The 121,734-nt window shown below is 40.4% G+C and overlaps 2 protein-coding genes across 16 annotated transcripts; one reads left to right on the top strand and one right to left on the bottom strand.

Moving 5' to 3' along the window:
• Positions 1-48,616: 48,616 nt before the first annotated feature.
• On the top strand, positions 48,617-86,839 carry ECHDC1 (ethylmalonyl-CoA decarboxylase 1). Of its 6 annotated transcripts, none has more exons than XM_079298100.1 (6): positions 48,617-48,686; positions 55,066-55,287; positions 60,200-60,342; positions 65,008-65,060; positions 66,994-67,074; positions 86,166-86,839. In XM_079298100.1, the coding sequence occupies exons 2-6, from the start codon at positions 55,068-55,070 to the stop codon at positions 86,569-86,571; spliced, it is 903 nt and encodes a 300-aa protein (XP_079154226.1). In that variant the 5' UTR covers positions 48,617-48,686; positions 55,066-55,067; the 3' UTR covers positions 86,572-86,839. The 6 variants fall into 6 exon arrangements, with proteins under 6 accessions (XP_079154226.1, XP_079154227.1, XP_079154225.1 ...); XM_079298101.1 differs by lacking the exon at positions 48,617-48,686 and adding an exon at positions 48,987-49,253; XM_079298099.1 differs by lacking the exon at positions 48,617-48,686 and adding an exon at positions 49,278-49,300.
• Positions 86,840-91,369: 4,530 nt separating this feature from the next.
• Positions 91,370-102,008, bottom strand: RNF146 (ring finger protein 146). Of its 10 annotated transcripts, none has more exons than XM_079298087.1 (4): positions 101,635-102,007; positions 96,643-96,799; positions 95,866-96,070; positions 91,370-93,145 (listed from the first exon to the last, which is right to left on the bottom strand). In XM_079298087.1, the coding sequence occupies exon 4, from the start codon at positions 93,142-93,144 to the stop codon at positions 92,086-92,088; it is 1,059 nt and encodes a 352-aa protein (XP_079154213.1). In that variant the 5' UTR covers position 93,145; positions 95,866-96,070; positions 96,643-96,799; positions 101,635-102,007; the 3' UTR covers positions 91,370-92,085. The 10 variants fall into 10 exon arrangements, 9 of the variants coding, with proteins under 9 accessions (XP_079154213.1, XP_079154212.1, XP_079154214.1 ...); XR_013773291.1 differs by lacking the exon at positions 91,370-93,145 and adding an exon at positions 93,153-93,938 and having other exon boundaries at positions 101,635-102,008; XM_079298086.1 differs by lacking the exon at positions 95,866-96,070.
• Positions 102,009-121,734: the final 19,726 nt, after the last annotated feature.

Below are 121,734 nucleotides of genomic sequence, written 5' to 3'. Positions count from 1 at the left end.
AACAAAGGTTCCTGAATTAGGATCTGTCAAAAATACCTGAGAAGTATCCTATTCCAGTAATATCAGTTCTACATCAGTAATATGAGTTCTACACTTGGAATATTTTACAGCATTCATTGACAAAAAAACTTCCAGAAAATAAAAGATAAGAGGAAATGTCAAATCTTGCACTATCATTTCATTTGTGTCCTTGTGTCTGACACTTGTCTTCATATACTTTAAACCACAACTGATGTGAGAATCCCTGTACATAGAAATAGCTGTTCTTTTGCATTCTGTGCATTGCTGCACTCCTTTTAATAGCTTCCAACCACCTGTTCTGAGGTCACTGCAAATGTCTTCCTGCATTCCCGCTGCATTCCACAAAAGCTGTAACTTGTTAAAGCAGGGACTTGCCTTTGTGTTCTAGATCTGTGTGCCAGCTAAATGTTCCAGTGAGAAGGGCTTCTCCCGTCCCGCTCGGCCAGCAAATCGGCGCCCACCTTCCAGATGGGCTTCCAGATCCCCGTCAGCACCGCCCGCGGGCAGAAGAGCAGCCTGCAGCTCCATCTCCTTTCGGTCAGAGACCTCAGTGCTCTGAGCCCAGAGCTGGGTTGGGTGCTCTTGTGAGAGCTCTGTGCCTCACTGTAACTGTGTTTGGTATGTGTCATAGCAATCAGCTCCACACTGTTGTGTTTTGTCCAAGAGTGACCCCCACCACATGCTGGACAAAGCGTTCTGAACCTTAGATCATAATCACCATGGTCTTCAGTGTTTTTATTGAGATGAAATAGAGATATCCCTGGTTTTCTCTGGGTCTTATTTATTTTTTTTTTAATATTTCACAAGGAATTTCTTTTGAACAGCATCTTTCTTAATTTGCCAAACAATTTTGAGTTGAAAAAATGTATAGTGCTGTATATTCTGACTCTTCTGCAAGCAGCAGAACGTAAAGCTGTATGCATGATCATGTGTTTGTAGGTGCATGTGTTGGACTAGGAAGTATACAGGCCTGTATTTAGAAGAGACAAACTGTGCTAGTGTTGACATGGAAATTACAACCTATATGCCTACATATATATATATATATTTCGTGTTTATTTTAAGAAGTTTGAAATATACAATCCTGATGACATTTATATTTTGTATATCTTTTACATAGGTTCACAGGTGTAGTATTTAATGTAAAAAAACTAAATATGCATTTTTTGTGACTGATCGCAGTGATAATGCCTTGCACAATATGTATCTGAAGCAGACTAGCTTGACTGATTTGTCAGTCATGCTTCATGGCATCCTTGTTCAGTTTCCTAACCCTAATGCTAGGTCAAAATTCCAAAACATATTTTTTCTGAATTAAAATATTATATGATTTGTAATACATTAGCCTTTTTCAGCACCAGAGACATTTCTGAAATGTTCCAAACCCTTTACAAAGCTTAAATGTGCCATTATATAAATAGCATACTGTAAACACTTTGGTAGATTCAGCTACTGTAACATACAATTTATGAAGGGAAGAAAAGAGTTGTATATGCTCAATTCTGTAAAACTTATTTTTCCTTCTAGCATTATACTTTGAGGTTTGGCAAAGTCAGATAACAATGGACTTGTTTACTTTCACTCAAGGCAGGAGAACAAGCACTGTTGTTCCCAGTGCTGCAGTCACACTCCTTTTTTACTCTTCTCCTAGACTAGAGTGCCTGAGCCACTTGCTAATTCCCTGCTCCTGGACTGACTCTTGGCAGTCAGTCATGATGTTTACTTGCACTCTGGCAACAAGCTGCATCTGGCAGGGAAATATTGCATTGAGATATGCTCACAATGGTGCCCGAAATCCTGACACGTGGCATTGCAGCTCTGGTGTTGCCATCACTTGACTTGGTGTTACTTGCCATCTGAATGACCTGCACGGAGCCTGGCTTGTTCCTTCTCACAGCGTGAAACAAGTGTGGATGCTGTACAGGCTCTGAACTATCAGAAAGACTGTGTCCTTCATTCTGGAATTTTTGCACCTTTTGTTAGGCTGTTGCTGGATACACAGTGCAGTAATGATGATAAATGTTACCTTTAAACAGTATGTCTAGGTGAAAAGGAGTAAAGAGGCACTTCTTCAACATCAGCCTGATCTTGTCTGACAACTTTTCTTCTTCTCTGGAGAAACATAGTGTGTTCAAAGAAACTTCAAAAATCATCCTGGGATCCATTAATGTGTACATCTTCTTATGTGAATGTAAAAAGGATTTCAGAGAGAGTATAGGCTTTTGTCCTAGTGAATTTGTATATGTGGCATTATAGGGAAAATTTAATGTGCTTAATTTGGTAGTGATCTGTTGTTCTACTCCAGTCATGTTGAGAATTCATACCTTTTTCCTTCCTTTAAGGACCTTATTCTTCTTTCCTCTGCACAACTTTGATTTTGAAGAGAGAAAAAACAGGAGGCCATGTGTTCTGAGCAATAGCCTCTGTGGTAGTATTGGAACAGTTCAGGCTTACCAATATTGGAGTGACCAGGCATTAAGAGCCATAAATCCTAATTTGTCATGCCATTGTGGCTGTCTGCCTGGCACATAAGACACTTAGAATAATTTGGTCTATCTAGACTTCTGGTCCTTTCTAGGTCTATCCTACAATACATGAAGACTTCAAGCAAATCAACAATTCATCAAAATTTACTCAGACATGATTGCTGGTAAAGATACAAGGACAGAAAAATCTTACAGTTTGGATAGAGACAAAAATCTATGTGCTTGAGTGAAAAATCAAGAGTTTTATAAATTTGAATGTTTGCCCTAATTTAGACATTGCACTCTATTAGCTCCCTCAGAACTAAAAAAATTAGACATGATTCATGGTAAATTTGGAACATGGCTTAATGTTCTATCTAACTATGGAAATTAGCAAACCAAAATACCTTGTAAATTGACCTTTTAAATGCCTAAGTAGCTGACCAGCTTTGAATGCCTAATGCTGAGGAAAGGGTAACATGAGAGAATTGTAAAAAAATGTGGTTCTTAACTTCTGTGACTGTTGACTGCAAAAACACTTCTTTAAATTACCTTTATTGCGAAGTTTTGTTCTGAAAAATTGTGATGCACTTTTGTTTGAAGTATGTAACTACAAAAGCATTTCCCTTGATGAGTCAGTGTAGGTGTTTTTTTAATTCCCTTCAGTTTCTTTGGTTTCCTTTAACATAGACCACATTGTTGAATCACAGAGAAAGGATCAAATGCCAACAACATTCCCTGATGTATGTAAGTTAAATGAACAGAAGGTTTTTGAAATAAACGAATAGGTCAAGGATGAGTCCATTTTGTCAAGATTTTCTGTGTCCATCTAATTTTAGACATTGGTTCTGATTGTCTAAAAGTATCACAACTGGTGATTTTGGTCTGCAGACAGCTAGTTAGAAAGCCTTACTTTAGAAAATTGCCACTGTCACTGTTTAAATATTCTCTTCAACTGCACTTGTAACAGGGCCAGTGGACTGTGGTGATTTTTCTAGTCCCATAACTGAGGTTATTGAACCATAGTAAAGCCTATATTCACTTATTTGCTGTAGGGGGAAAAGCTCCATTGGGCTTTCAGGTTCCCCTGTGTTGTTTCTGACAAGGAAATTTAAACATATACACACACTTGTGCAAAAAAACACAAATTATTTAAGCATAAATTGACCTTCCTATTAATATTAGTGTCACCTATGGAAGCAGTGAGTCTTGTAAGCCTGTTTCTAAAATAGGTTTTAATAATTTTACTCCTTCATGCTTTGTCTGAAGTCTTAATGCAGATATATGTTTGTCTTACTTGCACTCTGAATTAGTCTCTCTCTATTGCATGGGTTTAGGGGTCTTAGTAATTCCCTGGAGACACAGAGTCAGCTGCCCATTGAAATGAGGACATCACTAGGAATCAGATGTCTGGTACTTAGTTGACAGAAATCATCATTCTCCCTCATGCTGGGACAGGGAGCCATAATCTTACCAGGCCCTTTTGTGGAGGAGTAGAAGCATACAGAGAAGAATCACTTAAATCTTACTCACATATGTAACAAAGCAGGCTGCCTGGAGGATATAAGATTGGCCTGACTCAGACCCTCTGCTGGAGGCAGGAGTAAGGAAAAAAATTCCCTTCAAAACTCTGCATATCATTCCTTAAATTCAGAGTACACTTCCATTAGGTATTTTGCCTTTACAATGTAAGTGGCAGACTTAGTATCTTTTAAATGTTGCTGAAGGAACGAACTTTATTTTCCAGTAACAGCACAATTGACCTTCACTATTACACACTCTGTAAGGGAGTTGGCTGTTATATGTAGGAAAGGATTGGCAATCAGTGTAATAGAATTTTCCAGAGCATTCAGAACACCGATTTATTTCTCAAATTGTCTATTTTAAAATTTGGGGTTTTAAATAGGGATTTTGTATCCAAATGCAACAGCATTTTAGCAAAGATCTACAGCAATTCAGAAGGCAGGCACAAGAACTTACACAATTTTCACAGTGCTGCTATGCAAAGAATTTATTTGGCTTTGAAATCTAATACACAACTCTAGTCATTATACTGCTGATGCTCTCAGTAGTAGTATTCTCATTTGTAATGGTGTCTTTAGTTGTGTATGTGCTTTTTAAATGGAGAGCTGCTCTAAATGCCCTAAATCAAAGTCCCTTGCTGCCTCTGGCCTTCCCACTCCTCTTTGATTCACAGTGTGTACTTTTATGTGGGTTATTGCTGCTGCTCTGTATGTATATGCCATGCAATAGAAGTTTCTGTCTATACTGCAGCCAAAATATTGTTTGGACAAGTGTTTTAAAAAGTGCTGATATTACTATTGCCATTCACAAGTATATTAGATCTTGATCTATTGTTTTGCATCACTGAAAATGCACTTTCTTCATCCAGTGTTAATGGCATACATTTTACAAAACTTGTGCTTTTGCTTTTTGAAATGACAATTCATCTGCTTTTTCACTTTGGTTCTACCCCACTCCCTCGGACCTCTCTGTTGGCAAAGTTCCTGTATCAGCAGAGACTTGTTTCTGATGTGTCCAGTTGATCCAGTTGCTGTGTGGCTGTGGCAGCTCATACCTAAGGGTGCCTTGCTAACTATGTTGCTCTAAAAAGAATTGTACCAGAATTTCCATGGGATAAGAGAGATTGAACCATGAACATGATCAAAGTGAATGTGTTCTTAGTGCCTTTTCTTTACTACCTGCTGTCAGCAAGGTTTCTGTTAAAGGGTCTGGAATTTGTTTCCTGGTAGTGGTGCATGTTTGTGTGTGTGTATGGCCAAGATTCACTGAAAAATGATACTGTAGGGGAGTCCATACATATTATATTTAAAAATCAGATTATCTAATGTGTCACAGGGATTGCAATGCTGAGGAGTCTGATTTTGATTGCCCCTCCTCATGAAGGGAGGTCACTGCATATGGCAGATGTGCCTGCATAGTCTTTTGCCAGTGCCTCTCAAATTTCTCTAAATGAGTTTACTGCAGCTAGAATAATTTCTAAATAATTTTCACAGTAGGAAAGACTGTCATTAAAGAAAATTGCACTCATATGTGAACTCTGCAAACATGGCACTGCCAGCTGGCATGGTGACACAGAAAATCATACTGAATTTTACTTCTGTATTATATCTGCAGCAGGTCAGCTGCTCTGGTACCATATGTGATGTAGAGCTGCTTAAGATATTATTGGAAGAACACCACAGCCAGATATGTGTGTATATAAGCTGTGCTTATTTGCAGGATCCTTCTAGTTTCCATGAAGATATTCTGATTGTTTTGGGAGTTTGGGATTTTTTTTTTTCTAAATTCAGCAAAAGACACTTGACCTACCCATGCTGTTGCTGGTAAGAAGTCTCATAGGAGCTCTTCTGAAGCCAAAATATTAACTCAGAGAAGTAGCTGGCTACCAAAGGAGGTAAGATGGTGAGATGTAAGTTGAACAAGCCAGTTCACAAACTGGCTCACACACTCTTAGATCTTTGTGTACACACACACACACACACACACACACACACATGCACATCTTAGGAACTTTTCTTCCAGGAAGTCGCACAGTGCCCAGTGCAGCTGCTTTTTGTTGTAAGACACTATTTACTGCAAATATGAGCACCACAGTCAGACACAGAGTATATACAGAAAAATGATGTCTCGTTGTATGCAAACACTCCTCCCAAAGAATATTACTGAAGTCTTTATGTAAAACTAGCATGTGACTTATGGGATCCAGCAGTTTCTGAAAATACAATTTCATGTAAGTAAGTGCAATCAAATCCTTTAATGAAAGAAATGTGTTTATGCATGTCATATTTTCCTTCAAAATGTTATAAGCCTACCTTACAGGTCTGATCATGATTTTGCCTCTTGTACTGCAGCAGAAAAAAAGAAAGAAAGGAAGTGAAAATAGAGATAATAAGAAAAAATCTCAAGCTTAGGCACTGAAAAATGGCTGTACTGATCTCCCTGTACATGGATGAGATTTGACAGTTTAACAGTATTTTCCATGCAAAGATCTTCTATCTCTCCTCTTGGTAGTTTTACCCCCTCCTTCCCTTTCCTTCCATCAGAAGGGGACCATTCAACCATCTAAGGAGAAGAGAAAGAGGCCTGGTAAAAATAGCTCTATGGAGGCTTCTTTTCACTTTCTAGATTTTGTTCCACAGCCCTCCAGACCTGCCAAACACATGATGTTTCTACAGACCCGATGAGAGAAAACAGAGAAAGATGGCTTTTGTTATCTTCCTGCAACAGGCACTGCATAAGACTGAATAGTTTTATGGGTCATTTTTTCTAGTGTAGTATGGGAAAAGCTTTTTCCTTTTTCTTTGAAGGAGTCTGTATTCCTTTCAACCACCTTTTGGATGGATTTCTGCAATTTTAATTCATTTTACAGAAAAATTTCACAGCAGCTGGGGCAGAAAGTGAAGAATTCCTCATTTACTATTGGAAGTTGGCCAAAAGCTGAACTAGATGTACAAAGGGCCAAGACAAATTTAAAACTGTTTAAAAATCTCCTGCCAAAGTGATCTGCAATCAGCCCACCAAGGTTTTTAGAAGTGAACTGTCTCTTTAAGATTGATTCCAACTTCTTACTCCTGTAGGGAGTGGAAAGTGGATGATGAAAGTAATTTGCAGCATTCAGAAATTATGATAACAGTGTTCTGTTGACTTAAGTAGCATTATGCTGCTTACAAAGCCTCCTATGAATTATGTGTTAGATATTCTGTTCTTCCTAGGATGCCATTTAGTGCCAGCCTGCATGTATTTAGGCCTAGGCTGCTGTCTCATAGGTTGTATACATTTAGATATGTCTGGGAGAACCAGGCTCATGTAGTGTTGGAGCCATCACCTCTGTCATAATTTGAGAAACATTTGAGAAAATCAAAGGTCACTAATTCTGAGTGCCTGCTTTCATTCTATGTCTCTATACACACAGATATGTACATATCACATGGATATGTACACTGATCAATTTTTTTTTTTTTTTTTGCTTCCTTCTTGTTTTTGCACTGTATGGAATCAAGAATGAGGCCTGTACATAGTTACAGTCAGCTTAGCTAAAGTGGAACAAGAGTGCTATGCTGGACTTGGGATCCCTACCAAAATCCCAATGAAAGGAAGTGTTAAGACATTTTAGGGTAGGAAGTTGAAGCAAGTAATTTATCATTTCTTTCAGCTAAAGCAGTCCTAATCCCTTCTCATTATAGGTTTGCATCTGTCTTTACACGACCAGTGTGAATATATTTATATTTTCCCCTACCTACGTTGTCTTGTGATTTGAAGAACGGCAGGCTGTAGATAAAGTGATGCCTTAAGTTGTAGCTTTCATATTTTCTAGATTCTTTACTGCATTAGTATGTAACTCTGAACTTCATATAAAGTGTTAGCAAGTTCTCTTCACAGTTTAGTTAGACAAAACAATCATTTTCCAGCCTGAGAACTAAGGACACTGTTACAGCTCGAGGCCCAAAAGGTATAAACAACAGTGAATTGAGGAGAGCAAACTGGGAGGATTTGACTTCATAACCTGAAGATGTAATTGGACAACTAACCCTAATATGCAAATGGACCAAAACTTATAAAAGTTTGAAAACTTGTGACACACCGTACATCTTGGATAGTCTCAGCCAGGCTCTTGTACTGCCCCAGGTGTATCCTTTGAAGGCCTTTCAATAAATACCTAGTTTATTCCTTTAACACTGTCTAGCCTCTGTTCCAGGTATCTTCTCAAGGCATTGAAAAGACTTTGATTTAAGAGTGAGGATTTCCCCAGTTCAGGAAGATTTGGTTCAGTTCATTGACTTGACACACAGGGGTCAAACGTAAACGGTGTCTCACAGGAATGTGTCAAAATCAGAGAAGAACTGAGTCTCAGACTTTTGGTTTAGTTAAACTGCTACTTGAACCTCCCTAAAATCCAAAATTAAATCTCATATTAATCTACCAGCCCTGATGCGCTCCACAGAGTTTGACATTGAAATGACTGAAGAGAGAAACTTCAAATTGTTCATGCATATACATTTGAATGTATATGTTTAAGTATATACTATATGTATATATTAATGTATAAGTATTAGCAGTGTACAGAGACTGTAATGAATCTCACAGCACTTCATGTGAGGAAGTTTAGGGTTGCTTGAGGTTGAAACTCACAATGTTACTTGTCCTAAACACTGCAAAAAGCCCAACAGCTAACTTGTCTTTCTGGAACAGTGTACACACCCACTCACTGCTGACTAAAACTGTTTTTCATGACAGTGGTATTACCCACCACTGACTTTCCATATTACAAGAGAGGCCAGCTGCTGCAGGTCCAGAGTAAGGAAATGCCACTCTTGGTTTTCTTATTTCTTTGGCAGAGACACAGACAATTTGGTTTTCATTACACACACATCTTTTATTTTTAAGTTGGATCTAGATGAGGGGGTATTCACCATCTCCACCACTTTAGACAGGCTTTGATCTGCAAAATTCTTTAATGCTGTTGCACAAGGAGTACTTCTAACTTTGTACTTCAAGGAGAACTTCACTTTGTTTGGATGTAGAATAAAAGATTATGATCCAGCTAAGTAATAAATTTGGAAGTTGTGAAGACCACTCTTCTCTGTGCAAGTAGTATAGAGTGTAAGAGCATGCTAGATATGAGATGTTAGAGCATTGCACTCTTTTAGTGTTTTCTGCAGTCCTGTGGAACAAGCATTAACAACACTGGTTTTGAAGTGCAGGAAAATGAAGCAGAAAAAGAAATAGAATAAATAGCAGGGAACTCTTGACTTTCTGGGGGTAAGTGGGAGGAAATAATTGAGGCAGAAGATTGGAGCAGGCACAGCTCTAGCAATGCAAGATGGATTGTGCTCTTTTCTACTGCCCTTTGAAGAGGGAAAGGGTGAAACCTGCACCCATCTTACAAACACTCCAACTGATGTCAACCCACTTAATGCTGAGGAAGGGAAAAGCCAGGTGATCGTGATCTTCATTGAATTAGGTGAGGAATTTCTGTGGTTCATTCCAAAAGCTCACCCTGGTAAGGTGGATGCCTTCTGCAGTGGCAAAGGAGGCAGCTGGTGAGAGGTGGCCTCTGCTACTGAGCCAGAACAATTGTGCTTGTTGTGATGGCTCACTGGAGCTCACAGCATTGTTCCAATCCAAAGATACTACTCTGCCATTAACATGCCTTTGTTGTGGTGCAGAAGACTTTCTGTCACCACTCCCAACAAAATTGGTCAAATCTGATAATGCACAGCCTGGCCTGAAGCAGCATAAGAGGTGTTCCTGAGAGAGCACTTCAACAGGTTGGTTTGTCCAAGTCAAAGGCAGAACAGACATGGAAGGTCAGAAACCAGCTACCCAAGGGCCAGTGGCAGGACTTTGGCTCAGGTGCTGAGAAGACAAGACCTGCTGCTCTGCATCCTGCTCCTCCATGTGGGATCTCAGACTCTTAGGCCTCTCTCTCTTCCCTCCCCAGCACAAAATATCAGGACTATATTGTACATCTCATTGAAGACTGAGGTGCCTTTTGTTCTGCCTAGACTCGGTTCACAGGGAGTAATTTACCAGTTGGGTATAGTCTATTTGCTTTAATAGTTTAGCAAGAAAATATTTTTTTAGAGATCTGGTCATTATTCCAAGTAATATGATAATTGTCAAGCTTATTCTGCATTTCAACTGTGTAGCAATTGGGTAAATAGTTCTATGAACCTGTATTTACAATTTTAAGAGTCTTTTTTCAAGATGGATGTATGCTCCCCTGAGGCACCTCCTTATCTATGTATGTCTGGTCTAATGTTACATGTTACATGTTTCAGTAAACTTTCTGGCTTAATCCAAAGAATAGAAACTATCCAGTTGGATTATGGGACTTGACTCTGGGGACCTGATGTAATTTTTTTTATCGACTAGGACCTGCCTCACCTTGCTCAAACCACTGGGTGATATTCTCAAATAGGGACCTAGGGCTCACTTATTTCTGCTGGAGTGAGAGAGGCACTTTCACAGTTCTGTGGGCCTCAGCTTGTGTTCTTGCTGTGCAGAGCAATGGTTATAATAATGCTTTCTTTGGCTGACTGTTCTTTTTAGGTTATGTTAGTCACTCTGCAGACATAGCAGAGAGACAACAGGAACTTTTCAGCCCAGGAGGAATAGTAACAAATCCAAAATCCACTGAGATCGTTAGAAGTCCTTTCTATCTTGGGTCATGCCCTGTGTGTTTAAGATCAATCTTGTAGCTAGAACTTCCTATCACTAAATTTGTGAGAGATGAGCCATGGAAGAAAGACCTGAACATTCAAAAAGAAAATTCTTTTCTTTGATTAACAAATGTCACCCAATTACACTTTGGCAAAATTTCCTGGGTGTTAGTCCTAGTTCTGGGAAAAAGGAGAATGTCCCAAAGGTCAGTTGTGACAGGGCATGAAAAGAACTGCACTTGCACTGTCATGAAAAAACCTTACTGCCAAGGTAGTGAATAGTTATTAAAATGTTGCTGAACTTACCATATTAGGCACATTGGGTTCCAAGCTGGACTGGTCTGTGACTGTCAGTATGATTTAACAGACTCCATGCATCAGGTTCCAAATCCACTTTGAACACTTTATTCTCCTGCCTCTGATTAAGGTCTTGGATCCATACAACTCTCACATTTAATTGCACTGTTCTTGGTTAAGAACACATCTTTAATCAAGCACTGGGCAGCCCCTGCTAGCACAATCAGATGTTCTAATGAAAGAAAGGAATTGTAGGTGCTGCCAGCAGAGCTCACATAGAGAACACTAAAAAGGCAGGCAAGCAGAGTGCTGGAAGAGTTTGTGTCTCTTCTCTTTAATCACCCCTCCCCTCTCCTGCTGACATTTTCTGACTCAGTAGAAGCTGCCAAATCACAGATGGTTGTGGGGCCTGCGTGAAGCAGAATAAAACAAGGAAACTAGTATTTGGGAGAGATTGGAACAGTAACAAATAACACTGACCTGATTATTCGAGCATGGTCAGACACAATGCCAAACTGAATCTTCTGATATTTGCTGTGTGTTTTATATTTCAGTATATACTGCAGCATACAGTCAAAAAGTGTTGCATTCCTTGTGTGTCTCCTCTGCTGTGAAACTAGTAGTTATTTTGTGCTCTGAACCTCCTGACTTTGGAATTTTGCTCTACTGGTTATATTCAAACACAGTTTAAAGTTTGGCACCAATACCAAATCAGATCATGTTTGCTTCTATAGCCATAAGTATAGATATTTTGTTACAAATATTTTTAACTGCTGAGCAACTAATATTCCATTAATATAAAGCTGTTGTGCTGTTGCACACTGGGACTTGTAGTTGCAGCACTGTAGCAGTGTATTGAAGTAAATGAATGTCACATTATGGACAATAGTTCATTCTTAGCTACACTCTGCCCTGTCTCATGCTTGTCAGTAAAGGCCCATGTTTGAGAAAAAGAATGGTTTCAATCACTGAAGTTTAAAGCATAGAGGCAGACAAGAAGAATGCTGAGCTGCAGGCAAGAGTCATCAAGCACAGCTTCTGCCCTCCTGACACTCTGGCATCTGACTAAATTCCTCTAGGAGTAGGGCTGCAGCTGCAGTACAAGCCCAGCTAGACCTTGGCAGCACTCAGCAGCTTCATGTGCTTTGTGGGAGGGAGACGAAAAAAACCAAGGAAAACAACACAACCAAATAACAATAACCCCCAGAAGCAGGAACATGAGTTAATTCACCCTGGAGATAAGGTTTCTCTGATTCTCAGTCACAGGAGCATGTACCTGTGCACATGGATGGGTTGTCTTTTTCATATGCTTTCTTTGGGGTACAGTGACATTGTTCCCACTTTGTAGCTGGAGAGCAGGGGCACAGAGAGGCTGACGTTTTAAAGGCATTGAACTATGTAATTCCAGAGAATTTGTGTGGGATTCTGGTCTCCAAGTTTCAGCATCTGCCCAGCTATTGTTTTTCCTCCCTCCCTGGCCAAACTGAGATTATATGGTAGAGAAGGAAATTGAACCTACACCTCTCACATCCCCACCAAGACTGGGATTTAAGCCCTGCATGCTTGTCCTGTTAGAACTCTGGGCACTGCTTGAAGCTGTAAATACACTTAACTTGCCTTTCTGCATGAAGGGGAGTCTGCTTTAACAGAAAAATAGGTTAACTGTGCATATGGTAAAAATATACTTTTTTTTAACCTGCTTTTCCTTCATTTGGAAAAAAAGAAAAAAACAGCTTAAAAACTTTCTTACAAGAAGCTGATTAATTTCTCTCTACATCATTTCATATACTTTTAGTCTTGTTTCTTTTTATTCAAAATGTTATTCCCAAACATTTTATATCCCAAATTATAAGCATCCATTAAGGGGAATTTTGCTTTGCCTCTAGCTACGCTTTGGAATTGTCTCCAATACTATTCTGTTCTCTCAAAATTGGATTAAAAATGTGTTTTGCATAAGAAACTTTCCCTGAATTAGGAAATGACACAGACCATATTTCATACTGTTCTCCATCACCTTCTTTTTGTATTCTGACATAAATCATCTCTTTTCATCACTGCTACAGACTGGGCAGAGGGTTTTTTTGTGATGCCAACAGCAAGTTAATTCCTAACATGGATTACAGATGCCCTGGGGCACATCCACCAAACAAAGAGGAATGGGGGCACTCGCTGTCCTGAGAGATGGCAAACTACTGAATGTCACTTTGCAGTTGTCTCTGAGCACTTCAACACAGCTTAGTCATGGAGTTAGCACCTGGGTCTCAGTGAGCCCTGCAGGTTCACATGGTCCCTCTGAAATATCATTTTCAAGAAGCTCCAGACATTCATTACAGGCAGTGAAATCACCATGTTTATTTGTTACTTATGTGGTTAGAAAACACACATGCAAAAGAATAAACTTTCCTTTTAGAAACTTATTATTTTGTTTTACATAGCAGTGGGCAGCGCATGTTAATGTGAGACCAAACCACAGACTAAATGGCATGTCTCTTTCTGCAGACAAATTTAACTGGCATTGAAGTCTATGGGAGTTTTGCCAGTGACTAGTGCAAATACTAGCAATTCCTTAGGGTCAAACAAAGAGCACAACAATATCAAGAAAAAAAATAGCTGAAAGCTGCTCTTGAAGCATATATATAAAAGTCCACCTCATAAGAAGTTCGCTGGCTGGACTTGCACATCTGCTCAGGAGCAGTCCCCAAACTGTTAGGAAATTAGCAAATACAGTTTCATTAAGGTTGCCAGCTATCTTGTTCAGCAAGAAATTACCTTCTCGCCCTTTAAAGAAGATGATAATTAAAGAATGCCAATGCAGTACACAGAATCCTATTGATTAGGCCTTTATCCTGTTTAGTGCTCCTGATCCCTGGATTTATTTGAGAAGTGTTTAAGTGGATAAATTTATTTCAGGAAGTGAACTGTTGTCTTAGATTGCCAGAGTGTATTTCGTATTCTGCCAAAGTAAAGTTCCAGAAAAGATGCCCTGTAAGATAAGGTAGATGAAATAAAGTAGGAGGGTAATCATTTGCTAGGTAATTGTTTAAAAACATCAAATACTTTTAATGTAAGAAACACAAGTGTAGTTGAGTACTTGGAGTCATCAGGGATATATGGACTGCATTGTCCATATACAAACAAACACAGTGATTTAATTTGTGGGCATAGAATTGTTATAATCAAAACAAGTGTACTGAGTTTTTAAATGCTCCAGTGCACTTTATCATAGAAGCATCCTACACCTTGCATTTCATGTGACTGTGCAAATATTAAGAAATTTTTTACTGCAAAGTGAGATAGATCTTCTTTCCAGTGGGCTCATAGGCTTACCAAGTTCAAAGTCAGCAATGACTCATTTCTGCATGCCTAGATCATAGCATAGGTACTAACTATGGCTTGGTATTGGAAGTATCAGGTCTGACCACTTCCTAGCATTGCATGTTTACAGATTTACCCTGGTGATGCTATTTACACAGCAGTGGTCATTCTGTCTCTATGGGCCTCAGTTCAGCCTGTGAAACCAGAGAGCTTGGTCAGAAGTGGAGGAGAAGGATGTGACCAACTGACCATGAGAGTCAAATACACCTCATGCTATGTAAAATATTACGTCTCCAAAGCATTGGGAAAGCAGTGATTTGGTAAGGTGAATTCACATTTTGTGTCAGAATAACCACTGGACAATCCAAGTACAAGTGTAACTTGGTACTTGGTGCTTGCTTGGGCTACTTGAGCAATGCAAAGACATTGCAAAAGGGAAACACACACAACTTTTGGCAAAACTTGCATCCCTACAATGCAATGTTTCTCTGGAAATCATGCTCCAGACATTAGCAACTTCCCAGGACACTGTCAGAATCTGAAATCTCAACAGTCAAGAGGCACAGATAACAGCAAGCCAACCTCACCTTTCTCAAAGGCAAAACTATATTGGGATCCAGCCTGACTATAATGTACTAATGGGTATTTCCAGGTCCTGGCTTCTGATGCCTGTAACTCACTGAGAGCAGTGTGTTTCCTCTCACCAAAGGACAGCTGTGTCCAAGAGATAAATTATTCTGATTTGTCTCTGGGGCTACCTTATATTTCAGTCTTGACTGCTACTTATTACTCTCACTGAATCATATTTCTTAAAATTTTTACTTTTGTGAGACAAACTATTGGTTGCTGTAGACAATCTCCACATAGATCTGAAGGCGCTCCTGGAGCACCAAAGGTGTTCTGTCTCCCAGCTCTCCACCCTTCAAGAAGTCACCCTCACTGGCTGTCAGAAAGCATTAAGTGCTCTGGAGAAACCAGGGATGTAAATGCCACTTGAAAAATAGATGCATCAAATGATAATATTAGTATCTCTACACTTTCCCCATACAAAGAATTCATAAGCTAGTTGGGATTTACATCCTGCTAGGATATGAACTTTTTTGTTCCTTTGGCCTTAGAGAGTACTCTTGTGAAGCACACCTACAGGTAAGTAGTGCAAGTTCAGTGAGGGGATTAAATATTAACTGTAGCAAGAGCAGTAAGTTGTCCAGTGCCTGAGTGCAGAAGACAACAGCCATCAGCCTCAAATATTTCTAAGTGAATCTGACTCCTAACTAAACCACTGCTGTGACTCACAGCTGTTATGCCATGTAAATACTTTTCTCAGAGACAATAAAATATAATGGGAGTCAGCTTGTTGTTATTGATTAGAACACAATGCATTAGAGAGCACCCTTTTCCATGCACTCTATTTATAGACCCTGCATCATGGAACAGTCACCACAGCTTTTCCATCCTCATTGCACAATCATGAACAAAGCATGAAACATGCATTCCAGTTAGCCCCCTAACTTGAACCTGTCAAAAGTGACAGGGGATAAAGTCAGCCAGACAATGTAATATTAAGCATTTCTGTAAGAATTTAAGCATGCAGAGAGAAATCCAAGGCAAAAGGGGTGTGATTTAGCAAGGGATGTTAGCTTTCTTTCTATGGGGTGTGCTACACATTGAAGACATGGTATGTATGTTTACACTGCCAAAAACTTTTACAGGGCAGATGGCACTATGTCAGTATTCTCTCCCTGCAGAAGTGGCTCTGTGCCCAGCTCTGCAGCTTTTCTTCCACTCCCTCCAGGAATCTGCAGTCCCAGGGGAACCTTTCTTAAAGAGGTTTGCAGAGGAGAGCAAGGCTTGTGCTCTGCCAGACCCAATTCACTTTAGACTGCAGTCAACTGAGTGAGGTGCAGGCGAGCAGGCACGTAAGCAGGAAAGCACCTTTAGGCTAATGCAGTGCAGCTGCACGCACAGCTAGAGAAAAACTACTGTGCTAGCAAAACACTCTTCCTACTCCTTGCTTTGAGTGCCATAGAGAGGTCAGCTTTGAGACTGCTGCCTTCAGAGCTGCTGCTGCAGGGTGGTAATAGTGCAGGACCTCAGGAAGCCTCTGATTTAAATTCTGCTTTCTGCTGGGGCACAGAAAGTGGCTATCTCAAGAATGAGCTTATATAGGCAAAGACTAATGCTGTGACAGCATGATGTGCTCCCAGGAAAAATAGCAACTGCAGTGCTCTTGAGCAAGTCCTTTTGGTCTAAGGTTTAGAGTAACTTCTCACAGCCCCAAGAGTGAGGTGGTTGTCATGCAAAGCCCTTCTTCCTGATAGGAAGCAGGTAGTTAACAACCAGAGTCCCAACAGGGCAAAGCACATAAGCACATGATTAACTGCTTGAAGTTAAATATGTGCCCAACCAATTCACTGAACTGGAGCCAGAGGATGGAAAAGGTGATAGCAAAAGGAACAGTCAACTGAAAAAGCAGGAAAAAAAAAAAAAAAAAAAGCACAGCATGTTACTGAAAACATGAGAATCCTTACAAATTCTTATACTCCAATATAGTCTTTCTTTTTTCTCCTGCTTGCAGCCAAGCACATCCACAGTATGTTGGAGCAATTCACCCTGGAGAGGTTTCTATTTCAGTGGAAATTGTTTTAGAAATGTAACTTGTTTGGATGGCACGTAGTGATTGCTGGTACTAATTGTGTAGTTTCCCATCAGAGAAAGTGAGTAGTATTTAAAAGTGAGTAGCAAACAGCAGTGGAAGAAGGCCTACAATAAATGCTGCTGTTTATTAGCTATGAAGAAGTATGCTTGCTCCAGATTGTGCATCCTTCAGCTAGAGAAGACTCAGGACCTCAGAGCACCACAAAGCAAGGTGCACCTGTTATAAATAGTCACTGAAGGCTGTTTGAGAGTCTTCTGAAGGTACTAAATGTTTTTTGCAAGACTAGATCTTTCACTTGACCTTCATGGTATGGCACAACAGGAAGTTCTATTACTATGATATATTAACTTGGATTTTAGGCCTGGCTGTCATTTTGAGCAAAACGGGCAATAAAAACACCAATCAAGCTGAAAGAAGAATTTATGTCTACCTCAAGATGTGTCACATTTTCTGCTTTGGGTAAAATGTGCCAAAGGCAGATGCATTTCTCAGTGGTGTTAGTCTGCCTCAGTCCCCGGCAGCCTCAGTGGTGCCTGTGAACAGACCATGGAGCAGTGTAGCAGGGCTCCTTCCCCCTCTCTGCAAAACCTTCATCCCACGCTTTTAGTGGCAGTGATCCTCCATGACCTTCTAGTGGTTAAGTTGTCCCAGGTGTCTCCAGACTGGAGGTAAGCAAATTCTATATGTAGAGCAAAGAATGCATATTGTTCCCAATGTACAGGGTAAAGTGCAGGAGGGGGTGGAGGAATGGGTAGAGCATGATGGATTACCTCATGTCAGATTCCTCAGGAGAACATGTGGTTCTGTACCAGTGCTGGCCCACTGCTTGACATGGAGGACATTGTCCAACAAGTGCTGAATTGTTCATAGAGTGCTCCTCAAGAACTTCCTTGTGACTGAATTCATGAGGAAAGGAAAAATAAAAATCCTTGGGGGATTTCTGTCATGCTGCTGTTTCCCTGGCACACAGCACGCTGATGGACATCAGAGCACACAGACATTGAACAAAAGAGGGGATCACTACAAAAGGAAGCCAAAAGATCAGGCACTGCTCCAGGCATGGCTGCTGATATATCAAATATAATCCAGCTGGCATGCAAAACATTGCAGCTGCCAAACATATTCCATGAAGAGATCAGGGTGGTCTCCAGGGCTGGACCACTGAAAAGAAAAAAAATGCACTAATGGCAGCAAGATGGGGAAACTTTGCCAAGTCAGACAAAAGTCACGTGTGTGGCAGTTTCCATGCAAGAACAGCTCTGCTATGTCTGTGAGAAAGGAGCTCCCCATGGGCATGGTCACACAGGCACAGGCACATGCTCAGCCCAGGCACTCACATCCCAAGGAGCCTCAGATACACTTTGCCCTGTGATGCCACCAGTATCAGATGGTGCTGCTGAGTCAGACTGCAGCATGAGCTGCTGCCAGAGGGGACTTTGCTGCCAACCATGCATTCCTAGAGCCAATGCTCCTGTCCCTGCTTAGCAGGCAGTATCTGGGGAAAGGTGCAGCTGAAAACCAACCCAAAGAAAAAAATAATGACTCATGTTCAGCCTGAGACACTCCCTGACTCAGTTTGCCACAGATCTCTACTTCTGCTGGTGACAGTGCAAGGGAGGCTTTGGACACATGCAGCAGAGTCAGTCTTGTCCCGTTTGGTGACAGTGTGAAATTAGATCTGTGCACATGAAATCCCAGACTGGTTCATACAGGTCAGACTTAGACCAGCATTCAAGGGTTTGTTTCAAGGAGACTTTTTCTGGACTGATCTTTTAGACTGAAATAGAAATAACCATTTGTCTTGTGGCCTGCCACGCTAGCGAGCTCTTTGCCCAGTTTTTGTGACTCCTAAGAAGGCCCATCATCCTTTCTCTTTGGTTTTTGCTGTCAAAATAAATTTGTCTACAGCTCATATGCTCATCCAACACTTGTGACTCGCAGACTTCAGCACCACAGCATGCTGTGAAGTCTTCACTGGTTGCTCCTCTTGCTTTCATGAGGTTTTGCTAATGGCAGCTGGTATCTGCTCCAGGACACTGAGACAGGAGCAGCCAAAGCATCTTTGTTTTGCAGTCATGTCACTCATGCAATCTTGTAGTAGATGGTCAAAACTATCATGACTCATGCACTCTCAAACATAGATCTTCCAGAAGCTGATTTCCAGATGTCTAATCCCTGCATAAGCACCTTGTGGTGGGAGAAGGAGCAGCCCTCTCTCCCTTTCTTATAAAAGGCAGCAATTAGTTCTAACACAACAAGCATGTCAGCTCTGGGCATCCCCGTGGTGAGTACTTGTGCACATATTTGTATTTGTGTATTTTTTCTGCTTTTTTAATCTTGGTTTTCTTTTTCATTTGTACATGCCTGGTTAAATAATTTTCTCATTACACTACACAGTTTCTTTCCAATGATACAGGGATGTATCATTTCCTATAGCTCCCTTCAGTGTTTCCATGTGCAGCCCTTCATAGCCCTTTCCTGCATGCCCATTCATTTGCTACTGCCTTAGCACTGACTGGTTGTCCAGTTTCTTGGTGATGTTTTGAAAAGCAGCAAAACTGTGTTCACACATGGAATGTCAGTTCATGCACAGACTGAGATTGCCAGTAGTGGTCAGTAAGAGGCCAGAGAACTTCCCAGAAATTCAAACCAGGTTGAGCCAAGAGTTTATGATAATAAATGATGTCAAAAAAGAAAATAATATTGGAAATTTAGAAGTATGAACATTTACTCTTCCAATATTTTCCATTTACTTTCAAGTTTTCCTACTTTCTTCTAGAAAGACAAATGTATAAATTAATGATCAGTTCTGGTCTTGCAAAGACAAGGAATTAACTTCATGGGGTGCACAGACTGCATTATCTGAGCAGAGCACTCTGACAATGTGTGCACATGTGTCTATGCATGTGACAGTCAGGTGAAAATGTGGTTTCACCAGAGGTTGCAGATGCAAGCCTTGCATTGCATCAGATCAGATTTCCCCTAAAAAATGATTGAGTTCTTGAACATAAAAATATCCTAAATACAGACATTTGCATTTTCAGGTTTTGTCAGTCCTTATGCTTCCAATTATAATTTATAAATATATAAATATATATATATCTCCCTTTCAGGAAAATAAGAGGACAAAGTCTAATAACCCTCAGTAAAGGTGATATGATCAAATAAAATGCAATAGAAAAAAAACATGAGATTTGGAAATGGAGTGACTACAACCAAATGGATCAAGATTAAATAAGGGGCAGTGAAAAGCATGAAAATTTGCCAAAGTGACTCCAAATAAAATACTGAAATAATGGAAGAAAGGTTAAAAAAATGTAGAGAAGATGATAAGGAAGTGAAATACTTAAAAAAAATAGAGGGAAAATTCTGAAACCAAATGAAAGCACTAAAACGGACTGGGATGACAAGAAGTGCAGGGAAATGGATCAAAGCTTGCCCAAATAATCCTCACTGAAATAATGAGATTTCATTCTCTTTCCTGAAGGGAAATTTTTCATTTTGGGAAAGGGAATGAATCTTGAAATCAGAATACAAGGTCTAACAAATGATCTGGAAGGGAGATATTATCAAATAAAATGAAATGAAAAAAAACCCAGAAAATATTAGTGACTACAACCAAATGGACTGGGATGAAATACGGGGCAGTGTAAAGCATGAAAACTTGCCAAAGTGACTCCAAATAAAATATTTAAATCATGGAAGAAAGGAAAAAAAAATGTAGAGAAGATGCTAAGGAAATTAAATACTTTAAAAAAAATAAAGGGAAAATTCTGAAACCAAATGAAACCACTGAAACTGAATGGGATGACAAGAAGTGCAGGGAAATGGACCGAAGCTTGCCCAAATAATCCTCACTGAAATCACAAGATTTCATTCTCTTTTCTGAAAGGAAGAACCATATATATATATATATGTATGTATGTGTATATATAATTATTATAATAAAAATATTATATATCTATAATAATTTTACAATAATAGTAATGAAGTAATCCTCTAAATTTTTACCAAAAATATTGCTACAAATAGTGCATTTTAACTTTCTGTGTTCTCCTGTGCCTACTCAGCATTTCCCTCTCCTAGATTATCAAGTCTCCTGCCAACCTGCTAGACTGACTATCTTGTAAAAAAGTGATGTGGGAATGAAGGAAGTGAGTGGCCTGAAATATACAAACTATGCCTGATTTGAATCCTTGTGTGTGACAAAATAATGAAAACATGTATCTTTTCTCAGTGTTCTGATAATTCGTTAATTATTTGCATTGCACTCTGAAATTCTCTGGTAGGAGGCAGGGCTCTGTGGCTGCCCCTAGCAGCAGTAGCAGGAGTGATTTCAGCCATGCAAGAGGGACTGGTTTGGTGGCTGAATGCAACATTGTGCCCACTGCCATTGTGCCAAAACCTTGAAAGTTCAAAGGTGTTTTGTGGGTCATGCTACTTTGGCCACTTTTCCCCATCTTCTATTGAAAAATCGTGGTTTTTTGGAAGAGGCAACTTCCCTTAATCTACCAGTATTATTTCCATTACAAACAAACCTCTCCCAGCTGATCTGTAGCCTGTGCTGCCTTGTGCCTGTTGGATCTGGCAGCAATTCCCTGTGTTGGGGTGTGAGTGGAAAATGAGACCCAACACTCCAGTACAGCAGCAGCCCCCCAGGAGGCCACTCAGATCTCCCAGATCTCACATGCTCTGCCACATTGGTGCCAACCCCATCAAAGCATGAGCTAATACAAGGGTTTGAGCAGAGTGATTGAGCACTGCTGGATGGGGACCCCAGCTCTGGAAGCAGCCAAAGAAGGCACAGGAGAGGGCTGAAAGTGGTGGATGGGGGCAGTGGGGAGTGAGAGGGGGACCTCCACAAGGAAAGGCCCCAGGAAGATGAAAGGGCACAAAGTGGGATGGAGGGCAGCTGAGCAGAGTGATGGAGAGCTGGGGGACATGGTAAAGAAAAGGATAGGAAGGGGGGAAGATGGTGACATGGAAAAACCATGGAAAGGATGATAGAAGAGGGGAAATAAAGAGAGAAGATGACTTCAAACACCCAGAAGGGGTGCTGAGAAAGGAAAGGAATTGTCTGGGGTAACAGAGGTACCCGGGGAACAGAGCAGCAGTGAAGATAGCATGACAGGAATTTTGTGGGCAAAAAGAGGAAAGGTAATGGGGAGGAGGTGAAGGGACGCTGGATTTTGCATAAGGAGAATAAAAAAAAGCGAAAGAAAACATGCAACATATTAGTGTAATAGAGATTGATAAAGAAGGAATGTGAAGAGGAAAGGAACTGCCCAGGAATTTTAGAGACTTCAGTTCATGCATATCTGTTCCAGCCCAGCTTTTGAAGGTGACTCTCAGGATGAAATCAGGAACCTGTGTTAAACAAACTCTGAATTTTGGAAACTTCTGTCCAGTAGTAGTGAAGCAGAATGCTTGAAAACTGGCACATTTCCTATTACACAGAGATGGAATGAAAGAAAAAGAATAGACTTGTCCATAAAGGCAGTAATTACAACCACATGCTCTTATAGCAGAACTATTTTTAAAGGATCATTCTAGTAATTTTTGTTTATTAACTGTCACTGGGGAGGATAAGTGTAGTAAGTGTGAGAAGGAATTAACCAAGCTGTGTTTGCAGTGTTGCCTGCTGTTGGATGGAGTAGTGCTTGGATGCTGTACAAACATGCCTGTGCTGTACATCACTGGGTAGCAGGTAGGGAGCCAAGGTGGATTTAACCAGGCTGGTATTGCAGTGCTGCTGGATGGGCTGCACTCCCTGAGTGGGAGCTGAGGGAAGGAGGAGACTCTCTCTTGAGAGAATTATGTCTCTCTACCCTGCCTGGGTGACCAGAGGTCCCTGCCAGGCACAGGCCAGCTGGAACTTCACACTGTCCTGGCCTCTCCTGTCTCACAGGCTGAACCAAGGCAAGGGAACTTGGCCCCTAAAGCAGCCAACTCTGCATCCACTGATACTGCCAAATTCGTGGAGCAGAGACTTTATTGAATGCAAGCAGTGCTATAAGAGCAAGGCTGACACTGGGGGGTGTTGGAAAATCCCACCTCTACAGAGATGGGGCAACTGAGAGGCATTTTGAAAGATTTTATTTCATTATCAGTCTCACTGAAGGGTGAAACATAAGAGATGTAAACCTCAACGCCATTCTATCAGAAGCCAACTTATTTCCTGGTTACAATACCTTATAAATGTTTTTCAGCTTGTTAAATTTTGTCACACAATGTTGCTAATACTGCTAGCACCAATCAGCTCTTATTTTACCATGTGTGGTTTTGCTACAATGTGTCTTTCACAGTTCTAATTCTCCTGGTCTTTTTTTGCAAGACCAGCATTTGAAACATTCTAGTTCAATCTCTCCCTCAATAATGTCTTCTCTATTCTGTGGCCTTTCTAAGTCTGCACACCTTATCTCAGACTTTGCATACACATGCCCATGACTGTGAGTTTTCAGTCAGGCTTTGAGAATCCTTTACAAATCCATTTCTCACAACGGGAAAGTTTTTTTCCATCAGATGTGCTGCTGGCATGAGCGTCATGCTGCTTTTAATCTCTTATATGCTCCTTAAGCAGAGTGCTTCAATTCCAGCTTTTCAGTTCACGTTATCTCGTTCCTGACACAGAGAAGGACAGGCTGAACACAAAGAATAGATGCCCATGAATTTTTGGTGGGGTTTTTGGCTCATTCCTGCAGCTGCTGTCCCTGGAGGCTCTCAGCTGAAGCCCAGAGGGAGAGGGTGGGTGGCAGGGGGCACAGCCATGGCTGCAGTGCAGAGGCAAGTCAGCCTGATCGACTGCAGGGCTCTGCCACTGCCGTCAGTCTGTGCCACGTGTGCTTCCACCCCATCTCTGCAACCCACACTCTCCATGCCCCCATCCCATCCCTGGGAGGACGACTGCCCTGGAATGTGTACCAAGGACAGGCGAGTATGGCTGATCACAGCCTGGGCAAACCCTTCCCTGTCTGGCACTGCCGCCTGTAGGGAAAAGCCACTGACAGCTGTGCCATGACTTTCTGCAACTGCCCATGGGGATGCACATCCCTAACAAAAGCTGCTGTGTCTTGGCAGCCCAGAGCAGAGGCTGCTACTGAATGAGTTCAGCAGATGGCACAGGCTGACACCAAGCACTGGAGCTCTCTGCCTAAGGAATTTCTCTGTTCTAAGATGTGTTGAAAGCTTTCAAAAGCATTAGCAAATACAGCAACTAACTACACTCGCTCTGCATTTTAAATATCTTGTTTACCCCATGTGACATTGAAAATCCATGTTTTGATGTCTTGTTCAAAGAGGTATATATTCCAGTATCCAGTGAGGATGTGGTAGCACTGCAGACAAACTAGTGGAATGGTAAAAACCTGCCTGTGGTGCTGCATGGGGAGGCATTTGCCCACAGCAGTGACTCCTTTAAAGACAGCAGGAAAGTAAAATTCTGTAAAAATCAGATGACCTGAGCAGCAAGCCTTTTTGGATATCCAGCAGGAAGAAATGGCATTTGTTCCATGAAGATGTTATGCAAACCACTTAACAATATTAAAACAGAGCATGGCTCTAATGAGCTTTATGGAACAAGAAAAAAATAGTATGAATACTAAGAGCAAAAATTTCAGCATATTTAGCTCTTGAAAATCTCCACTTACAGGTGTGAAGACAGTTTTGTTTACTTCCTAACTGTCAAGGTTATAATGCCATAGAACAAACTTCCTGAGGAATTAATCTGGTTTTATAGGTCTTTCCTTACGGATGTAAGTGTTGAGAAACAGTCTGAGCTCTGGCATCTTGTTAGAAATGGAGATGTAGTGACTGAAACAGACTGTAAACCCTGTGTATGACCAGGCTGTATCTTTGCATGGCCCATGTCCTGATACTTTGTTCATGCACATGCTTGTTAGGAACTTGTTTTTTAGAGATGCTGATAACAAGCAATTCCTGCCCATTCCCTTCTGGATGCAGAAACATTTTAAAAATTAAAAATCAGATCAAATGCAGTTTTCTGTTTTGCTGTTTCCATTTCAGTATCTCAAGAACACAACTTTGGTATGTTGTGGACAGCCTGAACCTTTTCCCTGCTACCCTGCTCTGTGCTAACAAGTTGCTACTTGTTACTGTAGCTAAATAGATTATTTTTAACAGACTAGGGAATTGCCATGGGAAATGCCAATCCATTTCTTCTCTTTCTGTGTCCTGGTATCTCCAATTAGCTCATAAGTGTAATCTGAACTAGGTGTCCCCCATGGCAGCATCTGGGGTCAGCTCTGTGCATTATTCTCAAGGGGCTCACAGAAGGAAAAGCAAGCTAAGGAAAGTGAGAAAAAAAAGGTCTCCTTCTACTGTGGGAAATGCCTGGTGCTCTGAACACAAAGTAACTTGGAAAGCACTGAGCTAGCTCAACTTCTCCTCCGAAGGAGTGCCTGTGAGTTTACATGCTTGTGGCTTTGCCAGAATGTGCTATAGAGCTATAATTGTTTCTCTTATTAGCTTAATAACTTGTATGAGCTATATGGTCATAAGTAAGTAACATGGACCTTTGCTATACTTTCTGTGGACTGTTGGTTAATACACTGACTACCTGCCAAGCCAGGAATCCCCTGAGAAGAACAGGCATAAGCAAATGACACAAAAACTATTTGCACATGCAATAGCCTGGGAAATTCCCAGATGCTCTGAGGTTGAATAAAAGAATAATTCTATTTGTATGACACAAGGCCTGAAACAGAAGATAGCTTCACTGTTCAGGTTAGTTTAATACCAGGAAAAGCTATCTGCATTCTTCAACAGGTCACAAAATGATAAGAAACAGAGATGGGAGTAGCTTCAGGAAGAATCTCAAATATTGAGGCAAGGTCAGCCAGACCTGAACTGCCTCAGAGAGATCCCTTCCCGTGCCTTGTTATCCCTGATATTGGGAGACTGTTCTCCAAAGGCTAAACAGGACATATGATATGGAACTTCTTTTAAAACATTTCCTTCTTGTCTTACATGTTATTGTCATGGAGAATTGTTTCTCCTTTTCTCTCCACAGCTTTTGCTTTCATGTCTATTCTGCCAAAGATCCTACTCCATGGCAGTCCTGCCCATGGTGGTTTGCTCTCTGCAGAAAATGATGGTCAGAGGGGTCCCTGCTGTAGAAAAGTCCTGCACGAACTTTAGACAAGACCTTTGTCCAGACTTATTTACTGAATTTACATAATCAGTGCTGTCAGAGCACAAGCAGAGCCAGAAGGACATAAAAAACTGCCTGCTCAGGATATTCTCTGTGCAAGCACACACCCCCACACACTGCAGAGCTTCTACCAAGGCAACCCATATTTTTGCTGGCTTTTGGACTCTTTGCAAAAAAATTGCAAAGCAGCTTTCAAGGTCAGGGAAATGAGGAGAGAGTACAGGACCAGGTAAAGTGGTGGCTTGTTCTCTTGCATTATCATAAAAGGGTGGTCTGCAGTATTTTTACTGTGGTAAGTGTATCAGAACATCTGAAAACATGGGAATAGCTAAAAAATTAACTTGGTCTTAGCCAGATCAGCTTGCAACACACATATTGCTTCCTATTGTCAAAATGTGATTGAATGATTTATATTATTTGTGAGAAAGGGTTGAATGGGCATCTTGAATGGATTAATTTCCCTCTTAAATAGGCTTACAAAATTGCTCACAATATTAACCTATATGAAATTTTTTTCTTGGTAACAGCTCTTTCCCCTGAATTCTATCTTTTTTTTTTTTTTTAATTCTAAAAATCCATCTTTCAATAAATCAGAACTGTAGGGTTGTGCAATTTTGGTTTTCCTTTTAGTCACAAAAGCAGTGCCCCAGGGTGGACAAAGACTTTTATGGAGTCACCACCATGAACCAGTACAGTGCTTTCTTTGATCGGTGATAATGGAATCAATGTCCTGATCCTTTTTATTTATTTCTTAATTATAGAGGGAGAAACAGCTAAATAAAATTTCAGATGTTGCACTGTCAGTGAAACCCTTTCCATTGCTCTCTGCCCTGCATTGTTGCTTTTCTTCATCATAGGGATGTGGGAAAGGGTGCAGTCCACCAGTGGAAGGAGGCATGGAGAAGAGGAGGAGGGAGCTGGTGAGTTTACAAGTCTGCATAAAACCTTTAAGACTAGGAAAGATTGGGACTCTAGCACTGCATCAAAAGTTCTCTCCAGCTCCCTGAAACCAATGTGACAGTAAAATCTCTCCATTTTGCATTCATTCAGTGGACAGGTTCAGCTTTTACCAGGTGTTTTAACTTCACACCACATCAGGTACTGCCTGTTCTCCCTCATATGAAGCTCATGTGAAAGCTTCAGGTTGGCAGAACCCAGTGCTATGGGCTTGGGCTAATTTGGCAGGAATGTGATTGTTTGATCTCATTTGTCCTTTTTGGATAGGTAGTGTTCAGGTCTGGTACTAATTATCATGAAACCACAGTTTCATGAGAGAAGGCACATGCTGTGACTGGAGAGTAAGAGCCCAAGATCATTGAAAGGGAGAATGAGGGAAGAAAAAAAAAGGAAAGGCACAGAGGAAATAAGGATGCTCCATGTTCCCAGGGAATAAATAAAACAGAGCACCACTAAATTCCAGATCAAATTCTTTGGGGATAAGTATCCAAAACAGGTATGGTAAGGGGAAAGGATAAAGCTTGATATTTGGAAGAACCCTTAAGCTGCAGTACATCCTACACAAGGATGACTTAAAAAGAAGCAGGATATGAGGTGGGTAAACACTCCTCATCACATTTTATGGGTGAGGAGCTGAAGATTGGTATAGGTGGGTGGTGGAGTTGTCCAGCAACTTGCAGGAAACTGTGGCAAATTCTAGGCAGCTCTCTCAAGCCCCTGCAGGTGTCTTCTTTCCAGATGGAAAATGAGAAGCCATGGTGATCAGTTTCTGCTTCCTGCAGAAAGATCTCCAGCTTGCTGGGATGGCCAGAGGTAGTACAGCTGAGAGCAAAAGGTTGAGGAACCAAACAATCTGCACTTCTGTCTTCCTGATGAGCACAGCTTCTGGCAAGTCTTCCCAGCTTTCAATATACTCTAGCAAAGACAAAATCTGTGTCAAAAGGTAAAGAGCTTAATGGGCAAACAAGTAATGAAATTTCCAAGATATGGTAACCTCATCCAAAATGTGTTCAGGCAGTGGTCTTTTGTCTTTCTTCACACACTTCTGCTCCTGAGAAACTCCTATGGCAGAATCAGAAACAGCAGTGAAAACAAACTCTTCAATCTCCAAGTACATCACATTGTTCCTTAAGACTTTGTCCCATAGCAACACTTGCCTTAAATTCACATGACAAGACTTTTTAATTAGCACATCTGTCTCAGTGTTTTCTGTCTGAGTTTTGTAGGCAGGACTCAGAAACTGAGATCCCAGCATGGTATGGACTAAAGGGAAAAAGAACAGCTGAGCACACCAATAAATTAAAAATAGACATGGTAGCTATGCTGAAAGGGACAAGGTTCTGCAATCATGCTGTCTGGCTCAGCATTCCCCTCAGATCAGAAAACTGGCAGCAGGAGGGAGAGACTCACTTTTCCTACATGGTTTCACTAATATCCTGCTGGGGACAGAGCCCTTTTCTTTAATAATGAGGATGTGGCTAAGGAGGAGCAAAACCAGTAAATATTGATGTGGACAGAGATCATAAAGCCCTGCTCATTTATGTTTTCTTGAAGTAGTATGTAGCAGCACTAGTAAGTGCATCTCTTGTCTCTTTTAGATGTCTTCAGGGAAATGTGATACTTTCCTGATTTGTAGTTTTAATTGGGTGAAGAAAAAAAAAGGAAGATGGAATTATTAGTCTGGAACTCAGCATACTTGAAACAGAGCATTTCTGGGCTGGGATGTTCTTGAGAGAGTACTTCTAGATACCTGGAAATTTTTCATGCAATTCATCTGGAATTTGCCTTTCCTCCTTTAATCTTATCCCCTTGGGGGAGATTTTCAAAGAACCACATAAGCAATTAATATAGGAGTAATTTTTTTCTGCTTCTTTTATGTAATTGACAGAACAATTAAACATCTGATTGCTATTGATATCCTCAGGAATTAGGGACAAAAGCATTTTTGGGATTTGGGCCAAATCTCTGTGAAGAGATCTCTTTTTTTGCATTATAAAATTTCTGGTCAGTCTCCCTATACCTAAATGCCATAATCTGCCTAGAATATTAGTGTTCTCAGTCATTCATGCCATATTCTTTTGCCAAGCTTGCTGGGACAAAATCTACCCCTCACTCTTAGAGCTGTAGGCTGCACATCCTGATCTTCCTCTGTTCTCATCCAGGTCACGGGGTGAGAGCTGCTCCATGTCCTGGCAGCTCAAGGAGGATGTGAAATGGGGATATGTGGGGATGTTCATCTTAGGAAGAAATTTGCTCAGATGTAAGTTAGGTCAAACAGAAGACTAAAATATTCAATCCCCAAAGCAAACAAAATGCAGTTGAATTTAATTACTGGAGTGGGCTCTGTCCATTCTCTGTCTGCCTTGGGCTCATGCACCACTAGTAATCACTAATGGCGATTTTTGACATCAGAAAAAGAAACCAGCAACTTCAACCCTACCTTGGCTGGCTTTAAAGCATGTGCTTTCTTGCAGTGTTTCTACAGAATGGATTTTGAAAGATGTTTTGGCTTTGACAGCCTTTTTTGAAAGGCTCAGCTGACCTTTCCTGAGAACTAAGACAGAAGTGAGCTGCCTGCTTCATTTCCCCCTCACTCCTTGACAGCTCCATATACATAATAATAATTACAGCTACCAGCTGACATTAACATTGACTGCATAAAATTTACCTCAAAGGAGAGAGGCTTTCTGACATAAAAAGTTTGTAAACTGATGGTGAACTTGTGTGTTCTGCAAAATAAAATTTAAAAATAAGTGGGATCCAGTGAACGGGGAATAGCTCAGTGGAGTTTGACAGTTTTACTATGTACCTGTGCTGCATCACAGTCCAAATTGCACTTTTCTGACTTGAATATCTGGATCAGTTTCCTCACTAGCATTTCTATTACAGCCAGCAATCAGGAAAACAGGAGCAGGCAGAAACCAGCTCTGAACTTGCTCCACCTCCTGGCTGCTGGGTTTTACTCTCTGCCTGTGAAATCCAGCTTCAGCCCCAGGCTTTCATTAACTTCCCACCCTGTGAAAGTCTTCTTTAAAATGGAGATACCATATTCCAGGTACTCCCATCAAACCAGACCCATCTAATGCTGCCAAACTGTGCTAGAGGCAAAGCAGTGCTGAGGCAAAATTTGAAGACACAAACAGATATCAGAGTGCACAATGGCCTGGACTTTTAGAGGATGCCAGCTGCTGCAGTTGCATCCATGTTACCTACATAAGAAAGGTTCTGTTCTCCTTCTGCATCTGTGATTTCCTACTGCTTACATTTCGGCCTTTTTTGCTCCATCATCTCTGTCAGCCCTCTAGTAGACAAAATAAAGACTTATATTCTTAAGGATTACTGTTGCCGTTGCAAGACATTAAGGTAATAGGCAGGAAGAACCCTGACAGCATTGTTTAGTACCACACTGAAGATGATGTAGTTTATAGCTTATCTCCTTTGTTTTTTATATTTTGCTTTCTTCCACATCTCTGCTCCTAGGCTATTTAAATGGAAAACCTGTTTAGATTGGATAAATTACATTTGTGATTTTCACATGTAATTTTTTTTTAAATTTATGTGCTAATAAAATCTATAAGAAACTAAGCCTTGCAAAAAGCTTGTGCAGCCTTCTGCCATGCAGCAGGCAGTCCCTGACTCAGTACACACTGCCTATCTAAGCTATTTCATCAGCCACAGGAAAAAAATACACGCACAAGAAAATAATGGGCACAGAGGAACTGGGAGTCTCTACAAGTGTGACCACAATTTCCCATATCATGGTGTTTCCAGAGAATAATTTTGGTGCATCTATTTATGCTGACTGAATATTTAGCTTGGAATCACTTTTTGAATCATGGTTGCTGATACTCCTGCTTACAGGGCTAATTTGTTGCCTCGGTGATTTAAAGGAATTATTAGATCTTCAAATCTAGCTTCCTGTAAAACAACAGGCCATTACACCTCATCCACTACTCCTGTACTGAGAGCAATAATTCATTTCTGATGCAAAGTAATGCATTTACATCAGGCTTCTGGAAAAAACTAAAGACCTCAGATATGGAGAATCTGCCTCACCATTCAGTGTGTTCTGGATTGTTGGGTTTATGTTAGTATATGCACATACACGAAGGCAAGTTATAGGTATATATCTGATTTCTCACATTAATCACGTTAGCTTTATTTTCCAGCTACTGTTACTGTAGCACCATACATGCAAAATTAGAGATAATTCAAGCTTTATGCATATTCTCATGAAGTGCCACCATGAAGCCATGACAACTTTTTTGTAATGATTGAATTCTTCAGATAATTTTGTTTGTTTGCTTGTTTGTTTGTTTGTTTGTTCCCTAGCATAGTGCCTAGCTTGTGTCTTTCTTCCTCAATGAGGAACTTTGCAAGTTTGTGTTGAAGCTATTTTCAGTGAATATTTTCAGTTTACCAAGAGGTCAAGATCATTATGGTCACCAATCTTAGCATGATCTTCTATATTTCTTTCACGTTGTTTCATCAAAAGCAGTGTGCCCAGAAGCTTGAAGGAGGTGATTCTCTCCCTCTACTCTTGTGAGACTCCACATGGAGTACTGCCTGCAGTTTTGGGACCCTCAGCATAAGAAGAAGGTGGACGTGTTGGAACAAGCCCAGAAAATTGTCACAAAGACAATCAGAGGACTGGAGCAGTTTGAGTTATTCAACCTGGAGAAGAGAAAGCTCCAGGGAGACCTTGTAGCAGCCTTTCAGTTCCTACAGGGGGCATGGAGAGGACTACAAGGACTATCCTCCAGTGATAGAACAAGGGGGAATGGCTTCAAACTGGGAGTAGAGTTAGATTAGATACTGGGAAGAAATTCTTCACTTTGAGGGTGGTGAGGCACTGCACAGGTTTCCCAGAGAAGTTGTGGATGCCCCATCTTTGGAGTGTTCAGTGTCAGGTTGGATGTGACTTGGACCAACTTCGTCTAGTGGGTGGCAGCCCTGCCCATGGCAGGGGGATTGGAATTAAATTATCTTTAACCCAGTCTTCCAGCCCAAAGCATTCCATCATTCTGTGTGACACTTAGGGACATGTTTTTGTGCTGGGTTAACAGCTGAACTTGATAAATTTAAAGGTCATTTCTGACAAAATGAATCCATAATTCTAAGATTCTGTATGTGCAAGCTCCTGTTATTAACTAAACTTCAGTGGGTGAAATCAGGGCTGTCTTACATTAAATATTTTTTATGACTTGACACCACATGGTCTTGACACCACCCACACATACCACATTGAATGTGACATCAGGTTAGATGTCCTATCATTATTTGAATCTTCTTATGTCTTCTGTTTAAATACTTCCAGATTTGGGATTTTCTCAAGTATACCATGACTTAGAGATACTGACAGAAGGCCATTGATTTTTCATTGCTTTTTTTTCATGACTCCTGGAGGAAAGCTGTCAAGATCCAGGCTGTAATGCATATTGGATGTTTTAAAGTCCTACTTGAATCTTTTTAAGAAAAAATAGTTTATCTAATTATTTTCTGGAACATTTTGTGCATATGTTGATTGCAAAATTGTTGTGCTTTGTTAAGAGAGCACTGGATGCAGTTTAAAAATAGTCATCCTAATTAGTTTTCTAAATTGAACTCAGTTATAGTAACATATTCCAAAGCAGGATCATTAAATACAAATCCATTACATCAGAAAAATGTATTAGTGGGCAAGTTCTGCTTATTACTGCAGCTTGTGACAAGGATTAGCTCTACAAGAAAGGTGCTGCCTAAGGAAACGGAGGGGGAAAAAACCCTCTTCCACTTTTAATAGCTTTACCATGCAAATCAATGCACTTAACTTACACTTACCCTTTAATACAGATAATGTAGTACCTAAATTCAGCACTGTAGCTAAAAACGTGTAATCCTTTGCTTGCACTACCATAAGATGATAAAACTTGTGAAACATTGCATTTAAATTTCTTATGAGACTTGCATTGCTGGGAAGCCATGGTTCAAATCTGCAGATGTGGATTCTTTGAATAAATACTAGATAGAATGAAATCTCAAAAATATTTCAGGAAATTTCAGGAGTAGTCCTTAAGAAATTATTCTGGGTTTACTTTTCTTAAAAGAAGAATGTGAAAATGACATTAAACTGTGACTTCCCTTGTCTTTTTTTCTGTTGACACCATTATTTATTCACAATGTGTGAATAACTGCTAGCAACCAAACTGCTCTATGAATTTGACTTTTATTTGCTGCAGTATAGGTGAGTTTCTACTACTGTGTTCCTTTGCTAAACTCACCCATGTGCTGGCATTATTAGAGCTGGGCACAGAAGCCATTCCCCTTCACACTGCTTCTTGCTGTGCTTTGTGCTTGCTCTCAGAAGTGACATGATTGTTTCTGATGGCTGGCTGGCTCCAATTCCATCTTAAAAATCCCACTAATCTTTCTGTTTATTTGTTGGTTTGGTTTGGTTTGGTTTGGTTTAGTTGGTTTTTTTTTTCTTGTTGTTCCTTGGGATACATTGACATTAATAGAAATGAGGAACTCCAGAAACTATGGAAACATTTCGTTTCCACCCAAACAGGCTCTATGCAGGACATTTTCCCAACAGTAAATAGAATTCTGTCAGATTGATTGCTTGGGTGCACAGTTTGTATTTAATTTCCAGTCTTCAGAATCACACAGGTTTATTGCAATGTTCACATGGAATAAACAGTAGAACTGGAGATCCAGAGCCCTAACATACCTTCTACCAATAAGGCAACTCTTCCTGTTCAAAGGGGGCTCAAAGCACCTTTAATGCCTACATGGAGGAAAGACAACTAGAAGACTTTCCTGAGAGATAAAGAGGAAGCAGATCCAGATGGGAAGATGGAGAAGCCAAATCCTGTAATGTTCCATCTGTTCTGGTTAGTGAGATACTTTCTTGGTGAGATAAGTAAATGTTTTATTTAAAGGTACCTTAAGGCTAGTATGGTTCGTGCCAGAGGTTGGTTTGTCTCCTTCATATTTCATCATGATGCAGTGATGAGAGAAAGTGCTCCTTGGCAAACCAGAAGACAGCTTCTGAAATAGAGGCTGAACTTTTGTTCAGAAGAAGAGGAAAGTCTCATTTGCTAATTTTCTAATTGCAAAAATTAGTCTAAATTCTGATTTAGCAATTTATTTTAAGGGATCATCAGCAAGCCTGTCTACTAACTTGGAAAGTTTTGCCTCATCCAATTTGACTTCCCTAACTGTCACTGAAGGTGAAGTCTCTTTTCTGGGATGTTCCTGTAAGAAAAAAATATTTCTTCATTGAAAATGAAGCTTCCAGGACGAGAGGAACAGCTGGACTTAATTGATTTTTAACTTATGACAAACACCCCTTGTTATGTTTTGCAGTATGAAGCCAGCTTTCGTTACTTCCTGAGGAGAGAAAAGGTTGTTTGTCTTCCTAAAAAGGCTGCAACAGTTTCCATTTCCTAGGAATGCTGGTGCAGTACTTCTCTCTTTTTCAAACCATTCAGGCAAAGAAATTGGAACATCCAATGTTATTTTAAAGCAATTTGCACTCTGTATTTCATTATACTGTCTCCTGAACTGCTCAGATATCCAAAACCATCCAAATGACACTGTCCCAGAAGCATGTCTTCATTCTGTCAACTCACAAGCACAACAGCAACATTACTGCACTCATGGCTTTGTGGTTGTAAAGTCAATGTGCTAATCTAAAGCAGGTTGTTTTGGCCTCTGCTTCTTTTCTGTGAAAACCCAGCAGCACATTGTGATATGGATGTGCTCTGGAGCACAGTGTTAGCACAAGGCACAGCTCTGCTGGCAAAGCAAATGCTGCTGCCTTGAAATGAACCTGAAATGCATGACTGGGATTTCCATTTTCCACCAAGATGCTTAGATACCATTATAGTTTTTTCTTATCCCATAGATGAGAAAAAACTTTTTAAACAAGAATTAAACCCAGTGAACCTGCAGGCACTTTAATTAGGTATGCTGCCATGGCACAACCTTGCTCTGGCTGGTTTGAGTGGTTTATTATTAAAGCCAGAAGAAGTACTGTCAGGTGTAGAGCTGGGCAGTCTGTTAGACCTATTGCTGAACAGATTAATGGAAAGCTTAATGAAAAATAGCTTGCTTAAGAGCCCTTTTGAAAGGGATTGATTTGGTATGAGCCAGATTTTTTCTTTAACCAGTATAATGCAAAACTTCAGTATGCCCCATCTAGACACAGACTAGTTTTTTGAGTCAGTTTTCCTTGGATTTTAGGAATTAGTTTCACGCTATCCCTTCTCCTCTTCCCCACCTCTCCCAACAAAGTGTCTGAAGAACAGTCTCAGTCTTAATTCAAACCATACGATTTAAGTAAATGCTGCCCTGTAAATAACCCAATTCTTCCCCCTTGTGGCATTTCTAGCAAGAATCACAGTTTGAGATGTTCATGATAAGTATTTTGCAAAGCTGACAGGCCCAAACCCTTGTGTTACATTTGCAGCTACAGGCAGGGAGAGAGAGAAGGACAGCAGAGGTCTGAGGCAGAGTGTGAAGATGACTTGTGTCACTTTGGACACGAGCTCAGTGCTGCACTCCAGGAGCAGTGGTGCCTGGCTATGCAGCTGTCCTGCAGTGCATGGCCTGGTGGGCAGTGTCTGGCTCTGCTGAGATGCTGCTCTGTTCCAGGGGACTTGTGCTCTGCCAGGGACACCATCTAACTCCATGCTACCCCAGAGATCTCTGGACTCAGCCAAATAGCATGTCCCTGCAGACACAAGCCACTCCTCAGCAGTGCCTGATGAGCAACCTGCTCCTCTTGTCCTTGTCCCTGACATTCATTTAAACAGAACCCACCAAGGACTTCTGGCATTTGATAAGCTGTCAAAGCAATGAAGATATGGTTCCTCACAGGAGATCATTCATTCCTGTGACTTGGAGCAGTAATGGCAGAGGATGATGCTTTCAATGTGCAGAGAACAAGTTTCAGACAAACTGCAAGTGAATTTCAGGATATAATACTATGTCATTCATTTTATGAAGTTATCAATATATAATTTAAGGGAAAGGTTTTGCTCACCACTCCTTTTCCTGTAGGGACTTGGAGCAATAAATCTGTATAGCAAACACCCCTGCTTCTCCACATTTATCCTCATTTAATGCCAGATTCCTTCCCCAATGTCTTGCTTCTGAGCAAGATTTGAGCTTTTTTCTCAGTTTGTAATGAAAAAAAAACCAAAAAAACCCCAACAGACTTCCTGTAAAGAAGGGAGGGGAATGCTCTTGGTTCTCGTCATAGAAATTCCTGTTTGAACTTCTGATTCTTCAACCCCAGCACATCTTTGAGCCTTGTGAGCCACTCTAGGGCTCTCCTGGATACTTCATTGTATCAGTGTGTACCTATCAGGGTAACTACGAGGTGCTACAAATGGGCATCAAGTAATTTAACAGCAGAAACGTACCCCTGCCATTAAAGTCTTTGCAGTACCTTTAACTAAGGCAGAGCTGAATAACACCTGCACATTTTTCTTTCACTTCTCGCTGCAGATTTTTCCTCCTTGGAAAATCAGAGCTTAAATCTACTTTCAACATGAAAAATAAAAAATAAAAAACAAACAAAACTCTAACAAACAAAACCCAAAACCAAAACAAACCAACCAAACTAACAAAAAAAAAAAAAAAAACACCCCAAAATCCACTTTTCAGTCTGTTTCAAAAGCCTGGTCTGGAGAGTCCCTACAAATGCATGCTGCAGTAAACCAACACTTTTATTTTCCATTCTTAAAATAGCAACAACCTCTATTTAATTTCCCTGGTAACTGTATGGAAGAGAGTAGAGGTTTCCCTGGCACAGATCTGCAGAGTAATAACTCAATTTCATCATGAGCAATTTCAAAACATCATCTGTTTTCACCACTGCTGGATATTTTTTCCTTAATTCTCTCCAAACCCCCTGTCCATAATCAAGTTTTCTTACACTATTTTATTTGCCCCTACACAGGCTCCCATGTATTTGACTACCACGTTGGTCAGATCCATTGGTCTGCTGTTTTGTAGCACCACAGATATACAGTGTTTTGTGGCTGCTGTGTTGGTGGAAGTCTCAGGTCATTAACTGAATACAGCTGAGGACACAGAGGAACTGGGCCCAACATTGTAGCCTGGAAAATCTCAGCTAAAAATGACAGATATATACACAAAAATTTTAGAAAATAGGCATTTTTTGTCACCTTCTCTGGTCAAATCACTTAGGCATAATGAACAGGTGTACTGCTAAGGGAAAAGCCAAGGCTGGGCTGAGGTAGTGCAGTTCATGGTCATGGAAGCAGCTGCTCAAACCATGGTCATTTTGCAAATCCCTCATAAAAGTCAACTTCGTCAGGGTTATACAGCACCAGTTTCCCTGTGCTATTGATCAAAGTTGGTCACCTTGTCTATATATTACTTTGGAGAAGCAGTTCATGGCCAGCAGGCAGCTGATTCCTTCCCACAACTGGACTGGGAAATAGTCTCCTGTGAAACAGCCAAAAACATATTTCATGGAATATGTCCTGGAATATCACACCTCCAGTAACATGGAGACATATCTGCTTCTCTCTAAGGACTGTGTCCATGCCTTTTCATAATTATGATGATGTTGCTTCTGCTGCCTGTCTGATGGTGTGAGAGGAGCCAGGTCAGCAGCAGGGTGATACTGAATTATTGGATTACAGAGATACAGCTGGTGGGTCTGTTCTGGCTGAGAACTTGATTGGAAGATGTTTGAACCAAATGTACATGAAGAGATAAAAACCCTTCTGGTTCTCTTGGCATTTATTCCCACAGTTAATTCCCCATGTGCCTAAAAAACTGGTGTCTATTTTCTCACCTAAAAACACCAAGGATTTTTCCTATTAATGAGGTAGATATCAGCTCACATTATGACTTTTTCTCTGCTGGCATGAAGGAAGCCTGGTGCAGGCATGAGGCTGACAGAACTGAGCCAAGGCATAGATGATGCACAAGCCTCAGCCTGGCTTCTGTGTGACTCCTCTAGTGCAGGCAGCTGCTGCTGGCATGGGCTGCCTGCCTTGCCTGCTCAGTACCACCTGTCCCTAGGGACCTGCCTGGCAGTGCCACTGCTCTGGCATCTCTGCTGCAGAAAGGAAAAGGTGGCCACCCCCCTCAGAGAGGTGAAGGCAGCAGTAAATGAGGAGCTGAGGTCTCTTCCTATCAAGAACCTGCAACTCCAGAAGTCTCCACCCTGAGGCAAACTTAAGGTCAAGATTTCATGATATTTACTTCTTGAAGTAAACTCTGCCCTGGGAATACCAGGCCAAACCAAAATGCATATTGATCAATGCATTGTCTTCCCTGAAGCTGTGTAACAAACATCATCACAGTGCCAGCTATGTTGTCCTCTGTCCCTCCATCCTACTGCAAAAATTGGGTTTGCTCATTTATCCAACCCTACAGGGAATTTGAACTGGTTTATTATTGTAGAAATACTATATTTCTGCTTTGTTTTGCTGAAGTATGACCCAGTTACTTTGGGAGTGCATATAACCACTAACAATGATTAATAATATTGTTTAATCTGAAAGAAATGCCCAGATGACTCACAGCTCCTCCATTATTTCTTTGAAAGCAAGCCCCATGATTGTCACAGATCCCAGTCATGATAGTCTCAGATAACAGCAGAAGTACCAGAGCTTGCAGCCTCTGTTTGGGGCTCTCATGAGCTGTGTGGAATCATCCTGGAAGCTCACACCCAGTGAGCTCCATGGCTCCATTGCTGGGAAAGAAAGGGCAATTTCGCCTCTGTTCTGGGCAAATGTAGATTAAATCACACGGTACCTGTTCCTGTGAATCACACTGTTTCTATGACTTTCAAGTTCCTGGGACTAAGAACAGCCCCTCATTGCATTTTCCTGTAGAAAATCCATGTGACACCGAATGTGAGGCTAAAGGATGTACCTGAACAGTAATTCTATGTCTGCTCCCACCCTTAACTCAAGAGAGTCTCAGGCTAAGGTGGTCCTGCTGCTAAAGCTGCTATTCCTGTTTTATTCTGAGGCAAGGCTACATAGAGGAGGTACCTCAAGCTTATCAAAAGACACCAATAATTCAAAGAGCATGGTGAGGTCAAACTGGGCCAATATAATTTGTTGGAACACACATATTTTATTTTTTTCTCTCTCTCTCTCTGAAGCATTACATGCTAGAGAAATGTATCTTGGTTTTCTCACCCAAGCCTCAGTAAATGGATTATGACCTCTGTCATACAGCTGTCACAGACAGGATGACACTTGAGCATTGATATATGACACAGACAGTGTCTACCTATCAGCACAAGTCCTGCAGCTGAGACCACAAAAAGCATGGCCAAAGCAAGGGATTCTTTTGTTTTGTGCCATAGGTGTTGACCAGACAATACCATCTTTGCAAATAGGTTTCTCTCCAGTCTTGGTGAGACCAAGGAAGCAATCTCTGCACAACACCTTATCTGTCCTCTTTCCCTCATCTTCTTTTTTGTTTCTCTCTGGACACTTCCCTTCTGCTTTCACTGTATAAACTTGCCATTGTTATTAATGCCTTGCTTCTTGTTCCTTCCTGCTTTGACTTAATAAGGAAAGGAGAGAGGAGCAGCCCCCATGAAAGAAATAAATATTATTACTACAAGGGGATGAAAACTACACTGTCCTTGGGTTGTAGGCTACAACATTGTCATTGTGTTTCTGGGGGAGCGAAAAAAGGCAGATAAAGTCCTTAAATTACCCATATCATATAAGCTATAATATCCTGGAAAGTGTGCCAAGGAGTCCTGAATATCTTGGGCAGAGGAACCTGTTCCAGCAATAACCTTTCTTCTCTGAGCTCATCCTGCTTCCAGGGTGACAGGGATGCTTGCAGTCCTTTGATGCAGTGCAGGCCTGAAGTGTGTAAGGGTAGTGTCAGAGGACAGCTATATTTACCACAAATTCTGCCTGTGTAGGAAAAAGTGGACGCTTTTCCTGATGTGAACTGCTGTGATGTATCAGACTGAGTGCACTTGGGAAGGGATCTCAGAGCACAGGATAGTGCAAATAAAATGTCAAAAAGACTTTGATATGCTGGAGAACAGGGAAAACAGGAAATGTTTTATACACAAGAAATTTTGTCAGTTTAAATTTCCAAACATAACTCAATTAATTGTGTGAGATTATCCATTTTTAATTTTTAAAATTAAATTTACTCCTTTAGCACTCTTAAAAATGTGATTCAAATTCTTCAGTCCTGAAGAATTCAGATAAAGAAGTACAATGTATGTGTGAACATCCCATTTTTACTATGATTTTTTTCCTGAAAATGATTCTGTCTGCGCATCAGTCACTTACCTTACAGTTTTTGAACCCTTTGTTTGATGTCAGCCAAGTCTGATAGGGTCTCCAGGTCTCAAAGGTGTTCAGATTCCTGAAAATTCCAGATAAGTCAGCTGAGTAGACTCAAATTAATTCCTCTTCCAGGGAAAATTAAGTAAAATAACTCTAAATCCCTCTTTCCAGCATTGGTCACCCACTGCAAAAGGAGCCAGCCAGCATAGCATGTATGTTGGAGTTTGCTGCCTCTGCCTTGGGGTGACCAATGGGGAATGTTGTGCTGTTGCAAAGGAGTTAGATGAGCCAGGCAGGCATAAATCTATAGGCAATTACATCTCCTTGTTTTTCTTGCTCACAGGAAATAAATGTCCAGTCAGTCCCAGTACAGAGTCTTCTGGGCTTGGAGGGGGTAATGAATGTTGGTCTTGCTGTAGTCCATTATCCTTTCCCTCTATACAGCCCTAAATATACATTATGATTAGTAAAATAATGGAATTTTTGTGCTGGGTGAACTAGTATTGATTCCACTCCAAAAGCACTATGAGGCACAGTAGTATATCAGGGACCTGAAAAGTCCCAGGTTGTTATGTGTTGGAAGGGCACAATAGGAAGAGGAATGAGGCCATATGGCAACTAATACAGAAAAAAAGAAAAAAAAAAAGGTGAATCACTTCTAGTGTTTTATACTTCTTATTTTTCATGTTTGACAAGAGTCCTGAAAAAAGGTCTCCTAAAATAAATGTTCTCAGGCTATTCTATTTTCTAGTGTGGAGGAGCTTATTCATGTTATCTTGTATTGACAAAGGCTTTATAAGTTACAATAGGACTGATTTCTAGTTACAGCCTGGAAAAAAGCCTTTATTTCTTCTGAAAAACCTTTGGGAGAAGCAGTGGCTCAGCCAGCAGTCAGTCCTGGTTCTGAGTCAGAGCAGTAGCTGGAGCTGGGTGCTTCTGCAGGGTCAGCTGCACTGGAGCCCACCAAGAGATGGGATCAGCCAGCCACCACTGCATTTTTGATGGAATCTTTTTCCCCCTTTCCCCTCAAAGACCTGTACCACATGCATTTCAGGTGGTATTTCAGTCTCTCTTCTACTCGGCAAAGGATTTGTTCTAACTGTTTGACAAACAGCTGAGATGTGCCAGAGAGCAATGCAGGAAGACATCAAAGTACTGTGGGGTGGCATAAACACATGAGAGAGCTAACGCTGCTTAAGGGGGGCTCTGACCTTGCTGTGACTTGGCAGGTGACAGACATGTCACATGCTCTATATCCAGACAAATTTCCTGGTTCACTTTTTCTCTAGCTGCCTAATCCTTCCTCAATGATGCTTGAAACACAAGCAGCTGTTCTGAGACTCCCAGACAGTTGCAGACAGGTTAGGTGCCAGGGCCCCAGACAGGATTTTAACCACCTAGGGCTTGAGGTGAGGCTACTACACCATACAGCACCTTTGTGCTGAGTCTATAGGAAGATTAATTTCTGCTATTTTTGTTTGCAGTGTCTTTTTTGTTTTGAGTTTTTTGTTTGTTTGTTTGTTTTTAATATGAGATTATGCTTCCTATACATCTCTTTCTGCTTGGATGAGAAACAGCAAATGGAATATGGCACAGCATAACACATGGCCACAAATGTCTGATCACATTCAATGAACAATAATACAAATACCTAGTGTTAGAAAATGCACTGCAGAGAATGTCTGTCCAGTCATCCATCCCTCATTCTGCAAAGGGGAGAGGGAGGTAAAGGGAAAGACAGGAGATTCCCCTTTAATACACATACACATACACACACACACACAACTTGCCAGCTGCCCTTCGAGCTGATTGATGTTAATAAGTGTAAAGAGAAGACCAACAGAAATCCTAAGCACTCCTGGAAATGATGACATAGTACCTCATCACCAGTTTTATAGGAATACAAAAATAATTTGTCTGCATTAAGTAAATTAGTAATTTTGATTAATTCATTGATTCAGCAGTAAAAAGCTCATATCCTTTGTTTCTTATGTATTGCTCTGAAGTACATGTTGTTGAAGCACCAGAAAGCAAAAAGGAATTTTGTGATGATTAAGGTTTTTTGCTAATATTTCAAATCCTGTATCTGAAAGGTGGTAAGAGAGATGATAAAATCGATGAAGCATGTCATGATAGGCTGGCCATATTTTCAGATGTGCTCTGCAGCAGTCCTGAAATAAAGCTGCCTGACTGTACAACCACATTATGCACAGCCAATGCAAGCACAAGCAGGCCTGCCTCAGGAACACAGTGTAAATTCACACTTATTCTGACTCCAGACTGCCGTCCCCTGGTTACCTTGAATAGTCCAGGGATTTTGCATCCCTGTTTTTTCAAGCTGGATGGCAAAATACACTGATCTTGATCAAGTTGAATAAAATAAGATTTCACTGCACTGCTGAAGAAAACATAGTGTGATTGATAGGGTGACTCAAAGATATAAATATTATAGTGTTATTTATGTTAGGTGCTACTTCAGGCTGTATTTATTTATGTTTAAAAATCCCATACACTTAACTGATGGGTTTGTATGCTGTTTGTCCCATTACCTTGAGTTGACAGGAGTAAATGGGCCAGGATGGGAAACATCAGTACACAACAAATATCTCTAGAGATTTATTTTGCTTCCAAATCTCTCTGCATTTGCTTTTAGCTTTGAAGTGAACCACAAAAGCAGTAAATTTTGAAACTAGAAAGAGCAAAAACAGTAAAAAAGAGCAAAAAGAATAAGAGCAACGGGTTAGAACTTTAGATCTGTACAGGATTATGTCTGAGATGAGGATAAGTGAACAGCCTGGTTAATGCTTAAAGAATAGTAGACATTCAATTTTTTTTCTGTGCAAAAAAAGCAATATATAAAAACCCAGCTTTTTACAATTGTTAAAAAAATATTGACATGTGGGTACAAATTAACTTAGACTAATTAACTACTTCAGAGTCATGATCACAGCTATCAACTGTTCTTTAACATTATTAAAATATCCAGATTTAATACCATGAAATCTCAGGTGACAGTCAGAAGTTTCTTTTTTTGATAACTTCTTTTACCATTACAGTATTTTCACATGCTTTGTGCTTCTATTTAATGCTGGCTACTACAAGATGAGCTCTAAGCTGGTCAACTTTCCCATATGAAGTCCAGTAGCCCTGGTGAACCCGGAGTCACAGGATTCAGCAGGCAGCTCTCCCCCAGCCCAGCTGACAACCTCATTATCCATCTTCTGAAATATTTCAGCTGTGGAAGTGATACACTTATGTAACATGTACTTGGGGAAAATAAAACCATCTCTGCTTTTAAAGAGGAATGCTGAACCTCCTGCCACCACTTAATTCTCACGATTTCTTCTTTCTCTATAAAGTGTGAACTAGAAAAAATATCAGGATTCAAAATAGTGATGACCAGGAGAGACGAAACAGAAACAAAATGGCAGATGAGAACGAGGGATAATGCTATCTTAAAGAGGTACCCAAAAATATTCTCATTCATATATTCTCATTCATTCTCATTCTCAGTTCTTCCCATTTAGCAAAAATTCTCACATGACATTATAGCATTTTCCTTTTTACCTAGCATCACTATCTCTTCCTGTGAAAAGGGGCATTAGAACAAGGTATTAAAAAAAAACCAACAAGCATCAAATTAGTGTTTCTGTGACCAGCAACCATAGGAACTGGAGCTGGGAATCTGGCAGTGTGTCACCCATCCACACCCCACTGCCCAAAATGGCTGCAGGACTTCTGCCACCACCACCTCACGGTCTGCATGCACAACAGCTGCTTCCCTGGCATGGCAGGTACAGGGGATTCTTTCCAAAGGCCAGAGACTTGAAGAGGTCTGTCTTGCATCTAGAGTTTGTCTCTGCTACGGCTGCAGAGATGCAGCTGCTGTGAGGATGAAGATGGATGGTGTCTGCAGCAGTGAGCTCAGCCATGTGATTGGTGGAATGCAGCAATGCTAAGGAATGACATCTTCAGCCAGATCTCTGCAGTTTCTCACAGTAGACCTCCTGAAGAGGTATCTAGCTATAGAAGTGCCAATGTAGACTATGATTTCATGTTACAGTTACTGATAATAACTGGAACTGCTCTTCCAAATGCTCTAATGCATTGGGAGGCAAGAAGGAATGTGGCTTGGCAGGCAGAGTGGGCCTGATTCAACCAACTGCTTATGTGACACTGAAATCAATGCTGCTATTTAGGGGCTTAATTGCTTTGCTGAACCCAGGCCAAAGAGACAAAAAGCAAGATAGTTATATCTTAAATCTTGAACACTTATATCTCTTATCAATATCATGATTCTCCCCAATAATTCACAGTTGTTCAGAAAAGTTTCAAAGTTGCCTTACTTTTTGGCCCTGACTCAGCAAGCATTTTGGTGTACATGCAGATGGTGCCATTTTCTTAAGAACAGAAAGACACAAATGAAGTGCCACAACAAGCTGTTTTTGCAGGTCAGAGCTGTATTTAATATCTACAGCATTTAAGCATTCCTACCAAGGTTATACAACTGCTAGAGACATCTGGACCTAATACTGAAATGTTCCTATTGCAATCTGTGTGTGCGTGAATATTCTTGTGCCAAAATACTTATTTAAAACTGACTTTAAAAGAAAGAACAATAAGTTCAAGGAGTTATATTTTTTTTCAGTTGTTTTTCTTTCAATAACAAACACACCTCAGACAAATAAAAATTAACAGTTTCAATACCAATGTTGAAATCATGTTCTTACTCTCTGGTGTAGTCAGTATCCATATAAAATGACTGCATTTGCCCTAATTAATGTCCCATTTTCAGGAAAGGCTTTAATTAACATCTGACATTTAAGCAGCACTACAATGTGGTATTCAATTATCACCTGGCCTACTTCAGTGTGATTCAAATGCTCTTGGAGAAAAAGATGACTTATTTCCCCCGAAAGTTTTACAAAACAGAGTAGCAAGAAAGATCTAAGGAAATGAAGGAAAGCAAGCCAGATCTTTGAAGAGATTTAGGGTGGAGTTTTCCAGTACAATTAGCTTGTCCCAGTGGGTGGCTGCCCCTTCAAAAGAGGGAAACCCACTCATGCACCTCTCATCTTTGCCCTGGGCCATGTATTTCTAACCCACTTCCTCTCCCCAGACTGGCAAAGCCCTGAGTGCCATTGGGAGAGTCAGAATTAAAAATACAACTGAGCTCATTTGATAACTCAATGATGCTAAAACAGGATGGTCTTCCTCCTCTAGTTTCCTCCATCTTGTTTCCTTCCCCTGCTTTGTGTCCCCTCAGGCTGCACCAACAGCAAGCCAAGCTGGTTCAGTTCCTCAGCCTTGGAATCAAAAGTTGCTAGTTGCTGTGCTAAAACAGTTTCCTGACAGTTCAGTGAGCTCAGCTGGCTCACTCTTGGTTCTCCCAGGAAGGAGAAGGAAGAAGCGTGGGACCACCACCTCCCAGTGGAAGTGGGCTGGTAGTTTTTCTTGTGAAATCAGATTTTATCCTGTGTAGGACGGTACACCACACAGAAACATGTTTTTGTACTGTATATGTTTTCTACCAGAAAATTTGTGTCTAATCAAATGGAAGTGTTGGTGAAGTGAAAGATGAGAGCATGTGGCAGGGACCTGATGGCCCTTTTGGCTGGACTGAGGCTACTCATCCTATGGTGAGCTGTAAGCAGAGAGAGGACTTTGCAGAGTAAGAACATATTGTACCCTACTTGTTCAAGTTATATGGCATGGAGACATGGAATGGTTTAGGTTGGAAAAGGCCTTTGAGTCCATAGAGTCATACACTAACTTAAGTAGCTAACAATGTTTAAATACCAGTATTTGCTGGGTCACTGAGAGTGTGTGGCAAGCACCAATCTGTGGTTGTGGCCGTGCTGAACTTCTCTCCTGCTCTCTGGTCTGATGAATATTTCATTATACTATATCAAGAGAAACAGCTTTTAGCTTTTTCTCTTTTTTTAGGGCTCCTTTCCCTCAGCTTCTCAAGAATACAAGAATACACCACAGCCTCCTGATCAGAGCACCTTCCCCAGAGAAATGAGCTTGTCTGCTTTGGCAGAAGATGGCATGGGTAACAATTCCCATGTTGTGCTACAGAGGCAGATATTTCTTTAGCACGTCTTCCAGCCATGCCTTGCTGGAGCTCAGAATCAGCTCTGCAGGAGGAGATCCTTAAACAATATGGAGAGAGAATACAAAATCAACACATTGTGATGCATACAGAGCTACCTGTGAAGAGCTGAGCCTTCTGCAGACACACCCAGACACATCCACACACCGAATATTGTGTGAGAAATAACACACTGGCAGCTTTGGTGCATAAAGTGGAGGACAGGCTGACATACAAGTACTGATAAGGCTGCAGTTCTGAGGTACTCATGGTCATTGCCCTGTCTCCAGCCAGCCCCTGCCTAACAAAATCAAACTAAATGTAACTTGGCATGTGGGGCTACATTTAGAAAGCTGCAGCAGCTCTGGGGTATTTCAGATATCTGCTGTGAGGACAAGAGAGACAGCTGGAGTGGTAGTCCTGTTAGCTAACCTGATATAAATTGTCTCTTCCCATGAACCACAGCCATCAGGCACCAATGGGATTTCGGAGCCTCTAGGGTGAGGCTGAAAGGAGAAACTGACTATCATGGTTTTGGATCCAGAAATCCAAATTTTAGAAATACTTCAGAAATTTAGGAATAGAATGCACGTGTCCACATTTTTCTGTTGTTCTAGTCTTTGGAGTATATGTTATACCATCCTTTAGCCTGCCACACTTCCACACTGAGCTGATGATATTTGCCTCCTAAAAATTACAGTCAAGGGACCCTTTATGAACTGACTGTGGGGTTATGTGTTGGTTAGTATCCAATAATTCCTGAGATCTAAGCCCAGATCTGTCATCTATTTGTTCCATTTCTGTGAAAGGAGTTCATAAAAATAGCACCCGGGAGCTCTGTATCAATTGGAATTCAATATTTCAGTCTGGCAGCCTTGAAACCAAGAGTGAAGCATTGCTCTTTTAGCCAGCACATTGTCGCCAGCTTCTGGGTTGGTGATGGAGAATGGGCACATTCTGTATAATTCAGGTGGTGACCTGACTCTCCCAGGTCAGTACTGTTTCAGCAATGCAAGGAGAAAAATGCTATTGAAATCAGTGGAATTAATTGCAAGAATAAGAGTAAGCAACTTTGCAGGATCGTACATTTTTTTTCTCTTTCTTTTTCTCTCTTATTGTACAGTCAAACATCCAGGGGACTGGTCACCATCCTGATGAAAGTTACAGCCTGTCTGGTCTTTAATGTCTGTTTTCGATGATCTCATTCACCTGTTCATTTTCCTACTGCCCTCATTCTTCACTCTGAGTGCATCCTAACCTTTTTCTCATGTCCTATACGACACAAGGCAATAAAACCAGAAATGAAGCAAACCGCTTTATGGATGTGCGGGTCGGTTTGTGCTGCTTCCACCCAGCGCTGCTAGGTGGCAATATGTCACCTGGAAAACCACCAGCTTCCAGCCGCCGTCCTCTCTCTCCTCTGCTTCCGAGCGCGCCGGGACGCGCCTGGGCATCGCCCCGCTCCGAAGGAGGACAAGCCCTCGGAGCAGGACCTGGAGAGAACTGCTTCGCTCACACACATCTTTACTGAGGTTTTCCAGACACAACTGCAGGGCTGAATATTACTGGAAAAAATTCTCTGTGAACCCAACTGGAAAAATAAGAGGTACTCTGCCTTGCAGAGTGCTGTAAGAAAGAAATAGATCCTTCTATTGTATAAAATAGCACTGCCTGGGACTAGACTATTTCATATTCCCGATTCTCTGAACAATGCAAAATTGAAAGTATCCATTCAGCGTGAAAAGCTTTTGTTTTTCCACATAAATGATTAGTTGAAATCCCCTACATAATAGAACATTTTTTTAATGAACGACGCCAACTTTGGAACATTTGTATTGACATTTGGGTTGAAAAACAGTTTTAATAAAGGTGAAGCTGATATATTTCCAGATAAATGTTTCAGCCATGCTACAAATACTTAAAACTGAGTCATTTTATGTATGTCTCAACAAGGACAGAGAAAGACTAGCTCACATTTGCATATTGTTTTGAATGTGCAAAGTACTTAGTGATCTCCATTGAAACCACTTATTTCCCTTGATCTGGCTGCTGGCAAAACCGGGGGTAGGGCTGTGTGTGCCAGTGCCATTTAATGCCAGCCTCAAGTTTACACAATTGCAGTTTGATGCCAGGGTAGTCTCAGCTGCCAGAGCTGGGTACAGGTGAGCGGCACCTGGAGCCGGGGAGGCACAGCTGGACAGAGCTCCCACTTAGGCTGGCAGGTAAAATAGATGGATATGAAAATGGGGGAGCCCAAGTGTCGCCTTGTGGCGATGGGGACAGGGAGCTAACATCTCTCCTGCCTGCTGCACAACACCAGCACAGCAAGGGGGGTCCCTGCGCTCCAGGCTGGGCCATCCCGGCCGCGGCTCGTGTCCAAACCGGGGCCACCTGAGAGACCTTGCACAGGGTCTGTAATTACCCTGACCTGGACAGAAACACTCGGCTCGGTTTTTAGACATGGATGCGATCGCTGCAGAAAACAATAATGACGACCTGCTTACGTAGTATTTAGCAACAAGACAAGTATCGTCTGCTTCAAAATTGCTCAAATTCAGGCAGAGCTCTCGGTGCTTGGGGCCATCTCTCTATGGATGCGGTATGAAGACCTCTCCTGCCGGCCCCAAGTCAGCCTTCAGCTCCCGGGGCTCGAAAGGCTTTAAAACCCCTTTGCCGGGCGCGGGCAGGCTGCTGCAGCCCGGCCCGGAGGCCGCGGCAGCGGTTCCCGGTCGGGCCCTTTTTTACCGCAGCACCGCCCGCCTCCGCTGCCCCGCCAGTGCAGGAGCCGGGTCAGTGCCCGGCCCGGGGGCTCCGCTGCCCCACCGGTGCCAGGTCAGTGCCCGGCCCGGGGGCTCCGCTACCCCGCCGGTACCGGGGCCCGGTCAGTGCCCGGCCCGGGGGCTCCGCTACCCCGCCGGTACCGGGGCCCGGTCAGTGCTCAGCCCGGGGGCTCCGCTGCTCCGCCGGTGCCGGGGCCGGTCAGTGCCCGGCCCGGGGGCTCCGCTGCCAGCTGGCCCGGGGGCTCCGCTGCTCCGCCGGTGCCGGGGCCGGTCAGTGCCCGGCCCGGGGGTTCCGCTGCCCCACCGGTGCCAGGTCAGTGCCCGGCCCGGGGGCTCCGCTGCTCCGCCGGTACCGGGGCCCGGTCAGTGCCCAGCCCGGGGGCTCCGCTGCCCCACCGGTGCCAGGTCAGTGCCCGGCCCGGGGGCTCCGCTGCCTCGCCGGTACCGGGGCCCGGTCAGTGCCCGGCCCGGGGGCTCCGCTGCCCCGCGGCCCTCGGGGAACAGGAGGCCTTTGCGGGAGAACGGGGCCCCGAGGCGGCGCGGTGCCGGGGCGGGGCGGGTGTCCCGGTGCCCGCGGCGCCTCGGGCTGCCCGGGACAGAGGCGAGGTGGCCTCGTCCGTGCTGGAGAGGTCGGCGGTGCTTCTGCATGACCCTTATGCCTCGGGTCTCGCTTTGGAAACAGCCGGTCACAGGCTTCGGCACTGAGCCCTGCCGTGATGGTTGATCTAACATAAGCCATTTTGGGGAAAAAAAGAAAAATAAAATTAAAGTGTTAGAATAGCTTCCCTAGGTCAGACCCCGTGTAACAGCGCATTTTGGCATCGCAGGTTAGCAGCAAGGAATGTCTGCTGGGGAAGTAGCTTCCACCCCTCGGTGCCTTGATTCTTCTCATTGTTCCCGGGGTGACACCGTGCAGGGAGGTTGCCATTGCTTCCCGAATTTCAGCGTGTGGATCCAAGGTAGCCGCTGACAGGCAGTCATGGTGTGGTGCCGCTCGTTCCCGGTGCTGCTGCGTGGGGACAGGAGAGTCGTGGCTGCGTGGCCAGTTCAGACCTCGGTGTGTGGTTTTGCTATTGCTGTCGGCAGGAGCATTGATGCGTGGTGGTGATAAGGAGGGAGTAGTAAAGGACAGTGGAATTCAGAATATTTCTTGTCTGCAAAAGTTACAGTTTTCAAGACAGCCACTGGGTAAACATCAGTATTTGCAGTTAAGACTAGAATTGAATCCATGATTTTATGGCTCAGAATTTGGTGACTGAGAGGCAAATGGTTGTGAGTTGGTGGTGGTTGTTTCCATTTCTATGAAGTTGTGCATCTGCTCTTAAAGGTCTCTAAACACACATAGTGGACAGTGAAATTGAAAGAGTTTTCTGTCACTGTTGTAAAAGCTCCTTTGATGGCAGGTGTGAAGAGAACCTCTTTGGATCAAAACATTAAAAAATAAAGGGCCCGAGTGCTTTTTGCAGAAAATAACAGATTCTTGCCCTCTGCCATGAAACTCAAAATCTTTTACTCACCATGGGACAAAAATCAAATGTTTTTAGGTAGTGTCATCTGTATTGATAGAAAGACTTTCTTGATAAGCCGTTTTGCATCCCTAAATACTGTTATTTTTCTGTGGACTTCAGTATGTTTCTTTGTGATTTGTTTACTATTCTTCAAAATAATTAAAATGTGATAAAAAGATAATGTAACAATTCACATCTAAACTCTAGCCTACAGGGATCATTAAAAAATGCTAAACCAAACAAAGAACAAATAGTTTGGAAAGTCATAGCTTGCTATGCCCAGTAATGGGCTGCTCAGAAGCAATGAAAGTGACGAGAAAAAAAAAAAAAGAGGCAAAAGAATTGAGGTGTAAATGATCAGCCGTCTTAAAATTGAAACTACAGACAAGCATTTCTATTTTTTTATGTATTTACTGTGTTAAAAGGTTTTTTTCCCCCCCCAATTAATTTTTATTTCCTGTGTATGTTCCTTGATGCTATTTCAGTCAGTTAATTTGGACATGTTGTCAAGTACTAAATCTTTTGTTCTCTCAACAGTAATACACAGACTAAAAAATTTCAGTTTAAAATACCAGCTACTTTTAAAGCCTGTTTTTTAGAGGAGTCATAAGGCTTTTAAAGTAACTTGCTGAACTGGAGGGACTGTTGATCCCATCTAACTTGTCTGGTGCAAGTACCAGAGACAATATATTAAAAATTTGAAGAGGGCTCATCAAGTTTGAGAGCCAGGACATTTTGAGAAAGGGGACTGATCCCTCATGCCTATCTGGGGAGGCAGAATCTCCCCAGCTTTGTTTAGTTTCTGTGTTTGCAAATTATGTTTTGTCAGTAGGTTTTCTGCTGCTGTTCCCTTGGCTTGCTTATGATCTGCTCACTGCTTGCTTTCAGCAGTGAGAAAGTCAACTGGAGAAGAGACTGCTCTCAGCTTGCTTCATGTGGTAATTATTAGAGTGGGAAAACCTGTTGGACAAGGTGTTGAAGTTAGTCTAACCCACGAATCATGGAAGAAAAGTAGGGAGATGGATAAGTGGATGAGGTAGGTGGAGGACTTTGTAACCTTCAGGGGTTACAAAAGTTGGTGATGAGCAACTGGCAACAGAGGAATCCTGTGTGTGAGTCCTCTCTACTATACCTTTCTTGTGTCTGAAGGCAGGGTCTAGTGACTCCTCTGCTTTGTGAAACTAAGCTCCTTTTGGTTTTGAATCTCTTCTCTTTGTCCAGCACTGTCCAGGCTTTCAGTCAGTTGTTATTTTCAACCCACCTTTTTTTTTTTTTTTCCTTTTTTTTTTTTTTTTTTTTTTTTTAACAAATGGGCTGTTTTGATGCTTTGTTTCTTCATAACTGTCTTTTCATCTGCTTTCATGCAATAAGGTCAGTTGTGCCAGCCCTCAGCACTGGTCCACCCCTTGCTTTCCATTAATTGGCTGCTGCAGGAACCTGATGAAGCATCTGCCAGTCACGGTCACTGCTCCCTAGTATGGGTGAATGCCTTCTAAAGTGACTGGTAAGACATCCAGACGTGGTTGAATTGTGAATCATCTCATCATCATCCTAAATTCACATTTTCTAACTCTTCTTCCCTGTGTTTGCACTTCTGTGCTTGTTGCTGAAATTGCAGCTGCCAAAGGTCTTCATCAAGTTGGGTTCTGTTGTTCTTCTTGACCAAGTGCCTTTCATGCCTTTGGCAGTGTCACAAAAGTGCCTTCTTAATTGTTTCTTAAATGCCATTTTAATATTTTCTCCTCCCTGAGATTTATTTTGTGGATTTTGTCTGTTGAACCCCTGTCTAAATCTGCACATTACACCTATCACATCCTGCTCCAGATGAAAGGGAATGCTTATTTCCCTCATGTATTGAAAACACATCTCTGCATCTTTTTTTTTTTTTCCCCAGTTTCTTTTTCCCTGACTTGTGTTAATAATTCAGCCATCATTTTTCAACTGGAATTTTCCTTGCTCTTGTATTTTAACTTGCAGATTTAACTTGCTTTGTAGTGCAGTGTTTCTTGTTTGAGCATGCAGCTCCTAAGATTCAGTTCTCTCTCTAATTGTTCTACCCTTTCTTCTAGAAAGTTGCTACCTACAGCCCTTACCTTGTTTTGGCAAGATATCTTTATGTTCAGGGACAGTTGCAGCTGGCAGCATTGCTGGAGGTTGCTGTTTGATACATCATGCGTCACAAGAAAAATTTGGGTTGCAACAGAGTAGTGGTAAATGGCAAGGGCAAATACACTTGTTCAAGACTTACTTATTTGCCAAATAATCTACTCAGTTGGGGACTATTGATGTTGGTGTTATGCCTGTTTTATTATTGGTGTTATTACTGTTTTATTAACATGGTGAGATCTGAATTTTACCTGGACAATTGCCAGAGGCTGTCAGAAGGCCTTTGATAATCTGCATGCACAAAAATACATAGATTGTGAGTGCCTGCATGTAGATGCATGTACTGCTCTTGTAGGTACATGTGCTGCTCTTGCATAATGTGTGTCAGTCCTTTGTACTGAAGTGCTGGCATTCAATATGTTTATATTAACCCACAGTCTGCTACCCCACAGGCAAGGGTGTTACAAAACCACTTGAGTGCCAAATGGGATTTAAACTGTTGTTTTGTGTAAGAGGTATAATAACTGTGGAATGAACAGCTATTGATGTCCATACTGTTGACTTCTCTCTTAGTTGCCACTAGTGATAAAGCTGTAGCACTTAAAACATATGAAAGATGCTGATTGACCACTGTTATTCCTATACTGTCTACTGTCTATATTCCTGTACTAGGTATGATTATATTAAACTGAAAATTCAAACATTTTAGTGTTAATAAATACCTCTTGGCTCATCCTACAACAGCATGTTATTGCAACATCTTTCTTTCAGTGCTTTCATGCAAAATACTGAAGTAATCGATTGCAGTCATGCAGTGGATTGTGAGTGCTCTGTGCTGACTGAAATTTTGGATGTTGTTTGTCAGATATCCCTTTAGAAATCCCTTTAGACTGAGAGAGCTCTAGCTTTTCCTATCGAGCTTTCCCGGAGTGGTTAGCTCAGTCAGACTGAACTGCTAAAATAATCTTTTTTTAATTAAAAAATAGGATTGGGCACTCACCGGTACTGTAGGAGATGGTTGTAAAGAAAATAATTCAAAGATTATACCTTGCATGAATCATTAATCATGAGTCATGATCAGCAGGCAGTGGTGTCCAATTTGTTTTCTAATCCTGCACTTGCTTCTGTTATTACCATAGTGATAATATTAAAGTGCTGCTAATGCATATAACCACGCAGTTGAAAATGACAGACTTTTTTTCCATTGGAATAAAATTTCCATATCTTAAGTCGTTTTGCTCAGTATATTTCTTGTCATGAGAAATTCAGTAGTGTGTAAAATCATGAAAAAAGTTTAAGTCATTAAGTGGTTAAGTTAGCAGAACAGCCTTTTCTTCCCCCTCTTTGCTTTCAAACCAGTCATTGGGGCTTCCCAGAGAATTCCAGCTAGTCTGTTTTGTATGAGAATTGGGGATACTTTGTAATCATTAAAAATTGGGAGCTGATTGCTCAAGGTACACCTTACGAGGAAAGGCTGCACTGTCCATGTGTTTCATGTTTGTTCTCTCCTGAGCAAAACCAGTAGCTGGATGGAAAGCTTTATTGCGCTAACATATGCTGAGGAATGACTACTGAGGTTTTAGAAAAAAGGGAAGGCTGCCTCTCTCTTGAGAGCCTGAATATAAAAAGAATCAATTAGGAGAAATGAGCTTTGGAAACCCATTTTCACTCTTTAAATAAAAATTTAAAAGCTCTGAAAGAGGTAGCTGAAGTATTGCAAATATTAGAATGTGCATAGATGGAGAGTGTTTGGGTGCAGCAGCAGTCAGGGAATGCTTTTTATGAAGTAATGAATCTTGTATTTGATTAGATTTTCAACCTGAATAAATTTTGTAATTAGTTTTATTAGTTTACACTTTGGAAAAGTTTATCATAACAGATAAAGCCTTGTTTGTCAACAGATATTAAAATAATATTACTTTACAATTTCTTTTATAAAGTATTTTGAAAGGTGCTAATATCTGTGTTAACTACTAAAATCACTCCATAAAACTCCTTCTGGTAACTTTGTGGGGATAAATTCAAACCAAGAATTTTGCAAATACAGTTTGCAGTGATTTTTGTCAACTGTTACGATTGTCACCTTTACATTAGTTTCTGCTGTCATGCTTTCCTCTTTTTCAGAGGATTGAAGTGGGTTTCAGAGGAAATTTCCTGATTTTTTTATTTCCCCCCCACCCCACCCCCCCCACTCCATGTATTTCCAGAAATGGCCCTTGCTCTGTGGAAGAACTTACTTCAGACTACAAAGAAAAGGATACTACAACAGAGGAGATTGTCACTCTATAATGGTGCTCATGGCTATGACGAAGAATTGATAAAGAAGAAACTTCAACAGTTTTCTGGTGGATCCATCAACCTTTCCAAAGAAGAAGATGGCATTGCAATACTTACTTTGAATAATCCAAAGCTAATGAATGCATTTACAGGTATTAATTAGTTTATAGGATTGCTGGTTGGTTTTGGTTTTTCTCTTGTTCAGGTACCTGTTTTGACATTTTGTCTGAAGGAAGTGAAACACTCTGCCTTACCATGCCTTAATTAAAAGAATAAACATTTAAGTTTTATTCAGATGTGCAGCAAATGTGTCCAGTGTTTTGCATAGTAACTTTGCTATAAATGTCATAAGAATCTAAAAAAATTCTCAATGACACAGGCACTGTCTTGCAGGATGTATACTTCTCCTTGTGTTGTTCAAGTGTTAGCACAATTCCGCCACTGAGCTTTTTCTTGCATCGCCTCTCATTTTGTCATCAGGACTCTGGAAATAGGGGAGGCATTTTTGTGGGCATGAGAAGATGCCACCTCTCTTTTGCAGGTGATATAGAGAGAAAGACTGTGTTTACTTCTTGTTTCTTTACCTAAAGCCATCCCTGTTCATCAAACTTCTGTAGTTTGGTCTTTTCCACTCAACCAAACTGGCTTCCATTTGTTCATTTGCCTTGTCTTAAATATCAGTGACTGGTTAATTAAGTATTAGATGAGCTGGGTATTCTCAGCTATTGCAGATCAGTGATCTATTTAATATTTTTTTACACTGGAGAATACTTAAGTATCAAAACCAAGTGCCCTATTTTATTAATCTTGTATTATGAGAGGTTTTTGTTCTCCAAATATACTCTCTTGGGTATATTTGCTGTCTTCTCTTAATTATCTAGATTATTCCAATTTATGCCACTCTCTTCAGATGAGTGGCACGGGTTCAGAGTGTAAATCTGCAGGAGCTGGAGCTGTGCATAGACCCTTACTGTAAAAATGTTTTTATCTGTTAATGTTTTGAAATGGATGCATTTTCATCATCTTGCCAATTTCTTTATTGCTATTCTGTCTTCTTGCCCTGTTCTTAGTGTTTCTTTGCTGTAAGCAAACTTTTTGCAACACACTAGCACACTGTACCCTTTACATGCAGAATGTCAGTCTATGCTTTGCAGTGGTGATTGTTAGCTGAAAGGAAACCTAAGAGAGCAGCAGAATTGGTGGTAATGCACCTAGATCTTTCTGCCTTCTCTTTTCTTTAGCTGAAAAAACTCATGTATAAAATCATTACCTAACTGAAGGAGTTGTAGCTAAAAGATGTTAGCGTAGAGATTGTCCTTCTGCATGCCTCCCTGGCAGCATAGGTGCTGTTATACAGTCATAATTACATTGTTGTTTCTCCTTTTTCTGCAGATTGGTTTCTATTTTTGGCTCAGAACTGTGCCATGTACACCTTGCAGACTGTGTGCTTTTAGCTTATTTGTTGTGGAAGTTGAAAGGGGCAGAGAAATGAGCTGTAACAGCAAAAGGAGAGAGCAGATTGGGGTTTTCTGCTCTTTGAAGATCAGGAGCAATAAAAGTCAAATTGCTTAAACCAAACTTTGATAGAAACTTGCAGATATGTTCTGTTTTCTATGTGCTTGACAGGAGGGGCTCAGAAGTGATTAGTGTCAGTGCTGAGCAGGTGCAGCTGCCATTTAGGCAACAGATAGCTGTTCTTTGCCTATACAATGTTCTCTGTATTGTTAATGTTCTGAAATCATATCACACATCTGGAGTCTAGCAGACATTAGCAGACATTTTCTCTCTGGCTCTGTTAGTTGTCTGTAAAATAATCTCTCCTCTCCTTACAGGACTGCTGTGAAAATAATTTATTAGTGTATGTCAATTAGATGCTCTAGTAGCAAAGAGGAGCTACAAAAACTACTGAGGAAATTAATAGCTGTGTCTTTGTTGCAGATCCTCATTAGCATATAATAAATGAGCTGTGGGATCAGGCAGTTCTGTTTTACAGCAGTATGTAGAGCCCTGTAGAGAGTTGTACTCCATTTTGCTAGGCAATAGCCACAAAAGATTGCTCTGGAAATCCTTACTATCAGTTCAAGAGATGTTGCTTCTTTGTGCTGTACACCTCTGCTAGAGTTTTGTTTTTATGGGAGGGAGAGTAGAAGCAAAATAAAGCTGGCCACTTTGCTGCTGCAGTGAATGGTGTGACATCTTAATTTATACTGATCTTAATTTCATTTTTAACATTATATATATATAACATCTGGAAAATGCAGTTGCTGAGAAACTACTGGGAACTTAATCCTTTGCCTTCAGCTGAGTATCAAATAATACTCTTCAAGGGGCAAGGTGGGGTGTGCAACCCCTGAATTGCCTCAGCAGAACCTGGTTGATTTCATCAGCCAGAGCCTGTCTATACAGCTACCTCCCCATGAAATTCTTTTGATTCTTTGTCTCAGAGCTTCTGAATAGTGGCAGATGTGAATTTATATATCCATGCATGCTCCCTATAGAATGCTCCAAAACATTACTAAACTGTTAAGGGAAATTCTATTTTCCAGGCATTTACTTTACACAGCAGTCTTTTTTTTTTGTTTTTTGTTTCTTTTTTTTTTTTTTTTTTTTTTTTTTTTTATCTCAAAGGAATTATGCTTCTTCTAAGCTTGAGCAACTCATGAAATCAAAGACAGAACAAAATTGTTGGGAAATTACTAATGGGTGATATGGAGATCATTATGCCTTTTTTTCTCTTCTTAATTGGAATCTTATAGCCACCTATTTGAAGTGATCCCTTTGGAAACAAATGCTAATAATGTCAGTTTAAGCCTGGTAGAACCAATTTCAACAACCCAACCTCTCACTGAACTAAATTTGAATGTAGTTTAAAAGAAAAGAAAGCCAGCCTGTAGGAATTAGAAAATAATGATGATAATTTTAATTTCCTAACATTTACTTGAAAACATTTATATTCAGATTATAGTTGATGCAAACAAATTGTTATTTATTATTAATTCTGTAAAGAGCATTAACTTAGTCGTATCAAAGACTGAAAGACTAGGATTGGCAGAATTAGGATTTGCTTTAGTGTTGTGCTCCCTTCATTATAAGGAACATCAGGAACTATATCTTTTGGTAAAATGATAGTTCGGTGTTGTCAGGAATGGAAAAGAGCCTCTAACAGGAGGATAGAACAGGCTCTGGCCAGTGTCTCTTGTTCCCCTGCTATTGCATGTAACAGGCTCCTATGGATCCTGTGTTTTTTCTGGTTAACTGGATTTTTGGCTCGGAACACTCTGTGCAAAGACTCTTCAATACCTCACTGCTTTGCCTATTCAAAGAACCACAAACAGTGGTTCTGCTATATTTGACCCCTAGCAAAGCTTAGATGCCAGCCCAAATACCTTTCTGTTAAGAAGACTAAGAAGGCAGATATGTAATAAGTAAAATCCACAGGGTTAATGCACACCTGTTTGAACAGCAGCATTTCCAAAACGTTGAAAAGTTGAGTGTGCCATCAGGAAAAGCATATCAAATGAAGACTCACAAAAATTGCATCCAGGCCTAGTTCTGCTCAGTATTTTCGTTCCTGGCTTGGATGATAAAATAGAAGTTGAACTATAACCCCACATTAGGAGAACTTGCAAGAATATTTTTTGGAGTAGAGGAGAGGCATTCAGTTATCTTGATTAACTGCTACAAAGATTTCAAGATCAACAGAGTGAAATTCAGTGAAAGCAAATATAATGTGCTACATACAGAAAGCATGACCAAATTATAAATACAGAAGGGAAAGCAACTGGCAGAATGCTGAGATTTTCTTAAAGGATCATAGTATGGACTTGACAGTGGGTAAAAAAAGAACCCAACCCAATGCTATTCTGGTATATAATATGTAATGTCCACTTAATTATTGACCACCTCAGAAACATTGTCAAACTGTGTTATTTCAGTGGCTGAGACCAAGCCTAAGGGGTAAGTGCTTGACTGAGTGTTCACTCTTAATGTGGTACTGGGTAGCTTACTTCATAATGAACTGTAAGGTTATAAAAAGAACAAACAAGGAAGAAAACATAAATGTCCCGTGGATTGGCTGCTAATGGTAAATTTCAGAAGAGGATGAGTCCTGTGCATGCAGGCATAGAGTTAGAAAAGCAACAGTGTTGGCAGAAGACAGAGTCCTTGAGAGTATTAATTGAAAGCACGTTTGTATCTGAAGAATGTAGAATGAAGAATGTAGGCCTGTCCATCTAAATTCTTGCCAAAGAAAAGCTGAGAGTGTCATCAACATGTATGTATCCTGCTTTCTGAAATTAGTTTCTGTAAATGTGTTCTCTTAAGCATATAACTGGACAGTGTCATAGTCATTCAGAGAGGAAGGGCTTTAAATTAATGCAGGTAGTTTCCATTGCTGTGGAAGATGCTGCTGTCTAGGATGAGCTCTAGGAACAGGAGTTTGTAGAGTTCCATGTCAGGAAGCGTACTTAAGCAAATATGATGTTAATGATGTTTTATGGTGAATTGGATGTTTAAACAAGAAATAAAAAGCTAGTACTGTATGATGATGTACTTTATAAACAGAGTCTTTTTAGAGAAGAACCTTTGTTAACATTGACTGGTTGTGCCTTGAGCCCACCAGGGACATGATTATTTTCTATTCTGTGCCGATTGGGCAGAGAGGAATGTCAGTAACTTCAAAATGACTAGCTGGACAAATGTGGATGGATCCATGTAAATTCATCTGTCCTTAATGTAGGGAATTGCAAGCAAAAATTAATCAGGTAGAGGGGATTTGTTTGAGTTTTCTTTGTTGGGTTTTTGTTTTGTTTTGTTTTAGGGCTTTTTTTGAATGTAACACAAATATCCTTCATACAGAATATCCTTTGGAATTTTGGGAAGTGTATCCTTGGAGAACAAATGTATGTTGACGATTGTGTGCAGGATTTAAGGTTACATTTTCACTTGTGATTTTAAGCCCATCACTTATTAACTGTAACATGATTTTGCTGGTGGAAAATGTAACAAAAAACATGATGGTGATAATTTCCTATTAAAAATTTTGTTTCTCCCCTCTTGTGGTAGGTACTATGATGGTGGAACTCGAGGAGAGAGTTACTGAACTGGAAAACTGGAAGGATGGCAAAGGTCTTATAATCCATGGTGCAGGAAACACTTTTTGCTCAGGATCTGATTTGAATGCTGTCAAAGAATTATCCAACTCCCAGGTGAGTATTAATACACACTATTGTTTTGGAGAAAAATTAATTTTTTGAGATTATTTTTAGACAGAGCTGTTGCACTACACTTCTGCTACAATTTTACATGCAAGTCACAGAATGGAGCTTTAATGGTCAAAAAATGCTGTCAGGTCCTTCAAGCCATTATTTAAGTGTTATTGTAAGTGATTCATAAATCTAAATTCCTACACTATATGTTCATTTTAGCTTTTTCTTTTAAAAATGTCATTTCAGTTTTTCACAGCAGTATATGGTGAATTTACATGTCAGATAAGCTGTGCTTCTGTAGTTTGACCTTTAGAAACAGATAAAACCAATAATTTCTGATATTCTAAAATAAAAAAAAAAGAAATTTATGTAGCATGGCTGCTATTACAGAAGGGCTTCTATTTTATCAAAACTGTGCTTGGACCTGCATGAAATGGAAGAACAGATGAAATTCTTGTGCATGAAGATGTTGGGGTTTGATGGCAATTTTTTCCTCATGCCACCCATTTGGACAACTTTCACTTGTGCTACAGTTCTTTCTGTGGATTAATAAGTGGATTTGGCAATATTTGAAATAAGGTTTTGCCAGCTGCCAGGGAAGAAGGTCTTCCTGTGCTGCTCTTACACCTGGTAGTTGTGCTAAGTGCCTAACCTGGTGCTTTTTTGTGGCCATTTTAAGTTTCAGGATTTAACCACATAAACGAAACATTTAACTGGCACTTCCAGTTTGGACATCGACGCAAAAACTGGTAATCTGATATTTGTCTTTAGTGGTGATTTTTTTTTTCTGTTGATGAAACTAAATACCATAAGCCCCAGAATGTCTTAGATTTTATTTCTGGCCTCATTACATAAAAAGGACGGTCCAGTTTTCAAAGGGTATAGGACACTTTACTTCCTTTTTGGAACACCACAAGAGAGATGCTTTTATACAGAAATGTCATTCTCTATAGATCTAAATGGATTTAGGGGACGTTTCCATCTGGATATTTTGTAAGAACTGGTAATTTTAAAAATCTAGATGTGTATGTGATTTTTTTTTGTAAATTGATTTTTTTTATCTGCAATTCTTAACTTCTTTGAGTATTACGCCCACAGAAAAGGAGCTGAAGCCAAGCAAGGTCAGTTATTTTCTTACTTGCAGTCTAGACTTTCCATCTGAGTTCTTCATTCAGTATTTCTCAGTGATTCTGCTTCCATACATTTGGTATTCTCTCTGTATGCCTATAAAAATTACTTGGAGCCACTGCAGTGGCAGAGAGGGCTCTTACAAGGATTAGGTTTGATAACAGATATACTGGGAAGAATGAAATGTATACGTGCTAGTTATAACTTTGCTTGGAATTCTCTGCACAGAATCTAGATCTCATGATAGTATTGAAATTAAAGCCTAAGAATCACCAGAAATGCTCCAAGAATACATAAAACATAGTTGCTTTTGTATTTCCTTTGGAGAGTCCAAGCTATTTATCTTTTACTGAGAGTTTCTTTATAATAGCTCCTAAGTCATCTGCTTTGGTGAGATTTAATAGTTTTTGTTAAATAAAGATTTACTAGGGTATGGAATAGCATTTGCTGTTCTTCAGTCTTACAGAACTCTTCTCTCTAACTTCATGCAGATGAGAGCGTTTTTTCTGGTTTCAGGTTAAGTTTTCAGTCCACAGACATCTTCGAGGCAAAAAAAAAAAAAAGTGAATAGTTTCATGCCTGAATTGTTATGTCTTTCACAGTATCACAGAATATTCTGAGTTGGAAGGGACTCATAGGGATGATTGAGTCCAGCTTTTAAGTGAATGAATTGAACCCACAACCTTGTCATTATTAGCACCATGCTCAAACAACTGAGCTGTCCTTTATATATTCTTTTTCAAGGCTACTTTAGCCCATACCTTTTACTAATTGCAGAAAGCACTTTTATTTTATCCAGCCAGTTGGGTGAGGGAGGACTGTATTTTTCATGATTTTTGGTACAGTTTGCTTTTCCCTGTGGTCTAGAATAGGCAGAATAATGGCCAAGAATGCTGAAGGATTTTCATGCCCCCTAGTGGCTCTTTGTCCTCCTCTTTCACTTCATTCTTTTCCTCTTTCTTTGTCCACCTTCTCCCATGTTCAATTGTTCCTAACTCTGAAGCAAACCTAGGTCTTCTGCCTGTTTTTCTTTTCTGAGTGCTAACATTACATAACCAAATCACAGAAGGTTAATGAATTTAAATTTAAAAAGTTGAAAAAAAAGCTTGAAAAGTTGCCTAGCTGAAAAGCAAGAATAGCTCTTGAAACAACAGCTCAGAGGAAGAAGCACAAAGGAGAATTTTGCTTTCCCCGGTCCCTGTCTAGAAGCCCCTAGGACAGAGGTTCCCAAGCATAAGCTGTGGAGGGTCTTTAGAACAGTTGGAGATAATCTGGAAATATTGTTCTATCTGTAGTGGGTATGGATTCAGAGCTCTTGCAGCAAAAAGAGACAGCATTACAGTTTTCTATTTTATGATTTTATGGTGTGACTTTCTTCTTCCCTGCCTCTAAGCCCACTCCATGCTATTATCCTTTTCTTCCATATGTAGTGTTTTTTACTGCATTTTACCTCCCTTTTTGCTAGTTACATATCTTCTTATTTCAAGGACTGTATTAGAGCTGCAAATATAATTATTCTGCTAGACTATAGCAAGCAACCCTTAGTCAGAGTATTTTATCTGAATAGTAGCCTCATTTTTCTTGTCAGGAAGGTTTGAAGGGTTTATTTGCCAGGACTCAAGCAATTCCTTTTTTTTTTTTTTTTTACTGTGTTCTGTGCAGGCATCTTTTCCCTGCACAGTAATCTCTCTACCACATGAGAGAATAAAGATTTTTCTTTTTGTCTGCTCAGACATAAATGCATTTTTCAAGTTTTTATGTTCTAGAATGAATCTTTAATTACCATTTTGGATTTTGTCATGAATTGAGGAGGCCAATTTGAATGCAAGCATTCTGCTGTGATGAAGTGAAAAATCATATTCTCTGAAGGCCTTTTTTGCAGCTTCATCCTGACAGTTCTAATATGGGAATTGTGCAAGTCTGTGTCTGAGAGCTGTACCTTGTATGTTTACATGGGCTTTGGACTTCGCTACTAAGGCAGCTATCATGAAGGATTTGAACATTCTTTAATTTAGAATGGAAATAGTGCTGCTGTTCTTAGGGGCTGTAGGAGATGGCTACAGCAATAACTAAAAGTCTCTTTATAAATCAACATGTGCTAAAATTTTCAAGCAGTAAACTTTAGTGCAATAAAACCAAATATGCTGGTTCTTAGTAGCAATTGTCATGGCACTCACATCTGCCAGAGATCTGTGCCTAAACATCATAATGCTGGTTGTCTTTGGACAGAGTGGGAATACATGACTAAATGGACAATAAATCACCTGAAATTGGCCTACTGATATTTCAAGGTCCTATTCCAAAGATGTATTGGAGACTTAATGCATATCTTTTCTATCCCTGAGGTATGAGTCAGAGGCTTTTAATTCAGGCAGATTCTCTAGCTTGCCAACTTCTATAAAACTGTGTTTTAGAAATTAGTAAATTCTGGTAAAGAGATGTTTAGTTTGGTTTGTTTGGATTTTTTTATTTATTATTTGAAAGATATGCTAAAATTTTTTCCTACTTTTTTTTCTATGATATCCAAACATAATTTTTTCTTTAATCTGAGATAAATAATATATGTGGTTCAGTTCAATATGTATATGAACATGGTGGTTCTAGATAATTTAACCCTGTTATTTGTCAAGTTCTTGATTAATTCTAGATGTCTGAGAAAGATGATAATGACAGGGAAGGCAGGTAGATGATTTTTGTCTCAAAATATTTTCTTTGTCCCCAGAAACTTGTGACTAAGTCTTGTAGAGATAGAGGTGTTGCCTTCTATGTAATAACCTTTTGTTGCTGTTCCTGTTGTGAGTTTATGTAGTTATTCTTGAATTCGAGTAGAAGGTGCAATGCCCTGCTGCCAAGTGTTCCACATTTTAACTGCATGTTGTAGGAAGAAATAATTATTTGGAACACTTTAGTTCTTGTACTGGATTAGGAGGAAACAATTGTACCTTTTTCACTGTTGATTGCACAGAGATGTAAAACATTAAGGATGAGAGAGAGAAGAATCTTCTTTCTGGCCTGTGTTTTTTCTTTGTTTCAGTGTTTCGTGGGTTTTGTTTTGGTTTTTTTTAGCTGAAATGCTTTTGGCCCAAACAATAAAAGCTTAAATTTGTAAATTGTATCTTGTCTAAAACTTTATGGATTTGGGACAGTAAAAAATAGGTAGCACACAATAGCTTTGTACAGAATTTAAAAACTCAGATTTATGGGTGTTCAACTTGAAGTGAGAAGAGGAAATTAAGAGGAAACACTAAAATTTCACAACATAGAAATTCAGTACTGCAATTACTTTAATGGTGGTTTAATTACAACTGAAATCTACATAAGTCACTTGAGTTCTGGTTTGTTTTTTTAACCTGATTTATAGTGGTTTTTCTATTTGTGGATAGTGGGGTTGGACTAGAATTTGGGCAGCATGAACCAAAGAGACAAAACCCAGCTGAAGTAAATATAAAGAGTACTTAATCCTGTCTACTCCATCTATGTGTTTAATTGTTTCCCATTAAGATCATTTAACATTTTTTAATTTCCTATTCATTGTAGGATGGGATGTATATGTGCATGTTTATGCAAAACACCCTAACCAGACTTATGAGGTAATATATTTTATTTATCTGTTTATGAAGTAATTAAAGTATCAGAATGTATTTTGGCTAATTCTTTAACGAGATGTTTAAAGTTAAATACATAGTTTTATGTATGTAATTTTGAGTCCCAGACCTTATATTCACACATGTTAATCAGGTAGGTATTTATGGATTTAAATTAGACATAACATTTTGCAACTTAGGCTTTGCAGAGATTGGAACATGAAAAAAAAAGCAACCCTAGGCTTATATATATAGTTGGGAGATAAAAAGAATTAAGGAAATCTAGGCCTTCAAATTTTCTTAAACTTGACCTTTCTAACTCAGTGGAAGTTGGTAGCTCCTAAATAACAAGCAGCAACAGGTTATGCAGCCTACATAGGTAACATTTATTTGGTATAATCTTCCCACTTCACAAGAGGAGTGTAGTCAGTTCTACCATCTGGTACTTCTGAAAAAAACACACTTTCCTTTAGACTTAGGTTCCCTTTAGAAGTCACGTTTCTATTAAATCCATTTGTGATAGAGTCTGTCTTTTTCTGCTCAGAGCTCTTTGAAGATGATTACTCTTTGTTTTCAAATATTCTTTGTTTTCAAATAAACTACATGAGAAAATGTTGTGAATTAACATTTTTTCTATAAAATTACCCAGGAGACTGGAGACTATATTAGTAGTACTGTAAGGAGTCCTCAGAATTGGAAGCCATTTTCATAAGCTGGTCTCTGTATAATCAAAATTGATGGGGCAAAGCTAAGAGGAGGAAGACATGTGAAGATTAAGCCCCCACCTCAGGTGTGTAGACTTAGTGTATCTTTAAGCCATGGTTCAGGGGGAGCACTGAGCTGCTGTCTGGGGACATCTGTTGTAGATGGGATTAGTCTCCTTCGGAGCTGAGGCTGACTGATCCTGAAAGATGTGCCTCAGATGGATCAGAGTGTGGATGTAGCTGTCTTAGACCCACATCTTCTGGTTTCTCATAATCCACAGGAAAAATGAGATTGCCCTCTTCCAGTGGGCTCACTTGTGCTATGTATTGTATGAACTGTGCTGCACTTGTAAGTGAACTTGGGCTGTAAGGAAGTGTTGGTGCTTCTATTAAAGGAGAACTAAAACCAGACCTGTGGTTATGATTAGGATGCTGACTTCTGAATGTGGTTTGCAAACTGCTTAAAAAGCTAAATGTCTCTTCATAGGAAAAGATGAAACAGCTGTAATAGTGTGCAAGTTCTGTGAGTACCCAGCTGTCTTAATTTCTTAGGGAACTTGCCTTATCCTAAGTCATTGTTCATTAGTATTCATTTCACATCAGCAGTGGGGAAACATACTCTTCCTTCCCTCTGTCCTTTGAATTACCTTGAACATGATTAAATACCTTGAACATGATTAAATACAACACCAACAAAGATAACAGATTGCTGCTTTCCTCAAAAGGTTCTGTCTGCAAAACAAAGTTTAGTTGATGACTGAGATAGTAGCACTCTGAAGAAGCTGCTGAAGCTGTCATGGTAAATCTCATTAATTTTAGATAACCCAGCCCTTCAGTTCTTTGTGTCTCTTTCTGCTTCTTTCTGTGGTGCACTGGCTTAGAGTAGAATCCTGTGTTGCTATCCTGTCATACCTTGCAGGTAGTCTTTTTAGGTATATTCTATAGCAGGTATTTTTTGTAACATATATTTTTCAGTACATGATATTTATTTTGATTCCATTTAAAATATCTGTGTTGGTGTTTCATTGTGGGATTCTGTATCAATTATGCAACAGTAAGTTTGACATAAATGGAATTGGTCTTGTGCTGGCTGCTCACAAAAATGTAGTTATTTGAATAAACTTGAACAGTATGTTTATTCTCAGTGTTTACTGTAGAAATGGTTTTGTTAAATTTTTTTGTAATTTCTGAATGGCTAAAAGCATAAATTTTGCTTACTAAAGTCTCTTGTGTAGGTTGCCTTTGATCAGTGTTGCACTAGTTCAAGGAAAAGCTTTTGGAGGAGGAGCAGAACTTACCACAGCATGTGATTTCAGGTAAGGCTAACAAGTTGTGTAGCTGTATGTTGGGTCAGTGATTTAATAATTGTCCAACTGAAATTTGAGAAGCTTGAGGTACTGCTTCTACCAGGAGTCACATTTCTGGGTTCCAAGGCATTTGCAATGAGATTTTCTCATCAGAATTCACAGGAAAAGTTGTAGTTTCTGCTAGGTTATGTGGTTTGGATCACTGTGTGAAATGAGCAGTAAGGAACTTTAGGAACTGACTGTTACACACCTAGTGGGTCCAACTCACCCCTGAGTGAGAGGTAGGAGGGTTGCAAAATTGTGTATCTCCCTGTGTCTCTTTATGTGAATGTCATAAGAAAGAATAAATAAACAAATCTCTTCATTACTCTTGTATTTCTTGTTCTGGGTTTATTATTTGTAACATAATTTTGTGCTGCACAGCTGTTGAAACAAGAGTTTGAGGTGCAGAGGAAAACAGATGAGGTTTCATCCCTGTTTGTTTTTTTTTTCATGCAGGTGCAGGGATTTGCTAGCATGAAACAACCAGCAAAAATAAGAGGGCTTTAATTAAACAGGCAGAACAGGAATGGGAAGACACTAAATAATAAAATGTCACTTTATATAAACCATTGCTAATGTGCAAACAGCCTACAGATGTAACAGGATAAGCACAGTGAGCAGCATCTCTGAAAGTGAGCAACTTTTAGTGACGTTTTCATCTAAGAAAATGAAATGTGCTCTTAAAGAGGGCCTTAGTGCCTGAAGTGGGAAAGGAATTGCCCTGAACAATCTGAAAGAAGGTGCACTCAAAAGTAAAGTAAATTAGAATATCACAGTGCTTTTCCAGGCATCAGGAACAGGCTTTGAATAGAGAAGATGGTATCTGCATTGTCTGAGCCACTTGTAAGCAATCTTCCTTTGCTTTGAAAGTAGATGTGGCTGCATCTTTCTTCATATCTGCACAGCACACAGTGAGCTGAAGACCCCAGCTGTGATGTGTGTCCAGGCTGTGTTACAAATCCCTGGGAAAAGCAGAGAGTCTCCATGTTTGACAGCTGCATTGCTGGCAGGAGAATGCACCTGGGAGACTCAGCAGACCTTTCTGTATCTGTGAGCCTGTCGACAGAAAGTGTTTCTTGTTATCTCAAATAGGCGTTTAGGGAATGGGAATATAATGAAATGGAAATCTTTTCTCTACTTACACTCCAGCTATGCTGTTTTGACATGCTGTGTAATTATAGGCATTATCAAGTAGCTCTTATTTGCATGAATTGAGCAGCTGCAATTCCTCTCATGCACTGCCATAATTTTCATAATAACTACAGCTGTTGATCCATCTTCCATTACTTTCTACACACCCATCCCGTGCAACTAAATAACAGCAATTCAAGAGCAGCAAATGGGACTTAATTAATAACAGCAACAAGACAGAGAAACATACTCTGTACTGTTGTTGCTCTTGAATTTGAGAATTTTAATACTGGTGGACAAAATTCCAGGGGTTTTTTGAGGACTTTGAGTAAATATTGGTGGAATAGGTATTGTGTCCTCAGTCGCTAAATGACAAAAGATGAACTTGAGACAGAAATCAGAGGTTTGTTTTCTTTCTTGAATAGACTATTTGGGACATTTTATTTTTTAAAAACAAAATGAGTTTGCTGTGGCTGCTTTTAATTCTAGATTTTCAAATACAGTTCTGTTTTTTACAATATCTGCTTAAACTACCAAACTGCTTAGTTTTGACCTGAAATATTTTCTTATTTTTATCTCTGCCACTTTGTACTACATTAACTATACTGATATAATTTGAGTTATTCACTTGAACCAAAATGACCTAGGTAATCTTGATGACCTCCTCTGAAATATGGTCTGGCAGCATGATGCACATCTCTAGTAGAGTAGGGGTGTGCACAAATCCAATTTAAAATAGCTGAGGTGGTTTAAGATATTACTGATACATTCTTCCCATAGCATTTTTTGTGGCTAATTGTTTCCCTCTGTTTTAAGCTTGCTCATTTTAAATTGGATCGGGGCAGGAATGTGTGAACTTTGACACATTTATTGCTGACATAAGGACAATTATGAAAAGTGGAAGCATCTCAGATCAGCCCACCTTTATCTGGAGGAAGAAGTCTTCTCAAAATCTTCTTTAGTCTTAGCTGTTTTATGTGTTGCTGCAGTATGACTCTCCAGAAGAGCAGCATCCTTATAATAATCACAAACATGTTACTAGGGGAAAAAAGAAATCAGACCAGTCCAGACAAGGGCAAAGTAATTAATTTCCTTTCAGTCTTTTTCTGATATGAAAATTGGAAAGATAAAGCTTCTGACACTATAATTATTTATCAATTATTACTGCAAAACTGAGTAATGTACAGGGTGCAAGTATGAAACTTGCTCAGACTGCTGAGCATTTTAGAAATATTTTCAAGAAATACTGACTTTTTTTTCAGTGTGCCACAGTTGAGCGTGTGAAAATGGTTCATGTTTTCTGCTGCCAACTGTTAATGTATTTTACAGTTCTACATGACACTGCAGCCCTTTCAGTGAGGTGCAGAAGTGAATGTGATGTTGAATTGAGTGATGGAATTTTACAAATAATTGAAGTACCTGCTTTAGGTTCCTTTATGCAGAAACTTGAAGCTTGCACAATGTGTGAAGGTAAGGAGAGTGGATTTGGCAGGATTGATTGAGAACTTCAGGTAGGAAGACAGGAATGATAGTGGATTGTTAGGCAATAAGATGGCAAATATGGGGTAGAGACAGTTGGTAATGAATCCATTTGTGCACTTAGCAGATCACAATAATCTCTGAGTGCAGTTACTGCAGTGTGCTACCAACCAATAGCCAGAATAACTAACTTTGAATTCTGAGCTGTCTTCTACTTCATGTTGGTGCCTTTGAGAAATCTCTCTGGGGCAATGTCTGTGTAGGTCTATTACACACATCTATGACTTCGAAAATTTGGTCCGACATCGCCTGGCAAATAGACTTCCATTGTATCTGAGTGCTTCTGAGAGACAGTCTCTCTTTTCCCCTACCTCATTTTTCCTCTGTAATGCTGCTACAGTCCAAGTAGAGGTGTGTCCCTGCCATGTCAATCAAATTTAAAAAGTGGTGTCTTGAAGCAGAGGATGAGAGTGCAGAGATGGAAAACTGCCCATTTCTCATACCATTGATCTCAGAATGGGCTTGTTGGTGGAGACAGCAGTAATTTCCTTTTCTTCTCTAGTAAATAAATTAATGAACTATAATTTCTTCAGCTGTAGTTGATGTTGCACAGTTAAATTGCAAAGGGCCTATTTCATTACTGTTTTAAATGCTGAGTTAACTATTAGCTTATGCTAATAATACTGCATTTATCAAATTGGCCTTCTTTCATTTTAGCAGTTTTCTATATTTCTGTGAAATATGTAGGCATGCTTAATATTACATTTTAAGGTGTTAAACATATTCCATTAAACACTTAGGAAGCGATACAATGAAATGAAATGCTATTAAATAGCTTTTGGTATATGTGTTCCTGTGATAATTTATGTTTATTTACTTCTACAAGTTGTATTTATTGCATTAAATGCAGCTTATAGGAAATCAAAGGAGCAGAAGATAATCTAGATAATTTTTGCATAGATGTAGTTCCAATATTACCAGCTTTTCAGCTGCTTGACCTTTCAAAAAGGAGAAGTGGAGGAAGCCATAAAGGCTTTAGTACTCTACAGTAAACTTTTTCAAAAATAGGTTTTTGAACATCAGAACACGGCACATGAAATTTTTTTGAGATCTTTCACTCTGTACAAGGATTTGGGCTTTTAGTTTTATCGGGAGGAGCATTTAGGTGCACAAGATGCAGCTATTTGAAATAAGGATGCCTTGGGATATAGTAGCATTTTTCATAGGGCAGACCATGAATGTAGCAGAATGGGGTTCACATATGTATGAGTTCTTGCAGAGTCCAGGCTCACAAAGCACTTTTCATTCGTGTGACTGTAACATTGCTACACATCAGAGAAGAATCAGTAGCCAAACCTGAGAGTGGGTTCTCTGTAGAAAACTAAAAGATAAGGGAGTAAAATGTGTATGTTTCAAAACCTTGATAGCTGGATAATCATGGAGCCAACCAAGGATTGTTGGCAATAACACACTGTGAGAAAGAACAGGATGTGGGTGGAGAAGGGGCCTGTATGGAGGTAGAGCAGCATTTTTCTATGACAGATGTCCTTGTTCTGGCACCTGGAGGTAAGTGCAAGTACAGGGCAAGTGCAGGAATGAGGTTGACAAGTGGGCATTCACTGTAGTGGGAGATTAAGACCATCAAAGACCCTTGAAGCATCCAACCCATTTCCAGAAAGATCTGGAAGTAAGAACTGTGCATGATAACTGATTTGCATAGAAAGTGAGAAGCTTACCTCCAGGACAGGGTAGACATGCCTATAAAAAGGTATTCCCACAAAGTCTGCACGTGTGTGTGCCCCAGGACCCTGGATACTCCAACTGGATCAATGCTGGGGCTAGAGCTGATGAGCTCTCTTTTATTCTCCTTCTTCCTTTCTTTCTCTCTCACTCTCTTTAATTCATCTCTCTCTCTCTCTCTTCCCTTTCACTTTACCCCTTACTCAAAACCCACTGCTGTGTGCTTATGCTGGGATATCAACATAACCATAATGTAGAATAGCAATGCCCATGCCAAGTGTGTAAATTATAAAAAAAACTCTATAAACATTTGTGGACCCTCTGACATTTGCCATTCCTTTCAATCATACTCCCCTTAAGGGTGGTACACCACATTCTCACAGCTTCAAGTGCTTGCTGTGTGGCATAGATCACTTTTTAGAAGAATTCTTTATATAGAATTTTGGTCTCATATACACACACACACACACACACACACACATATATATATATAGTGTTTAAAATCTCCTGTAATTTTAGAATTCCAATGCAGTCCTACATAACTTTGAATTTTTAGAGCCCTGGGGGTTTGTTACTACAAGTTTCTGGCTATGATTTTAAAAATCTCACATTGCCTGCATCTAAGAAGGCTGTTCTTATTTTTGACTGGTACATTTGATATCTGGTGAAGTAAGCACTACTAGAAATGGGCTCAAGAGCTTGTGTTATTTGCCTTATATTTATGGGCTGCTATGGGGCATCTTTTACCAGTTTTCATTTACGAGTGAATTTTGTGTTTTCAGTCTTTCAGGCAGAGGGTTTTTAGATGTAGTCTACAATTCAAATTTACCACTGTTTGATTTTTGTAGAAATTTAAATAACATCAACAAAGCATGAATTTGAGTTGATGCTTTCTTTCTGAAGTTGTCTTTTTGCAGGGATTTATTTAATTCTGGGTTTTTTAGTCTATTTTGGGCTTTTTTTGCTTTTTTTTTTTTTTTTTTTTGCCTTCAGGAGGCCAAACCATCTTATCCTGGGTAAGTGAATTTTTCTTATCAGTATGTGTCTACATTTTAGACCACTTGAACCATGTAATTTTACATCCTTTCTATTGAACAATTCTGTCTGTAGCTGATAAAGTGTGCTGCATGATAATAATAAAGAGAGATAGTCCAGATAATGGAAAACTTAGATAAGGCAGATTTTAGAGAATACAGGTCTAGACTCATTCTGATACTTGATGATACACTGAGCTGTTAATCCACCATAGCAAAGTTTAAGTTTCAAAGAAAGTTTGAGAAGAAGAGTACAAATGCACTGGAATTGTCCATTCTGCTTGCATCTGTAAAGTGACTAATTCCCAGTTTATTAAACTGGTATTAGAGATGTTTGAGTTTGATGTGTCATTTCTTCTTTACTAATATTCTTTTTCAATATATGCATGTATTTATTATCAGATAGCTCCACAGATTGGCTAATATGAAGTGTGAGCAGCACTTAAATACTCCAGTCTGCTGGTTTTGAGGTGAGGTTATACTGAGCTGTCGCTTCATGAGGAAAGAGTGTTTGAACAGCTTCCTTGGATATATGAGGAGGGTGTTGTCCCTATTGCAGATTCCTAGCTCACTTCTTACCTCTGGTATGCTAAGTGCAGATGCCTGTATGAATCAAGTATCTCAATGAAAAGCAACAGAAGGCCTGGGTTTATCCTGTTTTTACAGTTAACTTGGGACTTGTAAGAGAATATAATATTGGGTGGAGCCAATGTAGAGGAGCTGAGTCTCTAGGAGATGGCAAGGAACTGTAGGGGATGTGAGTACAATCTACTCCTTTTGGCTCCGGGGAGATGTTAAATAGTGTCAGTTTCCCTTGAAGCCACAGCTTTCAAGTAATTGAAAGTAACTAGCACTAGCTTTGTACTGGATCAGCTTCCAGAGAATGTCTTCCTGAGTCCCTGATAGATCTTTCGTTTTTCAGCCCTGTCATGTGCTATTGAAGGGCTACACAAAGAGCTCTTCCTGTCTGTATCACTCCAATATAGTTAATGTTGTAGATCTCTGAACCACATCAGGGTTACTATTCATTGAAATGACCAGTTGCTCTCAAATGACTCAATTTCCCTGTGTGTAAGCAGGTGCTGTGTGAATCAACCTACTTTTACTGTACACATTGCCTTCAAAATTGCAACTCCCTGTCTTCCTCTTCAGCCCCTGGTTTTATTTTTGTCTCTGATCCAAAGCAACCCAAGGTCTTAGTGAAGATTTGGAGCCCTGCAGGCTGGACCTCCGTGCTCCTCTTCCTTCCTGATTTATGCAAAATTGTGTGAAACAAGTCTGTAAACTGTTTGAACTTGTTAAAACCTTATTGGCTTCAGCTTCCTACTTCCTGGATCCTGTAGTCAGTAAGAAATTAATTACTATGCTGTTACTCAGCAGTCTTAGTAAGAATAAATCAAATAGTAAATTCTTATGTTAAATAGATTCCTATTGAACTTAAACAGTTGTGTGTATAAGAACTGCTGTATCCATGGTTTGTTACTAGGTGCTGTATTCCAGTCCTGTTTTGTGTGCTGAGGGTTTGTATTCATAAACAAAAAGGAAATATATAGACTGAGGAAACCCCAATAATTGAAGTTAGCATAGATTTGCATATGTGTGAAAGAGCTAACAATTGTAGATAAAAAGATAGCAGGGGAAATTATACTTTTGGTGATAATTGGTCACACAGGTATATTTATGGGGCATCTGTTACAGTTTGCTGAAAACATGCCTGCTTCTTGTCCAGGTAGTCTGAACATTACATCAGTCATCTGAAGTTGGCTTGAGATCCCCATCAGTATAACTAATACTCTCTATTACAAAGTAAAGAGAAGCAGCAGATTACTGCTTCAATGTAGAATTTTAGTGTTAAATTATCTGTCTCATTTATGCCATTTTGAGTTATATCATTGTGCTCTTCAACTCCCTCCCCAAAAATTCTCTGAAGATGTGTATCATATCTGGAAAACTTAGGTCACAGTCACTGTGATAATTTTTAAAGAACCAAACTATGACAGTCAGTATTTTTTTGTTTTAAATTAACATGTTATCCTGACAAAGTGGCAACATTCCATTATAATTGAATCACCAGTAACTTCAACTAAGTGTATGATCTCTCTTTGCTTTAGTCAGAAATTGTGTAGGAAGTGCAAATGCAGCATTGGTAGCACAGTGTGCAGAGACAGCTGAATTTCAAAGCGTGTCCTGTTACCCTGTGTCTTGTGAAGGGTTGTTAGTGTGATGTTACATTGTATTTTAAGTTCTTTAGTGCTGGGAGTTGCAGAAACCTGATACATCAAATCCATCATAAAGTATTAGAGCAGCTTGCATCTCTTAGGGCTGATGTCCAGAAATGCTGCTCTTTTTCAGTCAGGTGAATTCAAGCAACTGAGGTGATCCTTGTGTTTTTGACATTTTAGATGCCAAGCTCACCCACTATTGGGAAACCTTTCCTCCCCTTTGTGCATCAGCAGTAGAGATGAGCAGAAAATGTGATTTAAATATTTCTGTCTTAGGAGACTCTTGAATTTGGTCTGGGAATTTGTTCTGCTTTCTACGATTTTGATAAACATACATGATAAAAATAAAGATGTGGGAAGCCAAAGTTATAAACATGATTTGCACATGCTGTATGAAAGTGTACACATAATTTAAAAAAATGCAATATTTCCTCTTTGAAAACAAGCTCCAGTCTACTTTTTATATATTATTATTTCTAGAGCAATACTATCATTTAAATTTGGCTAAAAATTTTATAATCAAACACCTTTGCCTCAGGTTGGTCTTTTTCATCAAAGGATCTGGTAAAATCTCACTGAATCTTTCCTGATAGAAATTTTTGCTTTAGTTTAAAAGGCATATCTGTTGTTGAAAATGTTTGTTTGAACTGAATCCAAAGAGCTCTAATTTCTTTTTTTGGGAAGGAGAGACTCATGTAACATTTCAGATTTCCAGCATGAGTAATTTTTCTGTGAGCATTATTTTGGCGTTCACTCACTTGTGTACAGAAGCTTTGGCAGCCTGTAAAGAATAGCTAAAACCTTCATCATGGCTAAGTCCCAAGTGCTATGACAAGATGAAAACTGCTCTGAAAATAATTGTATGATAACTGAGGTCCCTGCGACCCACTGACGCCAGGGTGATAACAGGGTCATAACTGGGAATTATAGTAAGATATTGGTAAACAAGGGAGGAGAAATAGGGTGGTAGCCCATGGGTTGCTCTTGTACATATGCAGGTAGTGAGGTGGATCCAGGCACTGCATCTTGAACAATGGGACATTGGTCCAACTTTATGGCTTTGGGTGATTAATTCCATTTTTAGAGTTTATACTGTACATTTCAGGGGCATTAGTGCTCCCCAGTATAACTATCTGCTTTGTTCTCATGTGTTCCTAAATTGTGATCTGAGCCCTGTGTGTGTTCAATAAGCCTTTGTAAAAATGTGGTGCTCCTTGCCAGTGTGCACATAAGAGGTATTAAACAGGTCTGAGTCTGTACCCGTGGACAGGGCAATCTTTATTGCTATCTGTGTAATGGTAAAAAATTTGTCTCTCCTACCTAGGAAAGACCTTTTTATTTACTTTTTCTGATGTTTTCTGAAGCTTCTCAGCTCACTTGGATGCTTAGGCACAAGATGGGATGAGGGAGTGATGTGTGGCTCACACAGCTTTTATCTGCTCTCATGCAGATTGAGAAGGGGCCCCCCAATGTGTGTGCAGCACACAAGGTCTGGCTGCATGAGCCCCCTGGCCAGCCCTATCCCCACCTCCACCAAGGCTCCTGCATGGTGCTGCCCACCCCCAGCACCGTGGTGGGGATGGAGCTGTGGGCATTGCATGGGAGCCTAAAGAAGTATCCTCCTGGGAAATGGGTTAGACTCACTTTGTGGTTTGGCCAAATAATTTTTTTTTCCTGTCAGTTTATTGAAAAATCACTAGGAAGGAGAAAACAAAATAAAAAGGCTCATCTTCTTTTAATACTGCTCATGGAGTTTTAATCAGTCATGCTTTTTTTGGGCCCTTATTTCTTGCCTTGTGATCTGCTGTCTAATTCAATTTTTCATTCCTGCTGCAGAAAATGTCTTTCTGCAATTTCCAATACCCAGCTTCATTTATCCCCCTTAGAAGAAATGTAGCTTTTTATAGCATGCTTTTTTCTCTCTGGCTTCTGTGAAGCTATGGGTGAGAAAGTGTCAAGGCTGAGGTAAAAAATTCGATTTAAACCCCCTAATCATGGTCTGCTGTGTGAGCCTCCATCTGCACCTGACTCCTGAGAGATTCTGATCCAGAATGAGATTGGAAGTCTGTGTGGATGGCAGCTGGTGTGACAGCAGACATCACCTGCAGGAGACTCTGGGGGGGCCTCACCTTCCTTGTCTTGATTGAGACTGTGCTACTCCCCTTGCAGGGTATTAGCAGTAGTCTTTCTCCATGTTTCTTTCCTTTTATTATCCCTTTATCAAACTAACAATCTTTCTGGCTCTTTTTTAGCCCCTCTCCTTAGATTAGGGAAGTGTTTAAGAAATACACCCTATTTCACTTCTCTGATTGGTCATATACAATCATGTCTAGACCAATTTTAATCTGGGTCTTGCAGGGCACTCTTCCAGAGGGTCTTTTCTGCTGCCTTACTGAATTCCTTCATGCTGCTGATAGGCCTTTTCTTGATTTTTCTCAGTGCAGACTTTGCGACTAATGAGATGCTCTTTTTTGGGGGACATGCAGTTCTCTGTGTCTGCCTATTATAATTGAATTCTGGTTATCCAAGGGATCTTTTTCTAGTAACAGTGTTATTTTTGTGCTTCTTCCCTAGAATGGCTTCCTTTAGAACTGGCAATTTTGCAACCTCTTTGAGTTGACTTTGTTGATTTTGGAGGCTCCTCTCACATTGTATATCCCAATATTTGGGCAATAGGTGGTGGTTATCCACACTTTAAGTTCCTATTTATTCCTAGAGACCACATTCCTCCTAAAATGGCTCATGTCTGTTTAGCAGTTTCTGCATTTGTATCCCAGTGTTCCAACTCTTCCTCTAACCCTTGTTGTTGCTACATATTCCATTATTTAGACTCAGGATTCCACTTTCCAGAATTTTAGCATCAGCCAAATGATTTGGGCTTCTAGATGAAAGTATGACTTTGTCAATCATTCTTCTGCATTTCATTTGACTCTGGGTGAAGTGAGAAAGGGTGATAGTCACATTATAAATTGCTGTTTTAAGGCCTCCTTTGAAGAATGCAATTCTCATTGTTTAGGTCTCTTTGCTCCCCTCTGGCAAGTGCCCGCAGGTTTCCCAGACAACTCAGAAAAATGTTAACTCTTATTTAAGAAAATACTTCTGGAATTAGGAGTCTATTTACTTGATCTGTTTTTTTTCCCTGATCTTTAAGTTCCATGAAATGCCTTGGAAAATCTGACTGGAGGATGGCAAAGGGAGTGGGTAAAGGCAATATGTGCTAGGGAGACATAAGGGATTTTTTTGGGCTACTTTATGTAAATTTTGATTCTTAGCCTTTGTGGTGAGTGGGGGGAAAATGGATGTACTAAGAGTGTTACAAAATATTTCAGTAACTATAAATAAAAGTCCATATAGACTCTGTAAAGCAATTTGAGAAGAGCTGTGAGAGAAACAAGCTTTTGTGTTAGTGAAATTTCTTAGGATGGCATCAAGCCTACTCTTTTGACACTGTGATTTAGAGTGTGCCTAGAATGCTCTATGCTTGGGAGGCTTGATAGGATTTTTTTGGGGTGTTTTTTTTGTTGTTTTGTTTTGTTTTGTTTTTTGTTTTTCTTCTTGGGGATCATTTTAATTTATTTAAACCTCAAATAAAGAAGGTATCCTGTTTTGTGATTTTAGTTGGTGAACTGTTTTTAAATCACTGAAAGGATTTGAGAGGGGTGACTTTCTGATGGTTTTGTTAAAATAGTAGCTGGACCCACTTCTTTCCATTGCTTTCTTGTAGAAAACATTATGGATTAAAGCTGATAAACAGGAAAGATTATTAATATGCACAGTCTTCTTTTAGCCTATTGAAACTTGGAATTGCAGAGTATCTTTTAGCAACTGTATCTAAGATAAGCATAAGGCATGCAGTTTTCCAGGTTATCTTTAAATTATTTTGTCTTCTATTTTTATGTTCTTTGGTAGTTACCATCTAGTCATCTGTCAAGTGAACATCTGTGACTAAAGGATTTTCAGAAAGAACAACCATTTGTGGGGGTTTGCTTTTATGATCCCATAGTGGTCTGCATAGACCATCACCACAAGCATGTAGCACAAATCCTTACTTTCATTGGTTTTACAGTATTTTCACTTTGCAAGTCTCACTTTGTGCTGTCATGGGTCTGAAGTAGCAACTGCTATAATATCTAATTGCCTTATTATTTCTCTGCATAGGGCAGAAACATGAGAAGCTCTCAGTGAGAAAGAAGATATGGGAGAGATGCAGAGGGAATTAATACTAGCAAGTTCTGTTGGGAAAGCATTCAACAGTTTATCAATATTCACTGCATTGCTCCAGTTCAAAAATCTGCTAAATGGAATTAGCAAGGAGTTATTGATTAAATGTTTAATCTGTGTCTTTTTGGTTCTTTAAAGCCTATCCAATTAATCAAGTGAGATTGAAAGATAAGTGAAATTATGACTACCTCTTCTCAGGGTGAACTTGTTTTGAGAGAATAAGGGTGGGGTTTTTTGGTGATGGAGGGTTTAGTAAGATGACTTTCAGAAAAATCTGTAGCTAGTTTGTGTAGATAATCCCCTTAAAGAGTATCTAGGTAATTATTTGATGGTGTAATGATAAAGAGACTGCCGAGACACTGCACTGGATAGGCAGGGAGGGATTAATTAGTCCCAGCTTGCTTTTTGGAGGAGACTGTCTCATTCTTAAGGGTGTAATTCTAAAAACATCTGTCATGAAAATTGAAGTAAGGACTGGAGGCTGCTAATCAGCAACTTTGCTGACTGGCTAAATTATTTTAGTATAGTAGTATTTCTTCTGCATAATATTCTTCCCACAGTACCTTGCTGCTTCAGAATTCATTTTTACTGCAAAAATGACTGGTTCACACATTTGTTGTTTCAAGATGAGTTTCTGTAATAACTGTGGAAGGCTTGTGTATTGGAATATTGGACAAGGCTTACACAAGACAAATTTTCACTACCAGAACACAATGTTGTCATGTAATTAACTTATTGGTGTTTAGGTTTCCAGGTCAGGTCTCTGCAGCCACAGACTGCAGCCTTACCTTTAGTCATTTTGGGCTTTCTATGGCTTCAAAAATATCAAGGCAGTAGTTCATATTCAGGTTGTGTTTTCAAGGTTGTACTCAGGAATTACTTTTGTCGTTAAACATTCTGGAGAAGGTAGGGATTAGTTTTGCAGCAATTGTCAAGGAACATTCATATATAATGCCTGAAGAATTTCTATCTTATTGCTAAGGAAGTTCTGTATTTTCTCACACATGCTTTAATACCTGTCTTTCCATGATGGGGAGAACAGGTATAAGACATATTAAATGGGAAGGTGCATGATATTTGTATATCTTTCTGACTCTGAGATTTGGAATACAGATACCAGAGGTGGACTGTGAGTGCTAGGTACCAGTTAAACCTTGCAAATCCACATGCCATCTAAAGAAAATGGGGAGAAGGCAGTGAGCTTGGAAGATTCCAAACCCCTTGGTATGTGCTGTAGTGTGACCTGACGTTCCACAGTGCTTGACTGCTTAAGTGATTATCTTTGTCCAAACCTCAGGCTAACAGCATTTGCAGTCCCAATTAATTGTTCCTCATGGTCCAGCTTTCAGAACTGCCACTTGACTATGGCATGATCCCTTAGTATCCCTGTCTGAGCCAAGGAACTGAAGCTACAGAATTATTTGGGTGCATTTGTAGCAAAGGTGATGTTTGTCTCTTAAGGAATTGCTTTCTGTAACATCCAACTATCCACATCTGCCTTATCTGAACATTTATTGCATTTCAGCCATTCACTTTAAAGCTGCTTTTTTTTTCCTATTTAAGAAGCTTAGAATGCAGCCTAGAAAAGATTACTTGATTTATGTGCTGCACTGAACCAACCTGAAATAAAGGACTTCTGTTTAATCCAAAATCAAGGCTTTTGCTGTACAGATAAAAAACCAGGTAGTTTATTTCTTGCTCTGATGCTATGAATTTAATCACAACTTTCTCTTGTTTTGTTTTAATGTATTGTAAGAGTTTAGTTGACTAAAAATATACCATCACTGCATATGTTCAGCTGCACTTTGTGTGTAAGAGCAGCACTTTATTTTTGTTGGATTTTTTATGTCTCAGCAAGAGAAGTGAGATCAGACTACAGATAGTACCTGTGTAGCTCTGCTGCCTAAGTCCTATTAACTTGCTTCAGGAACTCACCATCCATACTGGGATCTGCTGTGTCTGTTCCCTGGGATGATGAGGACAATGGAGTGAGATTAGGAGGTGCAATTTGCTTATGAAGTGATGGGACACAGATTGTATTTTTAGTGTTGAGAAGGCACAATTGGAAAACAGGGAAGAAGTGGACAATAGACTGGCTTTCTTGCTCACTTAAGGCCCAGCATGCGAGAGCTGCTGCTGCTGCTTGCAAATTGTCCTGGTAGCACTCACCAAGAAAAGTCACAAAACCCTAAACCAGTTACACATTAGCTTTTGTCCACTTGCCAGCAAGATCATTAAATTTTCATGTCCACCTGGCAAAGGAAGTTCAATATGCATGATAAACACCATCTGCAGATAATGTCATACCTGACCTTTCAACAAACTCTTGAGCTTGTGCTCCCTAACAGTGTGTATTTTAAAAAGCTCTTTTGACCATGTGTCAGCATAACACTGCTGTTACTTAATTTTGAAAGAGTTAATTAAGCTGATGCCATATTGATGAGTGTTTTAGAAAGACATACATGTTGGATAAGGTGTATGGCAGCATTGTACATCAACTTTGTCCTTCTGTTCTTTGATGGTTAAAACAAGTGTTTGATTCTTGATAACCTTCCTTCTGTTACTTTTTTTTTTTTCCAGGTAGCTTTTTTTTTTTTTTTCTTTAAGGGCTCTCTTTTCCTGTGCCTGCAATAGTTGTGTATGTGGTTTGGATGGTGTTTTGGGTTTCTTTGGCCAGGTTTTGTAGTGGGGAGCTACAGGGGGTTAGCAGTAGGTACATATACCTTCTGTGAGAAGCTGCCAGAAGTTTCCCCCATGTTGGGGAGTGCCAATGCCAGCTGGCTCCAAGAAGGACATGCTGCTGGCCAAGGCTGAGCCAATGAGGAATAACATATCTGAAAAGGAGAGAAATGTTACTGCACAGTTGTAATTGTGGCCAGAGAAGAGCAGGGTGAGAACACATCAGAGGAATAGCCCTGCAGACACCATGGTCAGTGGGGAAGGAGGAGGAGGGAAGGAGGTGCTACAGGTGCCAGAGCTGAGATTCCCCTGCAGACCATGATGAGGCAGCTGTGCTCCTTTAGCCCATGGAGAACCATGGGGATACAAAGATGTACCTGCAGCCCCTGGAGAACACCCACACCAGAGCAGAATGCCCAAGAGAGGGTTGTGAACCTGTGGGAGGCCCGTGCTGGAGCAGGATTCCTGGTAGGACTGGTGGACCCACACTGGAACAGGCTGTTCTTGAAGGAGGGCACCCTGTGGAAGAGTGAGTCACACTGAAGAAGTTTGCAGAGAACTGTCTCTGTGTGAGGGGCCCCACAGTGGAGCAGAGGAAGGACTCCTCTCCCTGAGCAATGGCAGAAACAGCATGTGATGAACTGACCATAACCCCCACTACCCATCTCCCTGTGCCAGAGTGGGTGTGTGGCTGACCACAGACATTGCTTTTTATCTGTCTGGCTGTCCTGCATCTATATTTTGCAAAATATGTCGTTCTACTTGAAGATTCATTATTATTTATGTAACCCTTGCTCTACAGCATGCTAAAATCATGGATGTCTTTTAATTGTACCCCAAGGCCTTTGACTCTTGTTTTTGGAGAAGTTTTCACTTTGTGTTGGTTCAATCACCTGCAGATAGGCTTTACTGAAGTTTATAGAAGAAGGTAGCGGATTTGGTGAGGGAACTTACTGTGACCCAAGGACATAAGCTCTGTTTATTACTTACATTAATATTGGTGGTTTGAGAGCAGGATGCCAAAGTGTTTGTGGGGGAGATAAGAGCCATCTCCTGCAGTTCTGGCTGCCGTGTCTGGGTGCAGCCATAGCTGGGAGCCAGGTGCTGCAGCACTGTGTGATGCTGCCTGCCTGCATGGCGTGCCACTCTCATGCCAGCTAAAAGGGGGAGCATCGGCAGCCAGGAGCTGTGTCCTTATGTGACACTGGGAGTCAAACAGGGAGCAGGAACAAAATCCAAGTTGCTGACAACGCATATAATGTTTTAGGTGTCTTTTTCCCTATAATAGCTTTCAAAAGTATAGTTGTAGGAGCTTTTAAAAAGTGTGAAATCTGTTGGTATCTGTGCCTCCCTAGTAAACTTGATCAGTACCTTTCCCTTGTCAAGATGCTGAATATAAGCAATCCTTGAAGTCAAGGAAACGATGAGGTAAGGGCCAGCACAGATTTTAATATAATCTTAGTTCTGCCAAGGAACTGATTATACTTATTGGAACAGCTCAGTAATATTAGTATTTATAATAAATAGGTATAAAAAATTGAGAAAGCATATTTTTGTTTGCTTTTGTTGTATATGCTCTGGCTTCAAGTAGCTGGGACATACTTTAGCAAAGGAAAGCATAGCTGTTAGCTCACAGCAAGTGCTCTCTTTGGGAGCGAATGTACCTTTTATAAGGGTGGGATTTGTTAGGCTGCAGTGTTAATAACAAACAAGATTTCTTCTCACATGCATCTCACATGATATGATGAGATGTGATGTGACAGTCAGTTATTTGTGGGTGCAGTGAGATATCACAGAATGGAGGAATCCTCAGATCAAAGGGGGAGGATTTGTAACATTTAGTACAGCTGAGAACATTTTAAAATGTACAGCAGGAACATTTGCTGTAGCTCGTTTGCTTTAGATGACTAACACAAAATTGGATGTGGCCCATGGTGACTGTGCTTTCTTCCTAGGGGAGTTGTAGTGTTCATAAAATGGAAATAAATGGTTCTCGGAGAAGGTTTCAGCTACACTTGGGGGCTTTATATTACCTTAACCTCTTATTTCCAATTTAAATTGTGAGGATTTTTTTACCCTTCACATTTCTGAAGTATGTTCCCCTGCTTACTATGAAGTCTTCTGTCACTTCGTACATTAATTGCATTGAATAAATATTTTTGTAGTACTGGCATGCAACAGATTTCCTTTATTAGGGCAGGGAAGGCCTATGTGTAGGAGTCGAGCAATATGACCTTCCCCTGTGATGCAGGAGACTCAGATATTAATTCCTTCAGCATGAAAGATAAGAACAGGCATACTGTTGAAATCAGTGATAATTTTGTATTCATCTACTACTCTGTCTCAGGCAGGGCCAGTACTAGATTAATTAGGTATAAACAGCTCAATAATAGCACTTTGGTCTTTCCAGCTTTTTCCTGTCTGCCTCTTTATGTTAAGTAATGCTTGATGTGCTTTTCTTACATGAATTCATTTAATGGGAGATCAGATCTGTCATGTCTCAGAAAGTAGACCAAATTCCTTTCATACAATAAAAAGGGAAATATGTATGCAAGGCTGCAGCTGGTGGCATTCAGAGACTGGTCCCAGGCTGGCTTGGCAGCTGCTTCTGCCTCTTCAGACATGAGCTCAGGTCTCCATTGCTTCCTGGGGCATGAGGACTGCGAGTGATCAGTCTAATAGAGAGTATGATGGGTGGTTTCTGTAAGAAATGGTGTGACTTCAGGAGAGGATTCATAATTAATTAAAAAAAGAAAAGTCTGAAAAACCAAAGATACCTTTCTTAAGCCTGAAGACAGTCCAGTACTACAGTTACACCTTCCACTGACTATCACTTATCTCAGTATTTTCTGTGGAGCTTGTTCAAAGGAGCATTGTGGGAAGAGGTGAATCCCAGTGAGGTTCTGGAAGCTGTAGTCTCTCTGTGAGTTAAGCTGTCAGTGGTTTACTTTCCTTTCATTGTGTTTGGTTCCATTTTCTCTGAGGGAGGTGAAAACTCTGCAGGGAAACAGAGCCCTTCCCACCTACTGAAAACTGTCTGAAACAATCTCAGATTTATTATGCAAGTGCAACATGGCTTTCCTGACCTGGGGTGGCTGTCCTGTGAGACTGCCTACAGGTTGTCTAGCCTCTGATGCACAGCTGCCTATGAATCCTTTCTTTTCTAGTCCTTCACATCACTCAGCACAGCTGAATGCTAGAATTAGACCCTTAATAATGTTTCCATTATTGCTTTTCCAGTGAGACACTGGGTGTGAGCAAATTGCAGAGTAAGCTGAGCCAGTAAAGGAGTTCTGGAATACTTGCAAAATCATTCTTTGGAGAGAAGAGACCTGAGCTCCCTGGGATTTGCTGGGTCTGGGAAGCACTTGATAATGTTAGCTTAAAGCCTTTCCTCCCCTGCAATACTCTGCTTTCTTCCTTTTGTCACACAACCTTCCCCAGCTATCTCTACAAAAAGGCTTTCATGCAATCTGGCCTGTCAGCTGTTGCTTTTGTGCATTGTGCTGGATCTGGGATAAAGCGTAAGCTCTTCAATTCTAATGATGTACAGTGTGGCATGAATGCTGATGGTGCTTTGGTTCAGAATAAGGCAAACAGGCAAACTCACAATTAAAAATATCTAACAGATATGAGAACAGTGAGTTTGTAGAAGTAGTTGCATTTTTAAAGATTTTCCTTTTCTCTCACCTTTCAAAGCTGCTCACCCCAGAATTTTCACTACAGAAAACTGCAGGCTTAGGAAACAGACTTGTGTGTAGACCTCAGTATTACAAGACTTCAAAAAGCCAATTAGTGCTTGAAGCAGAAGCTTATCTACTTCACAAGTGTAATTTCCATCCTTTGCCTTACAATCAGCAGCAAGCAATCACACTGCTGAGCATCACTTTGAGAAAAAGCAAGTACTGGTCTGTATCTGTACATCTTTTCTATGTGTTTCTATTTCTAGAGGTTTTTTTCCACTAACCTAACGTGTCAGTATGACCACTGTGTGAAGACAACAATCTGCGGCAACAGAGTTCCTCCAGGGAGATAGCTTAATGAGCCCTAGGATCAGTTCTTAAGTAAAGGAAGTGAGAAGCTGTAGAAGAGAAGCTTAAAAAAGAAAGATGTGACCCCAGTTCAGATCAGTACTAAGACTGCATCCATCCTCTTGAGAAATGTTTTGGGCGTTAGTTTGCTTGGGTTTTACCCAAGACCCTCTTGGTTTAGCCATGAATTAGCAAAGCAGCGTCGCACTGTGAATAAATGTCATATGTTCTTTGTCTGCAGTTTTGTTTTCAACACACCTTAGACCTAACCAGAGGTATCAGTATGGGCACTGAGAATCTTTACTTGTAGCAGCACATGTATCTAATTTTGAGAAGGGACAGAAACTGCAGTTAAGGCACCATGTGATGTTAAAATTGAGATGCTCCGGCTGTTATGAGCACACTGTCAAGTTGTATCAGCCTTTGGAAGCAGAGGGGAGGAGAAAATAACAAATTAGGGCCGTCGAGGTGGAAACGAAAGTCAGTGCGCGGGTTGACCTCTGTGTGTTGTTCGTTGACAGGTTGATGACGCCCGGCAGCGAAATCCGGTTTGTGCACAAGCACATGGGCCTGGTGCCGGGCTGGGGCGGCGGAGCGCGGCTGGTGCGCATCGTGGGCGGCGGCGCGGCGCTGCAGCTGCTGGGCGCGGCCGAGCGGCTGGAGCCCGAGCGGGCGCTGCGCCTGCGGCTCTCGGAGCGCACGCTGCTGGCCGCCGAGCAGCCCGCCGCGCTGCGGGAGACCCGCCACTGGCTGCGCCCCTACACCGACGGACCCGCCGCCGTCATCCGCGCCGCCAAACGGGTGGTGGCTGCAGGAAGAGAGCTCCCGCTGGAAGCTGCCCTAAGGACAGAGAAGGACATTTTTGGAACTCTATGGGGCGGGCCTGCCAATTTACAGGCATTGGCTAGAAGGCCGAAGCATAAATGATGGGTTATGCATGAGAAATGGGCATGACCTTTTTGCAAACAAAGTTTTCAGTAAAGCAGCCATGACATTGAATCATTTAAGGACCTGTCCATTTAAAATGGTATTAACATTCCTACCATTTAGGGCAGGCGGGCATATCTGGTGTGCAATCTCAGAGAAATCCCAGGCAGATTCTCTACTGTCCTAATCACCCACTGAATCAAGATTAGTGAAATTAGTATGTAAAGGTAAATACTGTGCTGAAAATAGAACCATAATGTATTTGGAATGAGGCTGAAGACTTTTATTTGGTGTTTCGTTTTGGATTTTTTCTTAAAGTAGTACGGAAATTAATTACTTGAAAATTACGAGGTTTATTAATTTGCAGAACAGATGCATCTAAAGCTGCAAAATATGAGTTCCCCAACGTGACACTGGTGTCTTTAAGCAGCTTGGAAAAGATAATTACTAGTGGGAAGATAGCTTTTATTTTTTCATTCTAGTTAGTTCTTTGTGTAATTGCTGAGAAAGTATCCTTCAGTTTTAATGCTGCTTTTACAGGAGAAGCTATGAGTTGGTAAGAGCCTTCTAGCATTCATTCACTATCACTGATTCAGGTTTTTAAATGTATTTTGGTGTCTTCTCACTGCTCGAGGAATCAACTACCCACACATGCATCTGCACATTCCCATATCCTGTACCTGTGCAAAGCTGCTGGCCTGGTTCTTTACACAGAATCTAGTTGAAATCGTGGCAGGCCCTGAAATGGCTTGTTGTTAGGCAACTGGGTGATGTGAGTACTTCAGCATTCTGGTAAGATGTGAATATGTCTATGTCTTCAATGCATTTTTAGTGGTAGGGTGTATTTGGGCTGACTAGAAGGTTTGGAACTGTCTCCCCTTCATGCCAGTGCTTATGCAAGTAATTGGATAACTCAATGGGGAAAGGTTTCCCTTTAGTAATTAGAAACTGACACAGAGTGCCTGCTTTAAAAATAAACATCTGTGAGAGCAAAACCATACAGACATACCTGTGACTGAGGTTAGGGTGCACTTGTCTCTAAATCCACCAAGGACTGAGATCTGAGCCAAGAACCCAAGTACTCTATGGGGGCATGTAAAGAAGGAAGCTCTGGGCTGTGTGCCACTGACATGCATTCTTGCTCTGACCAGGCATAACTAGCTCAAGATCATGGAACAAGCTCCCTTAAGAAAAGAAGACAGTATCTTGGATGGAAATCCATGTTATGATTTCTACAGTGTGGCAGGAGTCCTGAGTTTTAGACAGCGAGGTAACTACATGTTTGAGGACTTTGGGGACAAGTCAATATTGGGAATTAGGCTTAAGATTCTGCAGGTTTCAAGCAGATTCTGTGATCTAGGGATGTTTTACCGTGTGGTTTTCACAGCAGTGAATATAGCCTGAAGCAACCAAGAGAGATGCTGAGGAAAAGGATGTGTTTTGAGTTGGCGTCTCAGAGAAGATAAGGAACTTACCTCCTGTTAATCCTGCACCTGTCTTAATATCTGAAGGACTAATGGAGGAAGATTTCAAAGATTTTCCTTTCAGGTTAGAGAAGAGACAGGAATAGGAACATGTGGGAGAAAGTAGTTTTAGTTTGTGCCTTTCTCCCCCTGGCTTTTTTTTTATCCAGTAACCCAGTTGTTATTCCTGTGTATCTGGATTCTCTCCCATACCCTAAAGAACTTTAAACCCGTTACTTCACAAGTGCGAATGCTTTAGTATAATCAAACAACGCTTGACTGTTTAGTAGTGAAGCTGTTCTGCTTTTCATGAAGTTTCTCAAGACTGATGAGGCATTCCAGACTGCAGCATCACTCAACCTTCAGGGCACACTCTCATACGGCTTTTGAAAGTAATAGCACATAATGTTGTTGTCAGTCAAAAAAAAAGTTTTAAAGGACAACTGGTTATGTCTTTACTTTTAGCAAGAATTAATGTGCCATTACTATATTGGTTTTGTTTTCAGAATTGGTGTGAAAATTACTTAGAACATGAGTAAGACCCTTGAATCTTTTTTCTTCAGTGTATTAGGCTCCTAAGTGTATTCTGTGTACTGGGTTATAGAAATTTGAGAGGGAAGAAATTGTAGGACAAAGAATCTGGTTTCTTTCACATTTTGAACCAGATCTGTGCTGGCAGTTAGTGAATGGTAAGTACTCCTGTGGGGGATCTTTTCCATTTTGATTTATAGACAATGAACTTAATTCTCATTTCAGCAAATGTATTTCCTCAGCCACCCTCTCTGATTTGTATCAAAGGCCAATGTTTGCTTCTAAGAAAACAGGACAAATAATTAGGTAGTACACACCAAGACACACTCAGAACAGTTTCAGAGAGGGTTATGGAAACCCATTTTGTTGGTATCATAAATATACCAAGCATAGGTACAGGATGTTCTGAAGATCATTACAGGTTTTGATCAAGGACTTTGTGAGTAGTCTAATACCATATTCTCTGGTTTATTTTCTTCTAGAAGTAAGTAGAGTCCTTCATACAAAAACCAGTCCAGCTAAATCATCGTGAGTGCTAGGATGAGAGTACCAGACTAAGATGAAATGGAATCCCATTTTACCCATTTGAAAGCTAAATGCTTTATTTCACAGAGTACTTTATCATCTTAAAGTAATAAATGCCTTTAACTAGCAGTTGATAAATGTTTGTATTTTCTTTACAGTTGTTAAAAGATATAAAGCTTCATCTCAGGGTTTTTTTCACCTTCTGAAATGGCTTAGAAACAAACCAGCACTAAATGTGCAAAATAAATTAGAAACACCAAAATTGATAGTCCCAGGCTCCTAATTAAATAGCATGTGAGCTTTTGTACTTCCTAGGGGCTAGTTTGCCAGCTCCCTCCTCAGCAAACTAAATTTCCTATTACATAGTGAAATATCTATATTGTTCATCCTCTGTGTACTGGGACAACCCAAGGGTTTAGTGGGAGTGTGGATTCTCTACCAAGCTTGTAAAGGTTGGATAGTAGAGATCACTTTCAGCAATACAGATTTCTATCTTATTTGCTGCTGATAGAAATATATTTTCCAGATGGTCAATCTAGATAAGCAAGGTGTTCTTGCAGAAGGCTTGGTTCCCTATGTGATTTATATTTTTTTAACCATGAAATAGGATTCCTGTGTCTGTGGTTATCTGTTCTGGATATGATGAGATGCGGTAGATTTTATAGGATTTAAATTTCCTTTTTCATTTTCCCTCCTGCTCCACTCTGCATTTCTCTAGCTATGCTGTACAAGTTGAAAATTACTTAGTGTATGGAATTACAACCACATCATGGAGTGTGACTATAGCTCTGCTAAAATGCACAGAGAATGTATTTCCTACTGGAAATAATGGTTTAAATATAAGATGGGAATTATCAGTTACTACTTTTCCCTTGCTTGATCTGTGGAGTGCATTTGCTACTGAGGGCTGCTATTAAGCTTTCACTAGCCTTACTTAAACTAATTTTAGTGTTCACAGCAGCAGTCAGGCAGCAGGAGCTAAAAGCAGCATCACAGGTGTGGGGCTGAACTCTCTACTTGGGTCAAAAACCCTAAGGATTATCACTGATAAAATTATTTGTAGACTGGGCTGCAAATCTTAAAATTAAGTATATAGTGAGTCATGCTCCTCTATTTTGTTTCTTGTTTTTTTCAACCCATACTTTCACATGAAGTGTGTGCACATAGCTGAAGTGTTCTTAGTGAAGGTTTTTGCAGCACAAAGTCATACTTTGGTTACAGACACTGTATACAAAATTAAATCAGAGAAATAAGACAGCTAGCAACTAACAGAAGAAAAAAAACCACATTCCATCCCATTTTCTTCCTGAAGTCTATGTAATTGGCTTATTTCCTTATGGGACTGGAAGATGACAATGAAAATCTGCAATCAAGAGCATCTATTCCTAGCTGAGAATGAAGGAAATCTTCCTTATTCCATCCTAGTCTCACCTACACTTCCCTGACTCACTGATTGCACCTGGAGGCAAAGGGGGGTGGGGAGGCACAGCTCTGTCCAAGATCAGATAAGCCATCCATCATTACACTAAGAAGAACATTACAGAAGTTTAAATCTACCATTTTTAAAAGTCAGCCCTTTTAATTCCCTTCAAATGGTTGTTTGGTTAAAGCAACTTTTGTCTTGAGATCAGTAGTTCCTATTTATCAGCTACAGTCCCTTTCTATTCTGAGCTACATATACTAAGAATTGGAATTTAATTAGCTTTATTTTAAAGACTGAGTCCAGAATCAACTAATGTTGTTTCTAAATCTGAAAAAAATTTAAAAGAAAAGAACTGCCAAAGAGATAAAAAGACAAGCTGTGTTTCTCAAGATCTGGCTTCTAACATTTAGAAGTCTGTAGAAATGCAGCTCCTACAGTGCTAATACAAGCACAGAACTACCCTTTCTGTGCTGCCACCAGCTTTGCTATGTACAGATGAACAGCACTATAGTCCTTAATATCCATGTCCTTTCCTAAGGGATCAACTTTGACAACTTACACTCTTGTTTCAAAATTTCTGCTATTAAAATAAGGCTGTGTGTGATACTTCTGCCTGCCAATAGTGAATTGGGTTAATCAGCTCTTCAGATGTCTGTGTATTAAGCTTGCAACTCATGATTTTTCAGTAAAAGATGATATTCCTACAGCATTGTGTTTGAGAGAGCCAGTCAGGGATGCAATAACATCAGGATGCCACTCAGAACTAGTCCTCCCTCTTGGTAAACATGGGAAGTTGTTTTATGATAATTTTCTCTGAAATTCCTTCAGTGAAGTTCAACTGAACAGGAAACATATGTGAGATTGTTACTGATAAAATGTAGTTTTATTAAATTATAAATTCTGTAACAAAAACAAGACAGATCAAGAAAGATCTCAAAAAACAAAACTACAAGGACTAGATGGCAAAGCCAGTGAAAAAGCCATGGAGAGTGTAAAGGTAAGGACTTGCAACACAAGTTAACAGCATTTTTACATTTCCATTGAAAGAAGGTAAATGATTGCTCTTGTCTAGTAAAAACACATTTTAACTCCAAACTCACATCTATTTTCTCACATTAAATTAAGCATCCTGCTCACACCCAACACCTTGCCTGATTCCACATAGCTTTAGTGTTCTTTTCGTACATCAATCCATGCAGAAAGTAGTAAGACACTTAATGCAACAGTCAGATAATGAAGACAATTCAAGTTGTACAGTAGATATACATTGGCCAAAAAGGGATAGAGTATCTTCAATGGGAAAATGCTACAAAATAAACACAAGACATTTTCAAGAAAACTGGGCATTGCTAAACAGCTTTCAAACCATTAACAGGACAACCCAGTTTCCTAGAGTTAGAGTCTTCCAGCTGAGACATGTTAAGAGACTTAAGTTAAAACAGGCCAAATCTGTTTTCTCCCCTTCACCCCACCCTCCCACCAAACACGCTGCTAGGTTTGAGTGCAATGCCGATGCGGACAGAAAATTTACAGAAAATTACAACTGAGTATTTTTTTTGCATGGCTCTAGATTTAAACTTCAGTGACTGTGCACTGTCCATCTGGCCTTCTAGATCTTACACTTGTGTTTGCCACCCCACTCCCTGCCCCTGGTCTATCTGCTCCTGCCTGGCTTGCACCAGCATTCAAGTGTCTCTGCTGACCAGAGGATGGATGTTGCTGAAGGTGGGCAGACACATCCTCACTGTCACTGCTGGCATCTGATTCGGTCTCCTCAACAGAGGTGTCGGGGGCTGGCATCCTACCAGAAGATGGTGATTCGTGGTCTTCTTCTCCCTCTCCCCTGTGACTCCTTTCAGCCATACTGTCTCCATTTATTTGCAAGTGAGCAAAAGAGTTCTCTAGAGAATTGCTTGCATCAGGTGACGGCGTTGCAGGGCTGACGAGCTGACCATCTAGTGCTGGCAGGGGCCTCACAGAAATGGGTGCTAGAGGCTGCACAGCTGCAGCCCCTGGAGTCAGTGTGCTGTCCGCACCGTCAGCGGAGCTTTCTCGTGTCAGGTTGACAGAGCTGGTGTCACAGTCCAGCCTCAGCCCAGCCACTCCCTTCTTTGGTATATCTATTATGTCCCGTTTTATTTTTCTGCGACGTCCATGCTCATTTCTCCTATACTGAACCATATTTTCAAGGTCTGCTACGTATAAAAAACCAGCAATTAGCATTTCAGTGCTCTTTTTACCCTTGGAAAAGGCATCTTCCAGCTCTCTGCTGGTACGTTCATCATACTGCCACCAGCCATTTCTACCTTCATAGTACCAAGCATATTCTCCATTGCCTCTGCTTGCTGCTTTGAGTTCTTCAGGTGACAGTAAGGTTGGCTTGTCAAGAAAATCCTCGGGAATCTCCTGCCGGCACAGTGCACATCGTTTCCCAAGCCAGGAAGCTCCCTTAACACACAGATAGCAGAAAACATGTTTACAGGGCAGACTTACTGGATGGACACATGTTTGCAGACAGATAGCGCATTCAGGGACTTGCAGGGAAGGTGCTGCATTGGTACACGACTCATTTGTCTTCCTGTTTGTGGGAAGCATGTTGATCGAATGATCTACTTCACCACAGCCAGCCATCCTGCAGAGGATCAAAGAAACTTAAATCAGTTTATTATATTAACTTAAACTAGCACCTCGCATTGCACTGCACCTCAACATCCACACAATGAGATGTTTACTTCAAGTTAAAGTTACTGTTTCCTGAGATGACAGACTACATTAACTGCTGGGAAGATTTCTTTTGCTGATCACCATCCTTTTATCTGTTTAATTTTCAGCATGTTAACATAGCAAGTTAGAAAAAAAAAATCAAATTTCCTCTGTTCATTCCCTGAGTAGAATTGATTAATGAACCTTCAGCCAACCAGTTATTTTGGTGCCTCCTCAGGAAATTGGAAGAAATTATGGTTCTTTCCTCAAGAGGTGAACTTAAACAATCCCTCCTCATACTACAGGTGATCATCTGTTTGATTAAGGGACTGCCTGAACAGTATCTTGGATTAGGTTTACACAAGAGAAAATACGCCTGACAGCAGCACCTAGCTGAAGAATTCCCCCACTCTGTTTCTTATTTCCCATGCACCATGGTACACTACTCTCAAACCAAGCTCAGAACAACCACAGGGCTGCAGAAAGAACCAGAGAGAAAACTGAGGTGGCCTCTTCAAAAGATACCTTGGACTCCTTTTTTCTTAAACAGCAAGTGAACTCCCTGATACATGCTACTGCCTCTTGAAAAGAATCACTGCAGACCAGCAGAAGCAGCAGTGTATTAAAGAAGACACACAACTCTGACTTGACTGGCTTGTGAAGTCATTGCCTTTACTTTCTCTGGCCATACATTATTTTTGTTATTAAAGATGATTTTGTAACTGTAAGACAATGGGGAATGCAAAACTGCATCACTTTGACATAGTGTAGGATTTAAGTAGTTGAAAAATTCTAGCCTAAATATGCAAATGCCTTCTCAGCTACATTTTTGCCATGGCAATCTTTCACAGTCTGTTTTGTGGTAATTTTCCTTTTATTTATTAACAATCAAAACCAAATACCAGATACCAAATGAGGGAGGAGAATGGGCTTTGGTGTCTGGGGCCTAAAATGGTGCCTTTTTTTTATTTGAAATCCCCAAGACTGATATTCAACAAAACAGCCTTTCAGTGAAAGTAGTCTTTGTTGTATGGGCAGCTAGGAATAGTTAATGCAAAACTACCTCAAGCATGTGGGCCAAAAAGAACCTTTAGAGGTCACCTAGTCCAATCTCCTGCTGCACATGGCACCAACACCAATACTAGATTAGACCAAAGCTGTGGCTTTGTCTAGCTGAGTTTTTCTGAAACCTGCAAGGATGGAAATAACCACAGGCTCCCCTGGACAGCCCGTTCTAAAGTTACACACATTTCTAACAAAATGTGTTACATCAAGAGAAAATGCCCAGTATTACTGTAAAAACTTCCACTGTTTTAAAAAATCTTACAAATATATGCTGGGATTAAAAAAAAATTATGCTTCAGTATCTATATTTATCTTTACAATAATATATCATGTGCTGTTTACTTAAAATATTTTTCTCTATGTTGTCTGTTCCCTTCTATCACTATAATTTCCTCTTGAAAGACCAATGCCTCTTTAATCCTTTTTTTATCAAATATTTCTTTTAAAAGCTCTACAGCTCAAATACTTTTTCCTGAAGTAGCACAAAATTATATCCACCTATGTTTCAGTTTCATATCTGAATTTATTTTTCTGAGACTAATGACCAATCTGCATAACCAGATACAGACACAGCATTACCTACCAGCTGGCAACTGATTTTACTGCACAGCACACATCTGTGAGATCCATTCTAACAATGTTGTGAACAATTTGCTTTATGGAAACCTCACACTTCTGAGGCGGTATTTTGCAACAGATTTTTATAACAAATGTAGGGGTTCATACCAAGAAACTTATTAGAAAAAGGGGAGAAGAAAGTCTAGAGATTTCAGAATACCCACAAACACAACCCAACCATCATTTCACAACAGAAGAGCTGAAAGAGAAATCCATTTATTGATTAATTTGTGCTAAACATGGCTGACGTAAAGGACCTTAACTTTCAAGTGCCCTCACAATGAGGTAGCACAGTGCAAAAAAGCACAGCAACAGAAATTTTTGCTTCCATGCTATAGTTTTACAAAAGGATTCTTCTCTCTGAACATCCCTTATAAAATTATCCTTTTCAGAGTCAAAGAAAAGATTAAAACAACCTGTAGGTAAGTAACTTCTGTACAAGTTACTTATTAAGATTTTGGAGGTGATTAAAATGCAAGGATTAAAAAGGTAATGCACTTTGACAAACCAAATTGTGATACCGTGAGCTAAACTAAAAAGTTTACCTTGAGGTAAACTAAAAGAGGAATGAAAAGTTCTCTGAAAGCAAAAAAAAAAGCAAAACATTTGAACTGTGCTCAATAGGTCACCCATCAATTTGAGGGATCTTTGATTCCTTACTAGAATAGATAATAATGCAGGATATGAAAAGGAGTAAATGCTGTTTCTTGAAATTCCTGTTTGATTTTTAATGACTCTAAAGAAAATGTTACGTATAAAATGAATAGAACTGGAGAAGCAAACCCTTATCTCTAAAAAGTGCTACCAGGAATCATAAAACTCTGATATGATAAGCACAACTGCAGTTGCATGTGCTCAGAATGCAGGACAATTATGCACTTGAAGATTTATATCCACTACACTGATGCTGTCTCACTTTTTGCTTTTAAATCATGATGCCAATTAATACTTTTTTTTTTAATTTACCTTTTTAATACTAAATCGAGGCCATGGAGTTTGTTTATAAGCTGGTAGGAGGATGTACATGTAGGTTTTTACTGAAGAGGTAATCCTTCAGAAACAAGGACAAACATCTCAGACTGCTATTCTGCTATGTTATGGCTATGGAAGCACTTCCACTACAACTTCATGGTATTAAGAATTAAACAAAACTGACCACAAAGTATTTTTCCTGAAATTAAAAGTTATATTTTAAAACAAGGTTCAGTCAAAACAGGCTTCATATCAGAACAGTTACCAAATAGGAAAGCTCTATTTTTGGGGGGATTGGGTTCCCTCTAAGACACTCCTGGCATCATGGAAAATCATTCTTGACTACTGACTACTTGACTAAACATTAACTAAGCTCAAAAGAAAATAAAATTATTTTTATTCTTTAAGTATTTATATCCTCAATTCAGGTATAAGTAAGGGAACAATAAGGGAACTCTGCATTTTAACAAAAATACAGTCTAAAACCCACTGAGACAGAATCTTGTGAGACCCCACCTCTTGTGGTTTTTATTTTTAATATTAAACAACACAGTTAATTTCTAAGCTATGGGGCCTTCATCAATACATGAAGTATGGAAGAGGTGATGTATAACAACTACATGAAAAGATCCTGGGCCTTCTTGGACTCCAATGGAAGAAAACGTAAATTCACACAAAACCACTTCAAAGACCAGGTCAAATTATAACTGCAACTAAGCAGTCCATCAAAGAACAGACATGTTTAAGTTTATTAACAAAACAACAGCTTACTTTTTCTGAATAATTTCTACTGAAGCATGCCACAAGACTGCAATGTCCTCTCTTCAGACGTCTCCAGCTAGGACAGCAGGTACTCCTTCCCAAGGCTGGCTCATTCCTGGCTTGTCCTGATCAGTGGTACATTACAGTGTTTCAGCTTCTCTGCAAACTAACAGAAAGCAAATATTACCACTTTACAAGGCTGTCCAGAGGTACAAGCAAGAAAAGTACAATGCCACTGTTCTGTTACAGAAAAAAAATTACTATGCTTTTATTTACTTGATGCATGTTATTTTCTATACAACTATGAGCAGATTTCTGTTTCATTTTTTGTAACCATCAATTTTCGATCCACAGTTTTTATTTTGATGCTTAAATCATCTTTTTTTTAAGCATAATAAAAGGCAATTATTTTTGACTATAGTAAATTAATTGCTCATTTCCATACAGTGGCCTCACAAAAGGAGAAACACAAAAGGAGAAATATGACCAAAGCTGGGAGCATGTTCTATATAAGCCTCATACCAGCTTATGAACAAACTCTATGACCTACATTTGATACTTACCAAGGTAAACAAGCAACAACAAAAATTAATTAGGACCTTTCTCTATTTCTTTAAAATGTCCTGATGGGCTCCAAGGTTCAACAATAGCAAGAGTGCATATGATCACTAAAAGAGACGACAAGGATGCAACTCAGCCTCCACACCTCAGAGGCAATATACCCCTCTCTTCAAGCTAGCAGATAGTGTCAGTCACAATATATTTGGTGAATGACACCAACCAGAATCCGAGCCAAGTCATTTCACAAATAGGTATTAATTACTAAGTGCCTAACAAATACCTAAAAAGTTCCTGCAGCAGGGAAATAGGAATCTGCAAGCTCAGAAAGGGAAGGGAGACCATCATTTTTGCATTCTCACAACCTGAACAGCAAGGTCTTGACCTAAGAGAACCACCTTCAGTGAATCCTCTGAAAAAGCCTGATGAGCCACAAAATTGCCTCTTCCTTCTGGTCTGTAGCTTTCTGAGTGATTATCAAACATCTTGAACTACAGTTCCAGTTACTGAAAAACATTATATATAGGAATGATTTGAACTAGAATGTCACCTCTTTGATTTCAATTTGTTCAAGGAAAGGAATCATTTCAGCATATATACAGTGCAAAGCAGACACGTAAGAGTTGAGTAAAGTCAAGTAGTGACAAGTCTCTGAAAGAACATGAAGCATTATTATAGTGTTCTGTGCTATAGTCCCTCATCAAATAATCATTTATCATTAATAATATCAGAGTGTTCAGATGACTTCAGTGCATGAAGCATTACTCAAATATATTTTCTTTATAGCTGAGCTCTATGTAACATTCTGTACAGCTATTTTTAGAATGTGCTCCAAAGGAAAAATGCAAAAATTAACAAGCCTATCCACACCTTTTCTCTCCTCATATTTTTAACAGCTTTTCTTTCTTCACACATGAATCTGAAAGGAAGAGCAGCAATCGCGTTAGAATGGCTCTACTAATCCACTGAGACAAGATACTATGTTTGATCAAAGAGACAGCTGCAACAAGCTTGACGCTCTGGGTGTGGTATTCAGTCCTTCATCTTGGGAGCTGGCTTTCTGTTACTTCAATAGGTATCACCTGCAGCCTTTTATCTACTCCCTCTCATATCCACTACTAGAGGTAGCACATCATAAAACCAAATGCTATGTGGAGATGACAGAAAAAGGCTCGGTCAATTCTGGGAGATTGCTTAGGAAATAAAAATGCATACACGTATTCAAGATATGTAATTATACCTAGAAGAATCCAGGGAAGGCATAATTACAGGATTGTGATAAGGCAACTTTCCAACTGCCGCAAAGCTCTTGAAAAGAACTAGTTCACACACTGACATCAGGCAACCTCTACACTTCACGGCACTGCTACTTATTTAATAAGCCAGTCCTAAAAATTCTACTGAACAGCCTGACAAACACTTGTGGTTACACACATGCTCCTCCTTGGATGACGATTCCTCCTTTGAAGTCATCTGGTAAGGGCTGTGTTCTGTACTTGGCAATTAATTTTCTCTTTTTCCTGTAGTATGAGGAGTTACGCTACCTGCAACGGGCAGGTACCCCTTCCTAAACCCCTGCATTCTATCACATACTGATTTTGAAACTTTAAAGATGCAACAGACAGAAGGACAGTGTCACTGATCAGGACCATCCCCATCCAAACTGAGGTTCAGCCAGCATGGAACTGTTTTCTTTGTCCCCTTGAAAGTCTCTCAGGATGCTTACTGGGAGAAATCATGTCTGCTTCTTCCATGCTTTAAGAATTTGAAGCAGTAGACTTCCTACCAGACCTATTTCCCAAAATGACTTCAGCTTCTCCTTAAGAACAATGTTAAGTTTTCACTCTGCCAAGGTGGAATGAAACCATTTCTTCTTAGTTGAGTCAACTGTGCTTGTTGAATTATGCGACTCAGTAAATGATCAAGCCCAGCACAATTTTTCCCTTATTCATTTTAGAAAAAAAACAACAAACTAGCAACAATTACAAAACCCCCCCCAACAAACAACCCACCCAAACCAAAACCAGGAGCATACATATTTAGGAAGCCAGCTTCTATATAATGATGAAGAGTTACCAACAGTCTTAAGCTTCCTCAAAGTAAAATCTTAGCTTTTTAAAAACACACATGCAACACTGATGAATTCAACAAACATGAGCCAAAGATTGATGTTTGGTATTATACAAGTCCTACTTTGAATGACTGAAATCTGGGAATACTGCAACTCCATACAGATTGTTTTAAAACAGCTATCACAAATTTCATTCATTTCCCTCTTGAAAACAGTATTAATTCACAAGAGTAAATGCAATCTGTAATTAAATACTTGGATTTTTTTCCCATCAAGCTCCCTAATTTGTAACTCAACTGGGGGGTTGGAGGGGAAAATGATCCCCTTCCCCACAAGTAACCATGAGCCAGTGTGAGAAGAAAGAAAGTGGCTGTTTTGTTTAATAGAAAAAAATCACTCCCCTGTCTGACAGTCTGCTACTGACAATACACTACCAGCTCAAGGTACTGAGTCTTATCAGGTATGTTTAAACTGTCCCTGGCACTGGATAGCACAACAGATAAATAACCTCACTGTTTCCTGTGCTTTTCCTACCTTTTTCTTAAACTTAGAATATTCTCAGGAATTGCTGATTATGATGAGGCTTCAAGTTGCCTGTCATTCCTTATCGTTGGCAATTAGTAAACCCCCAACATTTATTACAGAAGAATAGTCAAGTGCAGAACAACTAGCCATCTCAGTATTAAAATGCTATATGTATTAAAAATGAGGTTGTTCCTTATGCTACGACTGGACCGTTGACAGCGAATTTTGAGCATACATCCTATTTCAATCTATTGAACAAAGAAAAATATTAATCTCTTACTCAAAAGCAAAAGTGTGCAAAATATGAAGCACAAACTGGTTCATCTTAAATTACCAATGCTTCAGAAACTCAAATAAATACAGGGGCATCTATATATATATATATATAGACTTGATTAACATGCACACAGAAGAGAGGAAAAAAAAATCAATTTCAATATGAGTTTTCCAGGGGCTCACTATTCAATAGGCTATAAAAATACTGCAGTTCCAGCTCTTTAAATAAGTAACAATTCAATTACATCTAAATTGATGCAATATATTTTGAAGGAAACAAGAACAAACTTTTTCTTTCATTCACTACAGATTTTGTACTATAGCAATTTAAACAACTAGCACTTCAATAGACTTGGAAAGAAACTACAGTATTAACCACACGACTATAAAGCAAGTTCTTGCAAAAACATTCAATATTAACGATTCATTCAAAATTACCAGATGAAGATTCCGATTTCACTATGTCTTCAATACTATTACACTCCGTAATTTTTGGTACCATATTTACAGAGATGCTTCAGAATCTATTTTTAAGTAGCCCATCATCCAGAGGCAGCAGCTAACAAAGCAAGGAGGACTGAATTTTTAGTATTACAAACGTGACAGAAGCAAAACGTTTTAAAGCTCTGCGCCCTACTCCTCCTTATAATTATTAATATATAACTGCATATTACACATCACTAACAAAACCTACAGCGTTTCTCAAGCATATCACTGAAAGACTGCACTAAAATTAAAACCCTCACAGTTTCAGTTTAACTATTTCACCATTCCGATCGTCTTATTCGTACAAAACCCTCGCGTTTAGATAACATTTTACAACAATTTTTCACTGGCGGCAGGCAACACGCACCGCACAAAAAGCAGGACCCGTTTTCACATTTCACATCCCCTTTCAACATTCCGAAGGGATGCAATGCAAACACTCGGGCCGAGGCCGTCAAGCACAAAGAAACAACAGCACTTCCATTAGGAACACTTAGTTAGTTCTGTGCTGCGCTCCCTGACCGCCCGTGCGGCTCCGAGCCGGGGCCGGGCTCGGCGCTGACATCCGCAGCGGCACATCGGAGCGCTGCTCACCGCCCTGCGAATTACAGCGCTGCGCCCGCTCGGCCAGGGCATTCCGCCACGCGTGACGCCGCCACGGCTAATGCTGCTGACCTATTTTACTGCCCAGCACAACGAAACCCCCGACTCACGGAAGCACAGAATCAATGCGGCTGGAAAAGACCTCCGGGACCACGGGGCCCGCTCCGGCACTCTGCGCGCACCTCGCTCCGCACCGGCGTCGGGGCGCCGCCTCCTGCAGGAGCCCGGCTCCGCGGAAGGGGCCCGGCCCGGCTGTGCCGGCTCTCCCTGGAGCCTCTCCGTGCGGGGCCCGGGGAAGGGCTCCCGGGGAAGGGCTCCGCCGCCGCGGCCCCGGCACGTGACCCCGCGGGCGGGGCGGCGGAGGGCGACACTCCCCACCCTCCCCGCTGCCAAAACAATACCGGGCAGGGCTCTGCCCCCCGGGCGGACACCCCGCGCTCGGCTCAGCCCAGCTCCGCCGGCCTTTTGTTCAGGGCACTCACCCGCGCGGGGAGGCCGCGGCGCCCGCTCCAGTTCTGTCCACACCCCGCCGGCGGCGGAGGGGCGAGCGGAGGCAGCGCCGCCCCGGCCCCGGGCAGCCGCGCAGGGGGCGCTGTCGGAGCGGCCTTTGGTGGCTGAGGCCGCCGCCACCGCCTCTCCCCGACCGCTCCAGCTCGGGCCCGCCCGCGGCGGCATGGGGACTCACCCGCCGGGCCGGGCCGGCCCGCGCCGCTCGGTTCCGCTCCGTTCGGCCCCGCTCCGCCCGCCGCCACCTGCCGCTCCCTCCGGCCCCGCCGCCGGGACCGCGGGACGCGCCGACGTCACGCGCGGGCCGGGGCGGCTGAACGCGCCACTGTGACGCTGCCGCGGCGGGGGCGGGGCCAGGGCCGGGGCCGGGGCGGGGTCGCGCGCGTGCTGCTGCGAGAGGCTCCGCCCACGCCCGCGCCGGTGTCATGGCGGTGTCATGGCGGCCGTGCGCGGCTCGGGCGGCGCCCGGGCTGAGGGGAAGGGGAAGTTCCCGGCCCTGCGGGGCAACCTGCCAGGCGCTCGGGAAGGCCCCGCCTACAGCTGAGGGTCCCCTTCTCGGACCCGCTGCGCAGGTCGTGCCGCCTTGTGGCGGGCTGACCCTGGCTGGACGCCGGGTGCCCTCTAAAGCCGCCCTGGCACTGCCCTCCGCAGCTTGGCAGAAGAGGGACAATGTAACGAAAGGCTCGTGGGTCGAGACTGGGACAGGACAAGACCACTCATTAACTGCCGTCATGGGCAAAAGAATCTTGACATGGGGAAATTATTTTAGTAACAGTCAAATCAGAGCAGGATCTTGACAAATATACCCAAGTCTAAAAACATCATCCTTGCTATCCCTTCTTTCCAGGCTGATATTTGGTTTCTGACTCCTGATTTTTGGGGTTCAGTCCTTCAGGACAGCCTGCTCCAGCTCCTCAGGGTCCCAAGTCCAGCCACCAAACCCGCTCTGCTGTGGGCTCCTCTCTCCATGTCCATAACCCTGCCAGAGCCTGCACAGGCTTCCCACAGGGTCACAGCCTCCCCTGGCCCCTGCTCTGCCCTGGGTGCTCCATGGGCTGCGGGTGGGTCTCTGCTCCCCATGGACCCCGCTGGGCTGCAGGGGCACAGCTGCCTCACCTGCCCTGCACCAGGGGCTGCAGGGGATCCCTGCTCCCTGCCTGGAGCACTCATCATCCTCACTGGCCCTGGGGGCTGCAGGGGATCCCTGCTCCCTGCCTGGAGCACTCATCATCCTCACTGACCCTGGGGGCTGCAGGGGATCCCTGCTCCCTGCCTGGAGCACTCATCATCCTCACTGACCCTGGGGGCTGCAGGGGATCCCTGCTCCCTGCCTGGAGCACTCATCATCCTCACTGACCCTGGGGGCTGCAGGGGATCCCTGCTCCCTGCCTCGAGCACCTCATCATCCTTCTTGTTATTGACCTTGGGGTCTGCAGAGTTGTTGCTCTCAGTCTCATTCCACTCTGCAACTGAAGTTGTGCAGTTTTTTTCCCCCTCTTAAATGTGTTTTCCCAGAGGCATTGCCCTTGCCACTGACAGACCAAGCCTCGGCCAGCAGTGGGTGTATCTTGGAGCTATCTGGGATTTGCTCTAGCAGACACAGGGGAGCCTTCTGGGAGCTTCTCACTGCAGCCCCTCCCCAAGCCCCCGCCACTACCAAAACCTTGCCACACAAACAAAATACACCAGATATTAAAGATCTGGACGTGGGAGGTGGGAGCCTCAGTGTGTGTATTCCCTGGAGCTTTCTCACCAGAAAAAGTTGACAGGCATGCTTCCTTGGGATTAGCTGTTCAAGTGGTGGCAGTGCTGGGGAAATGAACTTGCACAGCTCCATCATGTGTGATTATATGAAGGCAGGTTGCAGTTGCCCCTGTTTCCCTTGATGAGGCCAGACAGGGGATTCAGCAGGTGTATCTGTGTTGGAGAGGATGAAGGGCACGACCCAGATGTAACTGCAGGGGGTCAGACTATGGCAAACCGGAGCTGCTCCTGTGGGTGAGGTGCAGGGGGGAGACCTGTGCCACCTGCTGTTGTTAATTGAGAAGCCTGCTGTATTAATATTTCAGTAAACCAGGATGGGAAACAATAATCCAGACATCATTTAGGTTGGAATGGTATTTATATGGGGGAGAGGGACTGTGTGTCCCCTCATTGCACCTAAATGGAAAACTAAATATTTCACGGTGCAAGCTGTCTATCCAAGGGCTTGTTAGAACTAAAGCTGCTCTTGTCTGCTCTTTTTCACTTTTAAACCTGTGGAAATTACAAGCATCAGGAAACATATGAGATGAAAACTCTAAAAATACTAAATTCGAAGTGTAGTGAGAATACCAAAAGAAATGCATTTGGTTAAATCACTTATTATTTTCTAAAAGTGGAGAAAAGGCTATCCAAAATTAGCCCTGGTTTTCATAAAAGTGACAAGTTTGCATCCAAGGACAAGCATTTGCGTGGTAGCCTATTGTTCTATTTAGATAGCTCTGTGTGAGACTGAGTCAAAGAATAGAGGTTAGGGAAAAGAAAAGGTCTCTTACTGGCGGTGTGTGCTCAGCAACAATAGCCTTAATCCTTTACTGAACCAGACCTTGATCCTGTGGAAGCTATTGAGGCCAAATTCCTGTCGGTTTCTGTTAGAATCTGACCTAAAAAAAGAAAGCAGGCTTGTGCTCTTAAGGGATCTAAAGAGTTCAGGCAAAGCTACTCTGTGTGCAGGTTTGTAAGAAAGGCAACACCTTGGGAAGACTGTACTTAGTAAGACTGTACTTAGTAAAAAAACGTCTGTGGCTGTGTATGGATAAGCTTGTGAGTTTCACTGCAGCTGCAGATGGTCTGGGAAAATGTGCTTGTGAAAAAAAAGGTTTAATTTTGCACTCTATGAGTTATGAAGCAAGCATGGAAATCAAATATCACACAGTGACAAAGATAGTAACCAAATAATTAAATGCATTACACCTTACTAGACTAAGGGAACAAGAAGCATGGAAGGGTATCTAGTTGAATAGATTGCAATAAGGGCATAATTCTAGGAGATATTGCAATAGGGGATCATTGCATTCTAGTAATGTACCTTCTAAAATGTTCCTTACATGGTTATCAGTCCTTATTACCAGCTCATGTTTCAGTCAGAACAGGTATTACTTAACATATATAACATTATATAACATTATATAACATTTTTGGTGTTTCTGTTTTTGGCATGGATACAGCCTGTCTATTCCACCGATTGCTTTCCTTATGCCTGCTACTTTGTACCTGCCTGTTGCAATTGAAGCCACCTCAGTTGTATACCTTTTCTACATCTACATCTACATCTACATCTACATCTACATCTACATCTACATCTACATCTACATCTACATCTACATCTACATCTACATCTACATCTAGATTTGTACTTTTTCTACATTCTGCATCTACATCTACATTTCTGTTGTTTGCTGTGCTTCTCCCTGTATATTTTTATTGTCTACAATGTCATCACTGTGAAATTTATGTCTTTTGCTCACCATTTTGCTCACCATTAAATTATTAATTTATACATTGGTTTGAAAAGTAAAGAGTCCACTTCCTTTGCAAAGTGTCTACAGTCCCACTATTAATATTTTGGTGGTGCTGTGATGGTGGAGAACTATTAATCCATAGGTAAGTGTTTCTATTTATAAAGCATTTTTTTCTGCTTCTTCAAATCTATATGATACTATATAAACCTTTACAGATATGCCAATGTCTTCTATTCCTCAAGAGCTCAATCCTTCTTGCACTTGGTGCAGCTGAGATGAGAGGAGAGAAAAGCAGTTTGCTTCTGCTGTGGTTTTGAGTCAGTTTATATCAAAGCAGTTTGGGAGGTTGATGTGGAGAACCTCAAAACTGCTGCAAGTTAACCCTATTGGCAAAAGAGTGGATGATGTGTAGTATCGTGCCAATTCCACACTGCTGCACCTCCAGCAAACCCTCTGTAAAGACCAGAGAAGATGAAAAGTTGGCAGTACACTGCGCTTGTCTCTTCCTTGCAGGGAGCCAGAGAGGGGCTGAGAATTGAGTTATAATGTGTAAATGTATTAAAGACAAAAATTGATTTTGCTTGAGTGACACATTGCTTTATGAACCTCTGTTGCTTGTCACTCCCTGCGTTCCTTTTCCTCTAAGCTGTCCTAAGGCAGGAGATCACCATGTTGCAGTGCTATTTTCACTGAAGTAATAAATGTCGTGCAGTCATCAGAAACTAAGATAATTTTCCAGGATTATTTCTTTTTATAAATGATATTTATAGTTTTGCACAGTCCAAGACACATGCTTATCCCTTGTGCTACAAGTCTTTAAGATGGTATCAGTAAGACAAAATGACATTCACTTGAACTCTCTTGAAATGCAATTGCAGTTGTGCCAATGTTGTATAAAATGTAAGTTGATTGATGGAACTCCAAAGCCCTTTTGGGTTTGCAAGTGTTTTTTCATTTTGACTATCTAGAAACTGCTGAGGTTTAAGCCTGTTTTAGCAATCTGCATTTACAGTCCTGCAGCACTGTAGCTAAACTGATTTCCAGTTTCTATTTGTAGGTTCAGAACAAAGTGTCAGTTAAAGGCCTAATTGGTGTATGGAAATGCAACCGCTATACCTCATGGAATATCTGTATTTTGCTTACATAATCTAGATATGTAGTAACTTCTGCCAAAAATGCTGTTATTTAACAGCTTTGGAAGGATTGTGCTGGTTAGTCATGAGAACAATCCCATTTTGCTTTAAAAAGCAGGAAGCTGAATGATGCTGAGGAGGAGGAGTGGGAGAAGAGGAGCTCAGGGTGAGCTCTTTTTCTCAGTTCTCTCAATCTGTTACTTTTGCTGTATCTGTACCCGTTCTGTCTGTGAACTCCCAAGGAGAGATTCTGATTCTTTTGTTTTCATTTAGTGGCATTAAAAAATTCCACACAGCATACAAAACAAATTTATTTTATTGCCCCAGTTGGCAGGCAAGGTAACATTTTCTTCTGCCAATAAGTAAACATTGACTTTTTCCATTATCCCAGCTGTCAAAATCATATCACAGTATATGTTGCTGTGGAATTGAAGTCATCCATATGGTGATGCAGACAAGCAGAAAAATCCCACCACAAAACAGTTACTGCATTACAATGCAATGTGCTTAAATATTTTAGTTTTCCATGCAGAGAGTTTGCAGCATTAAAACCTTATTTTCCCAAAAGCAAATCTTGTGCCTTAGTCTCATCATCACTTGAATCTCTTTCTCTTTGACATCTTCCCCATCAAACAGGGGAGCAACTAAACTCCTTTAAAAAAAGTATTTTGGGATCTTCAAAATCATGATGTTTACAAAATTTACAAGGTTAGATTTTGGGTTTCTTTTAAATTTGGCCTAAAGTTTTCATCTGTAGGACTTAACAGTAACTTATACCTGCACATAAAATGTCTGTCTGTAGCTATAAGGCAGGCTTTATTTTAACTTCATTGAAGATGAAATTCTTGCATGATCATAAATTTTCAGAAATGAAATCTTGAAAACTAGCTGGAATTACAAGACTCTTGATATATGAAAAACAGTTAATGACAGGGAGGAGGTAGTTCACTCATATTATATTCTGTTTTAGTGAAAGGAAAGCAAACTATAAAAAAATGTGTTGTTGTCATCTTCAGCTTTCATTTTAAAAAACAGTGAATGAGCAATTGCAATTTCATTTTCTATCGCTAGATGGTATATTGTAACTGTGAGGAAGCTGATCTCTTAAAAAAAATTGAGATAGTATAGGTACTGCTGTCTCTCCTGATCCAGATGTTGCACTTACCAGACTCCTTGCTTACAGAGGGAATGCCTGCAAAGCTGTTCCTGAAGCTAAAACTGCTCCTTGTTATACCAAACCCCTGGTTCTGTTTCAGGCAGTGGCAAAATTTACTTGAGTGATTCTGTGCTCATGTTTTCTGGGAGACTGCACAGCACTTAGGCCTCAAACTCAGAAATACATTATTGAAAGAGGAAACTTTATTAAAGTGCTTGAAAACACCCATGCTTTATTGGAAAGTTAGCAAAGTCTTCAAACATTGTGGATCAGACCCTCTGAATCTTCTGGTGAGTGCTCAGAAGGTGTAAAAGTCTGTATGGAGACAGAACTAATGGAAGTTTAGGTTTGCAGTTTTAGTTATAACAATATGAACTACTGTATAGTTTCCATGCAAGGACCTACTTTTACACTAGAGGGCATATTTTTATTTTTTCAGGTAATATTTTTGAATGCTACATTATCACAATCAAAACAGGATCTCCTATAGTAATTATATATATATATTTTAAAATATGCTACTATAAAATGTTTGCTAGAATTTTATAAAATAACCAAAAATATTTTATGTTGTTCCATTTGGATTAATAGTTCAGCAGCTCAAATGGAGCTATTTCCATGTAGTTGCTGTAGCAGTCCATGACACTGTAGTTTGAAAATTATCAGTTCAAAATTTATACTTTCCTGGACAACTCTGTCTTCTGAGCTTTACTTGAGTGAAAAGGGTGTCAGAAGCAAAATTTATAGACACAATTCCACAATTAAATCTTATTTATCCTCTTCTGTACGATTCAAAAATTTCTTAGTGCTTTTTAGAAAAAAAGGTGTCCAGTTTTCAGAAAGAAAGGTCTCCAGCTGCTTTGCTATTTGGCTTGTGCTTTTTGCATTCCCTTGATCTCTCAAATGCTTAAATTCTCTGTCTTTCTGGGTGATAGACCCATAATGATGGGCAGTATCATCTGAAGCTTTCGTAGCTGTTTCTCATGGTGTCATCAGCTTCCCCAGCAGCAGGAAATGTGGAGAAGGACTCCGGGTGCAGGGCTCTGTTCCTTGCAGCCTGACCCTGCTGGGTCTTTGCTCCTCGTGGTCTTCTCCACAGCATGTGGCAGGTTCCTCAGGAGGGAAGGGAGTGAGAAACAGAGCCATACTCTATGGTGTGTAATCCCCCAGCACTGCACCAAGGCAGCAAATGAGGAGAGAGTCTCTTTCTGTGGCTCCACCAGACTTTTCTTCATAAACAACAAAAAGAAGATGGAGTCATTATGGTAAAGGCTTGGAAAGAAGGTAATTTCAATCAATGCTTAAATAATGATTCTAATTGCAATTTTGATGGCTGTTGCCTCTAGAAGCTATAAGAGTGAGGCAGTTCATGCAAAGTAGATGTTGATGTTGCAGATGGAAGAAACTATCACTTGCTTTTGCATCTGTCTAATAAAGTGTTCTAAGACAGTATGACAGCATTACACAGAAATTTCTTAGTGGCATGAAACTCTGAAATGACAGGAGTTCATTGAGGATTTGATGCATGCATTAATCAGTAATGATGTACTGCCTGTTATATCTTAGAGTTGAATTACCAAATTCAGTAAGGGGAAATAGTGTCCATAAGCTGATAAAGGCATGTTCAGCATAGCTTGCAAAATAAATAATTCAGTCAAAATTTAATAATTCTGATAACCTACATAGCCCCCAGGCCAGCACTTATACACCTTAAATTTTGCAAGTAGTTTCATTAGATCCATCAGGATACACTGTCGAAGTGAATATCAGTGTATGTTTAACTGTTTGCTACCTGCAACCTGCTTGGGTTGGCCCAGGGAATGCCTTCTTCTATAGAAGAAATGGTTTGAAAACATGACAGTTCAATTAACCCCTCTGTAGATCTTCTCTGAGGGGCTGAGAGTGACAAATTTACATCCTGGTTTAATTTGCTGCCAGACTGGTTTAGACATGGCATGAGCAGGCTGCTCTGATAGCACCATTTATCAGGAAGAGGTGCTCCAAGAGAAGATAAATGACTTGTAATCTCAAAAGAGAAGGGGTGCATTTTCTGCAGCCTAGAGTGCAAAGCCCTTTCCTTCTGTGTGCTTAATCCCTTAACTTCAGCCATTTCCTGCTCATTTGGTTAGCTCTAATAGCCTGGTTGTTCATATTGAGTTCATATCAGTTCTGTGGATTTCATAGGATGACAACAATTAGCTGCAGCAATACTATATTCTCTCTCTGAACCCAAATGAAGAGAGCAGGCAAAGAAAAATGGAATGCAGAAAAGTTCACAAAAGGCTGACAGTACCTTTGGGATCCCAAATTTGCCAGATCAGCAGTCATTTTTACTAGCTATGAAATGAACTGTAATACTGACCTGTTTCACAGGAATCTTATCAGGATTCATTAAACACAGTCCTTTGAAGACACAAACTACAAAGTGGTAGTATTCTGCTGACCTCAAAATCCTTTCCAGGTTCCTAAATGTGAGTAGGCGACTCTCTGAGTAAAGCAGTTGGGTTCAAACTGCAGTTCTTTATCATTTATTGTGCATGCAATAAATTATTGTATCTATTATGTATGCTTGAGTTTATATCTGCATGGATGTTCTTTGATGCATTTTTCCTTCTCTTTAGTTTGGTTGATAGGATCTCAAAATGACTTTAATTTCTTCATTTCGTGGTGAAGCTACCCTGGGAATGACTCACCTCAGCCTTTGTGTGCACCAGTGCATAATTACTGATCTCACTGGAATTTAAAAGTGCTATTCCAGGGCTTCTTGTTGTGTGAATTAGGTCTCTTGGTACATCTGTAATGTTGGTTTGGAGTTTGTTTGTGGTTTGCATCTGTTTTATAATCCTGAAAAGCTTCTGATGTATTAATGCATCATTAATTTTCAAAAATATGTATTCTATTAAAGGGCTAAGGTAAATAGATCAGGCATTTTGTTGGTTCACTTGAAGTCTTCACATGAGCTGTATTTCTAGAAGGGTTCTAATTACACAGAGCATTGAAAGCAGAGGGGAAAGCAATGGAGTAAGATGTTCTTGCTTCTGGGCTTCCAGCACTGCTGATAAAAGTCCATGAGGGGTTAATATCAGAAAGAAATGAAGAGTCTCAGTCCACCTCTCTTTCTGCTTTTGGGTAGGATGCCACTTTGGGCTCAATTCTGACCATTTTTCTTGCTAGGTAGGACTTTAGAATTACTTTCACTGATTTCAGTTAAGTAATTCAGTTTTATGATGATCACTTCTTTCACTGTTCTGTTTTCAGAGAAATTGTGTTAGGCTTTTTAAAATTCAGGTAAAGGAAATGGCTACACTATTTCCAGTAACTTTGAAACGAGCTCTGAAAAATCTCACTTTTGCATTTCTCCATTTTGTGGCACCACTGCCTTTAGCTATGTGAGTCCCTAATGTCCCAGGGACTCACTCACAGCCAGCAGAACTCAATGCCATTTGGTGGAGTTAGCAAATTTTCAGCTACTTACATCATCAATGAGTAATGTGTAGCTTTTAAAGTACACAAGTATGTGATCAGCAAGATGAGTAGGTTGTATCTTCCAATTGTATACATTCCTGAATTTATAGGAGGGCTGAATTTATAGCATCTATTTACCTGGGGCCTCAAGGCTGCCCCCATTAATCATTTTGACCAAGATGCTGGAACTATGTTATTCCACTGATCCTGCATTAAATTCACTACTGTTGTAAGAGGATGTAACTAACTCCTTGAGTTCCAGTGAAGTGACACTGGTTTACACCATCCACAGACTCATTTTTATGATTTCATCCAAGATTCCAGCACAGCTGGATAGTGAAACAAAGTTGAAGCAGAATGTAATGGCTTAAAAGGTGAGCAGTAAGGCTAGAAGAGGTGACCAGATATGTATGAATGAATGAATGAACTTAATTGTGATTCAAGTTAAAGTTTTTGCAAGGCTATAGATTTCAAAGATGATCTATAGCCTTGTCCCTTTTACATTTTACATTTACATTTGCACACATGTGCTTGTGTACATTTTACAGGAGGCTTAATGCTTGGTTTGAGCAGAAATGCTGAATGAATCTGTACTTCCATCTGAGTTTCCATGGTGTGAAAGGTATCTATGTGTTTTTAATGGATGTGTGCAGTTGTATACATTCTCACATACACAGTTCATGATATATTATGCTTTGTGCTGTGTGGGAAATTTCTGTGATGCTTAGGCCCAGCAATGTAGATATTCTGTGTAGGTTCAGGTAAATTAACACTAGTGGTTTTGGTTCAGCTGGACATGATAATAATTAATTATGTTGATGGAGCAATTATTTGCACCATCTAGCTTACTACACGTCATTACTCCCACCTCAGTTTCTAGTTTGCTGTAAAATAACAGCAAGAAGAATAAATTACAGAACTCAGCAGAGAAAGTAGAAGGCTTTGCAAGATTTGCAGAGGAATATTCAGGACTCAGGGACAGATATGGTGGACAGTTAGGGATTGCTGGTATGTGCAGAAGCTGGATATTTTGCTGAAAGGACTAGCAGTGTATGATTACTCATTCTATAATTCTAGTCTCTGATATTATCAGGCTTCATTCTTCAGTGAGGCACATAATATCTATCACTGTTCCTCTTGGGTTAGCTGAAGAACTGCTGAATCTTCTTCAGGAGCCCAGATTCTATGGCATTGTTCTTTTTTCATTATCTCCAACAATGGGATAGAAAGTTCTTGTAACTGAAATAAGACTGGGAGAAAACCTACAGTTTTACACAGAACAAAAACTTATAAAGGAACATTCTTTGACTGATCACCCAGCTAAAATGCAGTCAAGATCTCAGGGAAAAACGAAAGCCTATATTGGAGAGGTGCCTGGGGTGATAGTAGACTGAAAAGGGCAAAGAAGGGAGAACTCATATTTTAAACTAATTTTAAATTGTTAACTTTGTTTAGAGTAGACAAATGGTCCAGTTATGACAGCTTAAGAGCTGATGCTCTTAGTTGAGTGTCCGTAACTGTCTTTGTATAAACTTTTAAACCAAAAGGAGCAGGTCAAAACTAGGTCACACTGGGAGATTCAATATGAGTATTAAATACACTTCAGCCTCTCTAAGTGTCTATAGATGTGCTGTGGATTTAAATTTGTGGAAATGCAGGTAGGCTTCAGGTGTCTCTGTACAGGTGTCTGGGCCTCTTGAGATGCTGTAGAGTTTCTGAGACACCCACTGGGGGCTGGTGCCTCTAACACAGTGTCTACAATGGTACCTGAGCTCAGGCATGCTGTCCCAGGGCATCTCAAATGGCAATCCATGAGATGTTCAGGAAGCTGCCCTGAGATCCTGGGCAGTACAGTCAGAAGAGCCACTGGATCAGCTCAATTTGCCCCAAAGTGACTTAGAAAGCAGGTGACAGCCATGCATAATCTCGGATATCACACAATCTTTACAGGAGATGTGCCCTTTTTGATGTTCTGTTTGGAAATCAGCACAGACTTGATAAGGAATGCAAAATACCCCTGGGCACCTACCTTTGGACAACTGCATTACCCTCCAGCCTCCACTACTGTATTCACCAATTTAACACTGACAAAAACAGGATTTTAGACACCTAATCTGTGCAGACACCTCCACGGAAACAGTAAAAATTGGGCATGGTAATCTTTGTTTGAACCTTGTCCTTTACCTCAGCCCTGAAACAATGAGGTCATGCAGAGAGGCTGATTTGGCCAATGAGTTGTGCTCCAGCAGGTCACTGACTCCTGCTCTGGAAGCTGCTCTTTCTTGCTGGGGATTGCTCTTGCCTGTACCCAAGCATCCATGTGTTGGTAGAAGCCAAGGGTTCTTAGGGCAGCTGTGAGCAAAAGAGAGTCTGTTGCACTGGTCAAAGCTGCAAAGGCTTTTGTGTGCTGGTGGCAGATGATGAAGAATTGGATCCCAAGAGCTTGCACCATGTTCTTTTTAAACTATGAGATATACTTAGAAATTCCCATTGTGTGATGGCAGCAAAGAGACAACGTATTCAAGAGTTACCACAATTTTCATCTTTCCACTGTCCATCTGTGGGTAGTAAGGTAGAGTAATGCCACAGTAGAATAATTACCATAGTGTTCTTTAACAATGGGAGTATCATGGATAGTTGAACATATTTAAATTAAGGTATGTAATTTCTCATCATGCAGTGAAAGACAGTACTGTTGTCTGCCAGTATCCATAACTTTACAGGTAATTATAGCTATGTATGAGCCATGCCCTTCTTTGATTAAATTTGTTTACCCAATAATTGAAGGCGTATTGTAGTATAATTGTAATTGTAGTATACTGTGTTATTTCTGAACAATGGAAAAGTAAAGGCTAAAGGGTATCTAGTGGAACAAACTACTCCTGCATGCATATAAATTGTCCGGTTGCTGTTATAAACAAGAAGCATTGTATTCTGCCAGACTTACAACAAAGAAATCATTATATGTCTGTCCTGTGTGTTAAAGAACAATGATCTCTATTTCCAAAATTAAAACCATAATTAACCTATTATTATGAGTCCACAACACAAGAATGAAGAAAATGATAGTGTTAGTCCCCTCTGAGTCTCAGATCCCCAATTAGCAACCCCTGAATCAGTGGTTCAGATTTTTTCCCACATGAAGACAGCTTCTTGCCTGACTCTCTGTTGGTTATGGAGGCATCACCCCATGGTCTGAGTCATTGAAATGCTTCTCTCATTACCTACCTGCTATGCAGGACATTGCCAAGAAAGGCAAAGGCTCATAGGGATGTACCTCAAACACCTTGGAAAACAACTTAGGGGCTGTTAGTTACTGGAAACCAGAAAATTATATAGCAGGCCCATCACTAGTAAACAGTGGTAACAGATTGTTGGTTTTTTTTTTTAGCTAATAAAAATAGGCTGAAATCCTCTCTTATGCCCTTTTTAAGGACTGAATTTCACTTTCCTTTGGATATTGCTGGGAGTCTTGATCATTCTGTCCTAATAGAATTGTGGAAAATAGAGTAGAAAAAAGACAAAGGTGGCATTTCAAGATTTCTACCACCAAACAAGCTCTCTAAATTACAGTAGAATACATGTGTGTATATGTTAGTATTTATTCACATCCTTTGTTATTGTCAGATGTTAAGGCTGACTTCATCATAAGTCTTGTTTCATATGTGTTGTTAATGCATCATTTGATTTAAAATGAAGACATTTTTCAGGTCATCTGGATACAATGACAAATACTAAAAGTCAGTAAAAATCTCCAGGTAGATCTTCAGCATCGCCTAAGCTTCTGTAGGAAATGAGTGAGAACACTGCAGCTAAAGAATTTGATATGTTATTTAAAATGGCTGACAGTGCAAAAGTGACTTCAAATTTTGAAATATAAAACTGCAGTGAGTCAGAAAAGAAAGAGAACAATTTTAATGTGGCTCACCCACTCACATCCTATCTCCAGGTTTAAGGCTGCAACCAACTGTGCAGTCTGGAATACCATGCATGTGTAGGGTCAAAATAAGGGCCAGATGGCTAGATTTTTTCTTTTTGTAGTGAAAACTTTGAGGAAAAAACATGATCCAGAGCTAGAAATAAATAAGTTCCAGGTAAAATATTTTTTGCTGACTTAATATTATGGCCAAATTTCCTACCCCATCAGTTGTTCATATAGCTTCATTCATTCTCTACACTTCTGTTTTTCTGCCTCCTGTAATGCCTTTGGTAGGACTTCTTTAACCACTGCTTTTCTGAAATGGATCCTTCCTTGTGCTCACATCAGTTCAGGAGCCACATCACTTTCTGCCCTGCACACCCATGTTTTGCTGGTAACCAGATGTAACTCTGTTCAGACACTGAGGCTGGTGTCAGAGATCTCAAAACAGGTTTTCTTTTAGCAGATGTTCCTTTGCTTCCTGGCCATGTGAGCCTAGTTGCCTTAGTGTGCATGTTCTGAACTGGAGCAGTCACACAGTAAGAACACTGCTCTGCTCCAATGTCTGTTCCAAATCTGGATACTCTGCTGTGAGCACATCTTTCTGCTAGTCCAGTGAAATGTCAGTGTTCTGCATCCTGGTGTTTGGAGTTTAGGACTCTCCCTGTCCCTTTGCATGTGTTTGTTTTACTTTCAGGTCACAGCATCTGCATGAAATAAATCACTTGCTTGAGCAGACATAGACATTGATGTCTATGTCACCTAGAGATTCAGTCCAAGAATTCACTTTTTAATTCTAACTACGTTAGACAGCTCTTTGCTCTTTTTTATGAGGATACCTGTATGGGATCCTCATTTTCAGGATACACTTGGAGTGGGAGGACTCTTTCAATATCAAGAAGTCTGCACATGCTGGCTGGCAGCTCAGGATCTGTCTGTTGAATGCCTGCTTTGTACACACTTGTTGTTTTTCTCCCGAAATTAGGGTGAAACTGGCCATCAAGGTGGAAATTCACTAGGACAGTTCACTAGCAGTTTTCCAGCATGATAGAACAAGTTTTGTGCCTCTAAGAAAGATGATAACATTTATGTTTTGCATTTTTCTTCCAAATTAGGAGGCTTCGGTGTTTCTCTGAATCACTGGGAAAAAAAAAAAAAAAAAAAAAAAGGAGAGTAAATTTTATTTGGAAAGGAATAGGAAAGGTGTTATTCTTTTCTAAAATAATGAATGAGGGAGCTAGGAATGCAAACACGCACATCCTGAAAAAGAGCAAAATTGGATACTGGCTACAGATGGGATGGAAGAGATATGTTAGTTTTGGTGCTGGAAGTCTTGTGTTTTGTTTTCTCTTTTGCTAAATGCCATAAGTGAGTTATATTGTTTAGTATATCCAGAAAGAGAGAAATTTGTACAGATAAAGAATTATTTCTGTTTCCTTCAGCTGATTCCCATTTGTGGGCATATCCCTCTCATCCTTGGCAGTGCTGCTGTATGGCTCTTATCTGCTTCATAGGTAGGTAGGTGTGGGAACATTTTTCTGAAGCTTATTTTTTTGAAGCTTTGATCATTGTCAGTGCTTTTGCCTGAACAATTTCTAGTTATACCACTTCTTTCTTCAACTGTGGTACCTTAAGGGTACATTGTACTTCGGCTAAAACTTCTGGCAATACTGAGTAGAACAGAAGAATAGTTCTATATATATTACAGGCTATAATTCTACATGTGTGTCCCAGTATGATGTTTGCTTTCTTTGTGATATGACACTGTTTACATTCAGCTGTGAATTACCACTGCTGCCTAAGGGGCCTTTTCTTCTTACTCTCTGAATTTGTATGCTCCTGCCTTCATGTGGTGCTATGCATTCTCCCCTTTGATTTTCATCTTGCTGCTTTACAGAAGGCCACAGGAACCTTCTCAGCCTTCGGCCACAGCCTTCTGGGAGGTTTGTTCTTGAGAAAAGAGAAAAGCTGAGAAAAGAGACTATGGGAGCCTCAGAGCAGCTTCAGCAGAGCTTGTGCATGGGAACATATGTTTGTACAGACAGCTTTATACATAATTGTAAGTCACTGTTGCTGCTTGCACAAATCATATGCAAAGACATCTTGATTACAGATCAATGTTACTGTATTATAAAATCAAGGTAACAACTGTTTAAAACAATACACAGTGCTGTCAATGCATCCATTAATTAATCTTCAGAGTGCTTTGCCTTGCCTGTTTCCTTGTAGCAAGCACAGAATGTCCACTTTTCAAATTAATATTGAAATTCCTTCTGATACTGCCAACTGTTCTTCAAACCATGGCAGTTATTGCTCTCCCGCAGGGGGAGGTGGCTGAATGATGAGGAGGATGCTTCTGCAGCTCCCCCTTGTAGCAATAAACAATATAATGCATGGTGCTGCTGCTGTGATTTTTTATGAAGTAACATTTCAGTAAAACTGGTTACAAAACACACCTATGTGATTTATAGGCCTGAAATTATGACTATCCAGCATTCCTGAGTGATGGATTATTTATTCTTGAAGTCAGAAAACAAAGCTTTCTATATTGAAAAATAGCTGATACCTTTTTAATTACAGCCTAGGTACAATGTGCACATTGTGCTTCTTAACCACCCACTGACTGACACTAAAGTGCAGTGGACCTGCATTTCCTAATGTATGAAATTGTTCCTAGGATCCTGCAGGACCCATGAGAAAATTGCAAAGAATTCTTACTTATCCCTGAGCAAGTCTGTCTCAGCTGAATAAAACTTCTAAGTCTTTCTAAAACCTTCATTCTTAAGACCTTATATTGAGATGACCCCCTAATGGTGCACCAGTATTTCAGCTTAAGGTGCCCAGCTGACTTTCAAATACTTACTTTTAATTATCATTCTTTTCTTTCTCCTGGGATTAATTTGGAAAATGTAAGTCTCTGAGTGTATGTGCCTAAAAAACTTTCTTGTGTTGACATTTCTCTCTTGTGTAAAAAAGGAAAACAAACCAAAACAAGAATTTGATATCTCAAGCAAGATTTCTACTGCCATGAGAATACTTGGTTTTCTTTTTCTTTCTCTCTAAGCAGCAAGTACAATATGTCTAGACTTCAGTAATGCATTTGGCACAATAAATGTAAGGTTGTAGGAAACAGGCTGTGAAAAGAAACCACAGATGAGGGATGCTAATTACATCATTTGATGCACTACTGGAGCTCAGATAATGCCAGCAAGGTAAAAGGATTCATAAGGAGTAGAATATGTGCTTAAGATTATCTGGGAAGCTATCACCAAAAGGTACTCCAAAGAGGATTTGTCAGGATGGGGAGTAGCAGGTGGCTCAGCCCTTACTATTCATTAACTGTAATGTAAACAACTTAATTAACATTCAAGAAGACTGTCCATTTGTTACAAATCCCATTAGGAAGTGAGCTGAGCATCCATAGTGAGGAGAATAACACAGAAATAGCACAATATATTCCAAAGCTGTAGAAATGGGCCAAAGCTGTAGCCCATGAGGTCAGGCTCTACCCTTGGGAATCATCTCAAAGATGACTACAAGAGACTAACGTGTGGATGATTTCCCACAGGCTTTCAAAGTGTTTCAAAGTATAATTTTGGCTCATCTAATATCCTCCCTCTTTAGAGGTGTTTGATCCAAAATGCAGTCTCCACCAGTCCTTCCATCCCTGACTGCAGTCACACACATGAGCATGTGAGACATCCAAACCATGCAGTCTTGTTCTCAGCAGAACTGGGTTAGTTATCCTACATAAGGCACATCTACAGAACAGAAGGCAGAGGCTGGTGGGTAGAAAAATGTTTTAGAAAGAAGTACATAGCATCTGGAAAAGATAGAAGCTCATCACACACTGTAAATGGTCAAAGTCACTCTTCAATGGAAATGATACACAAGAAGAGCAGTAATATCTCAGGTATTATTAGTGAACAGAGTGAGAGCAGGGGATAAGCCTCTGACATGGGAGACATTATCAGCAAACATGACAGAACTCTGGCTTTTCAGCCACTGTTCAAGAAATCTCCTGGTTTAAAAACAGACTGCCATCCCCTTGCTCATTATTTAGTTTCTGGTGTGCAAAACCATATGCTTTTTCATCAGCTAGTTTAGGAGTACCAGTGGGAGGAAAGAGCTGATAAAAGGATGACCATGAGTTTATTATTTTGGATATTACTTTTCCAATAACTAGAAGGAATACACAGTTATCCATCAGTGTCTTGTGGTCATATTTTACTCATTTTTAATCCCCTCCTGCTGTCTGAAACTGTAAACCCTGTTTCCAGACAACAGAATTATTAGGGTAGCTATAGGACATATTCTGTTGTAATTTGCTCACTAGAGGTTTCTTTCATGAACCAAGCATTACTGTGAAAAATAACCTCCTTTAACATTTGGAATTGTGCTTTTGCTGTGAGATGTTTTTCAGTTTCTACTATTGTTCAACTTTGACAGCAGACTAAACCAATACATCATTTCTTATGAAAAAGGAACACAGCCCTGAACAGATTATGCTGATTTCCATAAGAAATATCATCCACATTTTCCTTTTTCTTGGCAGCTTCCTTTATGAACTGCTATGTATTTAAACAGTACATGGATGATATAGTAAGGATTGAATAATTTGTAAAACCAGTTTTTTTGTGCTATAGCCTAAAGTAGGAAGGAAACTGCCCTCCTGTTTTTCAGTTACAAAAAATACCTCAAAATCATAAAAGCAGAATATCATGCTCTGGGAAAACAGCAGAGTTTTACTATAGCAAGGTATTAGTTCCTGTATGGCTCTCCCTGGACAATGTCTGTATGAACATCTGTAGAACTTTAATAACCTGTTTAGACACAGGTGTACTGGAATAGACTATAAGTGAGTATAAATGAGATTACTTCATGCATAGATTAAATAATAGTGGCAGCATGTTTTTCAGCTTCTTGCTTATCTGCAGCCTGCCAGCACTCTGTTCTCTTCTCTGCATTAATTTGTTGCATCTTTGGTTTCCTTCTATATGCACATCATGGACTAAATGTATTGAATCACATTGGTTTCATTCTGGGATCATTTATCCTAATGCTTCATTCCCTTTATACAAGAAAACATGGCTGCTGTTGCTAGTTTAATTTTCTTCACATCATCTTTTTAAAGGTGGCAGACCAGCTGACAACTTTTTTTCTCTCCTGTCCTTGCTATATTGCCTCATGTTTTTGTGGTACTTGCAGAATTTGTTCTGTTTCCACAGCAGTTACTAAAGAAGAAGTTGTGCTGCCAGTTTTATCCAAGAGAGGCTGCTTAACCTATCCTTCCTTCCCCAGGCTGGGATTCCATGATTACAGGTGAGGTAAGACTGTTTGTTTTCACTTTGTTTTGTACGGACATATTTAGCACTCTGAGACACTGTATAGAACACTATCAACAAGAATTTGCATATGAAAACACAGAAATTTCTGTGTCAAACCAATCAATGGGTAGTCGTGCTTTTTAAATGCAATCATCATTCCAGATCTGAAAGGGCAGGCCTAAACCCACAGAGAGTATCACAGCAAAGTTAAGAGAGGAAAATGTAAGGGGCAGACATGTTCTGAAAATGGTGAACAAACACACTGACTTAACTCTCTTTAAATTATGCCAAATTATTGCAAAATACTAGGAAAAATCCAACCCTGTATTAACAAGAGGCCACATGAGAAAATTATTTGCGGATGTGTAACTACAGAGTGTGCTTGCTTGTAAGAGTGCAAGGTCTTTAATGAGTAAGCTTTGTGCTAAACAACAGTGGTGAAGTAGCAGATCTGAGCCTGAAAATGTGGCCAAGCCCTTGCTGATGGACTTAGGAAAGACAAACTGCAGCTGATGCTTGCAGAATGTCACTTTGAAGAGTAGCTCCCATGATCAGCTGTTATGTCATCCTATGCAGAGGTTTTTGTTTGAATTTGTGCAACTTCATGTGAACCATGTGAACTCAACCCAGTGCTGTCTCTGCAAATAACAATGCATAGCAATTAAGTCCAAGTGTCATGGTAAATTCAGGCTGCACCAGAAAGTTCAACCTTCAATAAGTTTCAGAGCCTAAAACCACAGAAGCAAAAAATAATTGTAGTGACTCATGAGGGCTATAGAGGAATTCTTCCAAATTAATAACAATATTCATGTGCTGCTTTCCCGTCAGCACATCAACCACAAGTACCCAGAGGCTGTTGGTAGAGACACAGGACCTTCATTGTGGGATGATGGTGATGGTGGTGGTCCCATTCTGCTGATGGGTTCTTCTGCTGCCACTTTGCTACAGGGTACAGCAAAACCTGTCATTTATTTACTGCATTGGTCAGCCTGACAGCTCTGCTGTGGTGGCTCAGAATAAAGCTGCTGGGACAAATTCAGTGAAGGGTTCAGCAGTTCAGCACTTAAACTCTTTAACACTGGATTCCCTTATTCTGATCTTCAGGTGGGAGAACAAGCTACAGCTTGGTCAGACTGGTCTGAAGCCTGGGACATAACAGTTGTTTGCTTTTTTCTGTCTCTTTGTTAGTGATGATAATTCTTTGAGCAGCTTAACTGTCAGAAATAGCACTTGATTTTGCTTATCTACTGGCCTTAACTGATATTTAGTATTTTATTTCAGATATATTCTTTAATAATTAGCACACTATGAATTTGTTTTATAATTTATATTCATTCAATTTAGGTCCCATTTTAAGAAATAACTGTTCACAATTCTCTGGGACTCTTAAGTTCTGAGGTATTTTTTAACTGGGGAGCAATTGTCAGGGAAGAAGTTTCACACAAAGTCACAGCTACTCCCACTACTGAATCAGATCTTCTCCAGTAAGCTCCTATGAGTTCTCACTAGCTGTCATTAGCATGTAAGATCATTGACTCCTGGTTTTACACATTTATTACTGGATGGGCAAAA

Source organism: Erithacus rubecula (genome assembly GCF_903797595.1).
Source record: "Erithacus rubecula genome assembly, chromosome: 2".
NCBI classification, from domain to species: domain Eukaryota; kingdom Metazoa; phylum Chordata; class Aves; order Passeriformes; family Muscicapidae; genus Erithacus; species Erithacus rubecula.
The sequence above is the reverse complement of the archived record's forward strand: the minus strand, read 5'-3'. Positions and strand labels throughout refer to the sequence as shown.

Bases quoted from the DNA above. Each gene is read 5' to 3' on its own strand.
- RNF146 (XM_079298087.1), bottom strand. From the start codon at position 93,144: ATGGCTGGCTGTGGTGAAGTAGATCATTCGATCAACATGCTTCCCACA.
- ECHDC1 (XM_079298096.1), top strand. The intron at 60,343-65,007 runs GTGAGTATTAAT...TATTCATTGTAG, and splicing joins AAGAATTATCCAACTCCCAG to GATGGGATGTATATGTGCAT. The intron at 65,061-66,993 runs GTAATATATTTT...TCTCTTGTGTAG, and splicing joins ACCCTAACCAGACTTATGAG to GTTGCCTTTGATCAGTGTTG.